This window comes from Calidris pugnax, unplaced genomic scaffold (genome assembly GCF_001431845.1).
Source record: "Calidris pugnax isolate Ruff unplaced genomic scaffold, ASM143184v1 scaffold75, whole genome shotgun sequence".
NCBI classification, from domain to species: Eukaryota; Metazoa; Chordata; class Aves; order Charadriiformes; family Scolopacidae; genus Calidris; species Calidris pugnax.
Genome location: NW_015090908.1, coordinates 439,970 through 562,953, shown reverse-complemented (window position 1 = coordinate 562,953; position 122,984 = coordinate 439,970). Strand labels below are relative to the sequence as shown.

At 43.8% G+C, this 122,984-nt stretch overlaps 2 protein-coding genes across 5 annotated transcripts in view; one reads left to right on the top strand and one right to left on the bottom strand.

The window, feature by feature from the left end:
* YBEY (ybeY metallopeptidase (putative)) overlaps positions 1-703 on the top strand; it is a 1,466-nt gene extending 763 nt beyond the window's left edge. The window contains exons 2-3 of the mRNA XM_014949238.1: positions 150-218; positions 477-703. Of these exons, the coding sequence (XP_014804724.1) occupies positions 150-218; positions 477-563 (156 nt within the window). The 3' untranslated portion in view covers positions 564-703. The remainder of the gene's footprint in view (positions 1-149; positions 219-476) is intronic.
* A 31,785-nt stretch (positions 704-32,488) lies between these two features.
* Positions 32,489-97,977, bottom strand: ADARB1 (adenosine deaminase, RNA-specific, B1). Of its 4 annotated transcripts, none has more exons than XM_014949223.1 (11): positions 97,939-97,977; positions 95,505-95,539; positions 83,663-83,737; positions 75,996-76,927; positions 64,102-64,216; positions 60,813-60,981; positions 60,164-60,312; positions 59,412-59,580; positions 46,769-46,950; positions 36,595-36,773; positions 32,489-35,527 (listed from the first exon to the last, which is right to left on the bottom strand). In XM_014949223.1, exons 3-11 carry the CDS (start codon positions 83,688-83,690, stop codon positions 35,351-35,353), a joined length of 2,100 nt encoding a protein of 699 aa, XP_014804709.1. In that variant the 5' UTR covers positions 83,691-83,737; positions 95,505-95,539; positions 97,939-97,977; the 3' UTR covers positions 32,489-35,350. The 4 variants fall into 4 exon arrangements, with proteins under 4 accessions (XP_014804709.1, XP_014804710.1, XP_014804708.1 ...); XM_014949224.1 differs by having other exon boundaries at positions 95,505-95,536; positions 97,939-97,974; XM_014949222.1 differs by lacking the exon at positions 95,505-95,539.
* Positions 97,978-122,984: the final 25,007 nt, after the last annotated feature.

Genomic DNA, 122,984 nt, shown 5'->3' with positions numbered 1-122,984 from the left:
GGGGGGGGGGGGTTGGGGGTTGTCACCCCTGCATCCTGGTTGGTGGGGGGGTGTTGCAGTGCTGGTGCCAGGACTGCCTGCGGAGCCCAGCTGCTCACGTTGGGGTTAAGTTTGTAAAATACGTCGTTTCCTCTCGCCTCTTCGCACAGGTGACAGCAGCCCACGGGTTGTGCCATTTGCTTGGCTACCAGCACAACACAGAAAGCAGCTGGCAGCAGGTACGGCAGTGCCCTGGAGCTGGGGGAGGTGTGCAGTGTCCAGCCTGTGTAGGGTCATACCTGGGTGGAAAGCATCTCCCTGTCTCACACCCTGTAGCAGGGAACCTGCGGGTATGGCTGGCTGGGTGGGCAGCTCCGCGAGCCCGGGGCTGGTATTGATAATGGTGTCAGCCAGCACTGAGACCCCGCTAGCCCAGCTGTGAAGCACGGTGCCAGTGGTGCTGACTGTCACATCTCTCCTGTGCCCTCTTCCCGCAGATGTACCAGAAAGAGGTGGAGATCCTGGAGGAGCTGAACCGGCTCATGGGCACCAACCTCCGGCCTCTGACCGCGGGCCTCTTCTGAGGGAGGCACCGCGTGGCCGCCGCTTCCCGGCCATGCACCGAGGGGCTGGGCCGCTGCTGGGGCCGCCCCGGATGCGGCACAGCACGGGGATGGTGGTGCAAGGCCTCGGCTGCTTCCTGCTGCTGCTGGGCCTGGCCACACTTGCCTTCCTGCCCCCTGCTGCTGCCCAGCCGCCGCCTGCCGCCCTCCGTGCCGGCCACGCCGCCTCCTCGCTGCCCGCCGCCGCTGCCGCACTGCGCACCAGGTGAGGGGCGGCCCCCCCAGCCGCCACGGGCCTGGAGAGCAGGCCCACCCCGCTGCCCCAGCCCTTCCTGCCTGCCAGGGTCAGACATTGTCACCCCCCCGGGACCCTCCTCTCATCACAGCTTTCTGCATGGTGTCCCGAGGGGAGACGATGGGTCCCCCGCACCAGCAACGTGCCGTGTCTCTGAGCCATCAGAGGTGGGCGTGTAAAGGTCTTCCTTTACTTGCTGGTGTCGTTTGGGTCTTTTCTGGAAGATGCTGCCATTGCAGCTGTCTGGTGGCTTTCCTGCTGTGACCGTGGCTTGGGGGAACCCCACTTGTCTGTCCTGCAGCAGGTGATGTGCACTCATTTCCCCTGTCCTTCTTCAACATGTCCTCCCGCTCTCATATTCGGCTCACAGGAATTAGCCCATGTGATGTGCCAGTGGTTTCATCATTCTCACCACATACCACATCACCCTCAGGAAGTGCAGAACATCTGAGGGGTTCACTCCTTGGCTGCCCACATCCTGCCCCACTGCAGGAAAGGCTTGTCGTATGTCCGCACTCAGAGATTTGCAGTCAATGGCTTGATGTCCAAGTGGAAGCCAGTGACGATTAGTGTTCCTCAGGGATTGGTACTGGTACCAGTGCTGTTTGCTATCTTTGTTGGCAACATGGATAGGGATTTAGTGAACCATCAGCAAGTTTGCTAATGACACCAAACTGTGTGGTGTGGTCCACAACTGGAAGAGAAGGGTTGCCATCCAGAGGGACCTGGACAGGCTTTGAGAGGTGGGCCCATGCGAACCTCATGAAGTTCAACCAGGCCAAGCGCAAGGTCCTGCACGTGGGCCCCAGCAATCCCAGGCACAAATACAGGTTGGGTGGAGAATGGATTGAGAGCAGCCCTGAGGAGAAGAACTTGGGGGTGTTGGTTGACGAGAAGCTCAACATAAGTCAGCAATGCACACTCACAGCCCAGAGAGCCAACTGCATCTTGGGCTGCATCAAAAGAAGCGTGGCCAGCAGCATGAGGGAGGTGATTCTGCTCTGCTCTGCTCTGGTGAGACCCCACCTGGAGTAGTGCATCCAGCTCTGGGGCCCCCAACATAGACGGACACCTGTTGGAGAGGGTCCAGAGGAGGGCCACAAAAATGACCAGAGGGATGGAGCAGCTCTCCTCTGAAGACAGGCTGAGGGAGTTGGGGTTGTTCAGCCTGGAGAAGAGAAGGCTATGGGGAGACCTTATACCAGTCTTCCAGTACTTAAAGGGGGCTTAGGGGAAAAATGGGGAGGAACTCTTTATATATACTTTATATATAGTGATAGGACAAGGGGTAACAGTTTTAAACTGAAAGAGGGTAGATTTGGATTAGCTATTTGGAAGAAATTCTTTACTGTGAGGGTGGTGAGGCACCAGAACGGGTTGCCCAGAGAAATTGAGGATGCCCTGTTCCTAGAGGCGTTCATGGTCAGGGTGGATGGGGCTTTGAGCAGCCTGGTCTAGTGGGAGGTGTCCCTGCCCAGGGCAGGGGGGGTTGGAACTTGATGATATTTAAGGTCCCTTCCAACCCAAACCATTCTATGAATCTATATGCCACCTTGATAATGTCCCGTGAGGAGAACCCCAGGGCTCGCCCAGCCCCTGCAATGTGCACTGCCCTGCCTTCTGCTACTTCATCCCTTTCCAAGTATTATAGACTCATGAAAGAGGAACAGTTTCCATCCCAATAGAGCTGTGCTACATGATTGTGGGGTTAAAAAAAAAAGACACATAGAAGTTTTAAACTCCCCAAAGTAATTATATTCCTTTGTTCTCCCAAGATACCTTTTGTATGATGTAAATCCTCCTGAAGGGTTCAACCTTCGAAGAGATGTCTACATTCGCATTGCTTCCCTTCTAAAGACCTTGCTGAAAAGTGAAAACTGGGTGTTAGTTCTGCCCCCCTGGGGACATCTTTATCACTGGCAGAGCCCTGACATCCTTCAGGTCCGGCTCCCTTGGTCCGAGTTCTTCAATATCCCAAGCCTCAACAGGAACATCCCTGTCATTGAATACGAGCAGTTCCTTGCAGGTAGAGTATGGAATCGTACAATCTACAATTGACTAAACATTTGAAGTGGTTTCTTCACAGGTTTATCCATATATGTGCTTTTATCCTTACACATGAAATAAAAAAAGTTAAAGGCAGTGAGAGGAGGGATGGGAAAGAATTGTGCTGAGTAACAAGCCACTAGGTTTGTCATTCATTTGATGTACCAGTGTCAGCCCCTTGACTTCTGGGACCCCAGAGAAAGACAGTTAATAGCTCTGGTTAAAGCCAATGATACTTCTGCATAGTTTTGCCCCTAGTAACAATGGTGTAAGGAGAAAGAGGCAGCCTGCAGCTCCCTGTCAAAATACAAAGAAGCCACATTTTTCTGAAGGTGGTTGGACAGTAAAAGCTGTACAGTGGGTTCTTCAGTGAATTTACTCTTTCAGCGTCAATGCTGCACATACTCAAAATACTTAACCTCTGCTTTTTGTGTTCAAAACGATATATATAAGAGAAAGGCTTTCCCTAAGAATATGGAAACTGTGAAGATGGTTAATGCCATGTTGAGCTAATCACCAAATGCCAGAATCTGCAGCAGTGTAACAGACTTTTTTAGCAAAGGAAATAAAGGCCACCAGATGTCACAACTTTGCTAAGAACTTTGAGGGTATTATTGTCCCCTGTCTTCCAGGAAAAAAGCATTCAGAAACCCACCCTGAAATTTAGGGGAAGAAGGGCTTGGACTTGTTGTTTTTTTGGAGGCACACTTCCCAGAGCAGCATTGAAAACCTCTGTGTTTCATGGTGTAAATTTACATTTCCATGGCAATTCAGTTCTGTTTGGCACACTAAATCACACATAGCTGGGTGGGAGTAGCAGGCTGTCACAGTCCCTGACCCTTTTAGGTTTTCTGACTCACACAGGACATCCTTTCATTTTTTGTGAAGAAAACAAGAGAGAGAATAGTGCAGCATTAGCATTTCTAGCAGATTTTCAACCTTTATCATGTGGTTTTTCATGCTTACAAATGCTTTGCTTTGCCTTTTGCTCAGAGTCAGGTGGGCCCTTCATTGAACAGATTTATGTCCTCCAAGGCTACGCAGAAGGATGGAAAGAAGGAACATGGGAAGAAAAAATAGATGAAAGGCCTTGCATTGATCAGCTTATGTACTCCAAAGACAAACATGAGTACTACAGGTAACATCTAGCAGTCCTTTTAGTCTTCTTTTTAGTTGTATTCGTTTAGGCATTTACCTGCTCTAATAGAACAGACTTGTGTGGTTATTGTAGTGTTGCCTGAATCTCTAAGTGCTTGGGGTTCACTTTGGTTTTAAAAACCCATCAATAATAAAATGTTATATTGGTACTAGAAGATGTAGTTTTAGAAAGTTGTTCCACACAAAAACAGTATGTAGGAGCTGGGTGGTTTATCTACATTATCATCTTTCTAGAGTGAAGTGTTTATTTGTTTCATTATGTATGCTGTTAATTTAAAATACACACCTGTGAAACAATACTATGTATTGCCTTTCAGGGGCTGGTTCTGGGGTTACGAAGAAACACGGGGCCTAAATGTCTCTTGTTTGTCCGTCCAAGGATCTGCCTCCATTGTGGCTCCCATCCTTTTGAAGAACACTTCAGCACAGTGAGTTGTCTTGTATTACTATTTATTGTCATATTGCGTGCCCACAAACCCATTGCCAGGTGGGAAGAGCAGGGGAACTTGCAGACTATGTCCCACTGTTGTGGTACTTCATTACTGAGTTATTGTAATCCATTAAAATCATTACAAAGGGAATTTACACTCTGAGACACCTCACTGTAAGTTAGGTTAAGTGCTGCAGTGCTAAAACTGAAGAGGAAATAGCCTTGAGTTCCTTCATATTCTCTCAGGTAGCTAAATGTCCTCACCACCCTGTGTTTACCTTTCTTTCCTTGACCCTTCGTTGCTGGGTCAAGAGGGAATGAACAGAGTGGAATCGGTGTTTCGCAAGTCCACATCTTGGATCACAAGATGCAGTGCCTGGTCTCCTGTGACATCCATCCTCAATAGTGTGAGCTGGATTTAGAGAATGCAAGCAGCATGTTTTGTCTTTCTGCTCTGAGATGCCACTAGGATGATCAGAGATCCTATATGAGAGATGGAGCACGCTTACATTATCCCAGTAGCAAATATTTCTGGTCTGCTGTGATCCTGTAACAACTGAAGACATCGTAGCAAAGCAAAAGCTACTGGGGTACAAGGGAGAACAGGAAGAGGAAATAATTACTGTTTATGAATACATCAGGGGAATAAATCCATAGAAGAAACACAAACCATGTAAGCTGAAGTGTGGTTTTGCCAGGAGAGCAAAAACATCAAAAAATTTGGCATCAATATGAATTAATTGAAAATTAAATGAAGGTACCCCTAAGCTGTAATACCTCCGTCTGGGACCAGAGGAAGCAAAGTCCTGCTGTTTTAACAGGAATGTTGTTCTATTTATAGGAGTTACACCGTAATCTTTGCCAGTGACAGCAGAAAACTGGATTAAATAAGCCATAGAGATTTCCATGTTTAGCTCTAAAGTTAACACTTTTCATGGCAACTGTCAAAGGTCTGGCGATGAGGAAGGTCAAGGGAAAAATTAGGAGTGGTGCCCAAGTATTCCTAACATGCAGGTGCCTTGTCCACAAGATGCCATTCCTCTGTCAGACACAAGTAGGAAGAAGTATCAACATAACGGCAATGTAAGAGCAGCTCCAGTGGTTCATGTTAAAGTCGGTCTGGTTTAGTGTGTGAAATCCAAGAGTGGCTAAAATCAGACGTCTGGGGGAAAGTACAAGAACAGGGTAAGTGTGTGTAATGCTCCCCTTGAGTCCTGTCACACCCTTCAGATTTGTGGTTGTAGGGATCTTCTGAGCCAAAAGTGATCTTTCTGTCTTTTATATCCTTCAATGAGTCCATGGATCTGTGCAAGCTTCCTTTTGAACACTGTTCACACTGTTAGTACCCACAAAATCTTGGGACAAGACTTGAAGGTTTTGCACCTTAACTGTGCATCCTTTGAAAATCCACCTCCTCTTGTAACTCCTACCTGCAGGTTTCATCTAATGGCCCTCAGTTCATGTAGTGGAAGACACAGTGAACAAACAGCTTTTCCATATTCACTTCTACAACCGTGCATGATTTTACATCTCTCTGTCTTATTCCCCCTCAGTGGCCTGCTCTGCAGCCTGAAGAGTGCTGCCTTCATTAGCTGTTCTTTGTGTGAAAGCTATTCCATGCCTTTGGTCATCCTCGCTGCCATTTTCTGAAGCTTTACAATTCAACTGGATCCTGTACACCAAGTAGGATAATGACATGCTCTATTTAGTGTTCTCTTTTTTTTTTTTTTTTTCTGGTAATTCCTAATATACAGGTTCCTCTTTTTTTAACCTCTGATGAGCGTTGCCTTGATATTTTCATCAAACTGTCCTCATTCCTGAGCCTCGAGCCCTTTAGTTATCAGGTGAAGCCAGATTTTTTTTACTGTATGCTCTCCCACATTAGATTTCATCTGCCACTTTATTGGCCAGTCATCAGACTTCTCTAATCCTTTACAACTGGCCTTTGTCTTTGCTGCTCTGAGCAATTTAAAATGATCTGCAAGCTGTCATCCCACAGTTCACATCCTTTTGTAGATTGTTGAGGAATATGGTGAAAAGCAGATCCCTTTTACTTGTGACCACCCTCTACAATAAGAACTGGACATTTATCCCTTTTTTTGATCCATGCAAGAGCCTTCCCTCCTGTGCCATTGCTGTTAAGTTTTCTTAAAAGCAGATTTCACCTATATGCACGTGTGATTACGTCTTCAGACTACTCTGATAAATGCTCAGAGTTCAGAGCTCCACGTTGATACTTCGCCAATTTACTTTAGGTATCCCTTAATTCTGTTTTTTATAATAGTTGCTATTAAGATGTCCAGTACTTTGACATTAGATTTACCACTATTGCATCCCAGACCTCCCAAGTGTTTTTAGAAAATTGACATGGCATTTGTTGTGTTGCAGTTTTAAGCGAGAAGTTGCATACCGGAACTAGCGGCGCAACTGATTCATCCTTGGATTGCATGGCAACTGTTGGGTGAATACTACCCAGTGTTGGCCATTTGTTCATTCATATTGTCTAGCTGGTCCATTGCTGGACACTTTCTATGGACACTTTGGTTTGAGACACGTCCTGTGATGAGATTCTCTATAAAAAGTAGTTCTGGCGTGTGAATCTTCCAGGCTCCTCCACCTAGCACACAGCTACAAAAAATTGTATTAGCTGTTTCAGTCATAACATTACTGTCTCTTAAGTGCTTGTTAATCCCTTAATTTCCTTTTACTTTCTATTGGAAGGAAGGTTTGTCGTTAGATTGAAGGCCTTTATTCCTTGTTGCTCAAATTCTTTTTTGCCTTTTTCTGTTTAACTTTGTGGAGTTATGAGCCTTTCTGTTTTCTTCACTTGGACACTACTTTGGCATTTTTGTGTAGTCTGCTTTTTGAAACTGCATGCAACTGCAGTAACTTTTTGTTGGCCATTGTTGATCCAGGAGGATGCTGAAGATGAGCACATTTATGGCTTATGGCCACTCTCACAGAGTAGCTCTTCCACTGTGAGATTTTGGTCCGTGTCTTGCTGCTGCTCAAGATGATGTGAGGAGCTACTCCCTGCTCAGCTGGTTCATGGAACTGCCCTTGGTGGTGTCTCGAGCTGCAGTTGCTTAGTCAACATCCTGCTGTGATACTTGCCCAGCCTAGATGGGGATAGTTGAAATCTCCAACGGCCTCTCTGATTTCCTGTATTGCAGTTTCAGCCTGGCAATCAACTCCAAGCTTCCTGTTAAATGCTGCTTCTCCACCAGCAGAGTCTAGTCTATTTTCCAGATTATTTGTAACCTCATGTGAAGTGTCCAGCTGATTATCAGCAGTTGTAATCTAAAGATGATTGGTTATTTGCTTCCTCATTTTACTAGAAGAAGGTCCAGATAATGACTTTGACCCCCTTCAGCAGAAGCATTTCTCTCTCTGTTCGCTCATACTCCATATGCTCAAGAGCACAAACTAAGCCTACATCCACTATGTATGCTCTTGGATACTCAGAACTCTCAAAATGTCTCCTGTTTCTTAGAGCTTGGATAGTGCAGTTATGTTTCCAGTACACAATCCTGACCTGTGCGTATTTATGAAAAGCACAGGCTGTTTTCATGTTAGTGAAAAAATTTCGTTTTAAAATTTGTGCTTAGTTGCTAGCACACATTTTTGTAGTGTCTGTGTGTTCTTTGATCTGTTATTTTACTGTAGGACATTTTATCCCATACATGGAAAACACCTTCCCTGGATTTGCTTTTATGATCGTGGCTCCTGATTCCTCCAAGAGGCTCTCACATGCTTCAAGGCTGAGCATCATCTCATAGGTTGCTTCTCCCCTTTGGATCACTCTTCCTGTTAGGAGTCTTATTTCTCCAGTAGCAACTACTTTGAGGACTATATGAGGGATTGTTATTGCTTGTTTGTGTTTAACTGTCAGAATTAAGAGTACTATTTATTAAGGAAGAGAGCAGGAACACGCAGTGGCACAGAGCCCTTCTTTCCCCAGCCAGCCATGGGTCACAGTTTGCTTTGTACAGAACAGACTGGCAGCCTACCCCTCATTCCCTGTGCTCTCTTTACAAACAGATCATAGCCTGTGCTTTATCCTAGCAACTGTGTAAAGAAATATCGTAATGTAAATTCTATTCCTAAGGGAACTACACTCAGTTTTACAATTTTTAATAGGTCAGTGATGTTAGACAGAGCTGAAAACCTTCTTCATGACCACTACGGAGGGAAAGATTATTGGAATGTGAGTATTTTCCAGTTAGCTTCTCTAGACTTTCTACTTGGTTCTGATAAAAATTCAATAACCAATATGTAATTCACTTTTGCCTGGGGTTCCTTTTCTTGAAAGTAGCTTGTGCCTTATGTTTCACCAGTGCATGCTAAAAATGGTCTTCAGGCTGCTGTGGATTAATGTAATGCAGGAATTCGCCCTGGTGTCTTGTCCCCAAAGACTCAGTGCTGCAGAGCGTGGCATTTAGAAGGATCTCCCCTATGCAGCACATCTGCAATCAGAAGGGAACTGCCTTTGCGCAGTTTCTTGTCTAGCCAGCCTCAAGATTAGGCTTTTCAAAAGAATTCCCAAAAGTGCTCAATATTGTCCTTTCTGTCTCCCCATTGGCTTTGATGGCAAAATTCTCATGGGTCTCAAGGTAACACTGTGCACTTTGGGAGACCTTGTGCTGAGGGTCTATGGTAAAATAATTCCTGTGGGAAAAGTTTTAAGACAAAGTTAAGGATTCAGCCACAGGAAAACAGAACATGATATGGAGTGCTTGATGTAATTAAAATTTCTAAGAGAAGGTGACTCTCTTGATACTATGAAACAAATTACATAGACCTCAGTCTGTTGAGATATAAATATCTGGCTATTCACTTGGTATATGGCATATTTTTTAGAAACGGACCGAACAGTATTTTGCTAACTATGAATTTTTCATTGAGAGAGACTTTCCAAACAGAGAAATGCAACCCACATATCATTTCTGAGTTTCACTTTTATATGAATCTACAACATGCATTTCTTAACAGTGGCACTTTAAACATTGTCTCAACAATTTAGACTTGTCTCAAAGTTATTTCAAACTAAACCTTCTGCTAAATAGTCTTCTTTCTCTTAATTCAATTTTAACTACCTGCATGATTTTTGCTTGCTGTTTTTTGCTTAATAACTCTCTGGACAACATCTGGAATTCTTTATAAATCTTGTTAACAGATGCCTTCTTGTCTCGAAGTTTTCAAATTGTAACAAACCAGCTTCCCTTTGCAACCAACCTACATCTTTGATGTCCAAAAACATTTGAATTTAATATTAAGCTGCATTGCTCTGGCTTTGTCACCGTTTTTGTCTAGGCTTCTCTACCACTGCAAGCTGAAAGGTGTTCTTTTGGGATTCTTAATGGTTGAATGACCATGGAGCAGGAAAGACCTCCCAAAATGGTTTAGGAGCAACTGTTGAGTCCCTTGAAGAGCATCAATGTAGCATGTAGACCACCTGAGTGCCTTAGCATCTACATGAAAGCAGAACATTCTCTAGAGAAGCCAGCAGTTTTGACTTTGGTTCACCACTTATTGGGGACAATCTAAAAGAATTAGAGGACCTGTACTATTAATTCAATTCATATACACAAAAGGGACCATAACCAATGCTGATTCTGTTTGTTTGTTTTTGTCCCAAACTTAAATCACAGAAAAATTTAGATGGGGAGGTGTCTCAGCCTCCCTGCCTAGAGGTCTGCACTCCAGAACTTGATCTGATGGTTTGGGGCTGTGTTGAAAGTCCCCGCAGATGGAGATCCACCACTTCTCTGGGGCTTGTCCCACGGCTGTGCCACTCTTGTGCACAAGAGGTTTTGCCTTATACCCAAGCAGAAGTTGCCTTGCTGAGGCTTGGGCCCATGGCTTCTCGTCTTTTTCCATGCACCTCTGAGAAGCATCTCTTTTCTTTGTTGTTTCTTTGCAGATAAAAAGGGAGAAGCAGGAGAAATTGGCAGGTAGTTGGAAAGGGTGACAATATTGCACGTGCAGATTTGAAACATATACTTTAAGTAAGAGGATAACCAGATTCAGAGAGCATTCACTTTAGAAAGTATATCAGTGGAAGTTCACACTTCCACTTGTTTTCTCTTTTAGGTGTGCTGTTGCAAAGTAAGTGTTCACCAGCACAGCTGCTGTCAGAGGAGTGCTTTGGGCCCAGGAAAACTTTGGCACTTGGTGCTGCGTGGGTGCCAAGCATGACATGGTAGTGGTGCTATCTGTCTGGATGAAGTTTAGAGGTGTTTGACACAAGCATAGCGTTCAGAGATGCTTATTGGCCTCCCCAGTGCGCTGCACTGCCGTGGGTTGCTTGCATGCTTGCTGCCTCTTGGGCACACCGTGTTCATCACATCTCGGGAAGGTACCCAGTGACTTCATCCAACAGGACTCTATTGTGTCAGCATATTACAAAAAGGAGGGAAAATGTCTGTCTCTGAACTGCAGCATAAGCATTCTGCAGCAGACAGTGTGTACATCCTCCCCTGATACACATGTGTTGCTGGAGGATTAGAAAGCCAGTGGTCATCTCTTTAAAGATGCTGGAAGAGCAGGCTTTGTACTTCCATTAAATATTTAGAGGGGCGTGGATCTCTAGGTACCAGCATTATGGATCTTACAGAAGACTAAATTGTTTTGTGTCTTATTGAATGGTATGGAGGAGAAACCAGTTCAACCACAGTGAGTTTGGCATATGGAAAAACTGGAAATAATGGCTGGCAGACTCTAGTTCCTGCCTCTTTGCTAGAGCAAGGCAAAGGCACAATCTGCGTGGCTACGTCTTGGAGTACTAGTAATACTCTGCCTGGCTTTTCCACAGCGTAGAGAACTCTGTCCACTGTGGGCTTCATCACACTGAGAGAAGAGACCGTTGGAAATAGAAGTGTTTTCATTGCACCTTCTTTGGTGCCCATCACATGACACACTACAGATTGTATAACATAAAGAATTAGACCAAATTGCCAAGTGTCCTTTGTAAGTGGTATAAGTCACGTGGAATTTCCTTAGTTTTGTTGTGTGTGCCTGTTAATAGGAAGACTATGTGTGACTGTGTGCAGTGGTAACTGCATCACAAAATCTTTGAAAGAGATTATTACCCAGAGGTGAAGGAAATAATTCATTTTTCATCACTTGTCCACTAAATTTGATAGGAGTATTTGTGGCTAGACATGTGATTTTTGTAAAGCAGGTTTTATTCATATGGGTGTTCTGCAAGCTAGACTCTTTGCCCAGCTTTTGTTTCCAAAGGTGAGGTATATTGCTAGAGTGTTTACTTTGGTATATTACATGTTCCATTGTGTAAATAACTACAGCTTACTCCATACACCGATGTATTGTAGGGTCAGAGGAGTACGCTGGTTATAAATGGGATTATGATTAGAATTAAACAGTTAAAGCTCAGATGAAAGGTTAGAAATTGTTGCTTGTAGTGCTGCATGGATGTATCATCCTGGAAGCTCTGTGTATGTGAAACTATCTCCATTTAGTCATCTTTAGCTCTTCCTTTTTCTGACTTGGCATCTGCTCTTATTCCAACAGACTCGTCGGAGCATGGTGTTTGCTAAACACCTCCGTGTAGTAGGAGACGAGTTTAGAAACAAGTATCTTCAATCCACAGATGAGGCAGACAGGACTCATTACAAGGAGGACTGGACACAGATGAAGGTACAATCTTAACAGTCTGTTTCCCATAACAGATGTAATAATATTTTTTTTTTATTTGTGTACTCCTGGCTGTACACTGCAAGGAATATTTGGAAGATACATAGGAATCCAACTCTCCCTGCTCACATCAAGGTGGACGTTCGTACTGTACCCTTTCCTCCTTGTGTCATGTGAGTTAACAGAGTCTGTTGAGATGTCACTGACTGGTTCTGCGTGCCACATTTCTGTTACCCTAATTTCACTAAAGGAAACTTGTATTTCTTCTTGTATTCAGCATCATCTGTGGGTGTAAAGTTCAGCTGTAAACTGCCATTTATGGATTTGGTCAAGGAGAGCGATTTTTGCTTACAAAGATTTTGCACTCTTGTTTCTCTTGTATGATGCAAGCCACCCCAGATCAAAACATTGCAATAAGTGTCCCAAAATACTACCGATCCATACCTTAAAATTGCTTTCTGCAGCTAGAGTATTTCAGTGCCTTATCCAGAGACTGTACATTCAGGCCTTTCCAGTGTGAATGAATAGTGGTGCTCTCAAGTTTTAAAGTTTACTGATCTTTCTTTCTCTCTTAGGTTAAGACAGGCACAGCTCTAGGTGGTCCATACCTTGGGGTTCATCTCAGGAGGAGAGACTTCATTTGGGGTCACAGAGAAGATGTGCCTTCCCTGCAAGGAGCAGTGAAGAAAATCCGCAGCCTCTTGGAGATGCATAAACTTGAAAAAGTTTTTGTAGCCACTGATGCTGTCGAGGAGGGTAGGCATCTTATAGTCAGTTTAGGACTGGTAACTTTTGACAATGAGTGCAGTAATTCCCACTTTGTTTTTATAAATGGCTGGAAGATCATACGCCCTGGTAACTTTTGACAATGAGTGCAGTAATTACCACTTTGTTTTTATAAATGGCTGGAGGATCCATCATTGAACAGGGAATTGAACAGGATGGGCTGCTGTTTTCTTCCAGCTTGAATAGTTGGTGTCAAGTGTTCATGGTCAGGTTGGATGGGGCTTTGAGCAACCTAGTCTTGTGGGATATGTTCCGAGTTTCTTCCAGCTTGAATAGTTGGTGTCAAGTGTTCATGGTCAGGTTGGATGGGGCTTTGAGCAACCTAGGCTTGTGGGATATGTTCCGAGTTGGGACTCGATGATCTTAAAGGTCACTTCCAACTCTAACCATTCCATGATTCTATGAAACCATTCATTTGGTATCTCCCATAGGAGGTTTGACAGTCTTTACAATAGCAAATCGGTAATTGAATTCACTTGTGCCACCTCTTTTTCCTTCCATCGCACTTTTTTCCTTAGCACTTCAGAGACTCTCAGACATACTGGTGAGAACAGTCCTCTGCAGTTTCCAACCCAGCCTTCCTCTTGGCTGCCCCTAACACCAGACTGGGGTGGACCTGGTTCTGTGTGGATGAGCCTTAGGAAGCCCCAAGGGTGGGGTTCCTCTCCCCCCAGTCCTTATCCCAGGGCTGCACCTCCCTCCTGCTCGTATCAATGTGTGATGTTGGAATAACCCTGCAGGGCATGGCGTCTGTGATAGCTAATCTGAGTTTGCTGTCAAGAAAAGCCTCTTGGTACACCTTCACTGTAGGGTTAGGCAGTGAGGTAGGGTCTGTTCTACTTGGTGCAGGCATCCCCACCCCCTGAGAATTGCCCCCCTGGGCACTGTGTCTCTGCCCCCTGGCTTCTCCCCTGCCTACAATACTCTTATGTTTGGCAAATGTTTTATAAAATTTGTAGGTAGATTTTGGTTTTGCTTGTTTCATAACTGTTAACCCAGGTTTTCCTTAAACACTTTTATGACAGCAGCATGTTGGTCTTTATAATGTACAAATAAATTTGCATCTTTCCCTTTTTCAGAGGTTGAATTACTCAAGAAACTGCTGCCTGAGATGGTGAGGTTTGAACCTTCTTGGGAGGAGCTGGAACTCTACAAAGATGGGGGCTTGGCTGTGATTGACCAGTGGATCTGCGCACATGCAAGGTGGTAAATTTTCTTTGAGGAGCCAAATCTTACTGTCACAAAACTGAATATTGTTTTTGACCCAGATATAGTTGTTTACAAATGATACGTGACATGTTATTGTATAATTGATATATATAGAACATGTATAATAGTTATATTTTGTATATATATAATATATGATAATTTCATTATCATATCATTTCAATGAACATTAAAGTTCATTGGACTGAAATAAATTACTTGCATTTTAAGATCTGGCCCCCTTCATAAACCTGTTCTGATTTTTTTCACAGGTTTTTTATAGGCACCTCAGTTTCAACATTTTCCTTCCGGATCCACGAGGAAAGGGAGATCTTGGGATTTGATCCAAAAACAACTTACAACCGATTTTGTGGTGATAAAGAGAAAAACTGTGAGCAGCCAACTCACTGGAAAATTGTATACTAAAATACAGAGAAATCTGGACTTCGGTACCAGTGAGCTCCAAAGAATAAGGAAAAACTACAGGGAAATACCTCCCTTTGACCAAACTGCAACTCAGTCCTCTGCCCTCTTCTCAGTGTTTACTGGACATTTGGATTCCGAAGTACAAGCAATACTCGTCTTCTTAGTCAGGCATCAGTGGGAGTGAGAAAAATGAAGTCAGCCTGGGATCTGGTTCTCAGCATACCTGGTGTTAGAGGACAATACCAGACACTGCAATTGAGACCTGAAAGGCAAAACTTTGTTCTGAAATTAACAAATGAAGTAAGTCGCGGCTTTCTTTGGAGTTCTAAGGAATAAGACAAAAACAGTTTTAACTTTTATAAATGTAACACAGCTGTGGTCTGTACTGCATTTCTGTCTTTATTTTTTGTTCTGTTAAGCGTATGCCCCTCTGATTGCAAAAAATATGTCCTGGTTTTGTAACCTGCACTACATGAGCTGCAGATCGTGCATAAACTCTGCCATTCCTTGGGGAAATCTTCCCATTGTCAAATAGTAATTTGTGAATATTCAAATTGTCTGATGCAAACAGTATTCAATAAAAGAAGAGGAGGTGATATTTCTACCTAAACACCAGCTGTTTCTAATAGCAGTCTCAGTGGGTCTGAGAGGCACAAAGATAGGGCTTTGTAGGGTGGTAAAAGAAAGATTATGTTTCTTCTTACATTTCACCTTCATGAAGGAAGCTTTTTCTTTTCCCCACCTTGTTCTCCCAAAGGCCTGTTTGATGGAAAAGGTGATGAAAAAGGCGGTACTCTTTTGGGATCACCCAGTCACTCAATTCAGTGATGGTGATGCTTTGGTAGGGAGCATGCCAAAAGGCTTTCAAGTTTCCATGTCAGTTAAAAGGATTGTCTCAGTAATTCAACAAATGAATTTTCTGCATTTCTGCTTTTCAGTTTATGCAAGGGAGCAAACTGTGGACAGTCACAGACAGCAAAAGTAATTGGGCCTCAAGATAAAGTGTATGAGCTGAGCAGTCAGGAACCTTGCAGATAAAGTTGTGCTCTGCTAGGGATGGAGGGCTGGTGGCACAGGGGAAGAACCCTGTGCTACGCCACCAACCAGAGGGAAAGCACAGCTCCTGTTTGAGAAGGGTTTTCTTGTACTCTCCTGCTGTGTAGGATTGGCTATTGGGAAGTATTCTGCTCCATTCTGTGCTTCTGGTGGGTCTTTTGCCCTGCAGGCCTATATGGCTCTGTTAAGCAGGAGAAGCCTTTTTCAGAAGTGGACTAGGAGACAGATTTAGAAAGGTGAAGCAGACATTTTTGCTTGAGGTCTGTTTTACCAGGCTGCCTGCCTGGTAAAGTCTGTGAGCAGACCCTTCACTTGATCTTTCCTCTTGGCTTGAGTAGGAGCATATGTACCTCTCCTGCCCTCTGCGGTGGCCATTTCACAGATGCTCCCAGACAATGAGGTTGTTACCTCCTGTGCAACTGCAGTGGAAGCTGTGAAAGCTTCTCAGCAGTAGCAGCGTTCCATTTTTAGAGTAGATGGACTTGGGGGATAAGCTCTCTCTGCCTCAGTGTGCATCTTTGTGGGTATGTGTAAAACCAAAGAAACTGTGATTGCCTTTAAATAATGATAGTGTATATGGATTGCTGTAACCAGCCATGGATGATTGCTGAGAGAGCTGGGCAGAGAGGCAGGAGTTATTTTCCCCTCTTTTGGTGAACAATTTCCTTTTGGGGAAGGGAAGGAGTAAAGATTAATGGCTAGCAGGCATGTCCATGGGTCTGCTGTGTGGGCTTGTAAGCTCTGGTGCTTCTTTTTAGATGTGATTAGAAGAAAGTCCCTGTGTGTTTCCTTTCTCTCCTCTCTAAAACTGAACCCAGAGTGTTGCACCTCTTGGCCCAGCACCTTTCTGGCACCCATCTCAGTTCCCACTGCCCTTCCAAGGTGGATGCAACAGAGGGTGGCCATGCTGCTCTGTCACTCTCTGTCTCTGGACATTACAGCATTTTTACATGGTCATCTCCTGGGGCAGGGGCAGCTTCCTTTATCTTGGAGCTGATGTCCCTCTTGGCTGCTGCACATGGGTCCCCCATGTATTTCACTCTGGGCTGCCTTCCCTGAGAGGTCCCACATGCATGACACGGGTCACTGCAGACCATGGGGGCCTCTTGGCTGTAGCAGTGGGGGTTGGGAGACAGCAATCACTGGGATATGTCTGGTTAAACCAGGCTTGGCTGATGGAGCATTTATCTCCTGTCCCTGGTTCCCTGGTAGGGTCTGTTGGCATTTTTGGATTGAAGGGATGGATTGGGGGTGTCCATGTCACTGTGAGTGCTTACCCTGGGAGTGCCAGTCTCTGCCGCCCATGAGGAATCAAGACACCGTAGCTCGGTTGCTGCCTGGTGAAGCAGGGGCAAGATTCTTCTCACCAAAGGGATGTCCTTAAGGCCTCCAGCAGCCTCACAGCTTGGGGCTGTTGAGGGCACAGACCCAGGCTGGGGGCTTGCAGCAGAGCTGGCATACCTGGATCAAACCCTTATCTGGAAGGTAGTGGTCTCTTGGCAAATGTAACATCCAATAATTACACATCTATTTCAGCAGTTCCTTCCTCTGCCTCCCATAGCACAGCATCTCCCTCTGATCACGTTAAGGCTATCCTCCTCCCTCCCCATTTCTTCCCACCACTCTGTGGCAAGAGATGGCCAGCTCCAGTGCCTGTGTGCCAGGGGCCGTGGGGACAGAAATGGCCTGGCACTGTGGGACATACCCCATCCACCCCTTGCCTCCTGAGGCATGTGCACTGGAGAGCAGGTGCCCAGGAGGCAAAGGTTTTCCTCTCACAGGCCCATGGAGCAGCTGGTGCCTGTGGCCGGGCCAGGGGGTCTGGGTACGTCCACTGCTGCTGGTGGCTGCTGGAAGGCAGACATGGCTGGTCACCCTCAGCTGAGGGCCCTGGTTGCTTTAGGGCCTGACACTTCCAGGCCATTGACAGGCCAGGAGGGAGCAGGGGCCAAGGGGCTGAGCCGGGAGGTGCTGGCCACGAATACCCCCGTGCCCCTGACATCTCTGCTCTGCCCATGCCGCCCCTCATCTGCGCAGGGAGCAGAGCCCTCCCCAGCTGGGGCAGGGATGGCCACCCCCTGCCCAGGGTCCTTCCTCCTCCCCGCCAGCCCCCACTGACACCCCGCCGCCCTCACTCGCCCTCGGAGGTGACCTGGAGCTTCCTCCTGTGCCCCCCGGCGAGCCCCAGGAACACACAGCCCCTCACAAACCCCGCTGGCCCTGGTGAGCCGGGAGGTGCTGGCCACGAATACCCCTGTGCCCCTGAAATCTCTGCTCTGCCCACGCCGCCCCTCATCCGCGCAGGGAGCAGAGCCCTCCCCAGCTGGGGCAGGGATGGCAGCCCCCTGCCCAGGGTCCTTCCTCCTCCCCGCCAGCCCCCACTGACACCCCGCCGCCCTCACTCGCCCTCGGAGGTGACCTGGAGCTTCCTCCTGTGCCCCCCGGCGAGCCCCAGGAACACGCAGCCCCTCACAAACCGCGCTGGCCCCGGCACGGGGTGGTCGGGGACCCACAGCCACCCACAGCCACCAGGCCAGACCCTGCTGCTGGTGCAGGGAGGGACCCCCAGGCAGAGGTGGCTCTCCGAGGAACCTGATGGCCGCCTCTCGCGTGGGTCCTCTGGGCTCTGCAGGGACCGGTGCGGGTCCTCCCCGGCTCTGCTGCTGTTCTCTGCCAGCTGGAGAGAGGGCGAGGGGGTGGAGGGAAGGGTTGGTGCAGGTTCTCCCCCTTGGCCAGATGGTCCCTGCACCCAGGTCTGGCCTCCCCTGCCATGATGCCCAGCCAGCTCCTTGTGAAAGTTAACTCTATCCCCGCTAGATCCAGGACACAGAATACCAGGTTGGAAGGGATCTCAAGGCTCATCTGGTCCAACCTTTTTTTGGCAAAAGCACAGTCTAGACAAAATGGCCAGCACCCTGTCCAGCTGGATCTTAAAGTGTCCGATGTTGGGGAATCCAGCACTGCCCTGGGATGACTAGTCTTGTTGTTCTCATTGTGAAAATTTTTCTCTTCTGTCCAATTAGTATCTCCCCAGGACTAACTCGTACCCATTACCCCTCATCTTTTCCATGTGACTCCTTGTAAAAAGGGGGTCTCCATCTTCTTTGTGGCCACCCTTCAAATACTGCAATATGGTGACAAGGTCTCTCCTAAGCCTTCTTTTTTTCGAGGCTGAACAAGCACAATTCTCTCAGCCTTTCTTCACATGGCAGGCTTCCCAGGCCTTTGACCATCTTTGTGACCCTCTCCAGCCTGTCCACATGGTTTTTGTGTGGTGAGGACCAAAAATGAAGACAGTGTTCCAGGTGTGGCCTGACAAGCACTGAGTGGGACAATGACTTCCTTATCTCTGCTGGCGATGCCCTCGTTGATGCAACCTAACATCCTGGTGGCTTTCTTTGCCGCTGCAACAGACTGCTCACTCATATTAAGCTTGTTGTCCACCAGGATCCCCCAAGTCCCCTTCCCCAGACCTGCTCCCCAGCCAGGCAGATCCCAGCCTGTGCTGCACTGCTGGATTATATTCCAGGTGTGGCCTGACAAGCACTGAGTGGGACAATGACTTCCTTATCTCTGCTGGCGATGCCCTCGTTGATGCAACCTAACATCCTGGTGGCTTTCTTTGCCGCTGCAACAGACTGCTCACTCATATTAAGCTTGTTGTCCACCAGGATCCCCCAAGTCCCCTTCCCCAGACCTGCTCCCCAGCCAGGCAGATCCCAGCCTGTGCTGCACTGCTGGATTATATTTTCCCAGGTACAAGACTTTACACTTGTCCTTTAACTTCATAAGGTTTTTGTCAGCCCACTCTTCCAGCCTGTCCACGTCTTACTGCAGGGTAGCTCTCCCACCTTCTCAGTTCTGTAAAGGGTTTTCCTGAAAGTTGGCCAGGAAATTTCCCCCATTCTGGATGTCTCTCAGTTGTTCTTACAAACAAATCAGGAGGTCTTGGTGCCTTTTTCTATTTTTAACAAATGGCTTCAGAATCCTCTGAAACTATTTGTCTGGGAGATTGCTAAACAGATTAGAAAATTCTATCTCTGAGGTTTGGAAACATAAAGACAGGAATGCTTTTGAGGGTCACATGGCAGCAAAATTACTTGACGGAAATGTTTCCAAATCTGTTTTCAAAATGCCCTCTCCCAAGCAGTTCTCCTGAAAGCAGTTACTTTCTCACTCCTTGGTCACACGTCATCTTCACCGTGAAGGGACAGATTAAGAGCGTGTATTTTTTTGAAAATTTCTGTTGGGTAGTGTATTCCTGACAGCCCCTTGTCCTTGCAGAAACAGCCAGCAAATCTGGAAGATGTGTCTTTTTGTGCGGGAAAATGCACAACTTGCCTTCCTGTGTGACATCTCTTTCAAATGTTTTGCCACGAGATGACCAGCAAGCAAACCGCTCTGTAGCACAAAAGATTTCTGTGGTCACCTTCCATCTCATGACCAACCACTCTAAAGGCTCCATGGTTTAAATGTCTTGTTTTTATAAAATTAATGGCATTGATGCAGCACTTTGTGCACTCCTGGCTCCAGCCTCCATGATGCAATCACTTGCTTATGAAAAACACAGCGAGTGGCTTTCACGTGCTATCTCTGCAACCTCCCCCTGGGATCTGTTTTTTTTTTTGATTGCAGCTAAAGCAACCACTCCACCCCTCTCTTGTACCTGGCCCATTGCCATCACATGCACTGAGATTTGCTGCTTCTGCCAGGGTTTTCTGCATTACACTGCCAACAAAACCAGAACCCTCCCCACAGAAGCCCACCTCCAACGTCACGTTGCAGCTGGTGAGGCCCTGGGAGATCTCAGGCAGGTCGGAGGTGGGGCTGGAGGAAATGCAGCACCTGCACGGCTGGAATGACCTCAGCAATGACACTGACTCTGAAATAGTACCACAGGGTAAGACACAGCAGCCTGCTTTGCCCTTCTGCTTATTGATGCAATATATGAACCACCTTATTAACCTCCACAAGCAACATTTCAGCTGTCAGTTGTCCACCAGTGAGCCTCGTCCCTGGCCCTGTCATTAGGAAAACAAAGATAAAAACACATTTACCACAACTAGGGATCTGGCACATATTTTGGGAGCCTCTCTGAGGGTTACTGCTGAGAAATTTCCCTTTGCGGCAGACATCACTGGAAGGCTTAACTTGCTCTACCTCTGCACGGGTCTTTTAGAGCACCAGCCTATCAGGGACTTTGTGGTCCCTTTATTCCACTGTGTCCCAACCAGCAGGAATAAATAGAAGATTGTGGCAGTGATGTTTGGTATGCCATGCCAGATGTCTTGTACCGTGTCTCCATGCCAGTAAACCACCAGCACATCAACACAAACACCATCAAAGTAGACTGACTAGAAGAAGCACCTCTCATTTTGCTTTGCAAAGCTGATTGCGAGGCTGTATCTTTGGTCCCAGAAGCCTCTGATATTTTAAGAAACCACATCCAGATGGTAGAAGTAAAAAATTATGGGGACCTGTCCTTTTAAAAGAACTATTACAGAGCCCAACGGTCTCTCTGGGTTTCAAGGCGTTCCTGTGAAGCATGCTGTGGGTGTTGGAGGTATATATGGTAGCCTATTTTGTTAAGCTACACATTAAAATCACTACTTAAGATACTGCAAGAAAGATGTTTGGACGTGTTTCCAAGGTTGTCACAGACAAGTTGGAATTGCCAGCAAATCAGAATGGCTCAGGCCTTGCTTGTATTTAAAGAAACAGCCTTAAAAGAAAGTGCACCATCATCCCTGAAAGGGAAGGCCCACCTCAGCCCTTTAAAAGAAAGAGGAGGAGGGTGCCTGGCAACTGAATGGCAAAAGAAACAGAAATTGAGGAGAAGAAGGGTACAAGTTGCACCAAAATAGGTTTCATCTCATTGTAAAGAAGAAATTTTTTATAGCAAGAATGATCACTCACTGGAAGAACCTCTACTGGGGGTTTTCAAGATGTGATTGGGCAGGTGCGAGGCTCCCTTTCCCGTGAAAGGTTGGAGCAGATGATCTTTTGAGATACCTTCCAACCTGGACTATTCTATGGTTCTATGACTATGGTTCTATGGTTTTTATTTTGTTTTGCTTGCACACAGAGCTTTTGTTTTACCTTTTAAACTGTCTTTATCTCAGCTCAGTGAGTTTTCTCACTTTTAACCTTCTGATTCTCACCCCCATCTCGGGCGGGGAGTAAGTGGCTGTGTGGGGCTGAACTGCCTACCGGGGTTTACCCACCACACATTAGAAAAGGAAATATGTTTTAAAAGGGGTGGTTTTTTCCTTTAAAAGGGTTTGAAGTGTCCCCAGGACAAACCAGTGCTGAGAAAAGCCTGTGTATTGAGGTATCTCAACTTTTCAGCATTGCAGAGTCAGCACATTTGGATTTTTTCACAGCTGGGAATAGGGAAGATTACATAGGTCTGAACAACACCCTGCTGTGTCTTTCCTGCAAGGTTGTAAAAGCTGATCCATCCTACCTAAAAGCCAGTGAGGCCATTGACCTCTATTTTCAGCCAGCTGGCCACTACGCTGAGGGACCAACTGATAAGCCAGAGCAGCAGCTCCTACCCCTCTCATGTCTTCATTGAGGTGCTTCTCAGTCACAGCTGTGGGGTGCTGTCCATGCACTTCTCCACAGAGCTGTCCTACAAAGACACAGCCTGGCAGCAGGAAGTGGTCTTGCTGAATGGTGGTGGGTAATCAGACAACGCTCGGCTCTGACAGGCCACGATAGGAGGCTTGAACCCTTGTAAGCCCTCCACAGCAATCTCTTCTTTCAAGACAGTTTTTTGTTGAAGGCTGTGGATGCAAAAATTAAGCTGATGGGCACCAAAGATGATTTTGTTTGACCAGGTCCCCATCAGCAGGAGCTTGCAAGTTGGTTATTGCCTCTGCCGTATTGCTTGTGAGAAGGTGTGGGTGGTGCTTGGAGTGCACTGATGGCATGGAGGCATTACTTACAGCCAGCTAAATACCCTGTGGACCAGGTGGGCATGAAGGTGTTCAGCATTTCAACTGGCAGTTGTGTCAGCAGCCAGGAAAATTTGTTTCTGGAACAGCTGCCCAAGTTTGTTGTTCCTAGGTTTGTTGATGATGCCACTTTTAGCAAAAATTATGCTGAGAAGCCTTCCCAGGTACCCTTACACAACAGATATGAAGATCTGGAATTAGAAGGACAGGGACGTGATAAGGTAGATGATGATCCATCCATGCTAGAGGAGTCACCAAGATCAGATCAGCCTATTCCCCATATCATGACCAACTCCATGGAGAAAAAAAGGGCTTTTGAAGGGGCACAGAGAGCCTGATGACCAAATCCACCTTTTAGGGAAGTTTGCTGCCTCCATGGAGCTCAGGCTGAAGACGTTACCAGGAAACTTCCTAGGCTGGTAGGGCCCTGAGATTATTATCCACTATTTTTCATGTGGGAAACCAACGAAGTCACGATGAGAAGTCCAAGAGCCATAGGGAGATTGTTAAAGGTTTCAGGAGTGCAGGTAGTAGTCTCCTGTCCTCCCAGCTGTAGGGAATGACATTGAAAGAAACAAGTGGATATAGTTTATCAATATCTGTCACTGGCAGAATTTTGTGGTTTTGGATCATGTGATGGTATGTGTGACACCAGGCCTCCTGAGGCCTGATAGAATTCACCTGTATCAACAGGAGAAAATAGTTTTTTCTTGTAAGTTAGCAGGGTTGATTGAAAGAACTAGGTTTGGAGGGCAAAAGGCATAAAATCAGGCTTATTAGTGATAAGCTATGGGATGGCATGCTTGAGGGATGGTGTGCTAGTGGGGGCTTTCATGACATACTGAGTACAATGGAGAGCATCTGAAATATTTGTACGCTAATGCATGCAGTACGAGGAATAAACAAGAGGAACTAGAGGCTTTGGCACAATCTCAGAGCTGAACATTGGTGTAAGGGAGACTTGGTGGGAAGACTCCTCTGACTGGAGTGCTGTGGTGGCTCTTCAGGAGAGACAGGCAGGTGAGGTGGAGGTGTAACACTATGTAAAGGAGGGATTAGACAGTACAGCACTTGCAGTTGGGAACAACATAGCTGAGAGCCTCTGGGTAAGGCTTAAGGGCAAAGCTAATAAAGAGGAAGTTGTCTACTCTAGATCACTCAGACAAGATGATGACACCATTGTATTATTCTACAAGAATTCAGGGGAATTGCTAGACCAGTTGCCCTTGTCTTTATAGGTGACTTCAACTTCCCAGATGTTAACTAGGGACTATCATACAACAGAATTGAAACAAGTTAAGGAAATTCAAAGAGTTGTAGCAAACAGGGTAACATCTGACTGGCAGCCAGTCCGTAGTGGTGTTTCCCAGGGCTCAATTTTAGGCCCAGTTCTCTTCAATGTTTTTATCAATAATCAGGACACGGGAGTTGAATATACACTAAGTTTACTGATGGTACTAAATTAGGGGGAGCCGTTGATTCTCTTGAGGGTAGAGAAGCCTTACAGATTGCTCTTGATAGATTGGCACACTGGGAAGTCACCAACTGTATGAAGTTTATCAAGGACAAATGCTGAGACAGTGAAATCTTGGGTGTATGCAGAGACGGGGGTACAAGAGGCTGGTGTGCAGCCCTGCAGAAAGAGATCTGGGGGGTTTAATTGATGGTAAGCTCAATATAAGTCAACAATCTGCTCCGGGGGCCAAAAGGGCCAACTGTGTCCTGGGATGCACTAAGCACAGCTAACCAGCTGAAAGACGTGTTTGTCCCACTGTACTCAGCATTAGTGCAGTCTCACTCAGAATACTGTGTGCAGCTTTTGGACTCCTCAATATAAGAAGGATATAAAAATATTAGAATATGTCCAAGAGAGGGCAAAAGAGATGAGCATGATTTATGAGGAGCAGCTGAGGACACTAGGTTTGTTCATCTTCTGTTGTGGGCAGAGCGATTAACTTCACTCATAAGGGAGAAGCAGTGAAATATTTATTAATATCAAACAGTGATTTAACAAAGTTTGACAGTGAATAAGACAGGGTTTTACAAGATTTGATGGCAAGGTACACTTGGTTATTGACTGTGTAGAGGACAGGGTCAGACAGAACTGTCAGGGAGACCCTCCCATTGAGTTACGAGGTTCAGAAAGGACCCCCTGGCTTTCTAAACCCCTTCTCTGAGAGGAGTCTGGGTGCAGCTGGATCCAGTCCAAGTCCCAGACTTGGTCAACAGTTTATGTCTAAAGGATTATATCTGCTCAATCAATCCTTTGTATCACTTAACTAAGATTTCAAAGTTTAGCATGTTATTAACCACCTACCAAGAATCTATTGCAGCAAGGAATCTCTAGACCTCAAGGAATAACCTTGAGAGGCATCCTTGCTCAAGAGGAGATCGTGGAGTGCAGCCGCTGCTGTGCAGGGGACCTTAAAGGGCTCTTAGGCTGTCCACCATTTATAGAGTAAGATAATTGACCTATAGTCATATTTGCATAATAACAAAATATCTAGGTCCCCACTCCAGACAGCATTTGGCTGTGTTGCTAGCCAATCCCCAAAGTCCAGGTGCAACCCATCACAAGTCCCACTGACAGTTATGACTTGAGCAGGAGCTGGGGGGAGGAAGGTGGAGAGGGGGGATGGGGAGAACATACCACCACAACTTAGAGGAGATTGAGGGGCAACCTCATGGCTGCCTACAACTTCCTCATGAGGGGGAGTGGAATGGAAAGTGCCCTTCTCTTTTCTCCAGTGAGCAGTGACAGGACACAAGGGAATGGCTTAAAGCTGCATTGGGGGAAGTTCAGGTTGGATATTAGGGAAAAAAATTCTTCACTGTGAGGGTGGTCAAGCATTGGAACATACTCCCCAGAGGAGTGGTCATGGCCTGTTGGTGTTCAAGAAGTGTTTGGACAATACTTTTAAATATATGGTTTAACTTTTAGGTTGCCCTCCGTGGAGCCAGGAGTTGGACTTGATGAGCTTTGTGGGTCCCTTCCAACTCAGGATATCCTACAATCATGAACTTTAATCATGATTATATAAATCTGTGGCCTTGTAAGTGGGTGGTGAACAAACAAGCAAAACCCCTGCAGCCCAATTTTGAGAATGGCTGCAGTGAGAGAATACACCCAGCTCCTTCAGATGACTGGGAGCTGTATGAAAGATCACATAGTCTATTGGCTGACAGGGAGGAGTTTGCCCATGGATGTATCCTGTTCACCTTTTATTTGTCTCCAGATCAAGAATGCGCCAATTATTATTTGAGTTGTATGATGCCACAGTCACAGCAGGAGTCACCTGAACCTCGCAAGGAATAAGGCAAGTGCAGCAGAGATCCAACCTGCGTTGGTTCCAGCACCCAACAGTCCAACACAATACACTGTCCTGAATGACCATGGCAACAGATGAAGCTCAAGTCATGAACTAAATTAACTGAATAGACATCTGAATGGACATTTGAATGGGCGTGGCCCATGGACTAAATAAATTATAACTGTATATAAGACAAAGGACAGGGAAGTGGGCAGTGGGTGTTGATGAAAATGCACTGAATACTGTAGGATGTGAGTATGATGCAAATAGTATGGAATAAGAGGTGGAGACTGCACTGCATTAAAAAGCTCATTTGTCATCTCATATGGGACTCATCTGTCCCATAACCTTCCCATACGTGCCTCATGAAGGAATTTGCCACAAGGCACCAATTTCCAAGTCAAGAAAGCTGAGTAAACAGAGCTTCACCCTCCGAGGGAATGGCTTCTCCACCTCCTGCCTTCACCACCACCATCCTGCTTTCATGGCACAAGGAAACACCTCCAGAGGAGACTGTTGCCCTCCCCTAAGTACCTACTGGCGAGGCTGGTGCAATGGGTACCAGCAGGTGACAATGTCACCCAGTGCCGCCAGGCTGCGGGGGAACACGCTACAGCTGGGAGCTGCTCTTGGCTCTGGGGCCTCTTGACAGCAGTGCCGCTGGCTGAGCAGGAAGGGTGGAGGTGACAGAAGCAGACGTTAGGAGAAGGAATTGCTCTCTGGCCTCGTCTGCTGGCTCAAATGCTGAAAATGGGCAAAGATGCTCAAAATTCACATCCTTCATCCACAAAGGTATTGCCTTTCTTGGTGAAACAGAAACAAGCCGTGCCTTGGAGCAACTGCTGAGAGCAGAGATCTGCTGTGCCTCTGCTGGTCCCATTGTTTGCCATTCCAACGAGTTCTCACTATCCAGCATAACCCAATTTGTGGTTATCCTGATGGTGATAGCACACTGTTTGTGACAGTATCCATCAAGACGTCAGCTCAGAAACCATTTTCATGCTGATGGAGTTTTCTTTGGCACATGCTTGGTCTTGCTTACCCTGCTGTTCATGAGGAAGATCACAGAGCTTACAAGGGGTCTTTCCAAAAATGATGCATCACCCATGCAGGGATCTTCCATCTTGTTTCTTCTCCCAATGAGCAGTTGAGCTGATAAGCCAGGCAAGAACAAATATCAGCCTGAAGGTCACCATTCACATCAGTCCCACAACAAGCTCAATGTATAGCTGAACTGATATGGACCTGTCTCCTTTTTAGAATTAATATCCTCCATGCAGGGTCAGATGAACAGTGCCCATACAGCAGTTGGCAAAACTCATGCTAGTTTGTGCATGCAAAGGTGTGAAGGGAGAATCATTGAATGGTTTAAGTTGGAAGGGACTTTAAAGATCATTGAGATCCAACCCCACACCATGGGCTGGGACACCTCCCACCAGACCAGGTTGCTCCAAGCCCCATCCAGCCTGGCCTTGAACCCCTCCAGGGATGGGGCAGCCACAGCTTCTCTGGGCAACCTTTTCCTGTGCCTCACAGGAAAGAATATCTTCCTGATACCTAATCTAAATCTACCCTCTTTCACTTTGAAGCCATTACTTCTCATTGTATCACTACATGCCCTTGTAAAAAGTCCCTCTCTAGCTTTCTGTAGGCTGCTATGAGAGGTCTCCCCAGAGCCTTCTCTTCTCCAGGCTGAACATCCCCAACTTCCTCAGCCTGTCTTCATAGGAGAGGTGCTCCAGCCATCCCATCATATTCATGGCTCTCCTCTGGACCTGTTCCAACAGGTCCATATCTTTCCTGGGCTGAGGACTCCAGAGCTGGACACAGGACTCCAGCTGGGGTCTCACCAGAGCAGAGTAGAGGGGTGGAATCACCTCCCTCAACCTGCTGGCCACACTTCTCTTGATACAGCCCAGGATGCAGTTGGCTCTTGGGGCTGTGAGTGTGTATTGCTGACCCATAGAATCATCTAGGGTGGAAAAGACCCTTGGGATCATGTTGAGCTTCTTGTCAACCTAGTCCTTCTCCTCAGGGCTGCTCTCAATCTATTCTCTGCCCAACCTGTATTTGTGCCTGGGATTGCCACAAGCCAGGTGTAGGACCTTGCACTTGGCCTGGTTGTATTTCACGAGGTTGGCACAGGCCCATGAGCTCTGCATTTGCTTCTGGAGGCCACGCTGCATGCAGAGGGTTTAGGGGGTCCCTGCCCTGCCCCAGCCATCACTGCAGACCCTGATCTGAGAGGACATTTATGTGGCTGGTCAACTGAGTGGATGACAGGAGCTTTCACTCCTCTACTTGTGCATGTTAGCCAGGAAATGTCCCAGGGCTCTGATGATGGCAGTTTCTGGGTGCTGCTGCAGAATGCAAAAGCAGCACATTTAGGACCAGGCTCTCCTGCTTTGCCAGGCCAGGTGCCAACTAAGGCTGAGCACCAGATGGTTGGGATTTTGCTGTCCCCAGCGCTGGGGAGCTGGGTTCCCACCCCAGGTGGTGGCAGTGCTGGCACCCCATGGGCTCACCCAGCAGCGGGGCTCAAAGCTGTGACCACATGCAGGATCCAAACCCGATGGCATGCTCAGATGAAAACCCTGGCAAACACGGACAAGTCCCTAGAAATCAGGGACGCATCCATTTGGGATGTGAGTAAACAACGGCAAAACACCATTTTTCCAAAAGCAGCAGCAGATGTACAGCCCTCCCTTCCCCCGCCCGCAGGCCATGGGTCGAACACAGGACCTGCAGACCCATCACGTATTTTTTTGCCACTCTGTCCAGCAGCAGCACCACGTGCCACTCTCCTCACAGCGCTCGGGCAGTGGGTCGGTGTCCCAGGGGCAAGGAGGGCAGCTCCCACCTCCGCATCTTCCCATTGCCAGCCCCCGGCGCCCATGAACCCCGGGCACTCCCAACCCCTCCGTGAGGCAGTGCCCCGTGCTCTGAAGCGTGCGATCCCTCCCTCCCTCCTCCTCTTCCTCCCTCTTTGCAAAAGCTGCCATTTCAGAGATGAAGTTGGCAGCTCCAGAAACACACCCTCAGCTTACTTCCTCACTAGCTCTTCAGGATGTAACCAAAACCACCATTTTAAGGACATGCACAGTATTTTGTGACATCTCACGTATTTTTTCGGTGCCACTACTACTGATACCAATATACAAAAACAATGATGAAACTTAGCAATGATATAGCTCTTTATATTTTCAAATCTCTGTACAAACATTAAACAAAGCAAGGTAGTATGCAAAACAGTCATTACTTAGAATAATCAACTGATAGGTTGTGCTTCGGTGGTGACACTGAGAGAGGAACAACTGTGCTGTAAGGAAAGCAACAAACCAGAGGTAAATCAAGGTTTTTGTCTTCAAAATTGTGATTATGAATGGAGAAAATAAGTGTTAAGGACAGCATCTGAGAGTGTTCTTTAATATCCTTACACCAGGTAGATAAAAGATAATGTAGTCACACTATCACACAGAAAGACTGGGGAAGAATAACTGCTTAATGCAAATAATATACAGCAATATATATCAATATATATAAATATATATAAATATATATAAATATATATAAATATATATAAATATATATAAATATATATAAATATATATAAATATATATAAATATATATAAATATATATAAATATATATAAATATATATAAATATATATAAATATATATAAATATATATAAATATATATAAATATATATAAATATATATTCACACACACATTTGATCTTAAATTTGTTAAAAGGCGCCTCAGCCAAATTACAACAAAAAAAGATATTGGTATGATAATGACGAAGATATTAAAAACATAAAAAACACTGCAGTGGCCTTGAGTGTGAATCTTTCCCACCAGAGAACATCAATTCTTTAAGTCATTATCCCTGCTGAGGGGGGCTGCCCACGGTACCCACAGAAAGCACGGCTCTGAATTCCGCTTTTCTGGAATGATTGAAGAAAACAAAACATAACAACTCATAAAACTCATTCCTGCACATGATGTTGGCACAATTAACAGCCCATTTTTTAGCAGCCAGCGGGGCAGCCCTCCAGCTGCAAAGGTTCTGAAAACCCCTGTATGTTGACATGATCCAAGGAGAAACCATCTGCCTTCTATCTGCTCTCCACGAGCTCTGACAGGTTCAGGGCTTCAGCCACAGCTCGTTTTCCTGCAGCCCCCATCAGCCTGCGCTGTTCCTACCACAACCAGCTCCACAGAAACGACGACAGCAGCAGTTTAATCAGCCGCCGTGTAAGAGCTGAGGCCTGTGATGCCAGCAGATACACCTGGGGAAAACTGCACCAGAGTTGTATCCACCTGGGTGTGTTCTAGGGACAAACATCTGCCTAGTGATGACACACCACACACCCTGTGGTTGTAAACATCTGACCTGCCTGCCACAGACCCACCAGCCTTCCTCCTTGGAGGTCAATCCAGAATTGTTGCAAATACTCTGGACCCAGTTGTTTCCATAAAGGAACAGCAGCAAGGCTGATGCACCCTAAAAGCCTCAGATTTACACACAGCTGGGGCCCACCTGTGCTGGGACACGTCTGGGAAAGCTGGAGAGCTCCTGCTGCCAAGCGGACAATTTGTTTGGCCCATGTTCTCCATCTCCTGCCCAAAGGCCTAACCAGAGGAGAGCAGGAGGGAGCAGAAATCCCACCCCATGCCATCATTTCTGCTTTAGGAACTAGAGAAAGAAGCGATTTCAATTTCTGTTTTCCTCCTCCTGCTTCAGTCAGATGCTGACTCAGCAACAGCACATCAGACTGAGCCAACGGTGGCCTCCACAGAGCCACCAGCAGGACAGGGACCGAACCCAGGCCACCATACTGGGGTGCAGCAGGGACCTCCCCCTGCATCAGCCCCCTCCCAGCCCCACACTTCTGAGTCTGGGGTCCCTTCCAAAACCCACCTCATGTCCCCGTCAAAACCTCTGCCTCTGTTAGCTCTAGGTAACCCTGGGACAAATGTCAACTCCTCTCCAAATAGGAGCGTGCCAAGGGAAGATGCAACCTTCTAAACTCAACTGAAATCACTTGGTATTACAAAAAATAAAAATAAAAAACACATGGCGATTCTGAGACAGGATAGTTGTGTTTTATACATTTTATTTCTGTGGAGTTTTAGGTTTTAAGTAACAGTAGACATTTTTCTTCTGTGTACCTGAATTGCAGTTCTTCCTCCTTTTCAATAAACTTTGGGATAATTTTCACAGTGGATAATTTATGATGATAAAAATGCAAAGAATTCAAAGTGCAGCTTCTCTGCAACTGTGACTCTTCCAAGCATTAAAGTTAAATTTAAGAAATGGCAAGAACAATTTTAGCTATTTAGAAAACCACTGACACTTTTAAAAAGAAATCTCAATTACGTGGTGACCACAGCTGCGCAATTCTTAAAATTGATTCTCAGTTTCTGGTTGGCCTTTTTTTTTTTAAAGAGACAGCCTGGTTTCAAAAAGCAGCACTACTCTTCCATGAGACACGTGTTCTGCTTCGTGCTGCCAACCACTCTGAACAAGCAGCTTTATTTCATGCATGTTTTCACTGAGAGAGCAGGATGAAATCTGTTTTTTTTCCCTTGGGCAGATGGCACTCCCGGATATCACAGAACTGGACTGATGAAATGCAACACTGGCTCTGAGATCCTTGGACTTTCAACTGGAAGTTATTTTAGATTTAGACAATGTACAGAGTAATAGCACACAAAGATCTACTCCTGAGTTTCCTACGCAGTAACCAGTCAGGAAAAGATTCCTCAAAGATGAGATCAAAACGGCCACCTGTACAGAAGCCCCGCCGCTGGGCACTGCCGAGCACACAGGGTCATGGTTACCACCACCAGCTACACAGGGGAAGGAGGCAGAGCAAGCACGAGAGCTACGTGGACATCCACCACGCTGGGGGAGAACAGTCGCTAACAAACTCCTACACACGGTACACTTCACGTAAAAGCAATAAGAAATAACCTACAGTTATCACCAGTTCCTGAGTACAGCCGTAACCGGTTTTCAAGTGTTAACCTTTAGGCCCAAATTTTCTTAAAACAATCCTGCAGAACATATATATATTTCAAACATCTGCATTTATAATTATCTACTTTGCTAACCTACAAACTTTATTCTAGTTAGACTCTCACCTGGAGAAAAACACCTTAAATTAGATTTCAAGTATTCATGAGTATTAAAGTCGTTACTCTTTAAATCCTATGAAGATCCTGAGACAGACACTCATATTCAATCAAAAATAAGGAAAAAAACCAAATAATTAAAAGAGCTGAAGCAGTTCCCAGAGCAGCACTGCAAGTCCTGTGCAGGACTGTCCCAGCTCCCACCCACCCAGCCCATGCTTTTCAGACAGAAGCCCTCAGCCCCCAGCCTGCCCGGGGGACTTGCAGCCCCCAAGGAAAGGTCAGCCACGGCACTCGGGAGCTACTGGAAGCCGAGGTGTCTCCTCTGGTGCAGTCGCTCCAAATTACACACATCACTATCCATTCTCACCCAGTGACGGTGATTCGTGAGGAATGTGGGAGCATCAGCAATCACAGCTCTGCCTCCCAACTTCTTTCCACGTATTAACTGCACAAAAAGGAACAAGCGAGTGAAGGAAGCCAAGCAGTATTTTATTGACTCCCAGAGGACAGATATGGATTGCATACAACCCTGGAAAACTTCTTACTTTTTAAAATCCCAGAATTATAAACAAGAAAACTTATTCCTCATAAGTAACCTGACACCATTCCTTCATCAAAAGGTTTTGGCATGGAACATATTTCCTTTACAGTTTAATTTTAATCATTCATTTGAACAGCTTAAAAAACTATGTCTATAATAATACTTAAATATATTGCTTATATTTCTGACTTCATAAAAAAAATAGTTTGAGCTAACACTTACCCATTTGTCAAAGAAATCCAGAGAGACACCAACTTTTGAATGAGCACTTCAGAAAGATGGATAAAAATAACTTGCTGTAAATTCTCAACAGACTTCATTTATCAATTGACTGAGCACCTCAAAAATGTGCATTTCATCTAACTGCAGTAATTATCTCAAGAAAATGCACATGGTGCAACCAGCTTTCCCTTGATCCTGCAGAAAGGTACACACGTACTCAACTGCAGCCACAGCAGAACTTCTGCAACGTGAACAAGACAAGGTTGATCTCAAAGGCAGAAGCCTGACTGTTTGCCAAATCTGACCACGTACAATTAAATTCCTTTTAGTTTTAGAATAGGTCAGCCTAAGCCTCAGCCAGATGACGACTGCAAAAGCACTGTTGGGCTGGCAGAGGTGATGGGAGCACTCTTGGTTTTAATAAGAAGCAGACAGGATGGCTTAAGTCACCAACAAAGCTGAATTAACACAGCCTGTCTCTTGCAGCTTGCAACATTGGTTCCCCCAGTGTCTCAAAGAGGCAGTAACACCTGGAAGCATCACACTCTTTTCCAGGGAGATCAACTCGGCTGCAGAATTGCCCACCTTCCCACAGCAGTACTTGCTATATCCATAATATTGCCAAAAATGCATTGTTTGTACCTCAATGCCTTACTTCCAAGACACTAACCCAGAGGTTTGCAACTAATGCACAAGTGATTTTCAGGCTTGATCATTTTTTGGAGTTGAAAACAGGTTCCTGCTTGAGCAATAATGAAGCAGCACTTCTCCTTGGCATTCATGATTGGCCAGAAATGGTTTTACATCAAAGTCTCAAACACCCTAAATGTTTGCTAACCCCCCTCAAAGATGCTGGCACTGAGGTATGGTAACTCCAGTCACAGCTTCATGACACACAGGCTATGGCCATCAAGCTGGCTAAAGGGACTTCCACGCTCTGCTCCACTGCCTCCACAGCACAACTGTAAACTAGATCTCTGACCCAACGTGGGTCTAAAAGTAACCCTTGACTTCAAAGCACGGACCAGCCCTCTGATCTGATGTTCTGTACAGCACAGGCAAGGGGTGGTGGAGCTGAGGGACAGGAACCAACAAGCTGGAGCAGCGGTGCACCGATTCGATTTTGTCAGGACAACTTCCATGTCACAAAACATCACCTTCATCGTTTGCAAAGGGAACAGAGAGGATCTCTGAGATGTTCTTTGGAAAGCACAAGTGATACCTGGATAGGCAAGAGCTGAGGGATGTGTTTGGATGCATTCCATGTGAGCAGTGAAGCAATACGGGACATTGTCTCATCTGCTCCTAAACGTTATGTACTAAGAAGAGTTTTTAAAAGTGCCCTCTACACATTAGTTAATCAAACCGATCTCACAATATTTCCTTTCTATCTTACATTTTTACATAAAATAGAAGCGTCTACCCGTTCAGGAAAACCACCTTTCTAAGTAATCGTCAAAGCACATGAAAGCACATTTGAGTGCAACTTACCTAATTAGCTGCATGAAGACCATCACACGTGTAAAGCCAAAAGGCAATGAAATCTCAGAGACACAACAGCTTGGGTGAGAGCAGATATAACTCACAGGAAAGAAGTTTTAACAACTTTTTGTCTGTACAAGAGCTTTTCATTTCTTCAAGAGGAGAGCAGTTAATACCCAGCAAGTGACTGTTTTTAGCAATTCAGGCTTAGTGCCCTTAAAATGAGCAATTTTTTTTTGAACAGTCATATTACTGTTACAGTTACAATTGTGTTGTGATGAGTTCTTGGGATATACAAATCACCTACTTCTAAACAAGGTTCCTGCACGTTATAGACTAACCTATAAATAATTATTTTGCTGTTTCCAGTTTACAATGGTAAAAAACCCAAAGACTTCACAATGTGTGTATATGGGAGGTAAATGTATTTTTAAAAACAGAATAAAAAGCTGCATGTTAAAAACTGGGTCACAGACTAATAAATACATACATCAAAGACATGAAATTTTCAGCAGCTGGTTTTAAAGAGCAAGGAAGTGGGGAAAAACTAGCTGTCCAGACTCCATTCTGGCTCTGTGGTCTATACGCTAGAAATATCTGCAGTTCAAAAACAAGTCAACAGAGGAGTAGAATCAGCTTTGTCACCTATTTTCTTTTAAAAATATTAAGCTACTTCCTAAAATTGTGTGGTGAAAACCTAGAGAAACTTTCATTTCTTCATGCACTTGATGACATTGAAATAAAAAAGGAGTTATTTTAACCCAGAAAAAAATGAGTCATTGTATACTGTAAGGACAGCCTTACTGCAAGTTTTCTACAGTAAAAGTATTTCTAGAAATACACCAGAAATTACTTTCCCATAACAAAATATACAATTATGTGTCAGATCATTGAGATTCAATACTTAGGCAAAACAGAAACAGTTACTATGAAGTTTAAAAAAAAAAACAAAAAAAAACAGAGGGGAAAAAGCCCAACTCCAAACAGTAAAAAGATGTTTTGACAGCCGTGGAGATGCCAGAAAGCAATGCTGGACACCAGGAATTTCCAGAACAACCCCCTTTCCCAAGTGATGCGTAGTCTGTGAATTAGATGGTGAGAGAAAACTGATCCTGTTCTATGGGCTTCTCCACCCAGGCTCCAAGTCCTGCCTTCAGGAATGCTTTAAACAAACACTCTTTGGCAGTTTGATACTCAGTGGCTCCTTGCTTGGTTTCGTGGTACACGTTAGGCTTGAGGATCTTTGAGCGCAAGCTGGAGGAAAGCTGTGTGGATTAAAGGCAAGAGAAGAAGAGAGACAATAAGCTATTAAGCCAAACAGTTTGAGAGTTATTAAAACGACTATTATTAAAATAGAGTAATTAACTACTAAATCAAACGTTCAGGCAGGGGCAGATGAGTACACAGGCCATCCCAAACGTTCAGGCAGGGGCAGATGAGTACACAGTACTGCTCCCCACCCAGCTGACCCCTCTGCTGCTGGCAAAGCGAGCCCTTTGGTGGCACCCCGTCCTGGCAGAGGCACCGCTGGGACGGGCCTCACAAAGCCCTCTGCTTTGTCTGCATTAGCAGCTTCCTTCAGCAGAAGGCATCTAGACATGAGAAAACCCCCAATGGATGGATCTTTGAGCGCAAGCTGGAGGAAAGCTGTGTGGATTAAAGGCAAGAGAAGAAGAGAGACAATAAGCTATTAAGCCAAACAGTTTGAGAGTTACGGAGTTATTAAAATGACTATTATTAAAATAGAGTAATTAACTACTAAATCAAACGTTCAGGCAGGGGCAGATGAGTACACAGGCCATCCCAGCTCCCCACCCAGCTGACCCCTCTGCTGCTGGCAAAGCGAGCCCTTTGGTGGCACCCCGTCCTGGCAGAGGCACCGCTGGGACGGGCCTCACAAAGCCCTCTGCTTTGTCTGCATTAGCAGCTTCCTTCAGCAGAAGGCATCTAGACATGAGAAAACCCCCAATGGACACTTTTTCTGAGAGGAACAGGGTGAAAGCTCAGTGGGTTAACTGCAGTGGAACTGGGATTATCCTTCCAAATAAATTAAAACGAGAAGGCAAGCTCAAAGGAGATAGCACCCTCTATTTACTTAGCTATAAACCAAGGATTATTTGAACCTAGCATTCCTTTTGGACCAGTCATCATCAAATTGAAGAATAAGCTAAACAAATGCATAGCTCTTTTCCATTACTACATGGAGCAATAGTTAACATCAGGCTCATCTTAAAATAGGATCAGAAAGGGTCTTCTGAATAAAGCAATCGGCACACATACATATTCCATTGAGGATTAAGAACTGGAAAAGCTAGCGCTCTGGAGGATATACCTTTGCATGAATACGCATCCAGCGGCTGTAAAAAGCATGCTTACAAAGGCGAGATGCACGACCCATTTCATCCTTGCCCGTTGTAGCATTAATCACTTCCAGACCCATGTCTCCTACTGTCCAGTTCACACTGAAGTTCGGCGCTTTCCCTGGTTGACGGGCTTCTGCGTTGCTGATACCTGAAAGAAAAGTGATGTTTAACGGCAACAGTAAATACTAACTCCTGATTTTTGTTTTTACTGGAGAGCAGGCGATGCAGTAGAGCTACTGAAATCACATTGCTAAGCAGTCTTACAAGCGGATCTTTTATTCCAAGGCTATTCTCCTGCAGATTTTTCACCAGCTCCGAGATATCACCATGCACATCCATTGCAGATTAAAATATTTGACACAGTTATGATTCAGCAACAATTTAAGACTTGTTAATGGTTGGAGGTAGAACAAAAGGTTGAATTTTAGCAGCACTTAATCACTAGCCAATTTAAGGATTAACAAGGCAATTCATTAGAATATGTTATAATTAAAACAGCAACTTAGTTGCAGATTCAAGAATTACAAGACTCACACTAACTTACTAGACTGCATCCTAAATCAAAATATGTGTATGTACATGTTTGTAAATAGAAAACACACACCATTCAAGGAGCTGCACACTCACCACCCGAGTCCATAACTACTGGGACCAAAGTCCCTTTGCAACTCCAGAGGGCTGACGGGTGCCCTTTTCAGCTACACACACAGAGAAATATTTGGATCCAGTAACATACGTAGACACCCACACTCGTGAAGGCTAATGCATATATTCAGACACATAGATGGGTAGAGAGGTGACCGACACTAACCTATTGTTAAAATTTCCCTCTTCTCATGTTTAAAGTAAACACAATGCATCAGCATTTCTCAATGGGTGATAATTGAGCCTTGAGAAGGTTGACTCACCCTGGTCCCTCAAGCCTCGAGGTGCCTGAGCAGCTCCCAACGCAGGGGAGATTCTGGTCACAATCTGCCACCATCCAGGAGAGCTCTAAATAGCTCACTAGAGTCACTATTTGTAGGGACTGGGATAATTGACTTTCATCAGGTATTTTTCTGGCCCAACTCAGACAATGGGATACTCTGGTACTTTCCACCAGTTGCACAGGCCCAGAACTTGCTAGATCTAGAAGTTCTGGTATCACTTCCTTTGCGCCACGATCCAGGTACTGTCAGGGGGTGATCGATTACCATTTCCATGCAGGAACCAGGTGTGTTAAGGGGTTGCTGTAACATTCTGCTCTGTTGCCTTTCACAATTCATGCCTGATTTACGTGAGGCTGCTACGTGGCCCAGGCCGGGGGAAATCATGCCAAGCACCGAGTGGCCTAAGGTGGGGTGGGGTTGCACCACCACAACACCTCACTCTCATCCTGGCTAAAGTGTTCTCTCCTTCTGTCCTTCCTAGCAGGCAAGCATGCATTGCTGAGGCTGTGAGGAACCAGTCTCTTCAGGGGAGGGGATCATGGAGAGGTCTGTGCTCAGGGTCCATGGGGACAGTCATGTGAGCGCCTTGCCACATCCATCTCAGGAGGATCTGGTCTTGCTTACAGGGCAAATCAATGAGCTAATTATTAAACTGCAAATAATTATGAAGTGGAAAAAAAGTTGTTCTGCTCCTGCACAAGAAACTGCTGCTCTCAGAGCTCACAGTCACAGGACAACCCAAGTGGAGGAAAGAGCAGATACTGTGAGGTTTTGACAGTTATAACTCTCCAATTAATTCCTTTCACTCTGTTGTAAAAATTTAGGTGCATGTTGCTTACCTCATGCCAAAACAGATGTGGAACCATGGTCATCTTTGGTCATCTTTCAACACACAGAATTGAGCTAACAACCTTGGACTGCAGTCTCTTTCAGAGAGATCATGCTTATTTAGAAGTGCCTACAATGCGTTTTTTCACTTTCCCTCACAAAAATGGAGTTAAGTTGGAGCAGTGGTATGAGGTGGCAGGATGCCTTGCCTATATTTCAGTAGCTGTCAAGCATGTTTCATTGAAAGCTACCCATCTATGTCCTCCTTCTTACAGACTATGCCAGGGCATGGTATGACTCGCACAGGCAGCAGCAGTGATGCTCACAACGTGAGGCCCATCCTCGGTGTCCTCCACAGAAAGCCAAAGCTGGCAGAGTCTTTCAGCATAAATTCGGCTGTGTTTCAGCTGCCTCCCCACTCTACATGTCTGTTGCTACTTACAGTGCCCAGAAATGCTGAACCGCATGACTCAAGAGGACACGGATCATTTTGCTCAGATGTTGAATTGTGTGACACCTGTGAAATAAGGCTTCATCTCTACTGACGGGGAAGCAAAGCTACCAAAAGTCTAATCCAAGTGTGAAGCAAGGCCAGCTGCCTGCCTGGGCTGCCTAGGGCAGGATTTATTCCCCCATGGCACCCCAACGTTGCAGAGCTGCACTGTATATAACGACTGCAGCACCATGCTTGAAGATCATGGCAACCACTGCCATCCCTGTGCAACTCTTCTCCTGCATGTGCAACAAGACAGCGCTCGGTGCTCTCAAGAGTAGCCAGGGCTACAAGTTTGGGTTGTGTGTGCCATGGAAAAGTTAAGGAGCACATCACTTTTGATCCTGCAGACATTCCAGGGGTAGCAAAACTCTACCTTTAAGATGTCTCAGTTGTCTCACCAGGAGAGAACAAACGAACAGAGGATTTTTTTTTCTTTCTAATATGTAAAGATTCCATTTTACTTTAATGCAACTCTCAGTGAGAGCCTATTTCAAATCTACTTCAAGCTAGGTCACATGCCTTATAAAATCTAATGAATTTGTATAAACTGAACAGAGAATCATAAAATTGTCTAGGTTGGAAGGGACCTTTCAGACCATCTAGTCCAATCATCAACCTAACATTGACAAAAAACATCACTAAACCATATCTCTAAGCACTGTGTCTACCCATCTTTTAAATACCTCTCGGGACAGTGACTCAGCCACCTCCCTGGACAGCCTGTTCCAATGCTTCAATGTACATACCCCAGCTTCCTACCCCTTCAGTGTAAACATTTTTCCTAATATCCAATCTAAACTTCCCCTGGTGCAACTTGAGGCCATTTCCTCTTGTCCCATCACCTGTTCCTTGGGAGAAGAGACCGACCCCCCCTGGCTACACCCTCCTTTCAGGGAGTTGGAGAGAGCAAGAAGGTCTCCCCTCAGCCTCCTTTTCTCCAGGCTGAACACCCCCAGCTCCCTCAGCCTCTCCTCACAAGACTTGTGCTCCAGACCCCTCACCAGCATAAGCATTGCAGCAGGATGCATTTCTTGCTGATACTTGAAACACAATCTAATAAACAAAGTTAAGCCAACCTCAGGCACCCAAGTTTGGTTTGTTTTGGGTTTTTTTGTTAGGAGTTTTAGGAAAGATGTGTTCAGGAGCTGAAATAAAATAGAGGTACCTACATCATCTGCAGGATCTACATCCACTCATCTGAAAATTGGTGAGCAGGGGTGTGGGATCCACACACTGAGCAACTTGGGAGGGTAGACAAAGAGAGACGGGGCAGGACGAGGTGGCCAAGCGGTGAAGGCAATGGACTGCTCATCCATTATGCTCTGCACGTGTGGGTTTGAATCCCACCTTCATCGGGACTTTTGCTGCTGCCTCGACTCCTCCCATGCCACCCTGGAGCTACAGAGAAGCCATGAGGTCCTGGGCCAGGACCACGCAGGGGGTGTGAGGAAGCAAGACCAGCCTCTACAGCACCGCCCTCCCCTACTGTCCAGCACACTTGGGTATTTTACTCAGGGCCTGCTCTAGTGGCTGAGATTGTAGGGGTTTTTTCTGTGTGTGTATGGTTGGACTCAGTGATGTCAGAAATCCTTTCCAACTATGACGATTCTGTGATTCTGAGAGGTACAGGGTGGACAGTGGCAGGTACAACCAGGAATATCCTGCAAACAATACCTGAGGGAGACCCAGCAAGAATGGGGCTTTATGACGAGAGTCAAAAAGTCCTCATCACATCTTCTGCGATCCTTCTGAGTGGCTGGCAATGAACATATGCACCAGACCTTCTGAAACCTGGAGCTGATCATGCACAATGCCTGTGTATGGCCTGTGCCACTGAAGTCCAAATACTGCAGAGCAAATACTGCTGCTCCATAAGTCACACAACATGAAGCTTGCACCTAAACACCTAATAAATTGTAAATTTGGGGTGCACAGAAAACACATCCCAACTCTGAGTCTCCAAAAGCATATAAATTCAGGCTGCTTTGGTGAAGCTTATGTGAAACAGACCCATGTAGACAAATCTCTTAATCAAAAATTGGTTTTACCAAAACTACTGAGGAAAGAGGGCTAAGAAACTGCCACCACATGACAAGTGGGTCGGTCATATTTTTTCTTTAGTTTAGCGATATCTATACTACTGCCTCTGCTTTTGTTCCATAGGCAACTGAACAAGTCCAGTGGTCAGATACAGTTCATGGAGTACTGCAAAACACCATTTGCTCCTTGAGCTCCTGCCCTCTCAGCTACTCCAACAGCTGTGACATCACAAGCACCTGCACAAGCAAATCAAAGGAAGATGAGGAAGCTGAAGATCCAGCATGCACTGCGTTTCCATGGCAATCATACAATTGCATTCCTTAGGTTATTTTGATGAATTAAACAAATAGAAAACCCCCCAGACTCAGAATTTCAAATATCTTAAGTAACAACATCCTATTAAGCTGCTTAATTATCTGTGTGAACCCTGGAGAGATGGCAAAGAAGTCCCTAAAGGTGGATCATGGGTAGCACGGACAGGGAATAAAGGTGATCTCAAAAGCAAAGTGTCTGGTAACACTTTAGGTGGATCATATCTCCCCCCTCAAAATGTAGACATGAACATAGCACAACAAGCTCAAACTAGTAATGGGAGAGAAAGCTAGGAGAGAAAGTAAAATATGTTATTCTCCTTTGAAAAATTATATAACTTATTTAGCAAATATCGCTCAGAACTTAGTGTTGAATATTATTATAATGGACTATAATAAGCAAAAGCAAAGGTCACAGCTCTTTGTGCTAATGCTGCTTGAAAGTTCATTGAGGACAGAGCTCAAAAAAAGCTTCATTAAAAAGGAGATATAAAAAAGATAGCCAAAAAACATCAATGTGATCAGGAGAATAAAGGTACCAAGGAAACAGCCACAAAAATCAGCAAAGGTTCTGCTGAAGGATTAATTTTTGTTAAAAAAAAAATAAATGCAAATGCAGACAGCAGTCAGAGGAGTGCTGAGGCATGAACATTTAAAATAACCACTCTTGCCATGTGATTGAAGTCTTCTTGTGTACAAAGGACAGATCCATGTTTTGTGAAAAGGGTGGGTGGGTTCCCAGGATGGAGCCCCTCTTCACAGGCAACATGCCAGAGTAGCCATCTCAAATTGAGGTGCCAGTAAAAATAGTTCCAGGATATGTGTATGAAGTAAGAAAACACCAATTATGGGACCCAGACAATATTCAACTACCTTCGAGGAAACTAAAGAAGAGGCAGCAGGACCAGGAGTCACAGTATATAACCACTCATCAGAAGCCATGCAAGGTCTTCAGGATGAAAGGTGGCCAATGCAACTCCAATCTTTAAGAAGTTCAGAGGTGTGCCAGGGTGTGCCATGTTTATTTACCAGTCAATAAACATGACATCTCCACCAGGAAGGCTGCAGGCTGAATATGAGCCAGCAGTGTGCCCAGGTGGCCAAGAAAACCAACAGCATCCTGGCCTGTTTCAGGAATAGTGTGTCCAGCAGGAGTACGGAAGTGATTGTCCCTGTACTCAGCACTGGTGAGGCCTCATCTTGAGGACTGTGTCTAGTTTTGGTCCTTCACTACAGGAGAGACAGTGACATTCTGGAACGAATCCAGAGAAGCAGCTGGTGAGGGGTCTGGAGCACAAGTCTTATGAGGAGAGGCTGAGGGAGCTGGGGGTGTTCAGCCTATAGAAAAGGAGGCTGAGGGGAGCCCTTCTGGCTCTCTCCAACTCCCTGAAAGGAGGGTGTAGCCAGGGGGGGTCGGTCTCTTCTCCCAAGGAACAGGGGACAGGACAAGAAGAAATGGCCTCAAGTTGCGCCAGGGGAGGTTTAGATTGGGTATTAAGAAAAATTTATTCACAGAAAGGGTCTTCAAACATTGGAACAGGCTGCCCAAAGATGTGGCTGAGTCACCATCCTGGGAGGTATTTAAAAGATGTGTGTATGTGGTGCTTAGGGCCCTGGTTTAGTGGTGGTTTTGGCAGTGTTAGATTAATGGTTGGAATCGATGATCTTAAAGGTCCCTTCCAACTTAGATGATTCTATGATTCTAACTACGATACCGCACTACTGGGCACAGGTGTAAATACAGCAATATTGGGAACAACTCAACAAAAAACTGCTTTAGTAACTGAACAGTGGAAGTGGCCAGTGTAAAACTAATTCTTAAGAGAGCCCAGGGAGTAGAAGGCCTGCATGCTCAACGTCTACCTTGAAAACAGACTTAAGGAAACCTGGATAAAGACCCTCTGTTAGAAAGAGCCAACACAGCTGAAGAGCCTCAAGCTCTGTGCAGACCTGGAAAGTGTGTATGTGGGGAAAAAAAAGGAGTAAGATTGTTGACGATACTGAATTATTTAAGAAGGTAAATAAGCAATTTCAGAGTAGCAGAAAAAAAAGTTCACAACATCGGGTGACTGGGCAATAAAAAGGCAGATGAAATTCCTCACAGATAAATATTAGGTAATACATACGAGGAAAAACAAAGCAATTTTGCATAATGAGTGCTGGAGCTGGAGCTGGATATTGGAATTCAGGAATGAGTTCTAGCTTCTAATATTCAATTTTACCAAAAGGTCATGTCAATGATCAACAGGAATCAAAGGAAGCAAAGTGACTGTTTGGAATTTTTATTGAAGGATCATGGAACCGAACAGAATACCATGATGCCACCACATAAATCAGTACTGCTGCCTTATCTTGACTATCAGGTCAAGACACACTATCTCACTAGCTCAAAAATGTGATTATAAAATGGAAGGGATGATCCTTACATGGAAAGGTCTCCATGCAATTACTGTTTCCTTCTACTTTTCACTGCCTAACTACCTGTTGGAAAGAGTACTGCGTTAGATGGATCATACCTTAAGATCTTGGACAGTTTTTACACTGGTGACAAGATAATCAGCAGATGTGACACTGCTCCAGGATGTTTCATCCAAGAACCAAAATAAGAAATAGATGTCAGCAGCACCACAAGGAACAGGTCAAAACCATCAACAATGCAATTTCTGGCAATACTCTGGTAAAAGACAGGAAAACTCTAGAGAAACTAAATCATAAGAAACTATAAACTGATTGGACATCAAAATAGGGAAAACTTTGCCTGTTTAATATTATAATCACAGCTAAGAAAAAAGGCATTGCCCACAAACGCAGAGGCTACTGCAGGGTTCGGAGACGGTTGAGTAGCCACGACGGACAAGAGAACAGATCAGGGCCCAGCCTGCTGTCTTCTTTGTGGTCACAGACCCAGTAGATACCATCAGCCCTCAGGGCAGGGGCATCTGAGCACACCTACCAGCAGCAGGAACAGGACAGACGCCTGATGAAATTTGGTTCACGCTAGTTGCCTCCAGTGAAGAAGAGCTTGTGATGAAACTGGGTTTACACGAGTTACCTGCAGTGATGAAGAGCTTGTTGTTTATATGTAATGGGCTCTCCTATATTTAATGACTTCTGCTCCCAAGGATTTTCAAGGGACGATTCTCTGGTTTGCTGAGCTCTGCCACCCTACTTCCACCCCGGCTTAAAATCTTCATGCCTGCCTCCCACAATGGCTCTAAAACATCTGTGCAGATTACCCTGTAGACGGGCACTGTGTTATTGGCTGATTTATACAATCATCCTCATTCTATTTGATTGAGATCCCTTTTCAGACTACTCTAGAAAGTCAGAAGATTCAACCTGTCTTCTCTTCAAGTGAGCTGCCCAGTTCTCAGGGAGAGCTCGTGTGCCCTCAGTGCCGTGGTGCTAAAGACATCCTGAAAGGCTGGGTCCCGCAACCAAGGCTTCCAAGAGTCAGCATGGGGAGGGGGTTTTCTACCAACATATGGGTTTCCTGCATCCCCTAGCCAAAAACCAGCTACTCTGATATGCATGTTCACGTTTAACTTGCTGGCAAAGTAGAAAATCTACGAGGAAAGAAAGATGATGAAAAGAATTTTTAGCAGTAGATAACAATCACTCAGTCTGACTTTGTCTTAATGCAATTGTCCCTGCAGAGATCAAACTTGTTTTATGAGAGGAAAAACCCCATTTTTTACAGTACTTTCTCAGTTAAACAGTTCTCAGCTGAGACAGTGAGGAAAGACAGCTATTTCTCTTTCAGTTCATCCCTCTGGTAGTCACGATCAGAGTTGTGTGTGTGGTACCAGGAGGAACGTAGAATTGGGGACAGGTATTTCTGCAGTGCACCGTAAAATCTGTGAATCAAAGAGCAGATGGGTAGCTACACAAATGCCCCAGCTGAATCCAACAGCATGGGTCAGAAGACTAGCTTTCAAGACTGAACCAGTAGAAGAAAAATTAATCAACACACTTCTCTGCCCAACCTCCCAAACAAGTCTTCTGTACATTTCTGAGATATGCATTTTCATGAAAACTCAAGAGCTGAGAACATTTCTGAACTCCCTCTACTGCCCAGTAAGTCCTGGCTGAACTGTTTAAATAGATGATATTATTTCATGGAAATAAATTATACCATTATTGCAGAAAGATGATTTTTAAGACAACAAGGTACTATTATACCATGTGAAAAGAATAGCAAACTCTTCCTATCCCACCCCAAATCTGCTGCTTTGAAGAATTGATAAAAATTCCCCAAAATCAGGCAGAAACAGCCCATACATCAGCTACAACCCCCATACAACACTTTAATATTTGGTACTGTGAGTGTAGTAACTATTACTTATTTGCTTATGTAAGGAAAAATACGTTAGTTAACATTTTAACATGTCCTAGTTCAGAGAATCCTTATTAATTATCTTTCTTATTTAAAATACTGGTTGTTCAATAGGCTCTTTTCCTCACTCCCTCCCTAAATCTAACTTAAAAATTCATGTCAAGCTTTAAACATGCTTTAAAATACTCAGCTTTTTTTTTTCCTGGAAAATAAACAGACACATGCCAAAAGCCAAGCTCTACAGAACAAAGCAATGCACACAATGAGAGGGAGCATATGAGATTTCAGTTTTAAAGCTTTCACAGCATTACTGTAACTAGCAGTTTTAAAATTTAAGACAGTTCAGAACTTTCCTTTGAAAATCACAGCTCAATTAGACATTACGACCTGTTAATTCAAAGACCATCATTCCTGCCCCACTAGAAGCTAGGATCAGTACAAAGCCAAAGAACAGTACTTAAATGTTAAACAGCAACTGCAGAAGACAACTGCTAACCACACCAGCTGGGGCTTGCCATATTGCTGTCTGTCAGATATATTTAATACTCTATTAAAAATATTCTCAAAGAATGTGCCACCAGGATCTGAATGCAGCATTTGTGCACTAACCTACAAAGTGGAAATTAAAATATTATGATCATTAGGTCATGCAAACAAGTTGGCTGCCATGCTAATTAAAGCCAATGCTGCATCCAACAGAGATTGATGACAAAAAGAAAATACAACCAGTGGCAGCTGAGATGTTCTCTCCATCCATTTTAAGTTGGCTATTGATCTAGAAACTGTGAACCAAATGTGTCTATCTTGGCATACTCATTAATGACGTGGCTGTTCAACAAATATCTGCAATGGCAAGAGAAGTGACAGTGAGAGCTAACACACTGTTTCATGGGTGGGATGAGATTTCACTACGCTGGGGCCTTCAACTTGCCTCACATATTGCTGGGGCACGCTCCAGACAGCAATCACGTGGAACTGCATTCAAAGGTTCAAACGCCAGTTCTTTCCATCTTTTAACTCATGAAGGGTCCTTGCTATGGTATTTCTGAGTATCTATGTTAGGTTTAGACAATAACTTCCCTCTTGCAAGCAGAAAGCAGTTTACTCACAGTACATAATTTGCCAGGTTCTGAGAACTGCAAAATGACATTGCTACTGGAACAGACTTAGTTACCGGCACGGCCTTCTCCATTAGATACTTGCCACTAAGTAAAGGTCTGTTGAGTGTATAAAGAGGTGGTAGATCTTCTATCTCTGCTATCCTCTGGTATACGGCTCTGGATAGATGATCCCCATGATATAAACTCCCCAAGATGATGCTAGAGAAGTAAATTGGCTCCACAAAGAGGCTAAGTAAGGCTCCTTGAATACCCAATACGTTCCACCTAAGAGGGAGGGAAAAACAAAACAAAAAAAACAAAAAAAACACTTTCTTTTTAATGGAACAAGTAACATCTGCCAGATATAACAGCAGTCAATCACAATGGACCAGACTTTCAACCCTTCCTGTTGACCAGCACATGACTATGGTAGCATAGCTGTGACACCTGCCAGAATTTCACAGATCAGCTTATGGGACGCTCAATGAAATCCTGAGTAAGATGACCTATCTGACAGGTCTATTGTCAGCATCCACTTCAGAAGCAAACTCCATAACTTTACTTCCCCACTAACATGTCTGGTGATGGATTTTCCAGCATCTCTAATTCTCTAATTCTAGAGATGGATAGGATCATTCAGCTGGAGAAAGTCCAACTGTGAGATCCTCAGTCAGAAAAAGTAGCTGATGCCTCCAAAAGACACCTGGCAAGAATGCAAGAAGGATTGTTTGTGTCTGCAAGACCTCAGCACCTCATCACCACAAGGGAAATCTTTTCCTTAACACTCTAGCCAAACTGTCCACATCCCACTGCTAGAAAGGACCTAAGTAGTTGCTTGCAATATCCATGGGCAGGGAGAAAACTGAATCTGAAAACTGAAAATATGCAAAGACAGTGCATTTGCTCCCTTTAGCTGATTCCTTTGCTCCCTTTAGCCGATTCATGGACTCCAACCATAAATCCATCTGCACCACCACAACCTACGCTGGATCAGGTCTGATGGTAGGGATATAGCATGCACAGGAGCAAAGTACTGAAGGTTTTTTTCCTAGCTGTGTTCATTTCATCAAGCTTTGACTCTTAATCTGTACGTAACACTCACACAAATTATTTTTTAAAACCTCAAGGTCCCCTTCAGAGTATTTTCACTGTCCTTGTCTCCGAGATACACTTGCAAACAGCTTAGCACTATTAAAATAGCATACCTGAGTACAACTCAATACCGAGACACAAACAGCAGGAAAGTTTCTTTTGGTGCTTGAATAAAACAGATGAGCACTTTGGAAGTTTTCATGCTCATATAGAATGGTTGTCCTTATTCAAAGGCCCATCTGTCCTGGTTTGAGGGACACAGGACTAATTTCTATTCTAATGCTTGGGAAAAACAGCACTTTTGGAAGACTCTAGTGTCTGAATGTGTGAAAATATTTACTTCATAGCCAGCTATGGTATGTGGGTTTCAAGGTCTCAGTGCTTTTGAGTTAGCCAGGCACGGGGATGAGGAGGAGCACTTGACCCAAGCTGGCCAACAGGATTATTTCATACCATGAACATCACATTCAGTATAAATTAGAAAGCTTGCTGAGAAGTTCTCTTTTTCCTTGATGGCTGTGATCCCAAGAACTCCTTGCTGCAGTGCCAGAGCCCTGAGCCCTTCCCTTCCTCCCGAAGCCACAGTGCTCACAGTGTCCTACATTGGCAGTCCCCTGATGGAGTGGGCTGAATAGAATCCTTGTATATCTTACATTGGTATTGGGATCAATATTGGTTCTTTAATGTTATTAATGTTAATTATCTAGTCTGATTCTATTAAATCTGTTTGTATTTCAGTCCTCAGGTTTCCTTGTTTTTTCCCCCCGATTCCCCTTCCTGAGTAATGGAATCATTGTCTAAACAACAACAAATTGTTGAGAAATGGTTTCTCAAACCATAACACCATCCTAAAACGGGTTGCAAGGTTCCCCTAGGAAAATGGGGAGCTCTGATGTTGCTGACTGTGTTTCTTGCATCCTGTGCTGGGATAGCATGGCTACACATCATCCTTACTTCAGCCTAGAAACTACATAGCACAAACTGCAAAAACTGAACTACACATGCTGGCTGCAAGACTTCCAAAATGTTTTTTAAAAGGGTAAAACAAAAATTGCAATCTAAGGAAACAATTTCTTTGCATATCTTTACTGAGGATAAAAATGGAGGCAATGTGCATTAGCTTGCTCACCTGTCATAACAAAAGCTGGCCCTACTGAATGAGTACAAATACTGTGCTAGTAAAAAGTAAGGCGTATTCTACATTGAACAAAGGTGTATTTTGTATAACACTGAAAATGCAATCAGCACTTAAAAGACAGAGTAAAGATATGAAGCGAAAATTACTACTTCCTACACCTTTCTAAGCACGTTACCATGACTAGAATTTTGTAAGCACAGGGGTATTGCAATTGTTATTTGCAGTATTGCCTACATCAAGCATAGAGAAGCATATGGACTGCTACAAATACAAATAATATTATGGAAGAATCATCTAGAAAGAATTCAAGACTAAGCACTGCGAACTGGGGTCTTACAATTGTATCTGAAACATGCAGACACACAACCCGAGCTCCCTTCAGTGAGACACACCACATTCTACATTCCATGAACAATTCCTTGAACGACAGATGGACATTTTTAAACAGGCCAAAGCATTCCTCTGGCAAGCCCTAGCTCCCTAAATAAAACCTTTTCCAAACCTTTTTCTTTGCTTTGGCCTTCAGCATTTCCAGAGCCTGCGTTTTGCTGCTTCCTCACGCACTTGGTGTCCTCTGGCACAGAAAATGAGAGCTGAAGTTTGTCTCACTCAACTTCTGTTGATTAAAATAAGAGGAGCGTGGACACCCGAACAAGCTTCTGCGAGGTGATCTGTATAAACTAGTGTTACAAGAGCCACTCTGCGACTGCCCACACGCCTGCTGCGCTGCTGGGGGCTGCTGCATCACGTTCACCCCCCTGGTACATGCTCATGAGCACTGGATTTGGAGTAGCTGGCTCGCTGCAAGGACACGGTGTGCAAGGAACCACTCATGCAACCAAAGCCTCGAGCTCTTAATATTGATCAGGCAGGGCTGGATAGTGATTAGGTTTATAAAACTAGCCTTAAATTTCAATTTGATAAAAGAATGTATACATATCCATAGAAACATACTCGTATCAGAAACCGGTAGTAGCACAGAGATAAACATGAAACCCAAAGGAAGTTCTGCAGATTGTAACCCGCTCAAAAGGAAAGATTGCCCAATGACTTTCTTGTTGTTCCTTTTTTAAATTGCACTTCTTCCTGCCAAACAGTAAGTTCTTACTTCCATTAGCATGTACACTAAAAACAACCTTTAGAGATATAAACTGAGAATCACAGAATCTTAGTGGTTGGAAAGGACCTCCGAGATTGAGTCCAACCACATAAAAAAACCAAAACCAAAACCAAAACCAAAACAAAACAAAAAAAACCCCACCCACAAACCCCAAAACACCACCCACCAACTAAACCCCACACCCACAACCCCACACACTACACCCCACCACAAACCAATAATCCTGGGCACTAGAGCATGCCCTGAAGTGCCATGTTCACACGTTTCTTAAATACCTCCAGGGATGGTGACTCCACCACCTCCCTGGGCAGGCTGTTCCAGGGCCTGACCACTCTTTCAGTAAAGTAATTCTTCCTAATATCTAATCTGAATCTCCCTTGCCGCAGCTTCATACCATTACCTCTGGTCCTGTCATTATTCCTTTGGGAGAAGAGGCCAACCCCCGCCACTCTACAGTCTCCTTTCAGGTAGTTGTAGAGGGCAATGAGGTCTCCCCTCAGCTTCCTCTTCTCCAAACTATACATGCCCAGTTCCCTCAGCCTCTCCTCGTAGGACTTGTTCTCCAGACCCCTCCCCAGCTTGGTGGCTCTCCTCTGGACATGCTCCAGCACTTCAATGTCCTTCCTGTAGTGAGGGGCCCAAAACTGAACACAGTTCAAGGTTAGGCCTCACCAAAGCCAAGTACAGAGGCACCATCACTGCCCTACTCCTGCTGGCCACACTATTCCTGATACAGGCAAGGATGCTATTGGCCCTCTTGGCCACCTGGGCACACTGCTAGAAGCTGCTACACCAACAAGACACATCAAAAGGCAAAAGGCATTGCCTCCTGAAATGGTAAAAGTGCCCCACCCTTCCAGTTTACAAGCACAAACTGTCAGTATGCATGCCAAAAAATGCTGTCAATCTGGTACTGAACTTTACTGAAACCACAATTTCTTTTGAAGTTAATGGGCCAAATTCTGTATTTCATTATAAACTGCAAGGTGCAGAGCAGAAAGAGCAAAAGTTATTACAGAAAATGTTATTAAAAGTCAGTGTTGCCTTTCCAGTGAAACAATTAAGCAAAAGATTTTTTCTTCATATGAAAAGCAGTATCAGAAAAGGGTTAAGTAACTGAAGTGACTTAAATCTAGCTTACAAACTCAAACCTTCCAAGGCTCTGATGTAGTTTGTAACACAGTTCCACACTGCAGCAGAGAGGACATAGACCCTGGCTGCAGCTCAGTACTCATTTAGGAGCATTTCACGGATTCACAGATTTGATGGCTCAAGGATGTGACAGTGGAAGATAACTGTCCCAGCACTAATTCAGCAGCTTTCATCTCTTCTGCACCCACCACCGGCAAAAGCGCAGCGCTCCCATGTAAACTGACCTCCTCTTGGGTCCAGTCGTACTGGGCAGATCACAGAGCAGACTGGACTCATGCAGTATCTTTTCTCACCATTAAAGCAGGGAAAAGGTAACTGGGAACAGCACTAAAGCACCAGCATAAGCAGAATACAGGAATGCTGCATCACGCCAATGGCTATATTGAAACGCCTGAAGTACAGCGCGTAGACAAGAGATTTGCTAAAGGGGAAGAACACCCCAGCAGGCAGGGAGACACCCTCCAACCTCAAACTTCTCACTGGAAAAAATCCCAGACGCTCGTTTCAGCTGACCGTAAAAGCAATGCCTCTTGTGACAGTATTTTTACATAGTCTGGGTGTTCTAGTTTTAAGTGACTACAAAAATTTTCTTTCACAAACTTTATAAAACTTTAAAATAAAACTGACACTTAAAATATAAGCTTTTATACTGATATAAAGCATGAGTCACAAGATTTAGGTGAATTCCAGACTACCAGCACTTGTATGTAAAGTGCCTTGATTTGATAAAGCATGAGTCACAAGATTTAGGTGAATCCAGACTACCAGCACTTGTACGTAAGTGCCTTGATTTAAGCTGGGGGTCTAGACCTCATTACAGTTATTGGTGATTTACTCAGCTGCAGAGTAAGACCACGGTTGATGGGCTGAACAGGTCTCCATCAATGAGTCGGCCATCTAATGCCAAAGGAACTGGGACATCTGGTGTGGATGGGGACACTTGCAGCCAAATGCCAGCCACGTGTTCAGTAGCCTGCAATATTCTTTTCACCTTCAACTCTGCAGTCTTGCAAGTGATGCACAGAGCAAGGAAAGGCAACCTGACAAGATGCCAGAAAGTTCAAGCAAAGGCGTATTTATTCATCCTGAACTGGCTCTTTGCTTTGGAGCTCCCTTTTGTGAGACACATGGTCATTTAGAGTCACCAAGCACTTCAGTTCACTCTCTACCATGGGCTCACTGAGGTGATATTTTAGCCCTATTATGTTGACAAGGCAACAGAATTTCTAAAGCTTTTCCAGCAATAGTTAGGAAAGTACTTAAGCATGAGAAGGGAAACAAAAGCTGCAAATCAAGACTACATCTCTCCTTTTCCTCTGACCAGCCAGCCAACACATCACAACGGCCCTTACTAGCACCTGGATTAGGAGGTTCAGTGTTCCCATCACTACAGGTATGAGATACTGCTGCTTTTCTGGAACAAGGAAAGTAAGACTATAACTTTATCTGTCCACTGAGCAGCTCCAAACAGTTAAAAAACATAAGGAAGACGCTGTAATCTGCTGCTGCTATAAGGTGTGAAGTTGCACCCCATCATCTCCCCAGCACCAAGCCTGACTGAAGAGGACTCTGCCTATCACCACCTTTATCCTCCTCAGTCTGCTGATTTTATTGCTTGTACAGCTCTCCATAGAGCCAGATTGGTGAAATGAGCCAAGTTTTATTTAAAAAAAAAACGGCTGATTTTATTGCTTGTACAGCTCTCCATAAAGTCAGATTGGTGAAATGAGTCAAGTTTTATTTAAAAAAACCCAAAATCCTGGCCTTGTATTTTGAAGAGGTAGTTTCTCGAGTTCGGTTTACAGCACAGCTCCACAAGAGGCAGGGAGATGGAGCATGCAGGAGGGGTGCAGCACCCGGGCATGGGTGCTGGGAGTCTCCTAAAACACTTTCTCCATCAAAGAATACACTACTGAAAGCACTCCCAAACCCAGCTGTGAGTTAGCTTGCTGTTAGAAAGTAAATAGGCACTAGATGCTTTTTCCTGCAGAGAATCTTACTGATTTCAGCAGAGCCACTGGGCTGAGCAAAATGATGCAAGATGGAGCAAACCATGTGAGAAACAACAAATTACAACTGGTCTGACTTATAGCATGTATCCTTTTAGTAACCTCTTATTATTCCTCTCTAAACTCCTGATTATTTCATATGTGCATATATTCACAGTTCGCTATGAGGAATAAATAATGTATAATTACATACAGTTCTCTTATTTGATATGAGGTCTATTATTTCATTGAGAAATTTCCATCAAAGTTATACCAGCAGATCATCTTTTTTGATGAAGTCTTTTTCTTATAGAAAACCTCTGCTTCTCTTATTTGATATGAGGTCTATTATTTCATTGAGAAATTTCCATCAAAGTTATACCAGCAGATCATCTTTTTTGATGAAGTCTTTTTCTTATATAAAACCTCTGCTTTCCATTGAGTATTTCTGTTAAGCATGAAAAATTCAGCCATCTGAAAAATTTTAGTTGTGAATCAAAAACTAGTTCAATGCAAAAAAGCTGCTGAGATGTCTCCCTGGGAGTATAGCTTAGGGTGCCTTGTATCCCCATGTTAGTCTACAGTTCACAGTTTAGCTTAGCTCCAAAACACAAAATTTTCCCTCTCACCAAGATTTTGCCAGGTCTTCTACCTCATCTATGAAGTAATCTTGGGCCCAAGCTTCCAGAGAAATGCTCTTTCAAATCACTACATCTCACCACCTTCACAGACTATACCCCGATGACGGCCTTTGTAGATTTGTGCAGGTGAACCGTGTGGCTATTTACAGAGGACACTCTCTTTGCAGAGAGCTCACAAGAGGTTTTATAGATGAGCACTGGGCAGGTCACGATCTGCTTGCTGTGGACACCCATCCAGTGGGGCTTTACTCTCATCACCTGGCAGAACACACGGGCAGAGCTGACTTCATTCAGCTAACCGCAATCTGGCTTCTTTCCTGATTTTAAATCAGGTTTCTCTTTCCTTAAGAGACTAACTGAATCTCTATGACCAGCCCATGCCTTTCATGAGCCACAGCATAAACAGCCAGCAACATCTTTACAGGGGGTGGACTCAGAGCTTCTTTTACACGAAGTGGCTCAGCCAGCAGCCCACACTATAAATCAATAAGTGCAAGAAGTTCACGGTCTTTCACACATCATTTTATTTATCCTGAGGTCAGATTTGCAATTACAGACAAGAGGATCTTTTTTCCCTCCTAGCTGTACCTAGGCTGGCAATCACACAGCCCTGAGATGTCCCAGCTTTCCAAAGGCGTATTTATTCATCCTGAACTGGCTCTTTGCTTTGGAGCTCCCTTTTGTGAGACACATGGTCATTTAGAGTCACCAAGCACTTCAGTTCACTCTCTACCATGGGCTCACTGAGGTGATATTTTAGCCCTATTATGTTGACAAGGCAACAGAATTTCTAAAGCTTTTCCAGCAATAGTTAGGAAAGTACTTAAGCATGAGAAGGGAAACAAAAGCTGCAAATCAAGACTACATCTCTCCTTTTCCTCTGACCAGCCAGCCAACACATCACAACGGCCCTTACTAGCACCTGGATTAGGAGGTTCAGTGTTCCCATCACTACAGGTATGAGATACTGCTGCTTTTCTGGAACAAGGAAAGTAAGACTATAACTTTATCTGTCCACTGAGCAGCTCCAAACAGTTAAAAAACATAAGGAAGACGCTGTAATCTGCTGCTGCTATAAGGTGTGAAGTTGCACCCCATCATCTCCCCAGCACCAAGCCTGACTGAAGAGGACTCTGCCTATCACCACCTTTATCCTCCTCAGTCTGCTGATTTTATTGCTTGTACAGCTCTCCATAGAGCCAGATTGGTGAAATGAGCCAAGTTTTATTTAAAAAAAAAACGAAATCCTGGCCTTGTATTTTGAAGAGGTAGTTTCTCGAGTTCGGTTTACAGCACAGCTCCACAAGAGGCAGGGAGATGGAGCATGCAGGAGGGGTGCAGCACCCGGGCATGGGTGCTGGGAGTCTCCTAAAACACTTTCTCCATCAAAGAATACACTACTGAAAGCACTCCCAAACCCAGCTGTGAGTTAGCTTGCTGTTAGAAAGTAAATAGGCACTAGATGCTTTTTCCTGCAGAGAATCTTACTGATTTCAGCAGAGCCACTGGGCTGAGCAAAATGATGCAAGATGGAGCAAACCATGTAAGAAACAACAAATTACAACTGGTCTGACTTATAGCATGTATCCTTTTAGTAACCTCTTATTATTCCTCTCTAAACTCCTGATTATTTCATATGTGCATATATTCACAGTTCGCTATGAGGAATAAATAATGTATAATTACATACAGTTCTCTTATTTGATATGAGGTCTATTATTTCATTGAGAAATTTCCATCAAAGTTATACCAGCAGATCATCTTTTTTGATGAAGTCTTTTTCTTATAGAAAACCTCTGCTTTCTGTTAAGCATGAAAAATTCAGCCATCTGAAAAATTTTAGTTGTGAATCAAAAACTACTTCAATGCAAAAAAGCTGCTGAGATGTGTCCCTGGGAGTATAGCTTAGGGTGCCTTGTATCCCCATGTTAGTCTACAGTTCACAGTTTAGCTTAGCTCCAAAACACAAAATTTTCCCTCTCACCAAGATTTTGCCAGGTCTTCTACCTCATCTATGAAGTAATCTTGGGCCCAAGCTTCCAGAGAAATGCTCTTTCAAATCACTACATCTCACCACCTTCACAGACTATACCCCGATGACGGCCTTTGTAGATTTGTGCAGGTGAACCGTGTGGCTATTTACAGAGGACACTCTCTTTGCAGAGAGCTCACCTGAGGTTTTATAGATGAGCACTGGGCAGGTCACGATCTGCTTGCTGTGGACACCCATCCAGTGGGGCTTTACTCTCATCACCTGGCAGAACACACGGGCAGAGCTGACTTCATTCAGCTAACCGCAATCTGGCTTCTTTCCTGATTTTAAATCAGGTTTCTCTTTCCTTAAGAGACTAACTGAATCTCTATGACCAGCCCATGCCTTTCATGAGCCACAGCATAAACAGCCAGCAACATCTTTACAGGGGGTGGACTCAGAGCTTCTTTTACACGAAGTGGCTCAGCCAGCAGCCCACACTATAAATCAATAAGTGCAAGAAGTTCACGGTCTTTCACACATCATTTTATTTATCCTGAGGTCAGATTTGCAATTACAGACAAGAGGATCTTTTTTCCCTCCTAGCTGTACCTAGGCTGGCAATCACACAGCCCTGAGATGTCCCAGCTTTCGTAGCGTTGCCTGGATTTGCTGCACCCTGGTAAGCCTGGGTCAAGACTCGAGTCACTGGTTTGAGAGGTTACATGATGCTACATCTGGTTATTTAGATGCTACACCTTGGGTAGTGGCTTCCTACTACTTTGCCCCAAGGTTTTTTCCCTAGGTGTCACACAGCCACCACATAGCCAAGTGAACACGTTCACAATAGCCATTGTCACTTGGGTAAAGAACTGGTGAGAACTGCCCTTGCTATTCCTGGTCAGAAATCACATTGTCACTGCCATGGGGCTTGTCACTTAGGAGCAACTCTCAGGCTTGAAGACAGCTGGGTGGGCACGGACATAGCTGCAGAATATGCAGCCTTCAGTGAGCATACCTGGGATTTTAAGATGTGTTTGTGCAACTTCATCAGTCCCAGAAAACTAGTTGGAGAGGTCAAGGCGACAAAGCCATTGGGGAACTACTGAGAAAGATTGAGTTACAAACATTTGGATTTCCCATAAGCACAAAATGAGGCCAGTTCATAGGACATGATGTTCTCTCACATGAAATAATATCAGAAATAATTTTCCCCTTCTTTAGAGTGGAAGAGCACCAATGACTTCCCCTTTAAGAATCTGACTTAAAGCACTTCTCAATTCCTATAGCCTTTCTAGCAATGAAACAGGATGAAAAAAAAATTGCCCTCTTCTCAGCAAGACATTAGCCACAACGGAAATGTTTCACATGAAGTTTAATAATTATTTGAGGCCCAAAAAATTTAAAATTAATGTGGGCAGGAAAACACATCAGAAGGAGAATGACAAAAATACACATAATAAAGTACCAAGGAACAAGGTAAGGATACATTTTTAAAAAATGCACGTATATTAATGTCCCAAACCAGTTACTCTGGTCACAGAAACCACCCTAACACCATACTGCAGTGCCACTAGGGATTAACAAACTACGATACTCCTCTTCTAATGCTTTTGACCCAAATGGGATTACACTCATAGCCATGTTCCTCACAATTTCTCTTGGATGTTCCTACCAGGCTGAGGAGGGTGCCTGATCACGCACTGCAACAAAGCACTGAGTCTGGAAATAACAGTTTGGATTACACATCTAATCCACACAGATGAAGCTGTTCAGATACCAGGAGTTTTCCTGCCTGTGCAATCCTGCACCCTGAATTTACGCACGTCTTTTCCAGGCTGGGACCTTTGGGAAAGCTCAGTGGAAATTCACAGGGCTCAGGCATACTGGAGGACTGACTGCTGGACACTACAGAGCAATGCATTCTTTCAAATGTAAATGGACAGAACACGGTCATAAGTGTCAGGGAAATATAAAAAAAAAAAAAAAAAAAGAAAAGAAAAAAAAGAGTATGAAAATTTGGGCCTCCTTACCCGTCATACAGTCTTTGTTCTGTGTCAAGGGGTTCTATTTGCTTCCTTCATGGGCACAAACAAAATTATTCCCATTAGCCCCAAGGAGAGGTGACAGCTAGCTACGCAAGCGAGAGATGGATTCTGTTCTGCATCACACAAAATCAACAAAATAGTCAAATGTGTTCTAGCTCAACAACTGTCTTAATTTTTTTTTATTTGCAGTAGCAGAAATGATGATGTGATAGAAGAAGTCAAATGCATGTGACACGAATATCGTGTCGGGTGGTTGGGAAAAGCCCCTGGCATGAAGCTGGAAAATTTATTTGGTGACTTGTTTTAAAAATATTATAAAAGAAATTGAAATGTCAATTTTGTATAGTTACCTTCCAACATCCCCCTGTCCTAGCTTCTGAAAAGCCCTATCCATTTATGTTAGGGGGGCTTAAAAGAAAGCAAAACATCTTCCTTTAGTAGAGATGCTGATTACTTGAGACAAGACTGGATGAACAAAGTGATTACATGACCTTCCTCCTATATGTTTGATTTGGCATACACAGTTCACAAGAATAGTTCCAACTTAATACACTTAACAAATTTTTCATCAGACTAACTGTAACCTGATGAAATGGCAGAGCTATTTTAATTAAAAAACAATTAAAATATCATCAGCTGAAAAGCTTGGCATTTCTCATCTATTTTACAAGAACACAGAGGCTGCAAACACACAGACTCTCTTAAAAAAATATGTTGCAACTCTCCCATATTTCTGATACTTGTAAAGAATACTACTGCTAAATTTTTTGGGGGGTAATCATTTGTCCATTTTCAAGTTTTAACCAAAAAAAAGTATCTTTCAATCCTTGTCAAAAAGTACAGCAAAGAAGGAATTGGATAAAATATTAATAAAAGTGCTAGCACTGGAAACAAAATATTTAATTGTAGTAAAAATTTTAAAACAGAAATTAAAATAATTTTTAAGTTAAAAAATGAAAAGTGCCCATCAATTAAGATTTTTTAGCTGGAACACTTTTTCCCTGTATAAAATAATACAAATCTAAATCTATCCGTGGAACACGTATGTATCTCTGATATCACAGAATCACAGGCTGGTTTGGGTTGGAAGGGATCTTTAAAGATCATCTAGTCCAACCTCCCTGCCATGTGCAGGGACACCTTTCACTAGGATCAGGTTGCTCAAAGCCCCATCTAACCTGACTTTGAACAATTCCAATAATGGGGCAAGGATGTACATCATCAGAGGAAGTTATTGAAATGTACCTAATGCAATATATTTATTGCACAGTTTTGCTATGCTGCTTTAGGAAAAACAAAAAACAGTCCTCTGCTATTTCCCAGTGATATAAATAGAAAACAAAGCTGTCATGCCTTAAAGTGGCTGTAATGATAGATGATTTCACATCGCCTCTGCAGCCAGCAGAAGGTCTGACACCAATTGCAGGTGAAGAATCAGAGCTTTATCACTGGAATTACAGCCACCCCCCCACTACGTCTAAGCAATTAAGTCAACCAATGACCTGAATGTTCACTATGGGTATCATGTAACCCTCCTTTCTTGTTCAGCAACGAAAAGCAATCATCGCAGAGAAAGCAATGGTTCGGTATCTCACCTCGCTATCTTGTCACTGCAGGACATGGTGAGCAGCCTTTCTCCTTGCAACACGCCGTCCCACGTCTGGATCGTGGTGGTGGAGCGCACGGGGATGGTCCCTTCCCCAGATTCTATTTTTGTCCGTAGCTGTCCTCTGGCTTTGCGGTTTGGATGCCTGTCCCCTTGATCTAAATGACAAAAATCACTTACAATCAACTGAGAAACATTCTCAAGGTGTTTTACAGATAGCATTAATACGAAGAGTTGATTAAAGCTATTTGTCTGCGTAAGTGCTGGCTTGCTTAAAAATTTCTAATGCTTCTTGCCAACTAGCCACAGCATCAGACATCTCTCACAAATACTGTCTTCTAAAACATACTTGCAATTAAACCAAGATTTCCATAAACGAGCTCTTCAATTCTGTTCTGCGTGTTACAGCACTAGAATGAGGTTAATGGACAGACCAAGGAAGGGACAGGCAGACAACCACCCTTAAAAGATGGAAATAATGTTAGTTCTGTACAAATACTTGCTGACTCACTGGCTTAGCCTGGCTAGCATTCAGCCTCTTCAAGACCACGTGCTGGATCAGTCTATACTTAACTTCTACCATACAGGAAGAACAGCTCAGATTTTTTTTTTTTGAGAGATCTTTGTCTAACACACATCTACACTAAAAAGGAAAGAAGACACCTAAATTTTAACTGTGCCACTTGTCCGTGCTCAAAGAATCCTTTAAACTCCCTTGCTTGAGCAGGGCTGCTGTCGTACCCTCTTGTGCTGCTTCGTGTGGTGAGAAAATCCTAGCGTCGCCACAAGGAGATGTGCTGATATAGAGATGAAACTGCACATTCTCCTTCAGCTTAAACCCGCCTCGCTCCGATTTGATAAAAATGGATTTTTGTTGATCTTCTTTATTGCTGAAACAGAGAATAAAGCTAGAGTCAAAACTGACATTAACACATAAATAACCATAAGCTGGGCAGTCTTAACAGGCAGTAAAAACAAACACAGGAGGTCTGGAAATTTTATAGTATAAATCTAACAGTTATTAAAAATAACAAAAGACCATTAAGACAGAAATAGATAGCCCTTGAAATCTCCAGACCTCAAGAGGCACTTACCAGCAAATGAAACATCACTACCCTTTAGCTCACTTGAGATTATTTTGATTTACATATTCACAGTTTACAAAACTATTCACAATTATTTTTTCTGTCCTCCCCTCTCATGATGGACACCTAACTGAATACACATTTTGTTAAACTCAAACTTTAGGGCAAAGGGCTTGAGTTCTCAATTAAACATCCTAATGCAACAGGACAAGCGTTTCACATTGAAATAACTAAGACAGATATTTTACACAGACACCTTTGCAGCTCCACGTGATCAGCTCATCTTCCTTTTCCCTCCAGCTCACCTTAGATAAAGCTCAAGTTGTGTATATAGGAATTTAAGCAGGCACCGACGAGATACAATTTCCGCATGACAATCATTTAATGCAAGACCACGATCACTCATGTATTCACCATTGATGCATTTTGTTCCTGTAGAAACACTTATTACCAGGGCATCTTTCACATCCGTACCTGCAAAACAAAATTTCAGGAGGAAGATGCAATTAAAATCAAAAATAATCTAGCAAGTGATCTTCCTGCAGAACGTAAACAAGGCTCCTGGGGTTTTTTGTTTGCTTCTTAAAAAAAAAAAAAAAGGACTTTCTTCTGATATTTTCTTTAAAGCAAAAGATTCACTCAACCATACCCTTCCTGTACCAGTATGGCCTATGGTTCTTGTGAGTTCTTCATGTTGGAGTTCGGATGAGTTAGAAATTGAAAACCTGCAGGCAAAAATTGCTGCTTCAGTAAGAGTTATTAAAGCCTGAGGTGCAGAAACTGTTTTTGTCCTGAGCCCCAGGCAGCCAGCTAGCTTCCAGCATGCACCTTCTGGCCATCTCTGCAGGTAGTCACAGCAAATTTAGAAATCTGAATGGCACTGATTCATTAAAACAGCAACACATTAAACAGAAAAGGTAAGACAAGAGAATGATAGTTCAAATGCTTAAACCACTGTAAAGCTTATTAGCAGTACAACACTTCTGGAAGTGTAGATCACGGTATTAAATAATTCCATACCACTGAATTAAAAAATATTTGGGGTATTTTCTACACAGAGAAATGCCTTTATCACACACAGACACACACTCAAAAGGTCAGCTGCATGAAGAATTCAGAAAGACAGGAAAAAATGTTGACACTCAGAGGAAAAAAACCCCAACAAGCTACAGTAGTTCCTCTGAAGCTCTTGAGGCCTCACCAGCCCAGGGCAAGCCCTGCCAAACGCATTCTACTATCTCCCTCCCACAGAATAGTTACTGCAGTATGAAAAAGCAGAAAAACCACTTTCAACACACCCTATGTACCTGGAGTTGAGAATCATAGAATGGTTTGGTTTGGAAGGGACCTTAAAGATCATTGAGATCCAACCCCCCTGCCCTGGGCAGGGACACCTCCCACCAGACCAGGTTGCTCCAAGCCCCATCCAGCCTGGCCTTGAACCCCTCCAGGGATGGGGCAGCCACAGCTTCTCTGGGCAACCTGTTCCAGGGTCTCACCAACCTCACAGCAAAGAATTTCTTCCTAATATCTAATCTCAATCGCCCCTCTTCCAGTTTATAACCATTACCCCTCATCCTATCACTACATTCCCTGAAAAAGAGTCCCTCCCCATCTCTCCTGTAGGCCCCTTTCAGGTACTGGAAGGCTGCTATAGAGTCTGCCCAGAGCCTCTCTTCTCCAGGCTGAACAACCCCAGCTCTCTCAACCTGTCCTCATCAGAGAAGATAGGGAGGGACCGTTCATCAGGGAGTGTAGCGATAGGATGAGGGGTAATGATTAAAAACTCAAGAGGGTGTATTTAGATTAGGTATTAGGAAGAAATTAATTTTTCCCTATGAGGGTGTTGAGGATGAAATTGATGAAATATATGGCCTTAAAAAAATAAATAGAAAAAAAATGAACCCAAGGCCAGCTGTCCTCTCCTGCCCATGGGGCTGGAGGAGAAGCCCGTGCAGAAGAAGGTGCTTTACTCTACAACACAAGGCTACGCAATGGGGTCATCTAATTCCACGGATTCCCCAGACACGTATCCGTGCAAAGATGGTTTCTAATTCTGTGTAAAGCTATTTTTTCAGTTAATCAAAATGTATTCACATGTTAATTAAGTCTTAATTCTTCAGGCACGTGGCTTTTCTGGGAATTCTGGACACGGGACTGTAATTACAATAAAAACTTGTTAAAAACCACAAAATATATTAAATAAAACTACAGCATGCTCTTCATAGTGCTTCACATTTGAGGCTAAAACAGTGTTGGTGCCACACCAATGTTTTGGCTGTCGCTGAGCAGTGCTTGAGAAGTGTCAAGCCTTTCTCTCCAAACCTCCCACCAGCCAGTGTGCTGGAGGTGGGCAAGAGACTGGGAGGGGACAAAGCTGGGACCAAGGAATATCCATAAGCATTGTGCTCAGCAATAAGAGCTCAGGGAAAGGAAGAGAGGACGTTCAATGTTGTGCCGTTCATCTACCCACGAGTCTTCTTGCCCTCCTTCCATCTTCTCACCATGCCCCAGGAGAAGGCAGCAAGTGAGAGGCTGGGCGGGTGTTTGACTGCTGGCCAGGATCAGCTCACCCTGGATGGCTTGTGACAGAGTTAGAGCCACACTGTCCCCTTGCCACATTCCCCTGTCCCTAGAGCAGGCAGTTATCATCATACAACATCACATAACCAGCACCCTTAGACCTCAGCAATGAAATGTAGGGAGGAGGCCCTTACAAACATCCTGTGGCCTGTGGAGGAGGCCCCTACAAACATCCTCACAGGAAGAAGGGGTTGGTGTTGCCCAAATCACAAAGGAAGCTACAATGCAGCCTGAAGGACCAAGAAAAACACCCACGGCACCTGCTGCATGAATACCACTTGGAAGAAACGTGGCTGTACATGTATCACCGATACCTGTCTGACTCACACAACTAACCGGGACACTTCATGACGTGCCCAAAATGAATGTCTCATCGAGGGTTTAGAAAGATTGAAGACCAAAATAAATCTTAGCCTGAGAAAAATTCAGAGGCAGTGTGGATGCTGATCAGCTTAGGGTGGAATGTCACTGTTTAGGGTGACCGGGCAGGGCACAGATCTCGTGCCAGCACTCAGAGAACCACGACATTACCGCTCATACCACTGTCAACTGCCAAAACATAAGCTGCTCTTTTCCGATACAAAGTACTGAGAATAAAGTATAGCAAGAGTAAGTCAACAAAGTGCAAAACCTTGAAAAATCGGAAAGCAAGCATAATTTCTTATATAATATGCCAAAAGCCAAGAATGCCATCTGTGTGACCAATGTGGTGAAATTCGTTTTAGATTTACTTCCAAAAAATTGCACAGTTCATTTTAAAAGGTACATGTATTTTGTACACCATAAGCTATCTCAGATGTCTGAATCAGGCAGAAGACAGGAACTCTGTGGAAACAGAGGTATTTGCAGGTCTAATTTCTTCTATATTTTTTTCTATAATTATCTTTTGCTACATCTAGTGCACTTCTTTGCAGGTTACTGGTTGACTGAGAAAAGATAGTTCCCTAGAATGCAAAGACAGCTCTCCTATTCAAGCAGTTAAAACAGTACTTTTTTTTTTTTTTTCTTTACCTGTTGTCATGACAATTCCAGCAAGGACTTTTCTACGTGCATGTGGAGATGTGAAATTTTCTGTCAAATCACTGAATTTATCTACAACCAAGCGTGCAACAGCATCAGCTAAAACCTGCAGGATCACAAAGAAATGCACATTAGAAAATTAAACAATTTTAAAATTACAGCAGCATTAAGTTATAAAGATTTGTTCTTTTAAATGATTTAACACAATAAATTAAACAAGAGCACATTGAGGCATCAGCAATATGTTAAGGAGGTGGCGAGGTCGAGTTTTCAGGCATATTGAAACTCACAGCTCTTTGTAAGTGGAAGCAGAGCTCTGTTGTGCTCCACGTCTATTAAAACAGGGTTAGAGAGCCCTAAGCCAAGCATCAAAATACCTAATGCTCATGATCATTATGACCATTTGAGACTTATGAGAACAATTGGATAGACAGAAAAGCCTATGCTTTCATGCTCAAACCTCAAAATGCATCGTTTCAGTATCCTCAACATTGGACCTGACAAGAAGACCAAAGTGCAAAAACCAGGCTCCTCAAATCAACAAGTAAACCTTTTCTAACAATTAAATTCATTATCTAGCTACTACATAAATAAGAAAGCATCTGTTTTAAACACTGGTTAAACACTTTCTATTCTTTAATTTTATAAGACATAGACAAATTTAGGAATAGAAAACATCAAAGTTTGTTTTGGGTTATACAATCTCAAAATTAGGAAGGATTTATCTCTTTCACCTTCAGGAACACTTGAACAATAAGAGTCACAGCCTCCTATCTTGTCAGCAGGGTTAGCAAGCAACATCGGTCAGGCTGTAAGGGGGGTTAAATTTTAATTTTAAGGAAAACTTCAGTATACCAGTCCTGCTCTTGTTGAACAATGGTTCACTTCAACACTGCAGCTAATCTCACCTGCTGTTTTTAAGGCAGCTGGAACTGTAACAGATAGAGGAGATGAGTCAAGATAAAGTTCTTGAATTTTCACCTGAGAAGAAACTGAAAACCAGGGCAACCTATGCAGCAGCATTGCTAGCAGAGCAACCGGTTCCCCAATGAGCGTCTGAGAAGGACAAGTTACATGTTAAATGGCATGACAATTGGTCCCTAGGCTGGCAACAGAGACAGGGCAGCCCACTCTCACTCATCTTTCACCAGCACTGGGACCGGCAGCTGGAGAGGAGGAGCGGACAATCCCAGGAGGGAGCTCAGGTCCCTATCTTGGAGCACCAGGAGTAAAGAGCAGTTGTGGGGGTGTTGACACCTAGCAGTATCTGAGGTATCCTGGAATTACCACCTGGCCCACTGGTTGACACACCAGGAGGACAAAGTACCATGCAGGTGTCTTAGATATCCAAGAGCATCCAATACGGTAAGCAACTACAGCAAGCCCAAAAGGACAGTTGGGGCTGAGTCTTCTGCTTACAAACTCTCTCTCAGTAATGGAAGAAGATCACCATTCTCACTACTCCAGAGGGCCCAAGGCAAATCAACAGGGCCGATGGGCAGCAGTACACAGGGCTTGGGGGCACCCACTTGCAATGGTTCAAACTCTTGAACACAGTCAGTTTTAAAAACAAACTGCAAGGGTCAAAAGAAAGGAAAAAAAAAAAAAAAAGAGGGTATGAAGATTGACAGCCTTATTCACCACCACTTTCTTAACAATGTCATGAGAACTGACAGCCTAGAAATAATGTGGAGGAGCTCTTAATGTTAACTTCCTTCTGGAAAAGCTTTAGCAGCCAAGGAAGCAATAACTAAAGCTCAGGTGTCATGATTTCAGAGCTTGATAGCTTCTTCCAGAACCTGGGTGGGGAGTGCAATCAGCAGTCAGTGGTGACTAAGGTCACATCTGCACCAAGCATTGGTCAATGTTTTGCAATTGCACAACTTCTAGATTCAGAATTTGTAAATACAAATTTTCTTGATGCATTTGAATGGACTGCAACTCAGAAACTTTTATAAACATATTGAGAAATTTTTCAGGAATGCAATTTGGCTCAGAAGCTACAAACATATCTGGTCAGGCACTGGTTTTCAAATAAGGTATTCTTGCTGCTGGACCCAAAATTGTGTTACAATCTGATCAGACAGCACCATGACCACACAGCACAAAATCTGCATTTAATTGCAAGACAAAACAACTGCTGGAGATGCAAACAATACAAGAGGAACTGCAGGGGTGGAAATCACTGCGAGGCAACAGGCAGATATACTAAAGGTTGTTTTATTCTATTTGATACCCAAGTTGAATTACAACAGGTGGTTCTTGAGGAATAAACACTATTAAATGTCTAGAGATTGAATTACTAAGTTTTTGGTCTTTTATAAAAATATTCACCTGATAAATTAGAAGAATCACCCTTTTCTTCCAGGCAGTCTATTATATTAACATAGTTAAGAGTCACTAAGACTATGGAAGAGATGGGAATAAGGCAGACTATGAACAAACCGCTGCAGTGCCAGGAACAAGACTTAATGGCCTAAAATGATGTCCTTGATGTCCCCACCTCAAAACCAAGGACCTGAAGCTGTGTCCACATCAAACCCAGGCCACCTGACCGGCCTGAGTAGGGATCTTTCACTTCCTCACTGTTCTCACTCTACTCCCTTTCACACTAGTAAATATTAGTCGGAACAGAAATTGAACTCACGTCTCACTTTCCCAGGGAATGCCCTAGCATCTGACGTGGTTTCTCTACCACTGCTCCTGCATTAAATCATTATTCAAAACAAGGTAATTCAAAAAAGGAAGGACCTAAAATAGCTGACAGTTTGGTCGTTAAAGCATGTGAGCTCCAAGCTATTTTGGGTGCGCTGTTCCTTTCTCTGATGAAGTGACAGAGAATTAACTTCTTTTCTACACACACAGACTGATTTTGGTTAATATATATCTTGCAGGTATATTGTACCAGAACCCTCCTGACCATCCATGATTTAAAATGTTCTGAAGCTGAGGTTCAGGTCTGTCTGGATCTGAAGAAAGCTCTTGGCAGGCCACAGAGACCACCCCAGATGAATGCTGGTGAGGATCCACGTGGTGGAACCAAAGGCAGTGGGAGCAGGGGCACTGTGTGAGCTGACAGCACCCAGCTCTCCCTGGGGACCTGACCCAAGACCTCCCAGTCTTTTGTGCTCTCCTTGGATCTCCAGTGGTACTTCTGAAGCACAAATGTTCTCCCTCAGCTTTATTTCTTCTTACCTTCACAGGGCTTGTCTGAACTTTCACAAGCTGAGGAGCAGTGGCAGTGCCCACAGTATGCAAAAACAAGGTCTATTTTCTCTCCTCTGACAGTGACCAGCACACAGAATTCAGAGAAGGTACAAACACATCTACAGTAATAAAACAGGGTAATTATTTTCCTGTGCTCCAAAGTTTCCTGCACTTATTTAAAGGAACTGCTACCTGGCACTAGATTCTCTCCCTACTTATGCAAACGTATTTCTTCCAATTCCACAGCGATTGTTCCAACATATGACTCATTAACTCCCATAAACACATTCAATATTATCTTTTTGCTAGGTTTGAAACTGTTCCATTCTCATTTTCCTACATACACTAAGCAGTCTATTGCAATAAACTACCCAGAGCTCTTTAGTACCTCTGCAGAAGCAGATTTCCAAGATCTATGATCATTTTAATCATTAATTTGTATACCCTTCCAATATGGAATACTTCTTTTCTAGTTTCCCCCTGCCTCAGGATGAAAAAGCAGCTCAAGTAAAAGTAGCCATTGTGATACTGATTCTCACTCCTTTCACAGAATAGTACAGGTGGGAAGGGACCTTCAGAGATCATCTAGTCCAACTTCCCTGCCAGAGTAGGATCACCCAGAGCAGGCTGGACAGGAACACAGTCAGGCTTCCAGAGAAGGAGACTCCATACCCTCTCTGTGCAGCCTGTTCCAGTGGTTTGGCACCCTCAAAGAAGTTCTTCCTCACGTTGAGATGGAATTTTCTGTGTTCTAGCTTCTGTCCCCTTGTCCTATCACAGGCACCATTGAGAAGAGCCTGACCCCATCTTCTTGTCACGTGCCCTTTAGATATTTATAAACATTGATGAGGTCCCCTCCCAGTCTTCTCCTCTCCAGGCTAAACAGACTCAGGTCTCTCATTTTTTTCTCATAAGAGACTTGCTCCATGTCCTTGATCATCTTCGTAGCCCTCCTCTGGAGTTTTCTAGTTTCCCCCTGCCTCAGGATGAAAAAGCAGCTCAAGTAAAAGTAGCCATTGTGATACTGATTCTCACTCCTTTCACAGAATAGTACAGGTGGGAAGGGACCTTCAGAGATCATCTAGTCCAACTTCCCTGCCAGAGTAGGATCACCCAGAGCAGGCTGGACAGGAACACAGTCAGGCTTCCAGAGAAGGAGACTCCATACCCTCTCTGTGCAGCCTGTTCCAGTGGTTTGGCACCCTCAAAGAAGTTCTTCCTCACGTTGAGATGGAATTTTCTGTGTTCTAGCTTCTGTCCCCTTGTCCTATCACAGGCACCATTGAGAAGAGCCTGACCCCATCTTCTTGTCACGTGCCCTTTAGATATTTATAAACATTGATGAGGTCCCCTCCCAGTCTTCTCCTCTCCAGGCTAAACAGACTCAGGTCTCTCATTTTTTTCTCATAAGAGACTTGCTCCATGTCCTTGATCATCTTCGTAGCCCTCCTCTGGAGCCTTTCCAGTAGTTCCCTGTCCTCCTTGAACTGGGGGCCCCAGAACTGGACACAGTTTTTCAGATATGGCCTCACCAGGGCAGAGCAGAGGGGGAGGATGACCCCCCTTGACCTTCTGGCCACACTCTTTTTAATGCAACCCAAGGAGACCATTGGCCTTCTTGGCCACAAGGGCACATTGCTGCCTCATGGTCAACTTGTCCACCAGAACTCCAAGGTCTCTCTCCACAGAGCTGCTTTCCAGCAGGTCAGCTCCTAACCTGTACCGGTGGATGGGGTTATATCTCCACAGGGGCAGGACCCCACACTTACCCTTGTTGAACTTCATTAGGTTCCTCACCGCCCAACTTCCTAGCCTGTCTAGGTCTCGTTGAATGGCAGCACACCTTCTGGTGTGTCAGGCACCCCTCCCAGTTTTGTGTCAGCAAATTTGCTGAGGGTACGCTCTGTCCCCTCATCCAGGTTGTTGACGAATATATTGAACAAGACTGGACCCAGTCCTGACCCCTGGGGAACACCAATAGTTACAGGCCTTCAGCTGGACTCTGTGCTGCTGATCACAACCCTCTGAGCTCTGCCACTCAGCCAGTTCTCAATCCACCTCACTGTCCGCTCATCTAACCCACACTTCCTAAGCTTACCTAGGAGGATGTTACAGGAGACAGTGGGAGACAGCCTTGCTGAAGTCACGGTAGACAACATCCACTGCTCTCCCCTCATCCACCCTCATCTGATAGTCAAAGAAGACTATCAGATTGGTCAAGCATGATTTCCCCTTGGTGAATCCATGCTGACCACTCCCAATGACCTTTTTTTCTTCTACTTGCTTAGAGATGACATTCAGGATGAGCTTTTCCATGACCTGGAAGAGGTGATGAAGGCAAGGCTGACTGGCCTGTAGTTTCCTGGATCATCCTTCTTGTCCTTTTTGAAGATTGGTGTGACATTAGCTTTCCTCCAGTCCTCAGGCACCTCTCTGGTTCTCCATGACCTTTCAAAGACGGTGGAGAGTGGTTTTGCAATAGCATCTGCCAGCTCCCTCAGCACTCGTGGGTGCATCCCATCGGGGCCCATGGATTTGTGGGTGTCAAGTTTGCCTATGTTATTTCTAACCCAGTCCTCCTTGATAGAGGGAGAGTCTTTCTTACTCCAGGCTCCCTCTCCTACCTCCAGGGCCTGGGGTTCCTGAGGGCCGGCCTTAGCAGTAAAGACTGAGACAAAGAAGGCATTCGGTAGCTCTGCCTTCTCTGCAGCCTCCGTCACCAGGGCACCCACCTCATTCAGCAGCAGGCCCACATTTTCCCTAGCCTTCTTTTTACTGCTGATGTACTTGAAGAAGCCCTCCTTATTGTCCTTGGCAACCCTTGCCAGGTTGCATTCCAAGCGGGCCTTAGCCTTCCTCATTGCATCCCTGCATACTCTGACAGCGCTCCTATACTTCTCCCAAATGGTTGTCCTTTTTTCCACATTCTATAAACTTTCTTCTTCCATCTGAGTTTTTCCAGAAGCTCCAAGCTCATCCATGCAGGTTTCCTGCTTCCTTTGCCCTACTTCTTGCTCTTAGGGATGCACTGATCTTGAGCTTGGAGGAAGTGGTGCTTAAATATTAGCCAGCTCTCTAGAAGGAAGGGGGTGCAAGAGTTTTAGTCCATGGGATTATTTGAAGTAGGTCTTTGAAGAGGCCAAAGTCAGCTCTCCTGAAGCTCAGGGTTGTAATTCTGCTTTTTGCCCTGCTTCTTCCACATAGGATCTTGAACTCTACCATCTCATGGTCACTGCGGCCAAGGCTACCCCCAACCTCCACAACCTCATCCAGACCTTCTTTGTTTGTTAGCACAAGGTCCAGCAAAGTTCCTCTACCACCTGTGTCAAGAAGTTATCATGAATGCTCTGCAGAAATCTTCAGGACTGTAGGTGCCTGGCCATGTTGTCTTTCCAGCAAATGCCAGGGTAGTTGAAGTTCTCCATGAGAACCAGGGCCTATGACTGTGACACTATTTCCAGCTGGCTGTAGAAGGCCTCTTTGACTTCCTCTTCATGATCCAATGGTCTGTAGTAAACACCCACAACAGTGTCTCCCGTATTAGCCTGCCCCTTAATTCTTACCCATGAGTTCTCAACACATCCTTCATCCACCCTGAGGCAGAGCTTGCTACATTCCAGCTGCTCTCTTATATAGACAGCAACTCCACCACCATCACCCGCTGGCCTGTCTTTCCTAAAAAGGACGCAGCCAGCCAGGACAGCATTCTGGTCATGTGAGCTATCCCACCACGTCTCTGTAATTGCAATGAGCTCATGGCTCCCCACACAGATCTCTAGTTCCTCCTCTTCATCCCCTTTGCTGCCTGCATTGGTACACATGCTTTCCAGAGAGGCAGTCGAGGGTTTCCCTGGAGGGGAGCAAGAGGATCCACCACAGCCATCCACACCCTTGAGGTGGTTGGCCTTCTGGATCTTGTCTTGGGAGTCAGCTAAAGGAACATGTGTCACTGCTGTGGTTGGCCAGGCTTATTCCCCACTTGGCTAAAGTGGCATGAGCATTGCCACCCTGGACCCTAACCCCCAAGTCCTTTAAAGCCTACTTCACCAAGTTCACCATTCCTTCTGCTTCATGTTTTGTTTCAGTGTCTGTCCACAGGTCAAATTGAATTTGCAACACAATTGGGTGAATGATTAAAACTATTCCCTCTAGTGGATTTTTAAAAATTAATTTCACCTGCAGCTACACTGCTTTTTTGTCTAGTGCGAGCTGCTTTCTGTTACAGTAGCCCAGCTTTCACTAATCTAAATAACTCTATTTTTAAGCATCAATATTTACAATTCCAATTCTCTAATTTCCACATCTTTGTATCCTGACTAATTTGCTATCTTTTTAAGTAAGCAGGTTGAGGAAATCTGGGAAATATCATAAAGCTTAGATGGAAGTTTTCCTAACAGAGGCCATCAGTGGCCTAAAGAGGACACCACCAGCTGGTTCCTGCTGTCTGATGGGAACAGCTTCCATCAGTACTGCCAGCAGCCTGGACCAGCAACCTTTACGGGAAGTCACCAAGTGCCTTAGGGCACACCACTGTGCATGCTGCACCCTCAAAACAAACAAGATGAGACTCTTCTTCCCACAATACACACTTAAACAGTGGAACTTATTGCTAAGGTGCTGTGGAAGCTAGAAGATTACAGGAAAGGGTTGAAATTCATGGGGGAAAACAATAATCCATCAAGGGCTCTCAGACAGAAAGAGATCATTTCTGGCTGAGAAAATCCTTGAGACACAGACTGCTGAATGTCAGAAGCTCCTCCTAAGGAAGTACTGCTACCAATGTGCCCATTTCTCATTTTTTTCCAAGGCCTTTGGTACTGGCCTGAGTATTTTAGAGACAGCAGCTCCATCCCACCTTTGACAGGGAGTAAGACCCTTCATGGCCTTCCTTGGGAAAGCAGGGACCATCCAAGGGGAAAGAAAAAAAGGAGAGAAAAACAAATGATCTCTGGGACACTTCTCTCCGGGTGATAAAGAGATCAAAAAAGAAGAAATAGGGAAGGCTAAACAGAGCATCCGCTGCTCCTGAGATCTCCAAGGATGTCCTTGTCTCATGCCCTGAGATGCACAAGGTGTTGCTCAGTGGCAGGACTCGCTCCATCGGTGGAGATGGCCTCAGCCAGCACCAGCATCCCCTGCAAACCCCTTGCTTCCCAGTGCTGGGGCTGCTGGCAGGGACACAGCACTGGAGACAGGATGATGTGTGAGAAGGTGCTTTTGCCTGGTGCAGCATGTCTCCTGCTGTGGTCAAGTGCTCAACAGTACTCTTTTCCCAAGAAATCAGACTTGGACTTTACACTAACAGTTTTCAAAAACCTCGTCACATCGACTGCCACACTTCATCTATAAATGTGTAATCCCTTTGCCTTCAGAAGTAATTTTAAAAGACTGTTCACACTTTGCTATCTTCTCCAGTTCTCATCACCCGCCAACTCTGCAGACCTATGACAAGCCATGCACTTAAAGTTTTAAATGATATTAATCTAAATATGCTGAAACATGCAGTTGTTTTCCATGAAGAAGAATAAAACTTGCAGGACACACATTTTAGAGCCTTTGGTACATCCTGTGGCTTATTGCAGAATCCAGGTCACCCCCTTGCATCGAGGGGTGGGAAGTGAGGATGGCTATCAATTTACAAAGCATAGATAACCATAAAATATTTTCTTTGTTTTGGAAAGGGAACTCTCTATAATGCAAGACTGACAACCTCTTCTATTTTAACACACTCGCCGCCAAAATAATAAATGTGTAAGTGCTGATTTTTTGAGCAGGGCATTTTCATCCGCTCTGAAGCACATGTTGAGGGACTGACTTGCTTTAACTCACTTTCCCAGCAAAGAGATTTGTCCCTCACAAAAGGTCAAGCTGTAAGCAAGCAGATAAGCTTGCTTTGCAGAGACTGGTTTTAAATGTATTAAACCATGGGATCACACCTCGATAACCCACTCTACATAATGTAAGATGATACCTACAAGCATTTTATAAGCTGATTTTTGATGTTAACTGCCCTTCTGTACCATTTGACAGCTTACACATCTATTTCCAGTTTCATTCCCCACGGAGCAGCTGCAGCTCTCAGAGGTGTGGGATCATGGATATGCATTTCAGCTGATACTCACGGCCACCTCCAGAGCAGGGATCGGATCTTCTCCACTCTTTCTGCTCTACCACTGTTTCTCACTAGGCACCACAAATTAACACACCAGCTACTGACAGGTTTTGAACCTGCCCCTCAGACAGTCAATTTCAACATCTTCATCGGCACAACCAGACTGTAATTTTATTATTTCTACCAAGCATTTGGTATTTGGATTTTTCCTCCCCTTGCCTGTTTCTAGCATCCATTTTTTCCCCAATCCCATCAGCATTTTATTTGGTCTATGGTTTATAACAAATCCCATCTCCATGTACATCATTCCTGTACTCTCCACTCTTTGTGACTTCACCCACTTCAGGATTATCTCCAAATGTAACATCTTTACACATCTTGAGTAAACATTCTGTAAAAAAACAAAACAACTCACAAGGTTAAAAAAAAAATAAAATAAAGAAGGACCTGAAAACATCACAAATGCTTAAATCCCTTATTAATCAGTAATAGATGCCAGACCAAAATCACTTATATGTAACAGACCTGATAAAATTCCAAGAACTTGACAGCTAATTTTAATTAAAAGCAGAGTAATACAATACAGTGAAGTGCAGAAAGGTCCACAATGTCCTGATGACAAGCTGATCAAAAGTCTCTGAAGAAATAACTATCTTTGCATCAGGTCTACATGAGGCAGTTACAGCAACCTCCCCGCTCCCACCCAGCGTATCCCACCTTACTCCTGAAGCTCACTGGGTTCCCCTACACACCCCATCAGCCTTTCTCAGTGCACACCTATAAGACAGGTGAAACACAAGCCAGCCATGGGGCATGCTTTGTTGTATACGATAAGGGTATCAAGGTCAGCGTAGAAGCACTGCAAAAAATTTAAAATAAATTTAAAATAAAAAATTAAAACCTTTTTCGGTTTTTTAACACTGTACCCTAGGCTTGAATGCCCTGATCAGCCCATAAGCTCTGGGAAAGCGTCCTGGGACCCGGTGAAAACCTGACAAAGGCAAGGAGCTCTGGAAAAAAAACCAAACCAGCACTTCCCAGCAGTCCATCAAAGTGTCCTGAAGAAAAGAGGCTGTATAAGCTGTTATACCCTTGGGCTGCTGGATGGAGAAACAACTTTATCCTCTTAGAATGACACTTCTTTCATGTCTCACCTTGTGCTCTCTCCCACTTCCCTGCTCTAGTTCCAATTTTCTCAAATTTGCTGATTCAAGAAGCTAATAACACATAAATTAACGACAGTTAAATTTTTTTGGTGTTTGGGGCCAAATCTACTTTTAAAAGCACAGCAGAGATTACTGAATCTACTGAAGAAATCACAACTATTTGAAATATCAAATCACTATTTGAACCTAGATTTGAAAATGAAGGAAACAGTCATCAATAATGCAATAATTGTGCAACATTAAAAAGAGAGCATAGCAATTTCTAAACGATGCATATTGTCCATGCATTTTTGAGAAAAAATACTTAAAATATTCACAACATTTACTTATACTCTTAAACCCCACATTATCAAATCAGACCAGTATCTTATAATTTTAATGAAATCTAAAACAATGTTTTTGAGATAGAAAAGGTCAAAGCCTTGAAATTCTCATAATAAACAAATAGAAAGTTGCAAAGAAGTCATGGGTCAGTATTTGAGTATAGACAGGAATATAATATAATTTAAAAGACCCAAGAGACACAGTAGAAAGAGGCTAGTCAAACAATCATTACTGTAGTTTGACTGTGGAGAAATACAAACAAGCAAATAAGGGAGAATTTTTCTTCATTAAAAAAATAAAAAATTATTCCATTCTAGCTACTTTAAATTTCTAGTCTATGTCTGATATGTTTGATACTTTCCCTAATTCATTAATTGTTTGATTCAAACTATTTCTTATCCAGATTTACTTGCCTAAGTAACTTACATACACTTATTAACTAATTTGATTAGAGCACAATCCTTTAGATGATAGCTATTTGGATAGACAGGTCTTGGATCCATGCACTGCAAGTGTGTTGTTAGTTTAGACCCTGGAAATTCATGGCAACTGCATCAGCCTCATTTAATCTGTACCTTGATTTACATTATTCAGCTCTGCTATTGCTCACAATTTCAGTTTGGAAAAGAGAATGAGTTTCTTCTCTGCTAAAAACTGTTGTATCCAATAATAATAATATTATTTCAAGCAGTAATTCTGGCTTGAACTCCACCTAAGGCTTGCTGCCTAAGACGAACAAGACGCAATTCAACCTTTCCTCAGCACAAACCACAATCCAAGCTGGCACTGCACGGGGCTTGGTGCTCTTTTATATGACATGATCATGGCTGAAAGCATCAGCCACAAGGCTTCCTCTCTGTCCAACAGAATATAAAGAGTTTGTGCAACTGTCAGAAGCCGCAAGTGGATAAATCACCTAATACATATATGTACACAGATATATATAGATATGCACACAGACATCCACGGAAGCAGAAGAAACAGCAGAAATGCTGTTCACGCTGATTCTATACGCGTGACTTGGCTACTCTTGGTCATTACCCAAAGACATCAACCAAACCCAAAGGGCTTCTCACCTGTGGCAAGTGTAACTGGAGCCCCTCGCTGGGAATGGGCTGTCGAGATGGGGTCTGGTCCAGCTGCATGTTAAACAAGGACGCCAGGGCTGACTGAGCAGCCCGAGCTTTTGCCAGCTTTTTGTTCCTTCCCGAGCCTTCAAAAGTCTGACCATCCACTGCCACAGCCATGACAAAGTTTTTAGCGTGGCTCTCCCCACTCTCTGAGAGAAACTCGTACTTCAGCCCTGGCCGCAGCTCGTTGAGGATCATGACGGGGTTCTTCCCGCTGGCAGAGGGGTAGGGCAACGGCGTGGGGAGAGGCGACTGGGAAAGGCTGCTGGCTATGGCAGACGATGGCAAACTGTAGTCCCCGCTAGAGCTAAAGGACCCAACCCCATTGGACCCCAGGTAGAAGGAAGCATCAGAAGGGACCGGTGTTTCGAAACCATTGAAAAGGGTGTCGGGGAAGTCCGCCTGGTCAGAGGTGAAGTCCGTGTTGACTGACAGAGTCCTCCCCATTGCCAGGTGGGCTTCCGAGGCATTTGGAAACTGGACGAAAGATCGCAGAGCCTTCTCAGCAGCGTGAAGCTTGGCTTTCTTTTTCGTCGGGCCAGACCCCTCGAATACCTGCCCGTTGACTTCAACTGCCATCACGAACATGGGGGCGTGGACCGGCCCTGTCTGAGAGAGGAGTTTGTACTGTAATCCAGGTTTAATCTCATTAAGTTGCATCAGGGCGTTCTTTGGCAGAACGGGGCCAGGCGTTTTCTTCCTCTTCTTTGGGCGAAATTTGGAGTGGCCATTGTTGCCCTCCTCCAAAGGACGCTTCCTGCTGCTGCTGCCACCGCCATTGGAGAGCTGTGTCCCCTCCCCGGTGCTTTGCCCACTGCCATCCTTGGGGGGAACGTTGTCCACATTGCGGTTTTCTTTAACATCGGTGCTGCTCGAACCTGTGGTGCCCAGAAAGAGTAACTTACAATGCCTTCGTTGCAGGATCTTGTAAATGCAAAATTTATAGATTCCTTTATCTCTCTTTGTAACTGGTTAAGTGATGTGTGCTCACAGGTTAAAAGGTTTACAATACGATCAGAGACAACAATAATGCAATACAACCTCTCAATAATTCAAGAACACATTCAAGAATGATTTTCAAACTACGCATTTGATAAATCACATAGCAATAAAACACTGCAGCTTTTTTTTTTTCCTTTTCATTTAAATCATGCTGGATCAAGACTTTTACTCATAAGTTATGTTTGGCCTGAAAAATGCTTTAAACCAGTAGTATAAGTTATAGTAGCATACACTTATAAAACAAAGAACTACCACACTAATGTTAGTAAAATAAAAACGGATGCTTAAGACTAGTACTAGAAGATGGATATTTAATGCTACTTTATTCTTATTTATGTTACTTTTCTTTTCTCAGTGATTTCAGTTGCTCGAATTGAGAAATGACATAATTGAAACCTGAGCCCCCCAAAAATAGGCAATTCTTTGGTAGGCACCTTGACTGATGAGTGTTTGAATGCTGTTGTTTGTCTTTAGCTATTCAATATTCTCCAAATGCAGTTCTTTTTTACGCTTTTCTAGACTTTCATTTCGCCTCACCCCAATTCCCTCAGGAGCCACAGCTGCCTGCTGTACCACCATGGCCACAAGACCACTTCATGTATTTCCATACAGCTCTCTATTAAGAAACCCTGTATTTGTCATTTACAAGCTATTTTGTAATTGCTTGCAAAGTAAGAAAACTGCTGTCATGGAGTTACAAACCCAAAAATCACAATAAAGATACTCTCTTAAATCTGCAAAATACAAGAAGAGTGGCAAAAGCTGCACAATCACACTGATGACATTGTAATGGGGGGGAATGCATTGTAATATTAATGTAATGATTTATTTTCTAAAGCAGAAAGTTGGTGTAATGATACATCAGATGTATACTTAAAAGAAGTATATTTGCTATAAGGGCAAGGGTCGCATTTTTGTCCTGATAAAGAAAATTAATTATTTCTGCTTTATGTTGGCATTTGTGAATGAAAAGGTAAATTTAGTAGGCCAAGTATTTCTAACTCTTCTTTTCCAAAATTTCAAAATATCTGTATTACATATACACTGACACTAGGTAATGAATATCACTCGAAATGAGAGCAAACAAAGGTGGAAGCTCTCTTTCACAGTGACAAATTTCAACCACATTTTAAGTCTTCCCTAAGAATCCCCTACCATGCACACATCACTTCGCCCAGGTTACAAAGCTGATGGAATGGTTACTAAATTTTCATTTATAACATCCTCCAGCAAAAGCTCGATAGGTTACTCCTTTCGGTGCTCGAAGAGAAAAAAAGAAGGAAAAAAAAAACAGATCAAAAGAAAGAGCCAAAGTAGGAAGACATTTTGTTAAACCACAGTAGCACAACAAAGAATTGTACAGTACCAAATATTAAATTTCAGTCAATTAAATTTGGTCAAGAATGAAACACTTCTGAAGTATGAAATATTCTGAAGCATTTCATTGCTAGAAATCTGCTAAATTTAATAAAGCATCTCTTATAACATTCAGCCACAAATTATATTTCTTGCAGAATATGTGCTATAGGGCCACAACTGTCAATACACAGTGTTCATGTATATATGTTCTTTATATACATATATATATACACACACACATAAACCGATATATATATATATATACACACACACATAAACCATGAAGGAATCTAAGGACAATAGAGTGAATTTTTAAAACTTTCCTTACAGTGATTCTCTTACTTGAAACTGTAATCTCCAAAAATTACATCTAACCTAAACCACCACTTCTGGAACACGACTCTTGCTAGTTATACCAAGAATTTGTTATCAGTCGCTACAATTTTTAGGCTAAACAGAAATCCTTTAGTTACCACTAACAGCCTCTGGCTTTATCGTTTTTACATGAAGATTACTACCCCACTTCTGGAACACGACTCTTGCTAGTTATACCAAGAATTTGTTATCAGTCGCTACAATTTTTAGGCTAAACAGAAATCCTTTAGTTACCACTAACAGCCTCTGGCTTTATCATTTTTACATGAAGATTACTACCAGTGCCTCTGGAAACCACAGAAGGAAAACGTAAGTTGAATAGACTTCAGTTGAACTCAAAAGGAAGAACATTAAGTGTGTTCTTTTATATAGACTTATGTGCATCTAAGTATGGCAGCTGGAGGAACTGCGTAATCCAACTCATTACACAGGCAAGGGAAACGATGCACTCACAGAGAGGTGCTACTTGTAGGAAGCAGGAAAGAAACTTGCAGGCTTACCTTGTCTCAATAAGAAAGGACGGAAGAAAATGATTAATTTTGCCACATTCAGACATGGAGTAACTCCTCCAGCCCAGCCTCTCCCCGCTGCTCAGAAACAGCTCTCCCTTCCCCAGGTATCCCACCTCGTTACAGAAGTTAAGAATGGTGTTTCTACCTCATAACTCACCTCACTCGACTCCCTGCCTGTAACAGGGCCACCAGCAGACACCCAAAGAGAGGGTAAAAACCAGAGCAAGGACATGGCAATGCTTCCCCAAGGCAGCCTCTCATGGAGGGAGCCATAGCTCTGGCCTGTCCCAGAGAGTCTGGCAGAGAGCCACCAGTGGGTTTTTTCACCCTCCAGGAATTTTTCTAACTGCTTTTTCTAACCCCATAAACCCTTGGTATCCACGATGTCCTGGGCAATACACTTCAGAGTTTCATTACACATTGCATGAAAACATCTCCCATTCCTTGCTTTGAACCCCCATCTTCTAGTCACACTTAAGGCATCTATTTTGTTTTATTTGCCTTTTTTTTTTTCAATTTGATGATTCCGATATTAAACACCCTGTGCTGCTCATGACTTTACAGATATCTCTAGTATTTCAACCTTGTCATCCCTCCTCTACACCACAGAACTCTAATTGCCCCTTGTCCTGAAGTCATCCTCCTCTTCTCACAGCAGTGGACCCACAGCTGGATTCACTGTGGACTTGCTTTTCTTGCTCCATTCTGCAATCTTTTTCATTCTGGTAATATGTTGTTTTAGAGCTCGTAAGACTTTGGGGAGTCTCTTGTTCCAAAGAGAATGAGCGAGGGCATCTTCATGCACCCCCCCCCCAAAAGTTCTGGCTGATTCAGGATCCCATCGTAGCTCAAGCTGGGAGCATCAGTACTCAAAAGGAGAATAATTTTGTTGCTCTGAAGCAGAGGTCATGGCAGACGTGGACCACCACCCCATTTATGTTCTAAAACACAGCTTAGATAATTTCAAAGTCTATTGGTCTGATTTGGAAACCAGTATTAAGCCTTGTGCTGCTGGCATCACAGCTACAATAAGGCATGAAAATGAGTATACTGTGAGTGTTAAATCACTATTAGAACATATAAAGCACAGGAGAGAGCTGGCAGGAGAAAAAAGTTACCATCTGAATTGTAAAAAAAAGAAATCTCTGGATTCAGTAATGGAAGCTCTTCATTATCCTTTTTTCATTTTTATGAAACTTTCATATGTTAACATCGTATGTCTTGTCTCAGAAAAGTTACACAATCTTGGACGATCTCCTAACATACCCCAAAATCAAGAGATTTAAAAACAGCTTCATCCTAGATTTTAAATACACTTTCAAATCTATGCATTTCCCAGTCTTCAAGTAATTTTTCAAGGAATGAATGCTTTAGAGAGCCCTTTGAGGTCCATCACAACTGTTACGTATTCAACACTTTAAAGTGGAGTTAATACAGATATAAACACTTGATAATGGGATCCTGTTTTCTTGAACATTAATACTACCCATGATTTAAGACATCTGTCATAAGACTAGGTTATCTACTAGTTACTAAATGTAGTTGGCAGCTTTGATTTCACTGACATCTGTAGAAGCTGCCTTGGTAAAAATCACAGCGGACAGCATCACGTGCCAACAACTTCAGTGGAAGAGAAGTCCTGCCCCTGAAATCTTGTTTGAGAGGCTTACAAACCTCAGGGCACTCCAAGAACGAAAGAGGCACAGGAAATTTTCATGCTAGTAAAGAAAGAAATCTTCTGTCTAAGTCTGTTTATTTTTAGTTTTATTCTCTGTAATTAAAAAGTGTCTGTAATTAAGATGCGTTATCAGTTGGGGAACTTCCATTACCTGCTTGCTGAGTGACAACACTCTCCTTGCTCTGACTGATCTGGAGCACACTTAATTACATTTAGATGACTCTTAGCTGAACTGAAAGATGTTTCTAGCTACCTCTTATACTGCTGCTCTCATTTACCGGCCTGGGGAAATTCTAAATAAGCTATTTTTTTCATTAAAAAACCAAGTAGAAAACCCAACCGTTTTGCAACATGCTACACTTCTTTGCCTGTAAGGTAATCGGTAAGTATAGGCAACAGTGTGAATTTACACCTACAAATTATTTATTTCTATTGTATTGATGCTTCCGCTGGGTTCTCTGATTAGATGCTGAGATAATATGCAGATGGGATTCCAGCAGACATACCCTCCATGCAAAGCAACAGAAAACAAATCAAATAAAAAACATCCTAAAAAAAATAACATATTTCATCATATCTCTTGTAACGTCTCAGTGTTCAACAGATAAAGAAGGAAGACCTTAAAACCTGAAGTCTGAAATACTGTATTTTCTCAGGAACATTAACGTAACCTCATCACTGTCTTACATTTCAGCCAAACCAATACAATTTTAATTCTGGCTTCTGCAGAACAATTCTAGTTATGTAATTGCAAGCTACAAATATTGCATATGCCCACCTTCCTTTCCTGTAAGATAATTCCCCGAAAAGGAGTTACATAAAGTAATTTAAAAATTAATAGGCAACTTCTAATATTGCACTTTCCAATCTTCAGAAATATAAAAATACAGAAAGAAAAATATTTAAAAAAAAAAAATCTTTGTATGAACCAAGGGGAAGAACTTACTTCAGAAATATAAAAATACAGAAAGAAAAAAATTAAAAAATATATATCTTTGTATGAACCAAGGGGAAGAACTTGAGAATCTGAATTTTAATTTCTCTCCCCCTAATGTGATGATTTAATGCTTCAAATTCCTGTTTGTGTGGGCATACAGATGCAGGAAGCTTTTCTTGCACCTTTTATTAACTGGGCTCATCCAAGTGGACTTGTTATCTGTAGCTTCCTTTCACAAACATGGTACAGATAACATCTGAAGATATACTTCTGGGAGACAACTATGGTTATACAAATGTACGCCCCAAAACTATAACAATTCCAAGGAGCCAGCCTCCTGACAAGAGAAAAAGTTCAGTGAATGGCTTCCTGTATTAATGCACTAACGTATACACACAAAAAATCCCAAGTACAGAGAAAAATTGAGTGTTTTGCTGAAGGACACTTACAAAATGCCCCCATAAAGAGATAATATTTCCTCCAGCTCACGAAGGCATCTTCTATTCATGCTCAGACATACTCCTTATTAAGAAAAGGAGACGTTTTATCCAAAAAATTATCTTATGTGAATTATCCAATTACAGCTGCTACTTTTTGAAGTCTTCCTCAGGGAGGTCACTTTCAGAAATAGCTAAAGCATCTATCTGAAGTAACTTCTTTTATACCAAGGAAAAGAAAGCGTTAGCAAGCATATTCCAGTTGATTTCACTGTTTCAGTCAAAGAAAGAAAGATGCGTTCTAGTCCAGTTAATATTTGTTAATAGTCCAGTTAATATTGTGGGGTTTGGTTTTTTGGCGTTTTGTTTGTTTAGTAGGTTTCTTTTGGTTGGTTCTTTTTTTTTTTTGTTTAACTCAGTGATCTAGCCTCTTTATCTCCCAGTAAAAATATTCTGTAACTCTTTAAGACTGAACTACAACTCTTCTGCTCTAAAGCCTCCTACACTGACGGGCTTTGTCAGAGACGCGCCGTTTAGCCATTGTCACTTAGGGGAAGAATAAGCACATTTGTTATTAGGTCATATACAATTATTTACAGTCAAGCACAGCACATCAGCATTGTAGCAACATTTCTCTCATTCACACAAAAAGATAGTTGAAAGGCCAATAATAGTAAAAATATTTTTTTAATGTTTTGATGAGAACACTTTTCTCCACAGATCTTAATAGAGTTAGCAACCTCGCAGAAATTATTACTATATTTGATTATTCTTGTGTTTAAATGCCCTTTAGTAATTCAGTAGCTCGGGATTGGAACAATCAGCATCCAATCAGAATAATCAGCCATGCAAGACCTGGAAGATATCTTCTAGCTCCTCCCTTTACTTTTCCTTCCTCCATTTCTGCTTTCTCACTTATTTTATACACTTCAACTCCATCTTCTTCTGAGTTCCTCACCCCTCCCTTCTGACTGGTCTCTAACCCTCTGCACTGGTACTACCAATATTGTCCCTCTCTTCTTCATTGCTGGTTCAAAACAGGAAAATATTTTGTTTAATTAGTCAGTTGTTGGAAGAAAAATATGAAACACAAAGTATAACTAGACTAGCATATTACTATGTGTATTTAAAACACAATGCTCTTTTATACCTTATTTTATACCTCTCTTTTATACCTTATTTTAAAGCATACAGAGAAAAATATTAAGTTACGCTTCTGAAGTTTCTTCCTAGTTGTCCCTGTCCTCATGAGAAAAAGGTCACCTTCAGAAATAATTACATAATTTATTACTGTGTAAATAAGCACATCTTACTCATGTTTTCTTCGTCATCTACATCCATTGTGAAATATTTTTCCTGGGTTTTGGGCTGGCAGAGACTGCTCCTGTCTGGAAAAAAAAAAAGAGTAGGATATTTAAGCTTCAATGTACCAACAAACAAGGTAAAATATTAGATCTCCTTTAAAAGCAGCAGCCTGGACATTAGTTTTGCTATGGGCTGTCCATGGTTTTTTCTCAATTCTCACATAGTATTTCCCCAAAAGTTCTTATTTCTGTAGCTGAGGTGCACTCTGCAGAATTACAAATTCAAAGTTGGCAAGAATTTAGGGTTTTGTATGATGAATTACAATATTTTTTATCTGAAAGAGTATGTAAACTACTTTATCTCACTACCTTTTTTTTTTTAACTCCAGAATAGCATCAAGTCCACTCCGCAGGTTACCACACAGACAACTTAGGGACTCAAAATACGGGCGATGCAGTTTTTTACCCAGCAACAAACTGATGAATGTCTGTTTGGTTTGGTTAAAACCTGACCCAAGATCCCTTGTAAAAGTGAGATGATCATCAACGACCAAAAGATGTAGCCCTGTATCAGACAAAGGTCAGGGTGGGTAATGTAACCCTCTCTCCCTACATGTGGATTTTCTTACTAACGGAAATGTCCAGACAATATTACATATCGGTTATCTGGCTGAGGGGAAATAGATTTTGTTAACCACAGGGACTTTCATTTCATTAAGAGCCTGATCTAAAGGTCAATATAAGCATCTAACAAGCAAAACATGTAACTTCTCAAGCATTTGGTTTGAAAGAAGGCAACACTTTTACCCCAATCAAAAGCACTAATTTAAGGGTGATGGGGTTTGTGGATTGGTGGGTTTTTTTATTATTCCAATTTTGGTTTTTTTTCCTGACTAATCAAGTACATCACAATATCTGTTGCTTTCTAGGTAATTGCTCCAATCTCATAATGTCACAAGCCTTCAACAGAGAGCACTGAACCACAAAACCACACAGGGACTTATACTTTTAACAAAATATCCATTATTACAGTGAGAAAAAAAATAGTGGAGCATTAACAGGCTTCACATTCTTACACTGGAGTGGATCAAACCATGGAAATTTGTCTTGTACTTGCCAATCTATTGAACTTTGTGCATCTGTCTCTTACCTTTCCTGAAGCATTAACAACTAACTTCTATGCTTTCTATGCTCTGCATTGCAATTTTATTTTTTTAAATATAATTCATTTTCTGCTGATTCTTCACCACAATTAAATGTTTGCAAAGCACCCAAAAAGAGTAAAGTCCAGTACAAATACAAAAATGTTCTGTGACAATCTAGCCTCATGTAACATCTGTAAATTTGATTCCTTTTGCTGACAATCAGATTAAACTAAGATTAAAATATTCCTTTTAAGTGCACCTTCGATCCTACTTCAAAACTATCAGTAGTTCACAGAAATCAAAAGGCAAAACTTCAACCCATTTCACATTATCTCCCAGCCGAGTTTCAGTCTTTCACTCAGCTTACTTTTAGCACAGACAGTATAAATTCCAATGATCTATGTACATGGGAGCACTGGGAGGTAGGTGGCATAAAAGACGCCGCTTGGTTTCATGCTGCTGCATGGGCTTGTACAATTCACAGCACTAAAATATTTGCTCTATTATATTACGTTTTGCCCTTCCCTCAGTGAGGACACATATCTCTGTCTCTCCTGCAGCTGCCAATGCCAAGTATTTAGGAACTTCAGTGCTCTGAGACTTTGTTAAGTGTCAGCACTGGTGGAAATCAGACAGCACAGTCAAAAGTTATCGAGAAGGGGAACCATATAAACCAACATGGTCACTTGATAAGGTTGACAATAAAATCAATAGCAAACATAGCCACATGCCCACTTTGTAACAATGAATTTGGTCCATCTCTCTTCCCACCGCTTGTGGGAAAATCTAGCTTTAATTCTACTCTACACTAAAACAAAAGGCAGAACTTTGCACTGACATTCTTCTAAATGCACAGGTGGCATACCAAAGTAATCCAACTGCATAATATGTAATTACCAAGTTTTGCAAAAAGAAAGTAGCCATTCCGCCCGTTTTATTATTTTAGCAGGGAATTCATGCAAAGCACAGTGGAAATCCAGAGTCTGGGTGTAAACACCAAACATAATGAACCACTTTATTTCGTTTCGTTCTTTTCTAAGTCAATTTGGCTTTATCTTTGCTAACGTAAGAAAAAAAGAAAAAGCTCACAAAAAATTCCATCCAAGGATGAAAGATCTGCAGGGGCATGATATTTATAAAGAAACAAATAATGCAGCTGATGGCTCAGCAGCAGTATAACCCAGAGGGATAACGCAGAAGCAGCACTCATCACCCCTGGAGCCCAAACAGCTGGCTGAGCCATTGATCTGCTGATCAACACACTCAGACTTCATTGCTGATCTGCCAGGTGATGACTTTGGGACAGGATAACGACATGACTTGCCCAGTCACACTGTCATTTCAAAAAGGGGTTTTTGTAAAATTGCAACCACTGGCACATAGGTGATTAAAATGTAAATGTTAAATGTGTGTATCAGAAACATCAAGAAACTTTTAGTCTAAAAATACCAGATACTGAGAAATGAAGAATGATGTTAAAATATACATATAGAAGCATAACTTTGCAACTTTAACATCCATGCTAAATATTTTTATTCAGTAATTTAAAACAATCAAATCTGTTTATCCTCAACTAAACAGATCCTCAGGACACTATTTGCAATCTTTACAGCTTACTTTTGACAGCAGGAGTTAAGCAGTCCTTCCTGAAAATGTAAAATGTGCCTTTAGCTATCATTGCACTAATTAATGCTGTGTCTCTAACAGTAGAACGAGGAATAAACAGATCACTATGTTTGTGACTGTTCCACACACTGTTTCAAAAACAAAGCCCACGTGCTTGGAGATATCCTGAATTTCCTACCACCACCATAAAACATTTGCAATCATCCCAGTTTGTGACCTGAATGAGTGTCTGCTCAGGCAAGATGATTCCTTTTCACTCCCCAGCCCTATCTTGAGAAGATTCTGGTTTAAGTAACGAAGAGGACTGTGCACAAAGAGGGAGAAGAGGCGGTGACAAAAGGTGCAAAAACACACTTCTCAGCACAATGAAGCTGCTCAGATTCCCCACTAGACAGACAGCATGAACTCAAGCAGAACATAAAAATATGACAAGACAGACAAGCAGTAAAACTCCCTGCTAATTTTGGCACCAGCACTGCAGAATTTCAAGGGCGCAGAGCTAAAACACTTGACTCACACATACTACTTCTCCTGAGACTCCCAGGAGCACCTAAAACAAATCACATCATTTCCACGACTACTTTTTTTTTTTTTTATTTAAATCCTAAGCCTATGTGCAAAATGACTACGTAAACTCATCTTAAATGCATGATAGCTTTAGGTAAACTGTGAGTTTCAGAGTGGCAATCTGTTTCCCACACCCCTATCATTAACCTTGCCGTACCACAGCCTCTCTGCAGGCCCAGAACAAATCCTGTTTTCCAGGTAATATGTGCGCACTCAAAGAGCTGCTTAGACCATCGCTTCCAGCCCGGATACACACACACGCACTTACCCTCTTCTTCCTCCATCCCTTTCACTTCACAGAAAGCTCATGTAGTTCTTCAGGCTCAGCCCAGCTCCATCACCAAACAGCTATGAGACCAACTTGAACTTCATGCCACAAAGCCATCAGCTGTGCCTGTCCCACCAGGCTTTGGCGTGAGCACTGTCACACCAGGAACAAGCTCCCTGCGAGCGCCTGGAGAGCTGTAACATGACTGTCTCAAATCCTACCCCAAAGCTCTTTCTGGCTGCAGTGCCCAGTGGTCCCAGAAATGGCCACCCAGGAGCAGGTCCATGAGCCCACGTCACTCTGCTGACCTTGCAACCCCATTGAACACACACCTCCCACACCACTAAACCTGACAGGCTTCACCCCTAAGATGCTCCTGCCTCATCTGACACAGCACAGGAGAGGTCCAACTGTAAGGCAAACCCCATTTAGCATCAGAGGACCTCCAACGTACTCCAACATAGGTGGACTATTCCTCATCTGATCTAAAATACTCGTGATGACCCGAGGGGGATGCAGAGCCTCACATCATGTTTTGCCACAACCACTTCAGGCTGGCTGGCAGAGTCCCCATCCTGTGACAAAGCCTGTCCCAGGACAATGCTGGGGGAAGCAACAAACCAGTAACTATAGCTGCCATAAGCTTGCCTTTAAAAAAGCATATTTTACTAAGTTGAGTAAAACAAGTAGATCACATCAATCACTCTTAATTTAGATAGAGTTTAGGAGGCAGAAAAGCCTTTCAAACATACAAGTGGGAGCTGATCAGAGTTCCCTTTCTTTCCGGCTTCAACAGCCTCTGGATTTCATCCATCCACCCAAATGCCCCACTGTGCTGAATGGGGCCCTCTCCTGCTTAACGCAGAGCTAATCACCAGCCTCCTCCCCGCAGAGGATTGTGTTGCTATACCAGTGTATTATGCTAAACAAGAATTTGCAAATGTGTGTATTACTTAACATTGGCAAGTATGTTTTTTATTGCCTTTCTTGCAGCACCTCCTGTCCCTAGACCCATGACCACTGGGGGCTGGGGCAGTGATGGTGGCATCAATGCCAAGTACACAGGTGCCAGCAATGACCGACAACAGAAATACAGAATCACAGAATCCCATGGGGTTGGAAGGGACCTCTGGAGATCATCCAGTCCAACCCCCTTAGATGTTTTTTATTGCCTTTCTTGCAGCACCTCCTGTCCCTAGACCCATGACCACTGGGGGCTGGGGCAGTGATGGTGGCATCAATGCCAAGTACACAGGTGCCAGCAATGACTGACAAGAAATCAGCACCTCCTGTCCCTAGACCCATGACCACTGGGGGCTGGGGCAGTGATGGTGGCATCAATGCCAAGTACACAGGTGCCAGCAATGACCGACAACAGAAATACAGAATCACAGAATCCCATGGGGTTGGAAGGGACCTCTGGAGATCATCCAGTCCAACCCCCTTAGAGGCAGGTCCACCCAGAGCAGGTCCCACAGGAACATGTTCAGGCGGGTTTGAATGTCTCCAGAGAAGGAGACTCCACCACCTCCCTGGGCAGCCTCTGCCAGGGCTCTGCCACACAAGTTTGTATCCATTTCCTCTTGTCTTGTCACTGAGAACCACTGAAAAAAGACCGGCCCCGTCCTCTTGACACCCTCCCTTTAAGTATTTATAAGCATTGATCGGATCCCCCCTCAGTCTTCTTGTCTCCAGATCAAAAACACCCAAGTCCCTCAGCCTCTCCTCATATGAGAGATGCTCCAGGCATCTTTGTGTCATCTTTGTAGCCCTCTGCTGTCCCCTCTCCAGCAGTTCCCTGTCCTTCCTGAACTGGGGAGCACAGAACTGGACCCAGTGCTCCAGCTGGGGCCTCCCCAGGGAAGAGCAGAGGGGCAGGATGACCTCTCTCAACCCGCTGGTCACACTCTTCCTGATGCCCCCCAGGATGCCACTGGCCTCCTTGGCCACAAGGGCACATTATTGGCTCATGGTCATCCTGTTGTCCACCAGGACTCCCAGGTCTTTCTCCTCAGAGGTGCTCTGCAGAAGGTCAGCCCCCAACCTGTCCTGGTGCAGGGTGTTATTCCTCCCTGGGTGAAATACTTACTGAGGAATAAGGGATGAGTGAAAGAACTGGGAAGGAAAAGCAGCTATTCTCCAGCAAAAGTCAAAAGAAGTGCTACAGCTTGGAGACAACTACTTTCACATAGGACATGCATGACCAAGGGTGCAGCGGGAGGAAAGGGGACAGGATGGCACCTTACTTCGCTTTTTGTTGGAGTGCTACACAAATGAAGAGCCACAGACACCAAGCTATTGAGATTTCCCCAGTCTGAGCTGCAAAGCAACTTTGGAAGGAAAACATTGCTTCTGAAAACCTGAGACATTGTCCTAGTGCGTACTTTGAACATGAGCACAACATGTTCAAGAGGATTTCTGCTACCCCTCAGGCTCCCTGCAACACAGCAGCTCAAGGCAGGCTACCATCAGATGGGCAGGATCACACACCTGTCTGATCCGGGTCCCCATAAGACCTGGAAACACCTGACTCATCAATTTTTAACACCAAAATGTGCCATGCTTCTGCTGCGGCAGCCCCAGCTTGGGCATCTCTCTCGCACCTGGTCCCTGTCCTCACTAAAGCAGATGGACAGAGAGAGGGAACAGGATCATGCAAAGCAGATAAGCCTTTTTCCCTTAAAGGGATTAGAAATTCAAGCAGAACTTTTGATAAATGGGTTACTTTATTTGCTCTATAAAAGCTGCTTAAATTTGCTTTCCTATCATCACAGAGAAAGCTTGATTCCAATCCTAATTAACTCCATACTATCAATAATGCTATAACTCTTGGCATACTAATACTACCATCAGCTAGATTATCTATTATGTATATTACAGACAGTATTATGCACAGTTATGTGTAGCAGTTAAGATGAAGTGTTTCTCTCCAGTAACAGAAGCAGCAACACTCATTCTATGTAGATAGATGGCTCAGATACCACGGTCAACATATATGTAAAAGTCCAGCTATGCCAGAAAAGAATAAAAATTGTGGCTATGAAAGGTGGACTTCAAAAAACAATGTTTATGCATTATCATGAAAGCATCAGTATTTAATCTTATTGTGATGACGCATATTTCATGACAACCAGGCATGGACCAACGAGACATTTTGGAATGGGAACCAGAACCCAACATCTCCAAAGTGTTATTGGCATGTTGTATGCTGTGGTGAATTTGGGAAAGGGAGGCTCACTTGTTTTCTGTGAAGATACAGAACTAACCCTGCCACTCCTATATATTGTACGTGTGTATACGGCACATCATGTAACCACATTTAGGGTTTTAAAACATGTAACTGAAGCAAGTGTGAGGACTTAATACACTTTCCCTTGAACTGCTTAGCAAAGACAACAAAACTAAAGTGATAAATAATATTTTTCAACCATTAATTGAAACCAAAGCATACTTATTGTTTAAAAAGCAAGTGTTTCAAATATATTTGAAAAAAGGTTAGATGCTTCAAGAAGTACTGTGTTTCAAAAGATGTTATGTTTTCCAAGCTTGTGAGTATCGGTTCAGGATAAGTTTTCCTTGAAAATAAATTAGTTAACTACTACAGAAAGGACGTGGAAGGTTGTTGAGAAATTAATTCCTCTTGAGTAAAGGTTCTTTTCGGAATTATTTATTTCAATGTGTATGAAACAGTAAAATAAAAAAATCCTAAGACAATAAAATGCTTTCAAGGCTTTAGGCAGTCAAGGTACTCCTAAAGACCACAGGTAGCTTCAATACCAATTTTCAGAAGTCTGCACCACCACTGCAAACACCTAATTGAATAAAGATTTAAAGCTTGAGCAGGTGACTGGGAAATTCCTATCTGTGACCAGAGCCAAGTGCAGTTATCACTGTGTCAAGCCAGAGAGATTTTGGGAGAGTGAGAGCTGATGCAATTATCAGTTCGATAATTAAAAGAAAAATAGGAAGAGGTTAGTTCTTCTTTTGATTTATCACCCTCAGATGCATGATTTCAAGCACAGTTCCTCCCTCACAGCCCAGATGGAGTGTCAACACTGTCCTATAGTCTGGTTTCCAAAACTCATATTTGCTGCTGCCCAAACTTGGAGAAAGGGTAGGAAAACAAGCCAAGCATGCAGCACAAGCCAGGCAGCTGGCACAGCAGTTGCCTTGTTCTGTGCTGTGGCTCAGATGTTGCTTAAAGCTTGAGTATTTATTAAGATAAGTTTTTATATGGCTGTGGATTCTACACACAGGTCTTGGTGATTTGCTAGGTAGGCTCAGACCAGGCTTAATTTTTCCATTAGTTTTAGCCTTGGTGACTATTTTGGAAGCACAGTATTAAAGAGACTTTTTTCCCCTTCCAGAAAAAAACCCCAACAAATAACCAGTGTTCTTACTGAAGTACTACAGGTGCTAAGGACACATTTTTCTGTACTGCCGAATTTGCATCCTATAGCACCAGCACAACTCCAGCATAACAAAAGGAAATTAGTTGACTGTAATCAACACAACTTGTAAATAATTGTCACCCTATTTACCACATCAAACCGGGTCCAGTTATTCCCGCAGTACTGCAGTGTGCTCAAGGACAAAAGACTTGGACAATTCGCTTTTGAATTATTACAGAGGTGATCAGGGAGCTACCTGAGCCGAGCCAGAAGTGAGAAACAGTGACTAGCTGCCTCGTACCGACGTTCCAGGGATAACCTGCTTCAGCAGGGGAGTTGGACTAGATGATCTCTATGGTCCCTTCCAACTCTAAAATTCAGTGAAATTCAGTGAAACCCCTCCTGAGGAGCTGGGCTACAGGTCTGGGCTCAGCACCACGCGCCCAGTGCCGAACATCCCGCTCCTCCAGCCTGAAGCAGAGGAAAAGCCAGCTCCTGTCTGCTAAAAACACAGCAAACAGGAACGTCAGTTGCATAAACATTTGTGCAAATTAAGGTAGACTCATGGTGGTATTACTGAAGTTTGTAAGAAACAGAATTTACACAGATCTATTTTTATTAATATTATTTAAATAAGCGTGCTAAACAGATTTTGGAAGCAATAGTTAAGATGAACAGGCAGAAATAAGGCCAGTCGACAGAAGAACTGTAATACACACAGGAGATGCGATGCTGGAGTAATTGCAGCCAAATGACACCAGGCTGTCTGTCCACATTTTTTAATGAAGCGTTTGCATCCTTTTAAGGTTTAACCATATGTGTTTAAGAGTTAGGCTAAATATATTCTTGGCAGAAAATGAATGACCACATTTTTTCCTAATCCTTTCCTTATAAAAAAATACACTTGAGAAAAATTAGCAGTGCTCAGCATGTCTTTCCACCCAGGACTGCAACAGCAGATTACTCCTGTGTTGCCCTCCTTTGGTGACCTGCTCTTTTACAGAAGTCACTTAACACAGACCCCAGGCCAGTAAACCCAGCCGAGCTTGGCTGACTGCCTACCAAGCCTGTGTCTCTGCCCCGAGCTTTCCCATGCTTTGGTTCCCCGGACATCATGCTGCAGGCACTGAAATTCCCTCTGCATGGAGGGACAAGGGTTCAGGAGAACATATTGGGTTGGACTGTGCCACCTACATGATCCTATCTTACATTTCAACTCAACAACGCACATTCCCACTGCATACAAAGCCATAAGCACACCATCTTCCCAGGCAGGGAAGAGCTAGAAAAAAACCTACTAACATATATATAATATTTTAGTATACTAACAGATACAGATTCTTGGTTCACATACTCCAGAAGCAGCCATAGACCCTCTGCTTGGCAAACAACTGCTCAGCTGATCCAAACTGACCCTACTCAGCCCTACATTGAAACTGTCCTACTGAGGCTAAGATCTGACTTTGACATCTAAAGCAAGTAAAGTACACTTGAGGTCTCTTTTAGAGCACCACGGGTGGAAAGCTATACTGGGAAGCTGTGTATTTTTGATTACAACTCCCCAAGTACATCAGTGCAGCAAGAAGAAAGTGCACACCTTATAGAGGTAACACATCACTGATTTCCATTACAACTAACTTCTAACAACCACCTCTTTTAAAGTGAAAAATACTTTGAAAAGAATAAATTAGATGTACTTAATAATGAAGTCCAAATAACATCTACTTTTCCTAGAAAACAGCATTAAAACAGTCTGTTTTAGGGAATGGGGAATTTAGGGAATGAACTTCTCAGCGCTTCTTTTACACATACTAATTAGGAGACTAATCTTCCAAACTTGGTCCCACTGTAGAATATGCATTTTGGCTTTTTTTACTCTTCACTTGGCCTCCAGAGGTACAGGATTAGGTAATTAAAAATAAAATAAAATAAAATAAATAAAATCAATAAAATAAATAAAATAAGAGTCCTTCCATATAAAATAGGGTCTCAGAATGCTTTCAGAAATTGGGGGTAGATTTTTTTTTTTTTTTCAGAAAAAGGGCTCTGAACCCAGACTGCTCACTACAGAAAAGATCTTCCTTTCTTGCCAAGGCATGCTGGATTACTTCTGAAATCATTAATAACCCAGTTATCATTTCACTTTGAGGAAAGAACAGCGTTTTTGACTTCTATGATCCTCCAAACTTTTATTCAAGCAGCTTTCATAATGCAGCAAACCTGCATTAATAAACTTATTCACTGCCTGTAAATAATCCATGTAGCAACAGATGTCCAGAAGCCTTTCAGCTCCTATGGGTGCAAAGTCTCCACACTGCTTCAGCATCAAGGCTTGGTAACTGTCAGTGGAATGTGAACAAGGCAAGGACAGCTTCTAAAAGGACTCCACTGAAGCCATGCCTTTGCCTTGGACAGCAGGTGTGAGTAAACTCTCGAGTTTTATTCCCAAAAACCTGCTCTGGGATAAGTGACACAACTGAAGCAACACTCTGAGACCACTGGAAAACCTTTAATTCTGGAAAAAAGAAGTTAAAAACAATGTAAAAAGACTATTTGCTGCTCAGAGATTTACGAAACTCTCAAAAATAGCAATAAAGAATAATTGATATACCTATTAGTTAAATTATTTGGATCAGTGCATATACAGCATTTTATTTGTGGAATAGGACTGTGGAGAAAGCCTGCTCTTTAACTGCACAAACTGGTTTTTCTCCACTAGACTGCTAAAATAAATTCAAGTCCCAACTGTACTGTGCTGGTGTAGTAGAGGGGATTTTTGCTTTTAACATGGAGCAACAAACCAAAGTCCAGCTGTTACCTAAATCCACTCGCCAGAGCCAAGTGATTCTGCATAGCAGCACACCCCGCAATATTTAGACTACAAGTACTGCAAAAAGCTTTCCTTTCCCAAATACATTACGTGCTGGCCATGTCAAACAGAAAAATGACATCCAAATGTCCCATTTCAGTGGAGTCACAGAAAAGTACAGTGTATCTCCACTTTTAACTCTCTCCTGGTTTTGAGTCTCTATTTCCCATCGAGTATTTCAAAGATAGGAAGATCACCAAGTATTTCAAAATGTCCTACCCAACACAACAGTATTTGCTTTTATTTCCCCACAAGACTACTTGAAAGATTTTAAACTAAATGTTAGCTATAGTGTAGTACACACTACATGAGTACCCAAAGACATAACTTGCATTTCTTTTGCTTTAATATTCTGTGTATACACTGCACACAAACCAAGTTGTGAAGGACCATTCTAACAGCTAGCTTAGCTTATCCTCATCATCGGGGAAAAAACCCCTAGATGCACCTTGAAAGCACACACAAAGGCATCAAGGAGAAAGCGGACTCCTTATCCCTGAAGAAAAAGCAATTCCCAGGGGAAATTCAGTTACATACTTACATATCTTGAATACTTCCATCTCACACGCATCACTGAATTAGGAACACAGAAACCCTGAAGAACTAAAGTGTCCTCCATCAAAATGCCAGAAGCAAACTAAACCAAGTGAGATCAGAGACGACACATCAAGACTGATGGAAAAGTTCAGCAGCTTCTCAATTCTTTCCTCTACCGCCTACATCACCAGAACAAAGTCAGACCAAGTTTCTGTGGATTTGCAGCCTGTGATAGATGTGGTTTTGTGGCTCAATATTTGTGAGCTCCACCTGCGGACCCTGGAGAAATGGGATCTAGAGTCCCTTCCCATGTAGGTTGCCTAGCATCAGGAGGCTCACAGCTAGGCCACAGCCCTTCTGTCAGACACAGCACTTGGCAAGTGTCTCCTTCACCCTACACTCCTCACAAAACTCATAGGAATAATCCACCATACCTTTAGGTACCCACCTGACTCACTCCAAATCAGCTAACATGGAAAGCTGCTGGGGAAAGGAGAAAGAGGACAAAAAGAGTTTGATGACAGAACACAAAATAATCTCACTACTACTTTTTCTTAAATACATTGCATGAAAATCTCTATGTACCAAGAACACCCCTGCAAATCTCATTTACTTACAGATTTGGCCACTGCTATCTGCTTCCTTGATACACTCTTTGAAGAAATAGTCACACACCATGTTTTGCAAGCACTCTTAGGAATTATTTCCCCCACACACACACATGCAATCCGTGTACTTTTGAAGCACAAGGATGGCATCACAGGCCAACAGCAAGTTTTCTTTCAAATCTTGCATACTGCAGCAATAATGAACATCAATTAGCCACAACTGCTAGAATTTGTATAGGCTAATTACAGCCTGAGCATTCGTTCAGCACAGCAAATCTCACAACACGAAGCTGGTAGGTGCACAGCAGAAGCCCCAAGAGCTCCGATACCATATGCCTCAGCTTGCAGTTCAACTCCTCAGGTGATTAAATCTCCTCCAACAGCACCATCTGCTGTTACACTACATAAATAAATGATTTTGCACCTCTTGCTCCCTTGATCAAGGAAATCTAGAGCCCATCTCCAAATTAGAAATAAATTAGAATGTTTGCAGATTAAACAGTTAACTAGTAAACAGTTTACTACAGCAAACTATTTTGTAACCTATATTTATCACAAGGTTTTGGTTTAGGTACCACTACCTATCCTAATTATTGGCGTACTTCGAGGACTGAGCATCTAATTTTTAACATACATTATTTCTGAAGGCCTCCTCAAACACTTGTGACTGTCAGAAATGTATTTAAGGCATGTTTCCAGGGAAAATGTGATAACCATTCAGAGAAGAAAACTGAGCAGCCTAGATCTCCCAGTAACACCAGTATTGTCACCATCATTTAAAAAATAATAGATACAGCTACACAGTGGTGCTAAGGAAAATAATAGGTAATTGGAAGAAAAATACAAAATAGTTTCAAAGGAGGTTAAAAAAGTTTCAAAGATCTTGAAGATACTTTATTTAAAAAAAAAAAAAAAAGAGTCATGCAAGGTGGGGTGATGGTTGGTGTTAGGAGACAGACTTGTCAATTGGACATATTTCCTCCTTTCACTGAATTTCACTGAATTTCACTGAATTTCTAGAGTTGGAAGGGACCATAGAGATCATCTAGTCCAACTCCCCTGCTGAAGCAGGATTGCCTAGAGCTAGAGCATGTTACTCAGGACTGCATCCAGGCGGGTTTTGAAAATCTCCAAGGAAGGGGACTCCACACCCTCCCTGGGCAGCCTGTTCCAGGGCTCTGTCACCCTCACCGTGAAGAAGTTTTTCCTCATATTTGAGTGGAACCTCTTATGTTCCAACTTGTGCCCGTTGCCCCTCGTCCTCTCACTGGGAACCACTGAAAAGAGTCTGGCTCCCTCCTCCTTCAACCCTCCCTTGAGATACTTGTAGGCATTGATAAGGTCTCCCCTCAGCCTTCTCTTCTCCAGACTAAAGAGTCCCAGCTCTCTCAGTCTCTCCTCATAAGGGAGATGCTCCAATCCTTGAATCATCTTTGTTGCCCTTCGCTGGACTCTTTCTAGTAGTTCCCTGTCCCTCTTGAACTGGGGAGCCCAGAACTGGACACAGTACTCCAGTTGTGGCCTCACCAGTGCAGAGTAGAGGGGGAGAATGACCTCCCTTGACCTGCTGGCCACACTCTTCCCTATACAACCCAAGATACCATTGGCCTTCCTGGCCGCAAGAGCACACTGTTTACTCATTGTCATTTTACTGTCCACCAGGACCCCTAGATCTTTCTCTTCAGTAGTTGCCTCTAGCGGGTCCACCCCTAACCTATACTGGTACCTGACATTTTTCTTCCCCAGGTGCAGGACCCTACACTTTTCCCTGTTGAACCTCATGAGGTTCTTCTTTGCCCAGCCCTCCAGCCTGTCCAAGTCTCGCTGGATGGCAGCACAGCCCTCCGGGGTGTCAGCCACCCCTCCCAGTTTGGTATCATCAGCAAACTTTCCCACCACAAACAGTTACCAAGCTCAGCTCAAGCACTCAGCAAACTCAAGACCTCCATGGGAGCTTTGCATATTTATTTTATTAATGTGGGTTGGATACAAATTTGCAGTCAGAGGGTACATAATTTTTTGTAATTTGTACATGGACTTGACACAATTAGATATTTCTTAACAATATCTTCTCTATTTTCAGTCTGTACTGATCCAGTATTTTTGAAGGAGTTTAGTATACAAACATAAATAAAAGTTACACATAGAATAAGAAAGTTTTAAATAACTCTTTAAATGCATTAAGATGAATTCTCTCCTCCAAGTTATGATCTGAATGCATCAATCAGAAAACAAAGAATCTCATTATATATTTGCAAATACAGTTCTGCTTACCTTTTCAACTATCAGAGGCACATGCTGATTCTGCAATCTGCAAAAAAGAGGAAACACAATTACTAGTTTTTCTTTTACAAATGTAAGTGCATTACAAATGGCAACTCCTGACCTTGAAAGGGACAAATTTCTGATTCTGTAAGAATAAGTAGTATGTTCTGCATATACACAGTCACCAAGCCAATTCCCTTGTAACCCCAGTAAAGGGAGCGGGAGAAACAACTCTCGACATTCCTGGTTCGGAAAAAAAAAATTAAAAAAAAAAAAATAAAGACTGAAGCTGTTTAGTACTTGGGGCCAGGAGAAACATCCCAGAGGTACAAGCAGCCATTTAACAGAACCCAATCTGCAATCTCTGCACCTTCAATCAGAAAGGGTCAGCAAAAAATTTGGCCAATAATGGCTTAAAACTAAAGTCTTAAAACTAAAAACTTAAAATAACTTCTGCGTTACCACAGACAATTTATCCTGCAAGAAAATCTAAAGTGGTCTTCTTGTTAGATTTTTTTCTTTTAAATTTAGATCTTAAATTTTATTTTTAGTGGTTGATTTTAATCCATATAATCAACATCTGACGCCTTTTCAAACACCCGATTCCTGACACTACTGGCATCAGCTGGCTTCCTCCTGAAGTGCTTGCAAAACTGGAAAATCCCTCAATGACCAGGAAAGGGGTAGGAAAGAAATGGCAGATGTCAGTTAAGAAGGATACAGGATAAAGGGAAGCACTAATGCTGCAAGAAACTTTATTTCCAGAAATACATATAAACTGCATGGCTGTTCAATCAGGAGCAGATTATTTTATTTTTGCAGATATCTGCCTAGTTATAAGAAAATATTTATGTGACTTTATCAATGTGAACATACACTATTCTAAAATGGTTCAGCAAATCACAGAAGCTGTTTCCAAAGCAACAGAATATTTCAGTCAAGTGGGTACTTTCTGCAAAAACACACATAGAGACCAGCAGTTGAGTGGGGACATCACCTGTGCCTGTAAAGGAATTTGATATTTGCACATTGAAAAGAAAAAGATTCTCTGCTGTTACGCTGCCCACAAAAGGGTGCTGGCACCCTACACTTCATTAGGAGGCATTTCCCAGTAATCCAGAAAAATATGTCAATGTTACACTGGTGTTAGCATGAAGTAGTAAAAATGCCTAGAAAACTCAATGCAGTGTCAACTGAAGTCAGCTTCCCATGCTGCAATGGACTATACTCAAGCCCACCAAATGGGGATACACCATTACAGCACGATGACTGACCATTTTCTTCAATATTTTCCCAAACTAGCAGACCCACATCCACAACAAGAACTCTTACAAACCCTTGGAATATAAACTATAAACTGCGTGTGACTTGAAATTCCAGTATTTCTGGTAACATCCACCATTAAAAAAGAAAAAAGAACTTTTTTGAAAACGAGGTTTTGATAATTCTCATTCTACATTAGAATTGCTTTAAATTAAGTTATAACTAATCCTGAGACAACACACTGCCAGCAATTTTTAACTAAGTTTTTACATTAGTATAACCTTGAGTTGTTTTAAAAACTGTATTCCTTATACGCAATTTTACCCTAGTTGGTAACTCCCTGAGTTTCAAACAAACTAAACAAACACAATTCATGAGACCTGGGACTTAAAACAAGTTTACCACTAAGTGCAAACCACCCTTACATACCGACAGTTGCAGAAAGTTTCACAGGGTAACACCCAGCCCATTGGCATGATGCATATGAAACGATTTTACGACACTGGATTTTCACTGTAGATATCCTGGCTTGTATCAAGAATAGTGTGGCCAGCAGGAGTAGGGAAGTCATCGTGCCTCTGTACTGGGCACTGGTGAGGCCTCACCTCGAGTACTGTGTTCAGTTCTGGGCCCCTCACTACAGGAAAGACATTGAAGTGCTGGAGCGTTGTCCAGAGGAGAGCCACCAAGCTGGGGAGGGGCCTGGAGAACAAGTCCTACGAGGAGAGGCTGAGGGAACTAGGCATGTTTAGTTTGGAGAAGAGGAGGCTGAAGGGAGACCTCATTGCCCTCTACAACTACCTGAAAGGAGGGTGTAGAGAGGCAGGTGTTGGCCTCTTCTCCCAAAGGACGAACGACAAGACCAGAGGAAATGGTCTGAAGTTGGGGCAGGGGAGATTTAGATGAGATATTAGAAAGAACTACTTTACTGAGAGGGTGGTCAGGCCCTGGAACAGCCTGCCCAGGGAGGTGGTGGAGTCAACATCCCTGGAGGTATTTAAGAAACGTATAGACATGGCTCTTCAGGGCATGCTCTAGTGCCCAAGGTTATTGGTTTATGGTGAGGTGTTGATTGTGGGGTTTAGTTGGTGGGTGCGGTGTTTTTGGTGGGCATTTGGTGTGGTGTGTGTGTTTTGTGGGGTTTTTTTTGGTTTTGTTTTGTTTTGTTTTTTGGTGGTTGGACTCGATGATCTCAGAGGTCCCTTCCAACCACTAAGATTCTGTGATTATGTGATTCTGTGATATGTTTTAAAATAAGCATTTATTTCCTAGCTCTTCGTTTTCTAGCTGGCAAACCGCAGCAGTGCCAGTCTGTAGGGAAGGCAGGGGCTGGCAGCTGGCAGGGCAGGCAGGAGCAGCGCTGCCAGCTTGCCCAGACAGGGCTGGGTGCTGCTGCTGCAGAGCATGCCCATGCTGGCACCAGAGTGCCTCTGCCCACCTCCAAGACATTACACTCGCCCACTCAACACCAGAAAAAAAATGTTATTTTAATGTCATACAAACTGGGCAAGCCCTGCTGTTTTCGCTGGTTTTTTGCAGCAGGCAGAGCCATACGCGTGGGCACCTGCTTCTGAGGGCGTTTGCTCAGCAGAGGATCACCCTGCCCTCAGGTTTTGTGGCTCCCACACCCATGTCAGCAGCAGAAAAGGCCCCTGTGAGCCAGCCTCCAGCCCAGAACCCATAGTCCAGCACTAACCCCCTACCTGCTTCCACCAGCAAGCATGGGCTGACAAAACCAGCTTTCCTGCTGAAGGACCATAGAATCACATGGCTGGAATAGAATCATAGATTGGTTGGGGTTGGAAGGGACATCAAAGATATCTAGTTCCAACCCCCCTGCCCTGGGCAGGGACACCTCCCACCAGACCAGGTTGCTCCAAGCCCCATCCAGCCTGGCCTTGAACCCCTCCAGGGATGGGGCAGCCACAGCTTCTCTGGGCAACCTGTTCCAGTGTCTCACCACCGTCATAGTAAAAAATTTCTTCCCAATATCTAATCTGAATCTTTTTTCTTCCAATTTAAAACCGTTTCCCCTTGTCCTATCATTACCCTTCCTGGCAAAGAGTCCTTCTCCACCTTTGAAGAAGAAAGGGATCTTTGAGATCATTGAGTCCAACCATACACACACACAAAAAAAAAAAAAACCCAACCCAACAATCTCAGGCACCAGATCATGCCCTGAAGTGCCATGTCTACACGTTTCTTAAATACCTCCAGGGATGGTGACTCCACCACCTCCCTGGGCAGGCTGTTCCAGTGCCTGACCACCCTCTCAGGAAAGTCATTCTTCCTGATATTTAATCTAAACCTCCCCTGCCCCAACTTCAGACCATTTCCCCATGTCCTGTCATGACCACGGGCAGTAAAGATTAGCAGAGAAACAAATGAGACTTGTAACACCTTAAACCAGTAAAGATGCTAAATGGGAAAGAAAGGGAAATACTACTACATTATAAGAACCAGGAACAGACCTCTCATCTCCAACATGTTCTACGTAGCTCTGCCCAGTGCAGAGGGATACTTCAGGGATTGCTGAAGTCCCAACATGCTTCTCCACCAACTTTTGCAGAGAGCAAACACTTTGCTTGCCAGAAGGGGCTCCTCTAGGACTCAGCAGATTCCCACAGCATCTCCACATTGTTACTTCCAAGAAAAAAAAAATCAGTAAACAAATTCTTGGTCCCTTACAAATGTCAGGAAACAGGCCCCAAAGCAGATGTGCAAATTGTGGGCGTTTGCTTCCCTCGTGAAACTACAGTTGTAATTTTAATACATTTTAATCCACGTTTATCCTCCTGCCACAGACAGGTGTAAAATAAAGAACTGAAAAGCAAGTCTGAGAAGAGTTCTTTTTCATCACATGGCTAGAATAACAATTAAAAATTAAAACAAATGGAAACCAAGCGAATTCTGAGAAGCTTCATTTCTAAAAATGACTAGTGAATTTACTTACCAATAAAGGTTTGGAAACACACCCAACATGATTTCTCCCAAGGCAGCAAAGGATACTGGAAACCCATTTGAAGAACATGTCATGCTAGACATTTAGGACTTTCTGAAAATACTTTTTAAAGTTCAACTGAAAATGTTTCAAGGCAAAGAGAATCGAATCCGAGATCCAGTAACTAACATCACTACATAGGCTGCATCTCGCATGTATAAAGCAGGGTATCTAGTTTCTCAGACATAATCTGCTGGCCCTTTGAAAACTTCCTTACGAAAAAGACACTGAGAAGTGCATCCAGCAAAAATTTTGAGGTCTTCATTGGTCAACAAACAATCCTAAAATGTTTGAGAAAGCAGAAAGATTTCAGGGCTCTCTTCTTAACCTATGAAGATTTTCCTTGAAGGCAATCAAGGCCTCCTTGGCTAAGCAGGCGGTGGGGTCCTGCACCTCCAGCTCTACAGCCACCACTGCCACCTTGCCCAAACCACACCCTGCCCCATCTGCCCATCCCATGCCCATCTCCTCCAGCCCAGAGGAGAAGAGGCACACCACCAGGCAGAGGCCCACGTTACGGGGTCTGCCCCAGCTGGGCTCCTCCACAGAGAGCCATAGCCCCAGGTCCCAGGTGTGACCCCAGCAGAGGAGTCAAGGGGAGCAGGAACCCTTCACATTGGGCACATACGCAAACACATCCATATTCCCTTCTGTAACTTACAGTGATTTTTTCCAGTGTATTTTAAATTTGGAAGATGCTAGAAGCATTGATTCAGTTCTGTGGGGAAAAAAAGGATGGCTGATTACCAAGACCTCCAAAACGCTCACCCACAAGGGACAGGAGGTACCACCTCAAGACAGAAATCTGCAAGAACCACCCAAATGTGGCAAGGCAACTATTCAGAGGCACTCACCACCCGTCGTGTGGGCAGGACAAAAAACACTACTTCCATTCTTTACATATTTTACTTTCCTATTTATTTTACTTCACTGATGTTGAAAAACACAGGTAAGCTGCCAAGGCATCTCAACTGCATGCATCCACATGACAAAAACCACAGGTATGTTAAATCCAGCAACATCTGCCCTTCCAATTTTAACACTGGGTTAGGAAACAGCACTGCTTAGAAATGGAAAGCCAGTTGCATTGCTCAGTTCATTTTTTCCTCAGTTCACGTCCTGATGCAGATTGAGTCAAGACATTTCACAGAGAGGCCAAATAAGAAACTCAAAAGATGCTGTATTTTTCATGCAGATACAGCCATGTTTTTTGCTAAGTGATTTACACCCTCCCTAGGCACCAGAGGAGCTAGGTTTTTTATTAATTAAAATCGACTTGCTTCAGTCTCTTAACCCCAGAGTAAGGCGATGAGCTGGAAGAAACATTTACTCCAGCCTGAACTATCACCCATTCCTCTGCTGGGACACAAGCGAGTGCCAACACACTCCAGCTGCAAAGCAAATGCAAAGTCGATTGTGATTTTTTCAATTGGTTGTATTTGATTTCTAGAATTCGTCCTTCCAGGTATTTTCTTGTACCATCTTCAAGTGGTGGACTTTGTAGCGTTATAGGTTTACATTTGGACTCAATGACCTCTTAAAGGTCTTTTCCAACCTAAATGATTCTATGATTCTTCTCCTTTAGCTAGGAATCTTTCCCACTTCAAACTGCCACCACCAATTTCCAAAGGAAAGGACTATCAGGGCTATGGCTATCAGGGCTATGACTATCAGGCTATCAGGGCTTTGGTCCCACTCTTCCTCCCCTCCTTTCTCCAAGGGAACAGGGGGAAAAGATGCCCTCATGGAAGGTTTTGCTCCTGACCCCAGAAAACTGTAGCATTAGCCTGCAATAAAAGACATGAGACATCTTTTCATACACAAAGGGGACAAGTCTCTAGTGTAAACTATAAACTCAGTTCAACAGCACAACTACAGAACTGAGTTTTCCTCTGGAAATAGTATTTCCATCTGAGAAATAAATATAAAGAAACAATTTGACATCTGTGATGGTATGTACCTTAATTTATCAGACTGAATTAATAATAGCCCAAATCCAAATCATGATCCCTATAACCCCTCTGAATTGCTTATTTAAAATCGTAAAAAAAAAATAGGAAAGACTAGCAACTGATTAGCATAATAAAAAAACAGTTTGGGGCAAAAAGGATATACATGCTTTATGACATACATGCTTCATGACATACATGAAAAAGCAGTACGCACAGTTTATACACAGTACAAAGCTGTCAAATATGCCTCCTTCACTTGGCATAAAACAAACTTTTTTTGAACTTATTCATAGAAAGTATCTGTTTGTAAGACACTGAAACCAAGTTCACTGGCACTTCAAAAGCTATGAAAATTCAGCAGCTGCTAAGCAACAGGAATCAGGTTACTATCCATGGGAAAAAAAGTATGCTACTCCATGAAGTAATATCCAAGCTATTACTCCTTTTGCTGCAGGTATCAAATAAGATTACCTCTATCCTTTACTCTGGAACACAAAAAGATTCAAATGTGTTCATCAGGAACAGGTATAAATGATTTTTTTCAAACATTCTCTCACCAGAAATGGTTTCACATATTCACATAATATCAGCCAGAAACTTTCCGGTTCTGATTTTTAATTCTGTGATCCCGTACATTTGAAAAAGTATATTATCAATGTGTCGATGTGCTGGTTATTTATGACAGCCTAAAGCCTTGATATAAATTTTCAATACTGAAACAACTTTATTTCAAAATCAAAGATTTTAATGCCTCTCCTCCTTTCTACAGGATCACAACATCCCATATATAACAGCAGTTACCTTAGAAGAGAATGTGACTGCAGGCAAAGAAATTATTCATGTGAGCAAAATAACAATAAACATCTTCAAGGGAATCTAGGCTTTAATCTTGTTTTTCATGATTTCACTATAGCTAATGTTTAAACTTTTACATTGCTCATTTATCTGTTTTAAACATCGGTCAAATTGAAATAGTACAACAGTGCAATCTCAAGACTAAGCAGCAACTTTTGAAATAAAAAGGAATTTAAGAAACCAATTGAAAGTAATTTCTCTGATCCATGTTAGTACTTTTTAGACAACAGCTACAAGAAAAAGATATGTCTGGACTACAGAGAGACTAAGGATGAGAACTGAGACTACAGGACCGATGGGGATCGGACAACTCACCCATCCCAGCCACACCAACCAATTCTGGCACTGGAAAATGCTCCACTGAGCTGCAGACATTCCTGCACCAACAAATAAAGCTGTTGAAAGCTGTTGTCTCTGCCACAGTGAGGAACTGGGATTTTCTGGTTAATACATCCTGGGAAAAATACCTGTAAAACCTCCTGCATGCTTGTTATAGAATCATAGAATCATAGAATTGCCCAGGCTGGAAGGGACCTCCAAAGGCCATCTAGTCCGACCCCCCCGCAGTCAGCAGGGACACCCCCAACCAGACCAGGTTGCCCAGGGCCTCATCGAGCCTCTCCTTGAATATCTCCAGGGATGGGGCCTCAACCACCTCCCTGGGCAACCTGTTCCAGTGCTCCACCACCCTCACAGTGAAGAACCCTCTCCTCATCTCCAGTCTAAATCTGTTCCCCTCCAGCTTGAAGCCATTGCCCCTCGTCCTGTCACTGCAGGCCTTTTAAACAGGTTCTCCCCAGCCTTCCTGTAGCCCCCTCAGGTACTGGAAGGCTGCTATTAGGTCTCCCTGGAGCCTCCTCTTCTCCAGGCTGATATTGTTCTACATATATTCAGCATATACTAGAAAGAGTGCATATCTTTCTTCATTTGAACAACGGCGATATTTTTAAGACTTCAGAAGAAGGCAGGCTGGCTATTTTTGTTCTTACTTCCTCCCTAGGGCAACGATAAGCAGGAGCATTTTGTACCTTAACATTAGAGTTCGGAAAAATGCCTCAGAAAACAGTGTTTAATAAAAAGATGCAAAATACTTATCACTCAGCTGCTTCCAGCCACCCAGTGTCACAGGCAGCTGCCGAGGAAGCCGGGAGACAGACCAGCGACTGGCAAAGGTGGGGTGAAGTACAGCCAGGGCACCCCAGAGCTGGTAACAAGACACATGTAGCTGGGAGCCCCCAGACCACGGCCACAGCCCAAGGAACCAGCACGACTTATTGCCGGATTTAAAAGCAGGGCACCAAGTGAGAGTAAGGCTCCCCATCTGCTCTGACAGAGAACAAGTGACACGAAAGAGATTATAAACCCCTCCTGTAGAGAAGATGTAAGGTGTGCAGGCACACCGACACATACAAATCACTGCAGGAAAAAAACATACTCTGCAGCCAGGCCAAAGAATTTAATTGATTTTATCAGTATGCAGATTAGAAGGCAAATGACTGCAGTTTATAGTGCCTATATGAAGATAAAGCAGCAGAAAAGGGTACTGTAACTTAAGTAAAAAGTGTACACTAGGATCAAACGCACAGGCTGGAAACAGGGCTTAACGCAGACATTGGCAGTGCCCATTTCAGGCTTAGCCTTTGCTATGAATCACGATGCTAAGCCTTCTCCATCAGCCTGCAGCTCACCAACAGCTTCCCCCCACCGGGAGAAGGAGCCTGAAACTGCATCCGCTGGGCACAGAGCGCCGGGAAGCACCACCTGAGCCGAGGAAACACAAAGGGGGACTGCAGGCCTGTGCCAGGAGCCAGGGCAGCCAGCAGCAGAAGCAAGTGCTCGGCTGCCACAGCAATCACCCTGCCCAAGCAGATGGGCTGTTGTCACTGCTGGTGCATGCTTTATTTATTTATTACTTAAATAAATATTATGGATTTCAGAGCTCTTTAATCCTCTGGCTTTAACTTGCGCATTACAGGAACTCCACGCACAGGGAAGTCGAAAGCCTGCGGAAGAAGCTCAAATCAGGGTGTTTTCCCGAACAAAGGATGGGGGTGTGATTAGCTGGAAGTTACGTTTCTGGGTCAGTTGTTTTCTCTCCGCTTCCCTGTTGATGTCTATACAGCCATCTTGTGCTGTGGGCAGAGCCGGGCACCGCGGGAGAGCAATGCAGGGAGAGGAGAGGGGCTCAGCTCCGAGGGAGCTGGGGAGAGGAAGGGTTGCCAAAGGCTGCACGGAGCCCTAACTTTAGCCTTTCTCTTGCAGGCAGGATCATTAACAGACTGGAGGACACTGCTCTCCCCAGCCATCCCAGTCTGGCTGCAGATGTTTGCACAGCCCAGCTTTGGGACTGGACCATGAGCAAGGACTCTGACCTACCTGCAGGCAATCCCTGCCCTGTCACACAAGTGTGTGAAGTGCCTCGATGCAGCAGGGAGCTGAAAACACCCAGTGCCTGCACCTGAAGTTGGGTTTTTTCGAGGCCTGTGTTGAGGCCACCGCCGGGGGAGCGCACAGCAGCAGTCTCAGCAAGCCCAGCTCAAAGCACCCCGTGTTTGTAGCTCAGGTCCTGCCGACAGCCTGCGTTTCCAGGGTGGCAAGATGCCAGAATCTTCATGTTTGCATCTCATCACCACCATGTTTCTGGAAGAACCACCTGCTGGACTTCTAAGAATATGAAAGCATTACCCTTCACTTCTAAAAATTACATTTTTGCTTTCCTCCCACTGCAACTATGAGTATATTTTAAGAATTTATAGCTAACTTTAGAGAGAGCTCAATTCACAGTCAGTCTTCTGAGTTTCTGTAAGCTCTCCTCGGGACCTGGCAGTTGCAGCTGGCTACCCAGAATCTTGCTACCACAAGACTAACCCAAACTGTCCCTTCCAGAGTTGTTATTCAATATTAAATATCTGTAGGCTAAAAAAAATTTTAAAAATTTTAAAAAACCCCAAACCCAAACAAACAACAACGACAAAAAAAACCACAACAAAACCACTAACCACACTTACAGTATAAAATCTGACTTCCATCACCGCTCTGATGTGTGGGCAGAGTGTTTGCCATTGCAGAACACTAGACATTTTACAGCCACATTGTGCAGAAGTGGTACTTAACGCCTTCTTACTCAAGAAATTGTAATATATCCCCACGTTTGACAAGACCAGCAAGGAAAGCAAGGCAAATGCCAGGTAGAGCTCGGACAGGGCAGGAGGAAAGTGACGGTATGATGAGGATGAATGATGGGAAGACGCTGGTATGACCCAGGCACAGGTCAGGATGGCATGTCCAGAAAAGACCCTTGGATTGCATTACTTGCATACAGAAAAAAGGTTTGAAAAGGCTTGTATGTTGTGATTCTCAAGCAGAAACCACAGCTGAGGGAAAATGGACCAAAACTTGCAAGTAGATCAAGATGGAGACTCAAAACTACAGAAGACAATTTTGATGTATTACCTTCATGGCTGAGCCGTCAGTAGGTAACTCATTCGCTCATTTTCAGAAGTCTTTTTGAGTTCAGATAAAGTCTGATAAATACATTTTCAGACAATGTACTCTTTTTCTGACTATTAGAAGTTGCTCCTGATAACCAAAGGAAGTGAGACTAATGAGAGCAGAAATACTTCTGCCTACTTTATCTACTAACTAAATGATACAAAGCGGTCCCAAAGAATCTCCTTGCAAGACAAATCTGAAACTACTTATATTTTTAAGAGGGGGAGAATTAATCAGTCAGTGATGAAAGTTCCAGATACAAAGCAAATTTTTTCTTTGCTTTTATGTGTTTGAAAAGTTGCATTAAAAAAATGTTTATATAATAGGGCTGAAAAAATTGGTTAAAGGACTAATCTGGAATAGAAACACAGATGTTCAAAATGCAGCGAGCTGAAAAAATTCACTTCATTGGTCCATATGAAATACAAAATGCTTCTCCCAACTTCTGCAAAAAAGTATGTGGGGCATCCACCTTGCGCCGTGAGGGGGCTGTTGAGCCAATGTCCAGTGCCCAGTGGCTTATATTCCAAACTACCAATACCCGGGCCAATCCAAAAAAAAATGAAGGCAAACATAAAATACAGCGTTTAAGATTGAACACAGAGCTCAGCACATGCTGAAGTTGAAGTTACGATTCACTACTAGCAGATTCTGTGTCTACAGTGTTTGGCAAAACACCCTGAATCCAGGATCTGGATGATCCCAAGAATCAAAACAATGAAATGGCAGGGCACGACAATAAATATTTCTCAACAAAAGCTGGGGGGTTTGCTTCTCCAAAGCACTTGTCTCTTACAACCTCATGGGAACTTTGGAGTTGTCTCTCCCCTTGATTAGCAGATAAAATACCACTTCTCTGACTTAACTACCACAGGACACTGCAAATGCCATTTTCCATTAGTTCTTAGGTGGCTAATCTCTTGGTCCTCATGCCAAAAGCTGCCCCCTTCCATTTTTTGGGGGGGAGGTGGCTCCTCCACCCTTTGTGCATTTATAGACAAGAGTTCTTTCCAAATTCATTAGTTTTCCTTGAAAGCAGAGGGTTAGAGTTACTTAAATGGTGGATACTCACAACACTGTACTACAATAGTAACAGCTACTAGTAGTCATGCTAGAAAAGAGGGGTGAAGAAATTAGAGTCTTAAAAGGGACAAAAATATAAGTCACATGTTTTTTTACCGCCATAAGTTAATCAAAGCTAAGTCTGAGTAATAGGTGAGAGAAATGCTACTTCAGATATTAATTTTAATATAATTTAGAGTAATTACAACATTTTGGTGGGGGTTTTTTTGTTGTTCCCACATCAATTCCTTATCAGCTCCTCAACTTCACTACTTCCCTGCTAACTTTCATCTCTGCTGCTGTCCATATCTGTATTCCATAGGTATTGTAAAGTCTATACTGCTGTTGCTGCCGTTTGCTGCGATGGGACTTCATTTTGAACCCATGAAAAGTGTTTCGCCGATTCATAAGCAATGCAGCCTTATAACGATGATAACTGGGACAGCTGGAGAAATATTTATGGTGGAAGATGCAAAAAATATTTTTAAAAGGGAAAAAAAAATAACAAACACATTTTGAATGGGAATTAATTCCTCTATATATTAGTTGAGCCAAATGTTGAGTAAGGCTGGTGAAAAAGAAAGACTTGCTGAGCAACAGCAGGAGAAGCTTCAGAGAGGACCACATACCTCCCTCCATGGGAGCCCAGCGGTCAAATTGTGCATTATCATTTACTAGAAATCTCAAGTGTGTAAGTGAAGTATGGGTTAGAAGCAGGCATGCTGACCTCAACTAGATTTTCAAATACTTTTGCCATAGAGAAACTGTATGCCTTTCACAATAGTCACCATCACCAGTCAAATGGGGAAGTGACGGAGTTGGAGTTAATACCACTCAGACCAATAAAAGTAAATCAAGACGGTATTTGACAGACCATCATAATAATTAACTAGTTCTGCAGAGATGATGGCAACTTCCAGAATGAGAAAGCTTAAAAAGAGAGAGGACAGAGTCCTGCCAGAAGGGACATTTTGTTAGGGAAAATTTACCAATACAAGGGAATTATTTATATCAGGAATTTGTCATTGCAGGAAGCATGGCAAAATCCATACAGGACCCTGCCCATCTTTGCCATCTCTTGCAAATCAATTGCATTTTAAAGTGGAAGGCGAATAGGGAAGGACTACAGGGCAATATGTGGCACAGGGAATTCAAGGGAAGTCTCCCAAGAGCTACTCAGTCTAAAAGAACAAACCAGAGTATGACTGTGCCAAATACAGGGGTGAGAAGAAAAAAGGAAAGCAATTATCTATCCTGGAAGGGGGTGCTGTACAGAATCAAACGAGGCTTTTTCTATGAAGGCAAGAAATAATTGATGCTTTTCAGGCAGAATTGATACGTGCCACAGACGACAGTGGAGCAAGGACTACGCTGGATTAGCCAGGAGCACCTTCATTTTTCTACAGCCTTTCAGAACACATTTCCAGGTGGCCCAGGGAGGAGCAGAGCTGCTAGCATCCTACACATGCCGCGGGCTGAGCAGCACCCAGCCCCAGCCAGCCCCAAGCCCCGTCTACCACCACCCACGGAAGGAAGGATGAAAAAGCTGAGGGAAATCAGCTTTCACCTGGGGCACAAGGGGCCTTTCCCTGTGATTTTGCTGGAAAACAGGCAGCCATGTCTCTCTCATCCTCCTGCTGGGTTGCAGTTCCAATCCAGCCAAAACCACAGCACTACGGTGCCATCCAAGCATCCTCCCCACCTCATGGGGCATGTACATACCTGTACCACTACCACATCCCTCCTCCATCTCTGCCACCTCCCACACACAAGGTCTAAGTATTACCCCACCATAGGTCCCCAAGAATTTAAAAAGAGCAAGAGATTAACAGAGATGAGCACTGCTTCCTTACAGACTGTGCTGCATCTGCTCATGCAACAGGGTGGAAATTCCCAACTCCCCTCACACACCAACACAGGGGAGCAAGTAACTCAAGACATAAAATTTGCTTTGGGTTCACCACAACAGAAGTACAGAGTGAAAGAGCCACGTAACACAGTCAAGACTAGCTGGGTGATCTCAGCCACCGAAGCAAAGAGTACATCAGTTCATGTGCGAAGAAACCACATTATTGAGTGGAATTTAGATTATGCGCCTACTTGAGTGACCTTTTACTGTATCTAAATTCTTTTTAGACTGAAATTTTTATTCTGGACGGAGTATTGAACATTAAATATATATATATATGCATGTATTTCATACATATGCATATGCTGCACACATTTTCTGTGTAGTAAAGAAGCAGCTATTGATTCAGAAATATAGGGAGTTTGCTGTTCTCTGAAGGATAACCTAAACAATGTAAACATGCATGGAACAAGAAACTAAGACTTCACTTGTGAGAGGTGAAAAATTTCAGTAAGAATGCCAGCAGCCTCCTAACACAGATCCAAAAGCCAGTAATCTATTCAAAATTACCTCACAGCACACCCATTAAAGTAGTGTTCATTACCGGTGCTACCAGGACAATGTACACCTGAAGTCCAGCCAACAGCAAGGGGAGTTTGTATGCATTCTAAGTACCAGTAGATATAAAAATACACATTTATATTCCCATTCCCAGAGTTCTGCATGTTGCTGGGGGAGTGGTGACTGCTCAGAGGGCAGTGCTGTTTCCATGTTTCCCAGGACAAACACCATACCTCCATAACAGAGGGACCTACATAGGTCTAAAAACCATCAGCATCAACCTGCCCCAATACTCTGCAAGCAAAGAGCTGGCTATGGATACAGTTAAGAATTCCACAAGATGATGGTTACAGCTCAACAGCAAGACCAGCAAATACTTTACCGTGGCAATGCAGTATTCCATTTTAAATGATTCACTCACATTTTGTCAGGACAGTCTGCTGCGTCTGCCAGTCAGAGTAAACCTGCAGCTAAATGGACAGTGTTAGTGCTCCCTACCTCTTCCCAGGCAAAAGGACTATCCTGTCCTGATTAATATGCTTGTTTTACACTGTATGTCCCATGTGAACTACAGCAATGTACCGAACCTCAGCAAGAAACCATTAGAAGGCAGCAAGGAAGGTACACAAGCCCGGGAGGAGCACAAATACCAGTGCCAAAACTTGAGCTAATGCTCTAATGAGGAGAGGAGCTATTGTTACGCTGAAAGCTACGAGGAGAACAATTCCTTTCCCTACTTTCTACAACCACACTGTAAAAGCTATGACCTTCAAAATATTGGCTTTTTTTTCTTTAGGATTCAAAGGAGCCTAGATCAGGTAATACTCTGGCAAGAGAATAACTGTCAATAGCCATATTCCTCAATGGAGCTTTTATTGCAAGAATCAAATGTTGTATTTCTAGTCTCTTCCACATTCACTCAAAGCAATCAAGAGCAGCTATTTAGAAAATGTCCTCACAGCTATCGGAAGTTTGCTTAAGACTGGAAAGCCAACTTGCTTTTGAAGTAAATCTCTTGAATGAGTTACCGAGGAAAGAACAAATCGAAAGCAGAACAAAGGACAACTCTGAACCTGAAGTAGACTTATGCTGAAAGAGCCAGCAAGGACACTGATGCTGAGAGAAGCTGCATATGTTCATAACAGGGCTGGCAAAACCAGCCTCAGAAGCATCCTGGTCACTTCTGGCCAAGATCTCACCTGCTGGTTAAACCAGACTGAACCCAACATGAAAAGCAGACAGTTTTGCCTAAGAAAAAAATGATGTGAGGAGGCCAATGGAAATGGAAAAGGAACAGCAGAGTTGGGAATATTGTCTAACACTGCCAAGTATTATCTGGACTACAAAAAAAACTAGCCATCGTGACCTGAAATGCAGTGATGGGAAAAGGGCGAGCTGAGAAAAACATATTGAGTTACAGGAACACTAGCTATATTTGAGGGTTCCAGAGCCCTGGCAGAGGCTGCCCAGGGAGGGTGTGGAGTCCCCTTCTCTGGAGATCTTCAAGCCCCGCCTGGACGCAGTCCTGAGTGATGTGCTCTGGGCAACCCTGCTTTGGCAGGGGAGTTGGACTAGAGGTCCCTTCCAACTCTGACAATTCTGTGATTCTGTGATTTATCTGAGAAGAACACACACCCCGTCTCTAGGAAACGCCACCATGGCTCAACGTTCAAAGTTTATATTCCTAGTATGCTGAAGGGGCAGATGCGCTGAATATAGCGCTCACACAAACTTCATACATTCGGCAAACTGGGGTGTCCACTCTACGTCCAAAAAACACAGAATCACAGAATCTTCATGGTTGGAAGGGACCTTTGAGGTCATTGAGTCCAACCTTAAAAAAAAAAAAACACCAACACCCCATCACCACAACAATCTCAGGCACTAGAGCATGCCCTGAAGTGCATTTCTTAGATACCTCCAGGGATGGTGACTCCACCACCTCCCTGGGCAGGCCGTTCCAGTGCACACCCTCTCAGGAAAGTCATTCTTCCCGAGATCTCATCTAACCCTCCCCTGCCCCAACTTCAGACCATTTCCTCTGCTCCTGTCATTATTCCCTTGGGAGAAGAGACCGACCCCCACCTCTCTACACCCTCCTTTCAGGGAGTTGGAGAGGGCAATGAGGTCTCCCCTCAGCCTCCTCTTCTCCAAACTCAACATGCCCAGTTCCCTCAGCCTCTCCTCGTAGGACTTGTTCTCCAGACCCCTCCCCAGCTTGGTGGCTCTCCTCTGGACACGCTCCAGCCCTTTGGGATCCAGATGTGGACAGGTCCAGCTCCCGCTCCTCTTTGGGAATGCGACCGAGCCAGCAGTGGAACCGGCCGGGATGAGCGGGGCTGGGACACGGCTCCCCCCGGGCGGGCGGAGGGAGGTCCCTTCCACCACGGAGAGCTCCCGCCCGGCCCCGGCCCCGGCCCCGGCCCGGCACGGGAAGTGACGCGCATGAAGAACGATGTTATCTCCCAAAAATATAAATGAATTATCATCTTGGCAATAAATACGAGCCAAAGCCTGAAAGAACGATTTAACTTCCAGGCAAGTTCATTCACAGATCTTATTAATAGTGAACCCAGTTCCTTTATGAACTTGGGAGCAGCAGGAAGAAAAGCATATAAGAAGATTACGGTAATACTATATTTAAGCATATGTAAGGACAGTGAATGAAATACTGATTATACACTCACTCAATTAAAAAAAAAAAAAAAAAAAAAAGCAACCACTTACTAAGAATAGCTTTCAGGGGATAACAGAAGAGAAACTAGGCTGCACCAGAAAAAGACAAGACACAGCTACGGTAGTACTCGCTATCCTTCATCATCCGCATTCATCACTGCTGAGGTCCACGGAAATCAACCTTGATATAAAAGCATATACTAAATATAAACCACCCAAAAACTTTCAGACTAATGCTCCCTTTGCACAGACAGAAACTATTTCCGACTCATTATCATCATCATGGAAAACAGTAGAGCTGGGTTTAATGTAACTTCCCAGATTTTTGCAGGGGTTCAAAGACATGGGAAAAAATCAGTCTTCACAGGCTTTACTAATGGAAAGACCTGACAGTCCTCAGGAAACAGAGGGGAGGCTACTGGGCTCAAGCCCCCACGGGTCCCAGCATGTAAGGCAGATTACAGAGTTAAGAGAGGATTTTCTGCACTTTCTCAAAAGCTCTTTAGTCCGGGGAGACTTTACCCCTTTGTCTGTACTTGGTCAAAAGCACAGGCACATGCGCTCCCAACCATACCTCCATGGTTTTCCTCAAGTCGGCTGTACTTTTTCTGTTTCATGTTCTCAAGAGCTGCTAACTTGATTTAACCATATCAGTTATCAAAGCACAGTATCACGGGACATCAAACCCTTGGTGCTGGTAAGCGGCAGGAGATAAAAAGCACCTATGAAAATACGGCTAACAGGAATGTCTGCATAACAAACATTAAATCCCAGGAAAGCACATCTGCTCTCAGCACTTGAGTGATGACTTCGCTGGCTGTAAGAGTGCTTCTAGCCAAGAGAGGGACTCCAGAGAAGAAATGAAAGCCAACGCTGCTGAGAAAATGGAAGCGTAGTGCCACACGGCTGCTCTGAAAAGCTTAAGGAGAAAAAAGCAACACAGGAACATGTTTTAGCCTAGCTGGAACAAAATACTCCAGTTTAACATGGAATAGGATGGTGATTCACAGCTGCCTGTGGTTCCATGCTTTTGAAACAGTACCCAGACTTTGTGCAGACTCCACAGGCAACAGGTTCAAGGGGCTGCAAACCTACATGGAGTCAGTGTCCAACAGGGGATCTTCAACCAGACTAAAAGTTTCAGCTACCGAAACTACCAAAATTTAAGTGAGAAAACAATGGTATTTCTCATACAGGTTAAGCAGCTATCATGAAGGAGATGTCTCCCTTTTATGTATAAAACGCCTTGCAAAATTCTGTAGTGTGGGATGCCCATAAAATATGCCTGCTACAAAGTTCTTTCCAGGGTGTAAGCTTGACCAAAGGCCATCAGGATTAAAAAAGTGAGTAAGCACCTTACAAAACATAAGTTACCACCTCCTCCTTTGGTATCCCAATGAGAGCTACGTGTGTGTGTGTCAAGAACGAGCTTTAAAACTTGGGCAGCAGAGAAAGGATACAAACCTGGTTCCTCCATAGAGCTAGCTTTATGTTTCTCTCAAACAAAGCCCAGCTAAGCCATCGGTATCTCTTCATTCTTCTTGTTTTTCAGAGACTTAAATATCTTAAATATCTTCTGTCTTTAGATGTGAAAAGCATGGTAAGTCTAAGGACAAAAGAAACCTTGAAACATGTCATCTTAGTCTAGTTTTGATCAGTATACACTTTTCCCTTATTATCCTCCTAGTAGCATCCACAATGGTCTGCACCACCAGGCTTCATCATCTTGTGGGCTGTATTTTTCCCTCAGCAGCTGCCACAAGAACAGGGCAAGCCTGTCGAGATATTTTCCTTCAATACTCTCCCAGATCCATGGTAATTTCTGCTGCACAAATTTCCTGATTCACAGTCCATACCTGGGTGTTTATATTTTCCCTAGCTGAAGTCTTCTACTAGGGCTGTTCACATTTATTTTCCAGCTAATCTGCATGCACGTGCAAAATTTATTAATGACAACACAGGGCTTTTGAATTAAAGATCATACTATGTTCTTACTGGGAGCCAAATAAAGTCTCTTTTACTATTATTATTATTATTATTATTATTACTACTACTAAGTACTCAGTACCTGTGTTTAATATTTGAGGTGAAAAATAAAAACGCATTTTGTAAACAAAGTTTTATAAAATCTGCATCTAAAGATAGAAGTCAAAGATACTTTTCCCCCCTCTAATAGTTTCCCAGCAAACTTTGCCCAAACATTAGAGTATAATTAAGCAAGGAAAAAGGCAGCGAAATTTTAAACTTAAAAGAGTCATTTACTAGTAAAGATGAGGAGCCAAGTAAATCAAACTAAATAAAAACCAACCTCATTTTAGACACACGGAATGCTTCCAGCAGTCACCCTTCAGAATGGAAGGGGCAGGTACTAATTATCTCTGAAAATCTCAAAACGTAAAGAGATTAAATGGGAAAAAAATACTTCTAGTTGATGCTACTTCACAATCCCTAAGCAAAAGCTTCATTTTCACAAGCTACATCTGGCAAATGAAAGAAATTAATGTTTTCCATACTTGTTTGTTCTCTTTTTGATCAAATTTTAAACAGTTCATCTCTTCCCAGAGCTGATATGACAAAACTAATAGCAGAAAGGAGGAAGTAGAACCATTGGGAAACTAAGAGTGCTAGCATGTGTAGAGTTTGGAGCAATGATAAACTGGCATTGGTATAGTCCTCAAGCCTAATATTACCAAAGGCCCATCACAAAATTGTTTATGCAACTTAAAGTATTATAGTTACAAAACCAACAGAGAACAAGATAATCAGAGACGACCCCCTGACATGCAGCGCCAGAATCATCACCAAGTGAGGAAGATTTTCCATTTTCCTTTAAATTCATGACATGGTATATTCTTCTCAATGTGCCTCACAAAGGAAAAGCCTCAGAAACCGAAATAGAAAAGAACATCAGTATAAATCCATTAAATTTGTACTGGTGCAAACAAGAAAAAGGCGACACTCTTCAATCCCCAGAGCAGACTTTCCTTTTGCATCTCTGCCAAAAGCACTCTGTGCAGAAAAATCCTGACCCAAGTGGTTACATGACACCTATAAAAGGACATTTTCCCAAACAACTGCAAAAGCCTTTACAATGAAATTTAAAATCTTCACTCATCTCACTTCCCTTTCAGCCCCAAGGGGCAAGGTGAAGGATGGTGCCCAAAATCTTTTGTTTTCTTCTATCACTTAAGACAATGCAAGATTGCTCATCAGATCACTCCTCCCTACTTTCACAAAGGAAAATAAAGATACTCAGCATCTACTGGAAATACTTGTGAAACTTGATTTCCTGTTTCTCTTCCTACCTCAAAGATCCTCTAATGTCTAATATTGTATTTGCACTCAGCCAACAGCTTTTCTCCCAGCACAGCACCAATCTGAGAGTCTCCTCCATGCAGATTCTTGTCCTCACACAACTTCTTGGCATTTACCTTTGACATCTCTACCCTCTTGTCAAATTTAATGGACTTTTCATTGTGTTGATGAATTTAATTCAGGAGCACTGACAGCGTGATGCTTATGCAAAGGGAAATCAAGCTCAGAAATGTATGAGGGTAGCAGGAATTCCCAATAAAAACACTTGCTCACAGGACAATCATCATTTAAAAGCATGGAGAGCATCCTCAGTTTCAGAGATAGAAACACAAAGAGACCTAACCCAAGGCACCAGGGAAGAAACTTCTCCCAAAGGAAAACAAAGCATCATTCCTCTTCAAGCACATAAGTTTAAAAAAAAAAAAAAATCAAATAAAATTAAAACACCAACACAACCCACAAAGATGTAAAACCATAACACTGTGCTGTCAAGTACAAAGGAGAGAAATTTCTGGCCTCTGAGCTCTCTGGCACTTCCACAGGCGCTCGGTATCACATCTAAAAGCTCAGTAACGACCAGCTTCCACAACACACACATAATTACCACAGCAGCCAGACATTCTCAGGTCCCTCTAACCAGCAGACACCCACAAAGGACACTTCTGTAATCAGGTTATTCCCTGGCTCTGTTGGCAGCTGGCTGAACGTGCATCCAAGGGGACAGCACTGAGTCACAGCCTCAGCAGCCAGCACTGACTCAGACCCGGGCTCACGCCAGCCAGGGAGGCTCAAGGTGCCCCCACGCAGCTTTTGTGGAGGCACCCGATTCCCTTTGCGCAGGGATGGACAAACACCCCCGCTGACCTAGAGAGGCAGAGAATGTAAAAATGATCCCAATTCCCTTTGTAACCAGATATCCTTGAGAGAACAGCTCTACTGAGCATCACTCCGAGACAAGCTCAGCTCCTTTTTTTTTTTTTTTTTTTTTTTTTTTTTTTTTTTAAATGTGCAAATACGCTGCTGCTTTGGTCAGCTACAGATCCTGATACTCACAGTTGACTCCTGCCGGCTCTCCCAGAGCCTGCTGACGGCCTCTCCAAGGATTCGAATTGTGAAAACAAATATTTCTCATAACTACCATATAAACAACATTCACTAAAAGGATTGAAAAAATGCACTCTGTTGTTGGATGGTAGGAAAATGGAAAAAACAGCCACATTGTACGCAAATAGGAAAGAAACTGGCTTTAAAATGTCATTTCATTTGCTTACATAATTCAATTTGCCAAGGCTTTTGTTTTTGGTCACGCAACATTTATGCTATAAAGGTATTTCTTTTAAACCCAAGGTACATAAATAACAGTTTCTACTGCCAAATACAGTCCAAAACCACAGTTTTATTCTTTGGTACTTAAACTGAAATCCATAGTACAGCAGCTGGATGGCCTCCGTTTTAAAGTTGCCAGGAACTTATGGTTTCACAAGTTGCAGAAACAGCAAGTGCCACGCGTCTCTCTCCATCACGCCACGTCCTTAGATGTACAAACACGGATCCTCACCTAACGTGTTGGGGTCCTGTACCCACTTCAAATGCAAGAGGCCACACTCACAGCTAGCACCTGGAGGCAGCCTATTGCAGCCTTGTCTAAAGCTGTCCTCACACAGAGAAGCACTAACATGCTGAGAAGCTGCAGAGAAGCCCCTGCAGCTGGTTCCATCTTCACCAGGGTTGAACACTGATGAACACTGCTGGTTCACCAGGGGCACACCCACTACCGCCATCCCCAGAAGCTCCTCAAGTCACAGACAACTATCACCACCGATGAGTATGTACAAACACGGATCCTCACCTAACGTGTCGGGGTCCTGTACCCACTGGAACAGGTTGCCCAGGGAAGTTGTGGCTGCCCCATCCCTGGAGGGGTTCAAGATACGTCTGGATGGGGTTTTGAGCAACCTGGTCTGGTGGGAGGTGTCCTTGCCCAGGGCAGGGGGGTTGGAACTCGATGATCTTTAAGGTCCCTTCCAACCTAAACCATTCTATGGTTCTATGACATCCCAAAAACATCAATGCCAAGTTGCTTAGAGGGCATGTTATATTTCTGCTCTGTCCCACGGCCCTTCAACACAAGTGTTTGCCACCACCCTGCTTAACAGGAAACCTTTGTTCCCATCTCTGACTACATGACTGTGACCAACTAAAGGCACTAGCGTGGAGTATGTTGAGCACCGAGATGAGTTTGCTGGAGGGCAGCAGGACCTAACTTGGTTGCAGCCCCAAACTACAATGACGAGCTAATAAGCCCATCCACTTAGAAGGTTTTAGTCACTCAAGCACAAACACAGTTGGCTTTTAAAAGTGAGAAAATTCCCATTTTTTTTATAATAAACAAGATAAAAGTACTCTAGAAGACTTACACACTCATAGCAAGCAAGAGGCCTGCTGTTGAAAGCCTACAGCACTGTGCTTCCATTCCTGAATCACATACAGCCCCCGAAAGGGCATTAAACTTTCATCAGAGCAGATAAACCTGAGTAAGCTGGGGGAAAATATAAAAATGGCAAGCACAGCATAAGCAATCGAGACATAGCTTCAAACACTACGCACAATGTCCTCTACAGTACCTTTTCAGAAAACAAGTCTTCATAAAGCAAATTCTCCCCCTGCTGAAACAGCTGTGCTGCTCTCCTGTGAGCTGAGGAGCTGGTGCTTTCACACACAAGCCACATCGGAGAAGCCTTGGCCAGCACGCTGGTTACTGGAAAGAAACTTTAAAAAGCACGTGTGCATGAGGGGTTAGGGCCACAGCTCAGCCATTACACTCCAATAAACTGTATGGCAAAATGTAAGAAAATTCATCACACAATCCTTTTTCTTGATACCTGAAAGCAAAAACTGCACATTTATGCAGCTATGCCTCACCAGACCTGGAGAAGGCATCCCAGGAGGCCAGCCTCGTGAAGCTGAGTGCTGTGACAAAAGGCCCAGCGAGAGATGAGCACACTGGCACAAGCCAACCTCGACCATGCCTGAGCTGCTCTGTCCTCTTCGTGTGAAAACAGGGGGCTTACTGGCACAGACAAATTCTACCCAATGGAGCTCCCTGCTTCATTAACTGAGGCCGGTGCCTCAAAGCAAAAGGGATGCAGAGTCACCCGTGAAAGCTAACTGCTCTACACATTTCTGCAAATGTGGCAGTGTACAGGAATTTTGTGGAAGAGACAGGACTGCTCGACCTTGGACTGCCAGAGGAGTCCAAGGTGGGAAGCTTTCTCTCCCGCCGTGCCAGCCCTGATCAGTAAGGGTTACTAAGCTTTTCCTCCGGTCATTGACTACATGCCATAAAGGCCAAGAACCATATTATTAGCTGCAGAAAAAAAGAAGTCAAACAGACAGAGGATTTGGCAAAACCTCCAAAAGCATCTATCTTAGGCATCCTAAAAGTAACAACAGTCATTCAAGACATGGCTGTTTATACTACGAGACTCATTACACAGGAGGCCTGCCTATTTTTAGAGACAGATATCACTACAATTGAGTGCTAGATAAACCCAAACAATTATTTTAAAAGGGTAGTCCATCACTAATTATTCTAAACATCTTCTGCGCTCTGTAGGTTGGCCTGCTGCCACTCTCAGGCACAACAGCTCAGACAATGATGCTACGACTTCGCCCAACCAGCAGTGACAGATAACCCACAGAGCAAGCAGCGTGTCCGTACGAGTCCAACAGCCAGGGCCAGCTCCTCGCTGCTTCCTCACGCCACAAAAAAAAAAAAAAAAAAAAAATAAAGACCACAATCTTGTTTATGCTACAAAACCCAAGACCCAGAAAGTTTTTACCACCAAAAAAAGATTCCCCAAGGAATAAATGTGCTATAAACAGTGGCAAAAGCCCTTGAGCAGCAGCACCACATTCAGAGCCCCAGGACTCAAACCCAACACAGTGCAATGGAGAAACATCAGCTGCAGCTCCCTGCTGCTTGAATGAACCTACTGCAGATGGGGTGGGGGGGGAAGAGGTCAGGCTCCCAAACGCAGATGTATCTGCCCAAAGAACTAAATAAAACTCCAGGCCAAGCGTATTTCCAAGGGCCAGCCTGGCTGCCATTCGCTACATCCCTCATCTTTCTATTTTGTGGTTTCACCAGAGCGAGCCCGGAGTCCCGGCCACTTCACTGCCTCCTCCCCAGCCCAGTGCCACCTCACCCAGAGTTTTGAGGGACCCGTGGGCAGAAAGCAGGGCTGGCCCGGGCCAGGAGTCGCCCCTGGGCTACAGCCCAGCCAAGGCACCGCTCTGGGGAACCCAACGCACCTTCATTTCTAAAAGCGTGCATCAACGGGTTTTTTTTAAGCAAACCAGACTTTTTGCACAATGTCTGACACCGCAAACCACAGTTCTGTTCCAGCACAGCACAAACCCACCGAAACCCGGGAGGAACCGCACAACCCAGCCCCACCGGGGGCCAAAGCAACAGATGGCAGGCTCAAAAAACGGGGCTTCTAAGGCGTTTTAACCAGCCAGGGAAGGGAGACGCCGCATTTCACGCCCGAGCTCCTCTCGCAAGGACGTGCCCGCCTTCCCCGCTGCAGAGGGCGGGCGGCGGGTGCCGGGGGAGGCGGCCAGCCCCGGCTGCCCCGGGGGAACGCGCCGGGCCCGGGTGACCGGGCGGCAGCCGGGAGAAGGGGGGGAACGGCCAGGCCACCGCCACCGCCGAGCTCACCTTCCCCGCCGGCAGCGGCTCCCGGGCGGCAGGCGGAGACACCCCCGGTCCCCGCAGCGGCTGCGGCGCCGAGAGGCAGGAAAAAGGCAGCGGGGCTCGGCGGCCGGTCCCGCCGGGTGGCTCCCCAGGGCAGGCAACCGGGACTGAACTTCCCGCCGCCACACCACCCCCTCAAAATGGCTTCGCCGCCGCCGCCACGGCCCCTGGCCGGGTGAAGCCGCCCGGGAGCCCGCCCCCACTCCGCCGCCGGGGCACGGGGGAGCCCCGCTCCGCTCCGCACCGCACCCCCGCCCCGCCCCGCCGCGC

Excerpts from the sequence above, each read along its gene's own strand:
- ADARB1 (XM_014949223.1), bottom strand. The coding sequence starts at position 83,690 with ATGGATGTAGATGACGAAGAAAACATGA. Across the intron at positions 59,581-60,163 it reads ACACGAAGCAGCACAAGAGG|ATCAAGGGGACAGGCATCCA; the intron begins GTACGACAGCAG and ends TTTGTCATTTAG. Across the intron at positions 35,528-36,594 it reads GGATGCGTATTCATGCAAAG|CTTTCCTCCAGCTTGCGCTC; the intron begins GTATATCCTCCA and ends TAATCCACACAG.